At 32.2% G+C, this 144,179-nt stretch overlaps 1 protein-coding gene across 2 annotated transcripts; it reads right to left on the reverse strand.

Moving 5' to 3' along the window:
• Positions 1 to 22,329: 22,329 nt before the first annotated feature.
• On the reverse strand, positions 22,330 to 115,322 carry LOC125073955 (irregular chiasm C-roughest protein-like). 2 transcript variants are annotated; one of them, XM_047685080.1, is made up of 22 exons: positions 115,080 to 115,322; positions 67,270 to 67,584; positions 61,416 to 61,566; positions 59,915 to 59,995; positions 49,893 to 50,044; positions 47,892 to 47,983; positions 47,509 to 47,617; positions 36,890 to 36,965; positions 35,744 to 35,826; positions 35,402 to 35,504; positions 34,857 to 34,990; positions 33,286 to 33,409; positions 30,888 to 31,033; positions 30,560 to 30,713; positions 28,378 to 28,616; positions 27,606 to 27,776; positions 26,918 to 27,033; positions 26,417 to 26,562; positions 25,704 to 25,877; positions 25,279 to 25,385; positions 23,611 to 23,710; positions 22,330 to 22,538 (listed from the first exon to the last, which is right to left on the reverse strand). In XM_047685080.1, exons 2-22 carry the CDS (start codon positions 67,426 to 67,428, stop codon positions 22,501 to 22,503), a joined length of 2,655 nt encoding a protein of 884 aa, XP_047541036.1. In that variant the 5' UTR covers positions 67,429 to 67,584; positions 115,080 to 115,322; the 3' UTR covers positions 22,330 to 22,500. The 2 variants fall into 2 exon arrangements, with proteins under 2 accessions (XP_047541036.1, XP_047541037.1); XM_047685081.1 differs by lacking the exon at positions 25,279 to 25,385.
• Between the last annotated feature and the right edge of the window lie 28,857 nt (positions 115,323 to 144,179).

The raw sequence follows: 144,179 nt of genomic DNA on the forward strand, positions 1-144,179 counted from the left end.
AATAAGATCGTTCTTAAAAATATTCACCGTATCGAAAATGATATATTTATCCTTTCTAGACCTTTCTCAGATAACTGTAGAGGAACAATTTCTATCCTTCGAAAGTCGTATGGTTTCATCCATAACTGTATTGAATACAAATCTCCAAATAAAACCGTACAAATACCTTCGATAACCACAGTTCGTCTGACTGAAACCAAACTAAAATGTTCTTAGAACTCAGGACTGTCTATTGCATCCCTTTACAGATTAATTCAAGAACAAGAAATGTTATATCAAGGAACGAACGCTCAATACCCCACTTAATATAATACTTGAAATTTAACAGTGTTGATTTTACAAGTGCAGGCGTATCAATCGGCGTCACAATCGTACAGAAAGTAATTAAGTGTATTGAAAGCTTCATGTTGATCAAACAGTTAATGATTTAATATAGATATGCATCAATAAAATATATTACACACACACAAGGAAGTGAGATATTTACACACTCACAAGGCGCGAGAAGGGATTTCTTCATAGCGGGTACGATACGCATTATGCAGATTTTTATCCAACATGTTATGTTGTTCTAGGGAAACTTCTATCATCTTTAAAATAGAACACTTTTTTATATATAATAGATAGGGGAGGGGGGGTATTGATTAAAGTTACATAACATTCCTTAAACATTCACATAAACATAAACATACCTCACGTAACAGCACTACGCCACCAGCCTTGGGGGCTTAGATGTTATATCTCTTGTGACTAGTTATACTGGCTCACTCATGCTTCGAACCAGAACACAAAAATGCTGGGTATTGGTGCTTGACGGTAGAATATCTGATGAGTGGGTGGTACCTATCCAGGCAGGCTTGCACACTTTGTGTGCCTTATAAAAATAATTAAACATATGATGTTCATATGATGCTCGCCTGGGTGGGAGGTTTAAGATGGAGTATTTCTCGAATACACAAACTAACAACCAAAAAGGACATAAAGGAACTAAATCTTACAGCTAACACGTTGACACGAATTTTGGCTCGGTATTAACTTAAATATTAACACTTTTGGTTAAGAAATTGGCTCAATTTTACTTAAACTAACAAACTAAAAACTTGGGGACTTGCTCTTTGTTTATTTTAAATGAGTAGCGCTTGCGACTTCTTGAATACTTATCAGGCTTATATAATTTTTAGAGCGATAGCGTATTAATACCATATATTGGCTGAGGGGCCAAAATCTATGTAAGTAGATTACATTCGGCGGAAGCAGAAAAAGCATGTGTTAGAAATTCTATCATATTATGTATGTGTTTAGGTACCAACCCCTAGCGAAAAAATCTAGCAGAATAACGGTGAAAAATTTTCTCCATAAATGAAGAAACTTTAGCGGAGATGTTCATATACATGTTATTAAACTGGGTGATACTTTTAGAATTTCATTACTCTAAGGCTTTGAGGCATTTATCTCCACTATAAATACCTCCACCTCGGATTTAAACGTATTTCCGTCAATCTCAAACGATTGTTCAAGGGTACAGCCTGAAAAAACGGGCTAGTCCCGCTACGAAAACTTTTTTTTATCTGTTTTACGAAAGCATTTTAAAATCGATATCAAAATATACTTCATTTAAGCAGGCCTTTACAATCACTTTTGAATCGTTCGGAATGTAGATTTTACCGAGGAGAACAGACAAGAAACTCAATAGCTACTCTTATTTAACATTTAAAATAAAAGTATTATAAATAAATTACTTAATATATCAATATATATTATTCAAATATTTATTCAGTAAAAAGATAATTTCATAAAAGATATTTATCATTTAAACGTATGTGTTTCTCGTTTTCTTGATCAAAGAATAGTCTGGCATGAATAGTCTTGAGAGTTCTATCGATGATAACTAACTAAGAAATATTAAAATACATCAAAAACAAAATCCATTAGAAACTAGCTTTAAAAATATAAGACTTGGAGTTTAAAAATTCAACATTTATCAATTTTACCATTACATCGCTGTGTAAGATCATTACGCTACCTTTTGTCCATTGTACGAAGCTTGTATTCCTACCTCCAAACGAAAACAGACCGAGGCCCAGTTCCGACAAATAAATAAACGTAGAAATATCGTCTATTATTGTTTCAGAGTCATATTAACACATCAAAGACTTGTAAGTATCACGCGAAATATATGAACTCGTTTAGTGGTCTTTTGTGAGGAGTATGTGTGAGCAGTAAATTATTTCTACTCTTTCGAATACTTTAATCATTTGGTCACATTGTTTATTTTGTTTTGTTATTTTTTGAAAATGTTTTTCTTTTTATTTATAATAACAAATTAACGCTTGTAACGTCAATATTCTAAATTTAAACCGGGTGAAACTGCTTTTTATATATCAAAACATTGTCCAAAACGATCTGCATCTTTTGGTATAAGTTTTGCGTATATATGTTTAGTACTTTTTGAGTTACCAATAATAATAAAACGTTTTATATTTTTTTAGAATATATATTTTTTATTATAGTAGCGGTATAATATTCAAATTTAATATTCAAGGTTCAAGGATTCAAGGTACGTTCATTGATCATCTAATTACCGTGAATGTCACGTGTTGATATAATTACTTATCGTTAAATAAAATATTATATATCTACTGTTTCTTTTTGATTCATTTTTATCATGGTAAATTAGATTATTTTAATGAATACTGGAAAACATCCTTAAAAGAGATGGCTTAGTGGTGTCTGCCAGCTCTAGCTTGTAGAGCGACTTCAAGTCCAGACTAGCACCGCTGACTTTTCAACGGAATAATGTTATTTCTCACTGTTCTTGTGGATATTAGGCTGTTTTATAGATGCTTTCTATTAACGCCGTGCACGATAAGAATAATTACTAATAGTTCACACGAATTTCAACTTAAATTCAATCTTCTGTTAATACCATTTCATAGAGTCGTTACAAACATTATTCTTTGTTTTTTTGTTTGTCATGAATTCATATCTTAACTGCTTAACTGATTGTCGAGAAATTTTTCAGCGGCAAATGAAAATAAGGTTAAAGGACAAAAGGTTTTTAATTTTTTTTTCCACTTGTCTAAATTCCTCAAATTAACCCACCCCCCCACACAAGGTCAACAATATATAAATAAATAAATGACTATCCAAACTGGCATGTTTAAATTTTCATAAAAATACAATAAAAAAATAAACATAAATTAATCACTTGAAAACCAGAGGTACTCGAAAAAAACCAGCGATCCATGTTTTTTATTACGGCTGGAATAAATAAAAGTTTAAGTTGGGGAAGTTTGTATTCCAATTAGACGTTAAGATGTTGGCAAACTTGCATCTTTGGGTCGAGTCGTTTAAAAGTGTCACCCTTGAAGCCCACACATGTAGACCGAATAACGAGCCAAGTTGAAGTGCTTTACTTGGGATCACTCAGCTATGGTTCCCCTTACATAATATTTCAGTATTGCCAGATTATTATTATTATTTTTTTTCAAATTTATACTAAATCAAAGGCACGTACAACACGTCAGTGGAGATTTGTTAATATAAAAATAATTTAAAAAAATCTACATTTTTTGAGACAAAATTTTATCTAATGTCAGCAAAACTCGAATATGAGATAATAATTGGTCCACTCGTCCTGTTTAAATAAATCGTACATAAAATACAGTAAAGATCATAATATAAAAGTATAAATAAAAATCGTTTACTAGCAAGGCAGATATTAGGACTTTGAATGGATTAATTTGGTTCCTAAAATCTTTGAATTGGGTCAGACTGCAGCATCGACCAACGACAAAATTAGTATTGAGTTATAAATAACTAGAATTAGATTTTCTTTCATTAAAGTTTAGTTAAAGCGAGTTTTTTGGGATTCGGTCTAACAGTAATTAAATCTTTATGTTTTTAAATTATTAATAATAATAATTAAGTTAGATAGAGATAATACAAATTGTTATATGATAAATTTAAGACTAGTTTATTCCTTAATGATATTGTAAGGCCACCTGATGTTTGATGGTCACCACAAACATTGGCAACGTAAGAAATTTTATATTTACATCGCCAACGCGTCACCTTTGGGAATGGCGCACTAACCCTTCAAACCGGAGCACATTAGCATTAGCATTAGCAACCCGTAAATGTTCCACTGCTGGGATAAAGGCCTCCTCTCCCTTTGAGGAGAAGGTTTGGAGCATATTCCACCACGCTGCTCCAATGCGAGTTGGCGGAATACACATGTGGCAGAATTTCGTTGAAATTAGACACATGCAGGTTTCCTCACGATGTTTTCCTTCACCGCCGAGCACGAGATGAATTATAAACACAAATTAAGCACATGAAAATTCAGTGGTGCCTGCCTGGGTTTGAACCCGAAATCATCGGTTAAGATGCACGCGTTCTAACCTTTTTCTAACTTTTTAGCAGAAGAATATGTGATGAGAAGGTAATGATCAGCCAGACAAATACATTTAAGAACTCATCACGTGACTCCATGATTCTACTTTAAGACATTTTCATTTGAATCACAATTGGCAGTTAGATGAAGACGTCAATTTTAAATGCTCTACATTAAGCAATTAAAGGTGCCAAAATTTATATTGATGGAAGTGTAATGGAAACGGCTAAGTCCGCGATATCAAAGTATTTTGGCACTCGATTTAGATCTTAAATATTTCGTTCATTTCTGAAGGTCGACCAATAAAAGGTGGAAAATTGAATTTACGTTCCGTTACGTCGAGGCAAATTCGCTTTTATCCATTTGCATAATAAAGTAGGCGTTGCGTTGATTGTAGGGACGCGTTTATACTGATGACGAAATCCGAGTGCTGCGGAAAATCGTTCGAAAAGTTTCGGATTCGAAGAGAAACTCTTTGGACGCAATGACAGTAACATTTCAAGGTCGAATTTTAGTACAATGTTTTTGAATTACTGTATTTTACAAACAGCGCTTCTGTTCTAAAATTGTTCTAGCTTTTTATTTTTATCGTTGTTAAAAGTCTTCGCGCTCATAATGAGTTTATTCCATTGTTCTCCTGCTAGATTTTCAGGTTGGTGAAGTAAGATGAAGCAGAGTTTATTCGACACGTGCAGGTTTCCTCACGAGATTTTCCTTAACCAAGCACGATACCCTTAATAATATTAGAAATGAGAAGGTGGGAATATTTGTTACGCTTTCCCTTCCCCTCCACTAATCCTATCGTAATGAAATTTTGCATATACGTTATCAGGGGTAAAGAAAACCTTACAAACGACTCCAAACCCCTTAACACGCGCAAAAATGCTTATGCTGCCCGGATTTGTTTATGTAAACGTAAAAAATGTATGTAAGGGCTTATTATTAACTTATTCAATGTGAACACATCTTTACGTTACGCAGATAATACGGTTGACTTATTACTTACAGAAAAAGAGAATGATGGTTTATATTAGCTAGAAACATCTCTTACAGACGAAAAAAATACAAGATTTTCGTACAGACTATCTATGAAGTTATACAAATATTTGTATTGCGAAAAGTTACTCTATGGTATAAAATATAAATGATAGATTTTTTTTTCTTTTATTGTTGTTTAATTTATTAAATACTATAATAATTAAAAAATAGTAAGTGCTGATTTTGTGAATGTGTGAGTTTTGGTTGTGAGTGCACGTGTGTGTGTCCTGGAGCGTTTGCGCTAATGACGCTTATTTTTATATAGATTATATATATATCGTAAATTTTCTTGATTAATAAATTATTGCATCCATGCGAAGCTGAGATAAGTCGCTAGTCTGTAATAAACCTGAGAGTGCGTATTCAAATCTGGGCAATCTCTTGTATATAGTAAATTTGTGTTTATATTTATTGAGGGCAGGCAAAGATTGTGAGAAAAACTGCATGTTAAAAATCTGTTAAGCATGTACCAACCAATTGTCCTTGAGTTTGTGGTGGAATAATTATTAAAACTTCTCTAACAGGACTATAGTCAACAATGGGACCTTTACGAACTGTTCCATTATAAAGCGTTTTAACATCCGTAAATAAAACTTTCATAATACACACGAGTATCAAAGTGTGTTAGACACACTAACCATTAACATAAAGAGTGGAGTGAAATCAAATATTTTCTTTGACAAGACAAACGTAAAGTTACCAAAGGTCTTTTAGCGTAAAGAAATTCTGATTTCCAAGTCAGTTGGCTTTTACTTAGCGAAATCGTGTGGAGATTGTGGATGGCTCGAGTTTTATTTGAATATGTTTTGTATTTTGAGAATGTAATGTTACGTTTCAAGAACCTTTTACGTTTTATTATCTTATACTCAAATCGCAAATTTGCTTTTAAAATAAAATATATGATTTTCAACAATTCCATTTTTAAATAACACCTTAAGATAAAATTTATACACTTTTGTGACCGAACTCGAGCTAATTTTAATCAGTTTTTGAACTAAAAAAGAAATCTTTTCGCGACTCGACTCGTTCGAAATTCAAAAAAGAACGCCGCAATTAGAATTTCGAATTCGGTTCGAGTCAGTCGTCACCAAGCTGTGCTACGGTTAGCACGTTTTAATGAAGTGCATTTAGCAGATGGCATCCCGGAAACGTAACGAATTTAAAATACTTTGCCCCTTCTTCATTAAGAGTTTTTGTCTCCTGAGTTTTATTCAGACTTTTTGGCTTATCTTGCAGATAAAGACGTTCTATTATCCTTTCACCTTTTATTATATCGGCGCCGTTCGTCATACTGTTAATTAGGGGGTCTTGTTCGAATCAGTCAATGCGGATCTTTTCTTTGATGAAAACATTTCTGTCTCTTTCATTGGCTGTACGTTAGAGTGAGATGGCGAAGTCTTATTAAAACCTATCATTGGAAATGATGAGAGCAACTTTGGCGGTTCTGTTTTCGGTTGAGAAGTTGATGGAAAGTTCGAGAGCATTTCAGAAAAAATGTTTTATAGCATCGTGCTTATAATGAACGTATTGAAAATAGCTTTTGTTTTTATTATTGTAAAAAAAAAAATATACAAAATTGCAACAAAACATTCTACAACTAAACAAGGCTGATGTTTAAGCTGATTTCGAACAAAAGATCCCATTGAACTGTTTCCTATTCAACTTCAGATAATATCAATAAAAACGAAACTCGTAAAATTTAAATAGACTTCTAAAAGGCATTCACTTTGATATTCAGCATTAAAAATAATGGAAATAATAATAAATTAATTTATTACTAAACATATTTGTCTGATGCCAAGATGACCCAGTGGTTATAACGCGTGCTTCTTAACTGATGATTGTGGGTTCAAACCCAGGCACAACTGAATTTTCATGTGCTTAATTTGTGTTTATTATTCTTTCCATGCTCGGCACTGGAAGAGGACATCGTGAGGAAATCTGCATGTATCTAATTCCAATGAAATTCTGCCACATGTGTATCCACCAACCCGCATTGGAGCTAAATCGGAGAGGAGACCTTAGCCCAACAGTGGGAGGATTACGAGTGTTACTGTATAACATTTTTATACTGCACTTGGTTTCATTATTATTAAATATAAGCTTATGATAGTATCGTGAAACCTGTTACGCATCAACAGTTTATTAAATGAGAGTAGGTGGTACCTTCCCAGAGAGGCGAGTACGAGGTCTACCACCAATTATCTATCAGATCTTCAAAGTGCGAAGTATGTGTACTGTACAAAGTTCTTTCAAGAGAATTTGAGTTAGATGCGAATTTGCATATTTCGAACCATTATTTTCTCTACTGGTTAATTCGCTTATTTCATAAATTCATAATAGATGGCACTGCAATGATATTAATCAAGCTATCATTAGCAATTATTTTTATTAGATAAGACAAATGTTGAAGTTGTACATTTGAGAAGAAGAAAGGTGTAAGTTGAAGTACGAGTGTTTAATTTTGAACCTTAATTGCATATGTAACAAAGTGTGATATATATCGAACATTTACTCTTATTAAAAAAAAAAAACAATTTTATTCAGTTTTATCAAATAACAATTAATAGTTACCAAATAAAAAATGACAATAATCGTTACAAGTCACAATATTTTGTAAGCAGTTTTCGATTTTATTATTTAGGATAAATTATGCTTTTCACTTGCTGAATAATTTAAATTATTAAAATATTTTGTCGACGCTTGTACTCTGTACGACACTTCGAAGATTATAATATACAAAAAATCACTTGATAAACAGAGGAGGAAAGAGTACAGAAATGTTTTGTCTTTGCCTTTATATATATATTGGTAACTAGCTGCTCATCCTAACTTCATACCTACCGGGTCGAATCCAAAGTACATAGCCAAGATAATACATAAATTTGAAGCGTCAATAGTAGCAATAGATTACACCGATATAAAAAGTGCTAGGTTCGATCCCGACTTGACTAATTGGGCTATTATCGTCTTCTTAGCACAATCTTTAGGCTTGATTTATTGGAGGGGTAAAAATAATATATGCTATTAGCGTTATATATTTCATAAATAAAGAGAACAAAGTGCATAATATCAAAGAATGAAAATAAGCATATTTCACAATTCTTACCATCAAGGGTGCCGCGAAAATATTACAATAAGGAAAAAAAAAGAATCATCAGGCATACGGAATTGAGTTTTTGTCTTTATCAGCAAAAAAGTTTCACAGAACATTCGCCTTTAAACCCTAATAAACTAAGTCCTCATTCCTCTACTTGTAATTGTTGGACGAATTGTGTAATTTGGTGCTTCGTATGTCGGCTTCGTGTAAACTTCTTTTTATGTTCAAACGCGGCTCTCGTAAAGATAGTACGTGAGACTTTTGACAACATATCTTTAGGTATTTCTTTGGGGCAAATGAAATGTTAAACATCTGTGGGTTATTCCGACTTAAGAAGATAGCCTTATTCTTCGAGTTTGAATATGGAAGTATTATCATTAGCAGTTTATTTGTTTCAAGATTTATTCATGAAATACAATCTTTTTAAGATTGATTGCAACTAGTGGTCGTTCAGTGTTCGAAAATCGACTTTCGGTGATCATTATCTCTACGTGGTATTAAAAAAAGTCGCTTACCGCCGTCAGTACGCTTAGATCTTTTAAGCTACGCAACGGATTTTAATACGGTTTTCATCAATAGAGTGATTCATAAGGAAGGTTTGCATGTGTAATACATGCTTGTCGGAAAAATAAACAATCATTTTTCATTTTATGTTTGTTGTTCAATATAATGTATATAGAGCCTTATTGAACCCGTGTGAAGCCGGAACGGGAAGGTGATAATAATATGAGAAACAGATTATTCTTTTTTTCATATTTTGAACATTTTTGTATTTCATTCTGAGTCGAGATGGCCCAGTGGCTAGAACGCGTGCATCTTAACCGATGATTTCGGGTTCAAACCCAGGCAAGCACCACTGAATTTTCATGTGCTTAATTTGTGTTTATAACTCATCTCGTGCTCAGCGGTGAAGGAAAACATCGTGAGGAAACCTGCATGTGTCTAATTTCAACGAAATTCTGCCACATGTGTATTCCACCAACCCGCATTGGAGCAGCGTGGTGGAATATGCTCCAAACCTTCTCCTCAAGGGAGAGGAGGCCTTTAGCCCAGCAGTGGAAAATTTACAGGCTGCTAATGCTAATCCTAATGTATTTCATTCTTAATTCTAACGTTTATTTTATTGACTTTAAGTAACAAAATAAAAAATCGTTTGACAAACAAAGGTACATGTATAGGGGGTTAATTATAATAATATAACTGCTATGACACCTTCTCAATTCTATTCTGATACAATTCAACGGAACCGGAACTTGATCTTCGTGTTAGAAGAATAGGAAAACAGTTGATGATAAAATTTCGATTCGATTGCGATAAAGTAAAAAACGTTTATTAGAATTGACAGCTTGTATAGTTTTGTATAGGTATTTTTATATATTATTATTGCTAATACTATAATTTTCCTACAAATATTCCTAATGATTATTAATAATAGAATGATATAATATAATATAAAATAAGCTTCTTTGTTGAATTTTTATTTGCATGTATTTCAAGGTCAAATTTAGGTGCAACGTGCGATTGTAAGTTTCATGACAAATATTGGGTATAATTCTGTCACTTGTACTTGAGACTGTGCCTTAATATAAAAATTATATTGTTTTTCGTAGTTTTTTTTATAATGACAATTAAAATTTACAAATAGTTGAATATTATGACTGGATGAAAAATATTTGTCACATTAAATTAACGCTAACCGCTGGTCACTTTTCAATTCAGACCAATTCTGAATACAAACGATATAGTAAGACTTCAGACAAGACAGACAATTAGGTTTCAATTAAAGATAAATATATAATAACTTCTTGTAATTATATTCTGGGGTAATTTTAAAACAAGAATACATTGAAAGTTCAAGGTCACGGTAACGTCAGTTCAAGGTCACGTTAACGGTCACGTAAGTAGGGTTAGTAAGTAAATTGACGTTTGACAGGACTATATTTATTAATTTGGGTAAATTTAATCATATTTAAATACATTACATTACATACTGTTGAGATTAATTAAATACTGTGATGCTCAGTTTTGACACACGCGCTTCAAGGTTCAAGATTCACGAGTTGAAGTTGAACCACTTTGCTACGGTTCTTACATAACTACTTAATAATTTCTGCAATTGTAATTTGAATACAAACTACAACGGCATTGTTTATAGATTATTAACAATACCCCTAATCATTTAAGGAAATACCAATATTCCTATTTACCCCTCCTTTTAAACTTATCACGTGTGTTAGGAGTGGGGATGAAAATAGCCCAAGGGGTTGGGATCGATCCTGCGACTTTTTATATCGCAAGGCGGCCCGTAAGCCATTGCGCTAATGTCAGATTAATAATATTAAAATAAAAATGCTCTGAATGTCTGTTTGTTAAATCAGGATTAAATCTATTCAGTATTAAAAAAATTAAATAAAATTGACGACCTCCGTGGTCGAGTATTGTGTACTCCGGTTTTCATGGGTACTCTACTCTGAGATCCCGGGCTCGATTCTCGGCCGAGTCGACGTAGAAAAAGTTCATTAGTTTTCTATGTTGTCTTGGGTCTGGGTGTATGTATACTTCTGATTTTCCATAACACAAGTGCTTTAGCTACTTACATTGGGATCAGAGTAATGTATATGATGTTGTCCAAGATTTAGTTATTCAAAATATGTTTATAATTATATAAAGGTACCTACGGATATAAATATTGAGATATATTGTAAACAAATTTTTGAAACGAGACGCGAATTTGAATGCGTTGTGGCGCTTTTGAAAATTCTTATGTAGAACATGATAATTATTGAAAATATTTACAATACAATAAAAAAATATTAGTACCATGCAGTTTGCTGTCACGACAGTCAAGCCGGTCAAACCCAAATGGGTGGCGATAAATACTTCACATCAACAAATATGACGGACGCAATTGCCAAGAACAGCTGGTTTTTTATATATTCTAGTCATTATATCGTATATAACATATACAAGCAAACAGGTTAGTGAATATATCGAATTATGTTCAAAGTTCCAATGTAGATTCAAACTTGAAGAATCGAGAACAATTAAAAACTCAAACAAATTACTCTCTACCGACAATTGTACAAGACATCCCTCTGAGCTCCTTTCGCCAGTTCTTCTCAGGTCCGAGGTGTTAAATTCCGAACCGGTGGTAGATTTTTGACTATCCATAAGCAAGTGTAAACACTTCTATATTGAATAAAAATTTTTGACTTTGGCTTTGGCTTTGAGGCATTGGAAAATATATAAATTTCATATATACGACATTAGTCCAACGTTACCTTAAAACCCAGCTTAAACTAACCCCCTATTTATATGCGTTCGTTAAGTCTCTCTCGTTTTCCGTATATCGAACGCGAAGTGTTTATTGTAACGTACATAAAATATTTATTCTTTTTTCCGCATTACGAGTTCAAATTTATTTATTGTATTTTTTGTATATATATATTTTTTAAAACGATCTATTTCTTGTTATAGTTACATTCATATAAATAATTTTACTTTAATGCATGCCTGTGTTTATGTATAAGATTAAAAAATGTTAATTTGGAGTGACAACTGGAATTGTGCATGTTGAGTTAGCCTATAATTGTGATGTATAGTATCAGCAAACGCAACAATTTAAAAAAAAAATGTCATCTTTTTTAAGATAGTTATATATTAATATTATACATTGTGTTGGCTTCCTATTTAATAAATAATAAATAAATAAATATAAATATATGCTTTCACAAATATTCCCCGAAAATTATTTGAGATCCGCAAATCCTTTAAGCAAATTATTGTCGATTCGTTTTAGATATGCCAGTATTTTCCAGAAACACTCGCTTTAACCGTTTTATTTCAACATTACTAAACATAGAAAAAATATGCACGCCAGTTGTATGACGATGTTCTAACGTATTCTAACACCATGAAAACGCCGCTAACCCAAGACAAGCCGGGATCCAGGCTATAATGGCTTCTGTGCTTTTTATTACGCTGGTTCACTCACCGTTCGAACCGGAACAAAGAAGTACTGAATTTTGATTTGGTGGTACCCAAGCGTTCTTCCGTAAACCCCACCAGTCGTCTTGACCATAGAATCGCAGAAAATAGTATTATTTAAGTGTTACGATATTGTATAAAATTATGATTTTATATTTCAAAGTATTCGCCATTTCTCTAGAAATAAAACTGAGAACACCGGAGATCAAATGGCTTTAACGAAATAATAATTTTCATTTTACTTGACATCGAAACGCTCCGAAGAAACCTATAAAATTTTCAGCTATAATATTACCTTAAGTTAAGATTTCTAATGCTTCGTTCAATTCATATTAATAATATCACTACCTTTATTAAATCCTTTCAAACAACTGTAACTTATTAAAATTTACCTTACCTGAAAAATATTATTTTCATGTTTTTGATGATAATTAAATATTAATTATCACGCCACGCTATGTGCCTAGCCGAGCCAAGTCAAGCCAAAGAGATTCCACGACACTTAGTGATGGAACTGTCCATTTGTTTGGTGGTAGGGCTATGTTCAAGGCCGTCTGGGTAGGTACCACCCACTCTTCAGTTTGTGTTCCGGTTACAACATCTTAGTTGGTGGCGCAAGTGGTCCATTTTCTCATCCGCCAACCTATATCATAAGCGTGAACCATTAGTGACGTCACATCCGACTATCAAGTGACAGGAATTGAATACCCGAACCATTATTTTTGGAATGTCATTTATTTGTTAATGCAATAGAGACTGTTGCCCATGGCAACCGGAATATCGTGTAAAAAAAGGTGTGTCGTGATAACAACAAGTCGGAAATATAGAAGAATTTGTAAAAATATAAAATATGAATAACAAATATATAAAACGTACTATTTGTGATTTTACTCGTTTCATAATTATCACTGTGTATCAAAAAATAATGTAGGTTTTCTTGCTTTTATCATTTTTGAATGGACGGTAGAGTTATCCAAGCCCATCTAGGTAGACCCCATCATCAAATATTCTAGCGCCAATCACAATTAATCACTTCGTACTGTTGTTTTCTAGATTGAAGAATGAGAATTGTCTACGAGACGATATTAGAAAGCGTTTTGAGAGTTTCGAAGTCGCATATTTGTCATATTGGAACGATTTTAACGGTTAACTGTCAAGTCATTGAATTTTATGGATTAATTTCGAAATATCTCGATTTTGTGAATTTTGCGGATACATTTTGTCGACTAAAAATCATTATTTTTTAACCAGCTATTATTTTGGATAGTTATCGATCAGGTGTATCGTAGACCTGCACGAAATTATTAATATGGAGATACGTATCAGTGAATGTTACGAAGTCTGTTTTTTTTCGTATTTAGTGTAATATATGGATATTGTTAATGTAACTTTTTAAATAAATAAGTAAATCCCGAAGAGCCGAGATGGAACAGTGGTTAGAACGCGTGCATCTTAACCGATGATTTCGGGTTTAAACCCAGGCAAGCACCACTGAATTTTCATGTGCTTAATTTGTGTTTATAATTCATCTCGTGCTCGGCGGTGAAGGAAAACTTCATGAGGAAACTTGCATGTGTCTAATTTCAACGAAATTCTATCACATGTGTATTCTACCCCGCATTGGAGCAGCGTGCTGGAATATGCTCCAAAAAGCTTCTCCTCAAAAGGAGAGGAGGCAGTGGGAACTTTACAGGCTGTTAATGAAATGTAATGTAAGTAAATACGTGACGCAAAAGCGGTTTCTCGTCTAATGTTGCACGCGCTTTATTTTATCTTATATATTAATAGCGTAAGATTATATAAAGATAGGTGCACATAAAAAAACGGTTATAGTCTCACTTTGAAGAGCCGTTGATGTGAAGAAAAATAAAGAGGATTCTTGGTTGCAATTTATTAAATTGTCTGATTTAACAAAGAATTAATTTTAGATAGCGGATAAAAAGTTACTGAGTAGAGAGCGGCGCTATGACTGTATATAAAAAGAAAAAAAAAAAAAAACAAATGAAAACGTGCGAACAGACGTCTTCAGTACAGCGACATTATATCAAAACAAAACCAGTCATAGGTTTGGAAATTTGTAAAATTCTGTTGAATAAACGCAAAGTTCCGCGTGCGACCGACTAGTTTTTGTTCAAGTCCCACTGTGTTTCGCAAACGACACTAAGATGTAATCCGGGATAAGCGAAGTATATGTGAGCGGCTCATTACATTCAATGCTTTTAAGCTCCCACGCATAACGCTGTCCCCCAAACACGTGACGAGGTCACCGTGTCGAACCATGGCGTCCATAGTAATTATTTAGAAATCAAAAGTTTACTCACTGTTCACCGCCTGTGAATTATAAACACAAATTAAGCGGATGAAAATTGGGCGGTGGATGAACGTTCTTCAAATAAAAATATTTATTATTTAGGTCATACTCTAAATGCGAAATTAACTCTATTTGACTCTCTTTCAAGTTATTACGAACAAACCAGTGAACCGAAATTGATAAAATTTGTTAAGAAGCAAGCTTGAACCCAAAGGAAAGACAGGCTTTTTATACCAAATACTAAAACGCAAGCGAAGCCGAGTGCGACGTAGTTTCAAATAAAATATAACCTCAGTATTATTATGTAAACAGTGAAAATGTTATAATTTTTTTTTTTTACCAGCAGAAGAGCTACTTCTTAGGAATGAGGTATCTATTTCCAAATTTATTGTAGATTTATGAAAATTAGTAATTATATGTAATGTATCAATGATATTTTATATAAAAAAAAAATTTAACTTTTTTACTTGGTGGTTGGGCTTTGTGCAAGCCCGTCTGGGTAGGTACCACCCACTCATCAGATATTCTACCGCCAAGCAGCAGTACTCATTATTGTTGTGTTCCGGCTTAAAAGGTGAGTGAGCCAGTGTAACTACAGGCACAAGGGACGTAACATCTTAGTTTCCAAGATTGGTGGCATTGGTGATGTAAGGAATTGTTAATATTTCTTTCAACGCCATTGTCTACGGGCGATGGTGACCACTTAACATCAGGTGCCCATTTGCTCGTCCGTCTACCAATATCATAAAAAAAGCTTTGTCTTTGACTGAACCAATTTTTTTTTTTATTTTTTCCTCACTACAAGCTCATTTTGTAATGAGTATTATAATTAATAAATTATTATAATGTAATACACAATATACTATCATAAAGCAAAGGCAGACGACCGCTTCGAAATCGTATTTAATGAACAAAAGCGAATATAAATCGGAGTGCATTTTTTTAATTCGTCAATAATAATTAATGATTAAGGTGACAGGCTTTTTTGATGAAATAATAAAAAAGACGAGTCGTTTCGCACTACCGGAAATTAATATTCGTTTTTGACTTTGTATTCGCTTTTATTGCTTCACTTTAATATTCTAAATGCTCCACTTGTGTTTAAAAAAATAATCTAATCTCTCTAGTTCAGGATATTGTAATATTTTGTATTGTTATTAAACATAGTTCAATTGAAATGAACTATAAAGATACTATTATTTATTTCAAACATTTTTTTCTTTCGACTCGCATATAAAGAACTAGACCCATTTATAAAAAACACGGATAGCCATTTGAACGAACCGCCTAAAAAAGCTTAGGTCGAAAATCAACAGAGCGTCGAAAATGTTAACGGGACCCTCGAAAATTCCTCAAAGCCCCCAAAAAGCCACGGCCCGTATAAATTCATGTCGCGAGGTAATCTACGTCGCAACAAAGGTAGAACAATCTCCTCGGCCCTAACATTATGCAAAACTCTGGGTATAGCATAGGAAGCACTATCAAAGGCTTTCACGAACAATAGCCTTCGAAAAATCCAAATACTGACTAAATAGCACAATTTCGAAATGTTAATTCGTAATTTGTAACTACGGTTACGTTTTTCGTTTTATTTTACAGTATTTAATTATTGTGTTCAATTAGAAACCAATAAATCGTTAAATAAAACCTTTTTATTTTTAACATTATTACTGGACATTATTTTTCTTTTTACGTGAACTTTATTAAATATTCTTAATCTGAAATTTAGCTTTAGTTTTGTTTTTAACTGAATTTTTCAATTTTGTAATTAAGTTTAGTTAAGTTTTAAAGTCCACTTAAAAACCATTATTTTTTTATGAGAATCACCGAGTTTAACGCATAATGAAAACACACAAAACACAAAAAACGCTTAAATTTTAACTTCTTCGATAAATTTTAATAATTTAAAAATTATAAAAGGATTAGTTCTGGACTTTAAAATTATTTTAAGCAAATAATTTATTTGTTTTTAATTTATTATCTTTTAATATTGTTTTCTATGTTGAGAACTTTCTATCCACGAGTGGCAACCTATTAGCAAAATATTAGATAAATAGCTTATACTAGTCTGTCTCTCAATTTTTCATTCCTATAGAACCGATAAAGATACCTCTCTTAAAAATTCGAAAAATGCCTGTAACAATGGCCGATGTCAAAACAAAGAAATATAAAATACAAACCCAAGTTCAAAGATTAGTGCAACCGTCAGTGCGCGAGTTTGACTTGCAATTAGCTGGAATTCTTTTTTTACTATTCTTTAAATGAGATTAATTAAAGAATTACATAATATAATAACAATGTTTTGTCTAAGCATGTCTATATACAAACTCTAATTAATTAATCTGGTCAAAATAGAAATGCACTCATGGATATTTTCCCAAAAAGCTGAAGATTTAAACATAACAAACTAAAATGATCGTTCGGGATACCGTTACAGTTAAACAGTGAATAGTCCCCATCGATTACATTTTATGTAAGGAGTTTTTAATGAAATCAGCAATAATTTTTCCCCTTGAGTTGTATATTGTGTATCTCAATGACATGCACACGTTTAGGTAGAATAGTTGATACATTTTTTTAACGTGCGTTCCCCATTGAGTCTAATTATTTCTCTGTTTCTATTTCGTTGATTTGTCATTCGAAAGAAGAAGACTCATAGCTAAACTAGTCACCCCTTAATCAACACATTTTAAGAGTAACGCTGAATATATTTAGAATGAACTTTAGCATTTTACTTTTTTACAAAGTCGGGTTACATGGATTGAAAAGGAATAGAAGCGTTTCCGTTCAAATGAAACGACAAAGGTTTTTTTTCCCGTACCGTTTGTGTTGAAATCCTTATAGCAGAATAACATAAAGAAAAACTTATACGAAGTTGCATACAGTTTTCCATTATTGTAAGAATGAAATCAGCTTATTGTAAAATTGTACAAATCGGATTGGAAAATCCTATTCAATGTAAGTGGACTGTTTTCTGAAATGAAAATAGGTTCTGTTGAAAGCTCTAAAGGCACTGATTCACTGTAAATAGCCTGTTTTCGATAAAATTTCATAGTTATCGTTGAAAAGTATCTGTGATTTTTGTTAGTATCGTGCTTTTGTAGCCATATCGTTAACGTTAAACTGTGTTTTTTTTGTTTTTTTTTTTAATTTTCAAAATATAATTTATGAAAATATCTTTATCGATTCCAACTGTCAGGGAACATTATACTGCCTAAGTGTGTTCAGAAAATCAATTCAGTGTCCATCAGAAGAGATACGTTTTCATGTGCTCAGTTACGTTTACAAGACCGAAACTGATTTAAATCTTATGGTTGTTTTTTCAGAAATAATTATCAAAACTATTGGTACTATCTGACAATATATTATAACACATATATTAAAATAGAGTATGCATTGGTCGCAACCTTTTATATACGATTTTAGTCTTACCAGTAAACATGCAAAATCCTCATAGCTAACTCCTTTTTACCCTCCAAATATTATATCATAATATTATTTACAACAAGCAAGAAAAATGGATAGAAAAATGCGTAACGATTATATTCTGAAGCAAACATCAATACATTAAAAGCAAGTTAATCAAACAAACATAATAGAAAATGTGTATAGAGACGAACTACACGCTCTATTATAAATTCCAATAAAACTAGAACTAGGTTGGTATGAACAAATCGTTGATATAAGCCAGAAACATCCAATATTTGAAGCGGATCGTGTTTTCATTTGTACCGTACATATTTGAAAGAAGAAAAGAAACTTTTTTATTGTCACACACACTAACCAAAAAATATAGTAGACCGTCGCGGGACACCCGGCAGATGTGATACGTTCAAGTTAATATATGAATTTATAGCTAGTAAAAAATAGTTCGCAGCTTATAAAGGAAGCCACGAAGCGTGTATATGCGGACATATGAGGCAAACCGGCCGATTTAACTGCCACGGCGCGTCAATAGATGTTTCATATTAATCATGACAATTTAAAAACTAACTATGGCGTTTCCCCGTCACACACAACGTTGCTAGTGCCTTGTAATAACAGGCTTATCTATCAAACTGGCAATACAAGATATTGATGGTTGGTGGTAGAATAAAAGACGAGTTACTATCTCCAACCCAGCGGATACACACGTAGCTCTACCACTGAAGCACCTTCTTTTAAGTAATATTTATAGTTAATTTAATTCAAGTTAAGAAAAATAAAACAAAAAATACATAGGCCAAAGTTTCGTTTTATTTAGAAAAGTAATTTGTACAATTTAACTAACATACATTGTTTTTCTTTCATTTATAACACTCTTTTTCTCTTCTCTATCTACTATCTCACTCCACAAAAAACCATAACCCTAAAAACTAAAATAGGTCTCAAATTGAAAGCTTTACAGTATATTTTATACTATACTTCTTAAAGATTCATTATACAGCTGAATATTTACAAACGTAATCACACACTTTAATCTATGTATCACAGAAAAAATAATTATACATCGCATAAAAATGTCAATTATAGTATTTGTATAATGTTATGTTAAATTATACAAATAAACGAAACGTTAACATGCACATTATATTATATACACATTGTAAATAGCTCTAATTGACATCTTTATACATTATAGAACTAGATTAGTGTTTATTTATACACCAATTATAGAAAACATTTCATTACTATAGAATTTAGTGTAGTTTACATACGTGTAGGATGTTTTAAAAGTAATATGCCTGTTTTTAGTAAGAACTAAGTATGCTATACACACTAACATTTTAACATTTTCTAATAAAGTTAATAGCAGTGTATAAGCCAATTCATCTATTTACAAATATCTTAGCTATAGAAAAACTCAATTTTGTGATTTCTAAAATTTATGAATAATTGACGAATATTTTTTTTTTATATCTGTAATGTCTGATATTCTGTATAATTGCACTATTATATAATTATTTATACGAGATTAAAAATAAAATTTATTGATATTAAAATAGATAATGATTAAATGGACAATTAATCACTACATTATATAATAATAATAAGATATAAGAAATCACAAAATTATCGAGTTTTATATAATAGATAGAGACGGATGAGGTGATTATAAGCATTACTTCACAAATGCATATAAAATGTTTTAATGTCTAAATACTTCTAGGCCATTTCAAAATTGAATTCGTTTCTTTTGTTACTTTAATAACAAAGAATGATAAGAAAGACACGATAACAGTAGTCAACATCTTAGAAAGGTAAGTTTTATACATTTATATAATATAGTTTATACAGTGCACAATGTTTTATACATATAATAAAATTGTATAAATATGAAAATTTTGCAAGTTTTATGTGCAGAATAAATAAAAAACAATAATATTTTAAAAACATGTTTAGTTTATCATCGTTTTTTGTGACTATTTTGTTCTATGATATTGGTATTATTTTTGGTATCATCATGAATGTTTAATAGCCAAACTACTCGTAATTGACTCAAATTATACAGATTTGAGGTTATGTATAATAAATATTTTATAGGATGTATAACATAACATAAATTTACAGAGACAAAAAAACGATAATTCTTTATTACACTCGTGTATATACAGTGTGTAAAATCGTAAAAACTTTAATCGATTTAATAATTTTAAACATACATGCAATAAGTAGAAAAGTTGTGTATGTCTATGGAAAAGATAGCTGTTTATCCATACGTACATTTTTTTTAATATAATTGTTTCATGACATACATTGCAATGTCTGCCTTTCTCCAATTCCAACACAGATTAAATATATTGAATGATAATAGTTTACATCGCGAAGAAAATAAGTACATATTATACTTTATTTTGTGAATTATATAACTTTTTTAAACATGCTTCGTTTTTCGATACATTGCATAAAAATAAAAAAATATTAAAAAAAAAATAACAATTTCATTAAGTTTTTTTATAGAACAGTATAATTAAAATTCGAACAAAATACGAACTCATTAATGTATGTTATGTTTGTAAGTCTAATCAGTCTTAGATCGAAATTTTAAAGAAAATAATATTTTATCTATAGAATAATCATTGAGCATCCGTGACGAGTTATGGTATTATAATTTTTCTAATTAAATTAATAGATGAATAATTATTTTTGACTAATTTCAAAATAAAATGGAAGAACAAAACGTTGTAATAATAATAATATATTGAATAATAATTAATACAAAAAAATAAAGGTATTCATACATTTCTAAAATTTATGTTATATATTCATGATATTTATGTGTTGTGTTACTAGTTTTACTTCCCATGACCTTGCCGTCAATTTTCATGTTACAGTTACGCCTAAGTTGTGCACGTTACTCCAATTTGTCGATGTACATGATTATCGTAGTCGTGTGAACGCGATCGTTATTGACGGCACGTGAAGCACACTAACACACGCACGTAACTTCACTTTGCAATCAAATACGAGTCCAGTTTCTTATATAGCTCACATGACACGTCACGTACGTGCGTAACGTAGTCGTGCAAACACGTGCGTTGGTAAAAGTTTTTCTGGGACTAGTAACACATATTTAATGTATTTTTACCCCCCAAATTTTAACAGTAATTTAAAATATTGATATGTAAGGTAATGGCACAAATTATTAATTGGAATTAAAGCTTTTTCTATGATTTATTTAATTAACTACAAATATTTAAACTAATATATGATCAGGGAATGAAAATATATAAATATTTATTTCCGAAACGAATTCTGTCACTGTCACGTGTTTTCGTTTTGTAATTAGCGAGAAAAGGACAAATGATCTCATAGTTTTATTATGCGTTTGATTTCATTATGTAAATAAAAACGTTTATTAATGTCATTATAAATGAATTATACACTTTAATACCGGAAGAGATTAATCGTTTTTAATGTAAAAAAAAAATAATGATATATAGCACGTAAAATAATAATTACAATTTTAATATTTCTTCGTTTACATTTAAGTTAGAAAGAATCAAGGACAATATATTAGAAGGTATATTTTAAGATAACGATGAAACGACGTTAATTTGAAGTTAATGATAAGGAGCTCATGGCCGATGTCAAATGTACTCACCCCCTCAAGTGAGATTTAAGATAAAATATTGTCTAGCTTAAATAGTTTTTACACATAGCAAAGACCAGTCTCAATGGGATGATTGGAAATTGACATTAATTTACATGATAATAGATTTAATTGTTAGTTAAAACAATGAAATCGATATTATAATATTTTCAATTATTTTCAAATTATGAACTATTAAAAGCAAAATACCTTCTCAATTTTATAAACGCAGGCCTATTTAAAATATAATTTATGATAAATTTAGACAACAATTAATAAAAAACTATAAGTAAACAAAAATAAAAAATAAAAAAAACATTTAAAAATAAATTCTAAATATACATAATTTTATCCAAAATGAACACTAATATAGGTACCTTAAACAAAGTACGAAAATGACATACAATTTTATTAATATCCAAAAAGGTAATTAAATTTAAGTATAAGTCCATACTTAACAGTTTGTGACGTATAAAAGTTCACATTTAAAAAGACGATACACTCCTATTTTGAAAAACACTTTATTTCACTAAACCGTAACACTATCGATTCTGATTAATGTTTAATCAACACTATTATATAAGTTTTAGGAACGTTTATACGTGAGTCGCTAATGGTTGTTGATGTCCGTTACCTGAAAAAAATAAAGGTGTTTAACAAAATATTCCATATCTCTATAATTATATATATTTGTGGCACTGGTTGGTGGACGAGCATATGGGCCACATGATGGTTAGTAGTCACCACCGCCCACAGACAAAGGCGCTGTAAGAAATATTAACCATTCCTTACATCGCCTATGCGCTACCCACCTTGGGAACTAAGATGTTGTGTCCCTTGTGCCTGTAGTTACACTGGCTCACTCACCCTTCTTACCGGAACACAATAATACATAGTACTGCTATTTGGCACTAGAATATTCAAAGAGTGGGTGGTACCTACCCAGGGGAGCTTGCACAAAGCTCTACCACAATGTAAGTGTAACACAATTATGTATGACGATGTCCTCCTGATTGATTTTCGTCACGGCGGCTATCCTCAATATAAAATACTCACCTACGCAAGAGATGATATGTTCTGTACGCAAACCCAGGTACACTCACTATTACATCACTCTCTTAAGCCTTCTGCAATTTAGCAAGACTGGAGAGAGTTCAGGTGGTTCTAGCTTAACACTGCGAGCCACGAGTGTTAATACTTCTCCTCAACTTAGGGCTACTACAGATAATTTCTAAACAGAAAAACCGAAGAACTTTCTATTGACCCAATCTGGGGTTTGAACCCAGGTCTTCGAGGTCTGCGGGCCCTATGACGTAACCACTACTATAATAAAACCATAGCAAGTAGTTCTGTTTATGAAACAATTGCTTAAAACTGCCTGTCGAAGAGGGCGTGCTTAACAATACACAAAGTTTTTAACTACATAATTGTAAATAATAGTAGTAATAATATAATAGTGTTTTGTTCAACTTTCATTTCATATATCACTATATATATATATGTATGTGTTAAGCTAAATGCTGGTACAATTATGTCAAAAATAACAATTAAAAATCAGGTCAACTGATAATCGTATAAATTCAACGTTTTGGCTTTAAAACTGATATTTAAGCAGTTCATTCCAATTATAACTGGTTTTAACCAGAAAAACTAGTTTACACTAGATCCAAATATAGTCTGTTTTATTATAAATATCTCAAATTTACCTTTCTTAGTAACGGTTGCGTTACTTAAGGATCGATTCGTTGGAGCGAGTATGTAGTGCGAACTCGGCGACTGAGGAGTGGCAGACGAGGTCACTCCGACCTAACAAATACACAACATAATATATACAGTCTATAAACACTAGAACAGCTTATTTCAATTGTATGTATTGAACGAAGATGGTTCGACGTAATATTATTTTTTATACATTTCATTTGCAAATTTAATATGTAGGCGTACTAGCAACTGAGCCATCTGATGATAAATTCTAGTCATAGCCCATAATATTGGTACCGTAAGAAATATTAATCACTTCTTACATCGCCAATGCACTTCCAACTTTGGGAACTAAGAAGTGGTATTCCTTGGGCCTGTAGTTACACTGGCTCAATAACCCTTCAAATCGGAACACAACAATACCCAGTAGTGAAGATACATGATACACGAAGCTTGCATAAAAGACATGAAATGTCCCTGGGCAAAGGCTTCTTCTTGCCTCAAGGAGAAGGTTTGGTATAATCCGATAACATAATACTCAAATAGACTTGTAAAAGTTTTTTTACGATGTTTTCCTTCGACGCCAGATAACGAGGTGAATTTTAAGCGCATGTGACGATACGTAATGTTAGTTGAATTTTTTGTTTGAATTTGCTTAATATCTGCGTATTCTAACGATTGTGTTATATGTACTAAGCTATATTGAAAATAAAGAAGAATATTTTTTATAGCGGCCAAATTTTATTTATTATTTATATAATTTATTTTAATAATTTATTTAGTAATTCATTTATATTTTTTGTATTGCGGATTTTATGTAACATTACAAATGTGGTATTAATATGAAACTAAAGATCTCCCGCGTTTCTAATTTCGAAATCTATAGCGAGTTTTGTTTTGATTTAATTTCACTGTAAAAGCTGCAAGTTACTCATCTAGATTTGGTGCCAAAATGATGAAACCTTATTAAAATGAAATCTTTAGTATCAAATAGAATACATCAGCTCAGCTAGAATTTGAGTTTGTCGATAATAATTTAGTTTACGTTTTTAATTTTTTTTTCTTATACAACCATAGTACTGCTCTGTAACGGGCAAGCAACTTTTATTCGCTCTTTAAAATTAATTCTTTGTTAAATCGTAACAATTTAGCTTAAATTGCAATCAAGATACCTCTTTAATTTTCTGCACATGTTTGGCTGGTGCTCTTCAAAACGAATCATAACCGTTTAATTTATACTTGAACTTGTGTGGTTATTTAGATACCTTAAAATGACGCTACTCAGTTCAATACTAATCAAGTAACCAACGTTTATTATGGAAATAAAAAAAGTGCTGTTCTATTGGCTGAAATTTGTATCATTTCCGTGTTAAATGTATCCAATTAGTCCAGAGCACATGTAACATCAGAGACATGGAAGATTCGACGATTAAGAGATTACCATAGGCTTTGAACTAATCAGTCAGCCCGATGTCATACATGAACTAATCTAGCTCCATGTAATCTGTCTTAGGCATCACACGACCAAATTTTGACGTACATAACATTTTGTAGAAGACAATTTACAAAATTTAAATATGGAAGTGCATCATGATGTGTCAGGGAGTGGAATCTAGAGTATTTACACGATGGTATATAATTGCGTATATTGTAGCGATGGTTACATAACTTACCGGAGGCTGTGCACTATCTGTAGACAGAGTAGAATTAGTAATAGGACTTGTGGCACATTGAGGTGATGCAAGACTGGTTGGCGATGTTATTGAATGTGATGACGTACCTAGCAGGAAAAATATAAATTTAACGAACACTAGTCAAAATAATATTCATGCCTAATAATATTATTCGATAACAGTGCAATGTAAACACAAAAGGGGGTTAGTTATTGATAAACGAGCAAATTTAATTAAAGAAAAGAAATCTTATAAACATTCAACAAATTTATTTACAAATGCAGATTGCTTTTATCTTACAATTGCTTTTATAATAAGGGTTATCTTTGGAGCAATAATGAAAGGATATCAAGGGTTAGAATAATAATCAAAATTGAAACATGCTTGTCTATTCGAAAAGATTAAATTAATTATCAATTAAATACCTGATGGTATAATAACAGAACTTCTAACAGACGAATAAGGCGGTGGCGCTGGAGTTGATGCTGGTTTTGCTGTGTGTACAGTACTTAGACCAGTTCGTAAGTGTGGATTGCCGTATGTTGCTGCATATCTCACATCCACACCTTGAATAATACCACCGTTTGGAACACGAGCACCTATGGCGAGGCAAATATTTTTAAATTGAACAATGAATCCAAACTTAACTGAAATTGCTTAGTAAACTCAAAAGTCAAAAAGGTACACATATATATATGCAGATTTCAGGCTATTTGTATATACTTCCCATATTGAAAAAAAAAAAATCAAAATATTATAACTTAGAAAAAGGTAAAAATATAGTCTAGACAAAGATGTAATTTGCGTTATTATGTTTATACTAATATTATAAATGCGAAAATAAATCTGTCTGTATATCTGTTGCTCTTTCACAGCCAAGCTATTGAACTGAATTTGATGAAATTTGATATGAAAGAAGTTTGAACTCCAAAGGAGGACATAGGCTATTTCTATGTCCAACAACGAATAAAACACGAGCGAAGCCACCGGTGACAACTAGTTTTAAAATAGATGTCTAAATAATGAAAAAAAATCTCAATTTTTATGCACAATAGCAATAAAGATCATTGTAAACGAACAAAGACCGAAAGATTGTGATAAGAGGGTAGAAATAAATTTGTCCACAAAAGGTTCTAACCTTCATTCGGTAAATTATTCAAAGCGCCACTGCTATCCTGTCGTTTCGTAGCACGCTGCAAAGAATTGCTTTGGGAGCCATTACTTGCGTTGTATTGTACTGAGGAAGGCGTATCCACGCTTCTGGGCAGACTGCCATTTATAGACCTATGGGAGGGAAATTACGTTAAATTTTACAACCATAATTATTTTGCTGAAACATTGTGCGCTTGATAGATATTTCATTTGTAACCGTTCTTATACCGCTTCAAAAGAAACGAGAAAATTGTGTATCAAAAAGTAACTTATAAACAAAAAAATTGAATTCACGTCAATAATGAAATTTCATTTTTTTTCCAAATATTCTTAATCTTAATTTTTTTTAAGCCATAATTAAATAAATATATTATGAATCTGTTACTTCATGACTGCTGGCGTAAGTAAAAATGACTCGCTACAATTGACTTTCAGTAATACAAAATATCTAATAAACTTTTTAAATTATATATTCAATTATAAATACCTGTTAGGTGTAAGTTTTTCACTTCCCAATGTCGGCGACTGTACTCTCAGTGATCCTGGAGTGTAATCGTGGCCGTAGTGGACGTACGTTTGATATCCATTGCCAAATCCATTCACCTAGACCAGTTAAATATGCTAATTTAATATTAAAATTCAAATGCTGAAGAATAATGACCGAATACGAAGAAAGTTAAATAATCAAAATCAATATTCTTTATTACTAGTTCAATGGTGTGATTTTTTTATATAAAATCTATTCTTATATTTAAAATGCAAACACAAATATATCCGTCTGTTAATTATATGACGAATGAGCAACTGAACTGATTGTAATAATTAAAATTGACAGTGATGTAGCCTGGGATCTGGATAAGGAAATAGGCATACAAATTGACAGCATCGAACAGCGTATGTGATATTTCCAAAATAGACCATAAATGTGATTGAAAATTGGCTTTAAAAGTACGGTACTATAGTTAAGGTATATTTAATCCAATACAATTATATACAGCATCAGTAGCAGACCAATATCAAATTACTGTTTACCGATCAATAATCTTTTATCCTGATAATCTCAAGTATTATAAATTAAGATGACGATATAGCTATAAAATGAATACTAATAATCTTTAATGCCGTTATAAATCATAAAAATGTAAGTTTGAAAATAAATCCTATGATTAAAATACCTTATAGCAGTCCGAATAGGCGGGATCCGTGTAATCATTACTGTATCTATATGGTTGATATGTGTTGGTTTGATTTATAGAAGACAGCGGTACTGTGCCGGCTAAAGGAATACCGCTCCCTAATTTAGCGTTCGAACATAATGTGCTATCTGATCCAGTATTAGAATAATCCTGTAAAAGAAACCGTTTATTGATACGATGACAAAACATTTAGAACTAGAAATGATTTAAAGAGAACTTCTTTTTATTTAAATTTAAAAATAGGCTATTACGTTATTAACAAATCAGATCAAATTATGTATGTACTAGTATAAATATTTTTGTGTAAAATTTTGCTGACTTTTCAGCCTTCTTTGTTGAATTTTGTCAAAATTCAAAAACAGTTTACAAGTAAATCAAAAATTCGAAATCAATATTAGTAACATCTTCAGAAATATTTACATTCTCTTAGAAAAAAATGTTTTATCACATTGCCATTACAATTTTAGAAGATATCTACAAAATCTTAGATAGGAATTATGACGCTATATAAAATTAATTTGTACCTATTTGTTAATTGCGTGTTTATGTTAAATATACATAATTGACCAACACTAATGCTAATTTATAAGCGTTTATATTAAAACATCGAGAATTTTTTCGCATGTCTGTCATAATTGTTTTTTTACGAATGCTTTACGAAACAATATTCTCAGTGACATCGTAACGTAACATTTATGGCTATTTCATCTGAAACTTTATCTTCGAATGCTTTAATAAAATCAGTACTTACAATTTCAGAAGTGCCATTCGCTTGTCTCAATTCAAGTTTTAGATCGCTTATGTTTGAATTTCTATCGTTTTCTTTGAAAAGTTCTTCAGCTGTAACCGTTACATCTGGCTTCTCTGTTACTTGGACTTGCTTATTTTTTCTCTGTTTTCTTTGACATAGAATCACCAACATTATAACAACAGCCACCATTATCGTTCCCGATGTCACCCCGAATAGAATCACCAGTAATGGGAAACTTTCTAAAAATAAAATTAATTTGAACTTAATGAATCATATGGGCTCGTAATAAATAGTCCTTCCATAGATAATATCATATTACACATATAAACCAAATATTCATAGTGAGAAGGAGATATAAGATGCTATATCTCTCATGCCTGGAATTAAACTAGCTAATTTAAAATTAAACTGGACCTCACATACAAGTACGCATTAATGTTTGGCCGAGAGAAAATAAAAGAGAGTAATGAAGACGGTGAGATAGAGAAAAACCGCTAACGCTTGTTTATATAATTATAAACCTTATATTATTACATCAAATGTATAGCTCTTCGTTTAAACTATGTTCCTATTCATAGATATAACACCGCAATTTAAAAGGAAATATCGCTATATTTTTTAAAATATCACCAAACAAGGGATGTTTTTACCGAAAAAACGTTAACCTAAAATATTTTCAAAGCTGATAGTGACAGATGGCATCTTTTATGTGTCGGGCGTAAAGTTAAAACGACGATACATTTACGATAATGTGTGGTCGTTGGACCCGTAATGGAGCTTCGTCAATGTCTACAGAATTATATTGATGCCCTTTCATGCTTTCGAACTATTATCGAAGATGAATTCAGTTTTTATGACTACCTACGCTCGTTTGAAGAGTTGAATTTGTGTTTTGAGAGAAAGAATATTATATATTTCACAAAATAAATGACTTCGACAAGTATAATAAGTCGTCTATTTAGAATAGTCGCTAAATCCCTTTTAGAAATCATAGAATGGAAGATTTTTAACTTGGCGTTATAAAAGTTATACAATGGAAAAATAAGACGATGTCTCGGGTTTCCCCGAGGGTAATACACAGACGTGGCATGAAGTTTAGATTTTAAAACTGAAATACGTTCTGATTTCAAACATTCAACTTAAATCTTTGCGGCCGGATTGAAAAAGTTCCGCTCAAAGAAAAATGTATCGTACATTTTGAGTTAAATAATGTTTTAAATTTAAATAAGATACGAATATATGTTATTATGTAACTTCTTTCATCTCAAATATTTTAGCGATATTATTACGTAACACAAATTCGTCACATGATGGATGCATACATCTTAAGAATTTATTGTGTTCCATCAATATTCCAATAAGTTAATGACTGAAAAAATATGATTTTCAAGTTCATCGATCAACTTTATTAACTATAAGAAAATTTGATTAACAGAAAAAATTGCTAGCGGATTAGTGTCCTACCCTTAATACTAACGTAGTTATACCTCACTCTAGTAAAATGATTGATTGTTATTGCAGAATGTAATTGACATTTGACAACTATGACAGGTGACGTCGGGAGGCAGTGAATTTCAATTTGCCACAAACATAGAGAATGGATTGAATAATTCTGAACTAGCTGTGAAGTGAACATATAAAAGTGTGACAGAGACAAAGCAATCGTTAGGTCCATCGTTGTCTCTTTCAAGAGTCCTGATTGGTTCACGTAACAGGTTTCTGTGTCGAAACACTGCATCTTTGTCATTATCAATATTTGTCATGCATTGACGGAGACAAGCACTGGCCGTGTAGCCACTTTGTCTCTTTCTAGAGACTGGTCAATTTTCGAGACTTGCTCAGTCCATCGTGTCTAGGCAATTAGCTGAATATATATATATGAAAAATTGCAAATAATAAATACAGTAAAGAATTATATTATTCTGTTATATTAACATTTAGGTTAGTATTAAACATTACATTAAAAACTTAAATAAAGTTAAATACTCTTTATTAATTAAAATTATTGCATTACAGTTAATTCAATACTGTAACATGACTATTCAAAGTGTCCTTTTGATTTGAATAAAAAGCATGATTATGAGATAATTCGAAGCTGTTGTATTTTTAACAACATAATTATCGGAGCAAATTTTGACGAGACATAACTTTAAAATGTAAGCGATAGAATTCCCATACTCACTGTTGGACTTCAATACAATTTCGATAGTATCACTTCCGTAGTCATTGGACACATTGCATTTGTAAACTCCGAAGTGTTTGGTTTGGCTCTCACGGATGGTTAGTGTGGAATTAACGATCCCGCCCGACTGTAAGTCCTCCAGGAAGGCGTAGTCCTGATTCAAATAGAATATGTTTGTAGACATTTTGATAATATCGAATTTTATTAACAACATCTGTTCAATAATTATGATAACCAGATATGACAAAAAAAAACCATTGAACATATTTTTGTTTGTATGAGATGATTTAGATTTATTGTAATGTATTTAAGTCGTTTCATCGCTTACTTGGTCATGTATAGTATCGATTTCCTTTCCTTCGAAAGTCCAGACTATGTTGTCTATTCTCGGAACAGCAAAAGCAGCACATTCGATATTAACAGTATCACCTTGTGATCCGAATTGTGTGTGATTTGAAATTATTTTCGGAGGACCTAAAACAATAAGCTTATATATCACAGTATCTTTAAGTTTTTACTTTTTTTCGGCCATAAGCTTAAAATCATCAAGCAATATTAAAATATATTGAATTATATGTAATTAAATAAATAAATATGTAAGTTCCGAATGATTACGTAAAAATTTAATATTTCCAAAAATATGCTGGGAAATATTTAATTTGTTACAAACATGAGCGTATAATAATTTCATCTTCATTTACAATCATATTAACGTATAATTTAATTACGAATATCGACTACCGAAACTTAATGAATAAAATCATCGTTACGATCATACGAAAACCTTAATTTCTTTCGAATTTAAATATTTCGAAGTTTGAATAATAAATCAGTTCGAACATCAAGTTTAGTAACATTGAGTTACACTTTGTATCGCTTTGATTAGCTTACTTTAATTTTAATTTGTTATTGATTGTGAGATGGTGTTTGGAGTAATTTTAAGCAGTTTATATTTCATTTTGTTTATTAAAAACAGTAATAAAATTGAAGAGATAGTGGAATGTTGATAGATTGATTGGATGTTAAAGAGGAAATAATTTAAGAAACAATAGAAAATATAAATCTTATCTTAGAATTAATTTATTTCCTTCACATATAATTTATCTAGAATCTTCACAATTTCGAGGGTTCAACTAAAATGTATAAATGTTTTGGGGGCGATTTGGACTGTCGCAATAATAAAAGATTCTAATTAGGTTTGCCTTAAAGGACGTTATTTTTGGAAACAATATCAAAATCTCATACAATTTGTGCTTCGGATTTGATTTGTTTTTTTTTATTAATATCTGTATAGTATTTTCACGATAACTTTTGTGAAGATATATTAAGAACATATGTGTGAAATGGCAATCCGATACAATTGGACAGTGTTTAGATGTAGAACCTGCGTTACGAATACGGACTCAAGGCTCAGGCAAGTAAACACTACCAATTTTCAAACTTGAGGTTATTGCGGAAAATTACTCCACAGAAAACCAATAAAATAATAGTCATGACCTTAGTCTTTTGAGCCCAGGAAGGTAAAAGTAAATTGAATCAATCAACAAGCTGATTTAAAACTTGACTTCTTTTTTGAATCAGAAGTATCGTTCGATCGATAACTTTATCTAAACAATTTCCTGGAATTGCTTAGGGTCTATTTATGACCGTAATCCAAACCAATGTAGTTACTAGTTTTTACACATAGCTATTACCATCATTCGCTTATTATAAATTCCCTATTTATAGTTAACGTTTAATCTCCGGTGATTATGTTAAAAGCCTTATAGATGAATTATTTGAAGGATTGAGATCTCGACCATAATTAGAGTAAAAAATAACCGACTTCCATTTATGTTTAAGCAAGATCTGATCTCAGATCTTGAGATACTAGATTCAAACCCTGTTTAATTTTTTTGATTTGGAATGCAAGGTTTCAAAAAATATTGGGCTGAATTATTTTGGGATCATGTCAAATTTGCCACCTCATTCAATTTTGAGAGAGAAGGAATAGAGAGGGCACCTGTGCTTGCACTCACAGTTAACCATCATAATAATTATGTCCTACGCAGTTGATTTGTCGCTCTTGAGTATTGCCACCGTTTCCGATATCGATCAAAAGGACATAAGAGTTAAACTTTAATAAATCATAGTTTTGTTCAGAAAGAAGGTGACATTTTATGCGTTACAATATTATTTTTAAAACTAAACAGTAATCGTAAAGAAATTATGACAAATTATAAAGGCATAACTTGTGTTAAAAAACAATTAAATATCGTAGTACCGTGAATTGCTATTACAATGTCGTAATACTTAGAAAATTATGAAGTAATTCGAGTATATTAAAACAATTGTAGATTTCTCAGTAATGAATAATATATTCTGAAGTTTATTAAAAAATAAGTCAAGGTTGGCGTTTCTGTTATTTTTTTATAAAAGAAAACGTATCAAATACCCCGCGTATTTTCAAGGAAATGCTTTGTTAAGGTGAAATGTTTAATTAATGACCAATTTCGTCCTAGATTCCATTTCTTTTCACTCTAGTGATGTATTTGCTTAGAAATCAACCCATTAATTTGACCAAAGAGTTCCTTTTGAGCTACATTCAAACAGAATTCTAAACTATTCTCTAATGACGTCAATATGATTATAATTTGAAAATGGAACTCTGCTAGATTCTCATTTATTTTTTGACATAATGAATATTGCACTGCAAATAGTTTGTATATCATTTAACTGTAGCTTACCTTTGATAAAGATTGATGCTTCATCCTCGATATCTGGATAACCATCAACGCTTGCTTTGCAAGAATAGCGTCCGACGGTATGAGTGTCTACGGTGAGTGTCAGATTCGCCGTTTTACCAACACGCTAGAACAATTAGTTAATTTAGAAGTATGTTTGGTTACAACTGATATTTTATTAGATTTATTGATGGACAAATAACTCTGTGTTATTACAAATACAACGTTCTACGTTAGGGTTTAGTTACCAGCTAATTGGCACGAATATGCAAATTTTTTTGAGATATCGTCTGCTATTTATTAAACAGAAGCGACCAGATATCACTTATTAAAAGGAAAAAGTTTTGTAGGTAAAATATGAATGGATTGTTACAGAAATTTGTATACCTTGGGAAGCTTGAATAGACTACCGGTATATGGGTCGTCTTGCGACGTCAAAGTAGGTCCAATTCTGAGACCCTTAGACAAGGTAATTGCATAGTTGGAAGGAAAATAGTAGTGTTAGTCAAGCTATGGAAGACATTGTTACGTAGTGTCTCACACACATCAAAATTCAAAATAAAATATTGTATGTGAAATGGGTAATTTCTTTACCATATAATTATGAAAAAAAATCTTTTTTTTTTTTTGGCAAAGGATAAAAAGTGGTAACAGCCTGTAAATGTTGGGCTAAAGCTTCCTCTCCGTTTGAGGTGAATGCTTGGAGCATATTCCAGCACGCTGTTTTAATGCGGATCGGTGGATACACTTGGGGCAGAACTTCATTGAAATAAGATACATGAAGTTTCCTCACGATGTTATCCTTCACCACCGAGCACGAGACGAATTATAAACGCAAATTAAGCACATGAAAATTCAGTGGTGCTTGCCTGATGTGAGGTCTAAGTGGTGAGGGCTGTATGTTCTTTTATCTTTACTTTTTTCAAATGAAATTGAACGATCACCAATTTTAATTATCAATTTATTTGTAACATATTTCAGTGAAAAATACGCCTTTTTTTCAAGCGTGTATTTTATTTCACATTACTTATAGTAGTGACCGATTAAGCAAAATAAACAAGGTAATATTGTCGAAAAAAAAATCTACTTTTAATACGGTTCAAAATGGGTATGGCGTGGCTGAAAATCTTGATAAAACAAAAACTAGAATATTAGTGATCACGTACATAGAAGTGACTCATGTTTTGTTTTAGGCACCCTGTCATTAACGATATTTAGTTTCAAATTATGGTAAGGATGATTCAGTTTAGGCTTTTAAAGAAACAAATAATTGAAAAAAACAGAACACGAAAACCTGTCTCTTCCGTTACAACCTATTATTTAGCTATTTTATTATTATTAAATATTTCATTTTTTCTGTTAATTGTCGAAAGAATCTTAATGAGTTTAATATTCGTAACGTGATTTTGAAGCATCCATTTCAATAATTATTGGATAAGTATTCTTCAAAATTTTTATAACATTAATCGTGAAAAACGTTCACGGAAACCGGAACTTTTATTATAAGTATAATTAACTGCAACTGGATTATGGCTTCCTTAGTGATACATGATTACATTATATCATAGACTTACAATATTAGTATCTTCCTCATAATGAAGCCAGACGATTTCTGGAGCGGGATACCCATCAACATCACAGCTTAACGTGACTGATTTACCAATTTCTGCTTCAACGTCTTTTGGACGATTGCGAAATGACGGTGGATCTATGAAATTATAAATATTATAAAATAACGAAGTATCGAATGCACTAATTTAAAGAGAACGTAGATTTTAAGATTTTGAACAGACATCTCTAAAAATTTGATCAGCTAAAGTAGAATCAAAGTAAACGTTTGACGGTAATGAAAAACGTCTTGAAGAAACCTGACAAAATTTTAAATCTCTGTTTGATTAGATTATTATAGCTTTATAGACATTTTTCTCTATTACCACTTTTGTCAACAGTTTTTACTGGTTTGAATGTTGAGTGACCCAGTGTAGTTACGAATACTTGGAAGATAACATTTAAGTAAATTCTTGCAATGTCAACGTATTAAAGGCAACAAGATTTTTTTAATTGCCGTTTGATATAGGATACGCCTTTGTTGTAATTATGCTTTACGAATTACACTTACAAGTAACATGAAGGATACCGCTATCTTCATTTTTTCCAACCTCATTGGAAACCATGCATTTCAAAACAGCTCCGTTGTGTGCTCTTGTTACATTTTTAATTATCTATAAAAGTTTATATCATTAATAAAAATAACAAATTGTAACATCCCATTATTTCATACTCTACTATGATTTTTGCACTGATTTGAGTTTGAAACCATTAACCTTCTTTTGAAAGACATGTAAGGCAAAATAATCTCACCAATATATTATACCAACGATTTGTCAAAACTTTAATACAACTATATGATAATAGAAATTCATATACGAACACAAAGAAGAATTATAGTCATAAAATTTACCAGTTCAGAAGTGTTTCCAACAACTAAATCGTTCAGAAACCATCTGTAGGTGAGGTTATTTGGATTCCCTTCTGCGACACAATCTGTAAAATTAACATAGTTATCTTCATACACAGGAATATCACAATTATAGCATAAACCAATAAGGTCTAATAATGTGTAGCTCTGTTTAATAATTGTTCAATCATATTTGTTTTCTAATTGAAATCAAATTCTGAAACAATGGAATTCCTTATTTCATTGAAGTCATCTGCTCTCACTATTACCATAAATACAATTCCTTATGCAAGGATAGAACACAATTATTACGCAGATTGTATTGAAATAGCTGGGTCAAATTTATAAGGTTCGAAATTAGTTTTGGGGGCACATTGCCTTCTTGACCTTTTGCTCTCTGACCGACTGTATACAATAACTAACCCACGCCGTTATTATTCGGTAAGAACACGTAGATCTATCGTCCTAAACCACGTGGTGTAATCAATGTATCAAAGGAGTACAAATATCAGCAGATCATCCTCCTGCCCTTATCCCAGTGTTACTTGGGGTCGAAGCAGCATGTCCTCTTCTTCCATACTTCTCTGTCGGACGTCATCTCACAAGTAACATTCTTTTTAACCATATCGTCTTTCACACAAACATCAGCAGCATTAGCATTAGCAGCCCGTAAATGTCCCACTGCTGGGATAAAGGCCTCCTCTCCCTTTGAGGAGAAGGTTTGGAGCATATTCCACCACGCTGCTCCATTGCGGGTTGGCGGAATACACATGTGGCAGAATTTCGTTGAAATTAGACACATGCAGGTTTCCTCACGATGTTTTCCTTCACCGCCGAGCACGAGATGAATTATAAACACAAATTAAGCACATGAAATTTCAGTGGTGCCTGCCTGGGCTTGAACCCGAAATCATCGGTTAAGATGCACGCGTTCTAGCCACTGGGCCATCTCGGCTCCCAACATCAGCAGAGTAAATATAAATTTCATATGTCATTAAGTACGTTTTTGGACAAACACTTGCATCATAACTCGAGATTAACTGTTAGTGACGAAAATATTGGAGCAGGACAGAAAATTATTTGCCTTAAATTTAAATCTTAGAAGTTTTTTTAGAAAATTGTTCAAACATATAAATTAAATAAACTTACTTATCACTGCGTCTTTCCCTTCAAGGACACGTTTCCCATTATTTATATGAATCTTCACCCTAGGTGGATATTTTACCTGTGAACAAAGTAAATTATTTAAATACTTATCATGTTATGATATCCATAAAAATATGACAATAAACCTAAGATCTTTTATAACATTTTCTTTTTTTTTAGCTGTTTAATTTAATTTAATTTGGGTTTTTATGGCATTTGTTGGCAGACGAGCATATGGGCCACCTGATGGTAAGTGATCACCATCACCCATCGACAAAGGCGCTTTAAGAAGTATTAAGCATTCCTTACATATAAGATGTTATGTCCCTTGTGCCTGTGATTACACTGTCTCACTGACCCTTCTAGCCGGAACACTACAATACAGGTTAGGTACTGTTATTTGGCGGTCGAATATCTGATAAGGGGGTACCTACCCAAGCGGCACAAAGCCCTACCACCAAGTAAATTTATCAGTATTATTAGTTTTAGGTACTCATTTTTATTGTTTTATCTCATATTATTTGTATTCATCACATAGTTTTATTATATATTAGATAAATTAACACTTTGCCTCTTTAATATAATTTATATTTGGACTAAGTTTAATTTAGTAATTCCTTTCAAGTTCGTTAGTGAAGGGTGACGTCGTGACCGACTACTGACATGTGTATCCACCAGTCTCTATAAGAGCAACTTTGTGGATTAAGCTCCTCTATATTCTCCTCAAGACCAGTCTTTTTAGCAGAGATACATTTATGATCTACTACTTTTCTTTTGAAATGGAAAACACTAACGATTTCTTTGAGTAAATAAAACGTGAATTACAACCATTAACATAAGTTAAAAAAAATTGGACCAAATGAATACAAAGCGCTTCATTTTAGACTAAAGTCTGAATAGCGCTTACAAAGATGGCGCTTTAAATCACTTTATCCGATACCGTAAAAAAAAAAACGTTAGTATGGCAGAGATATTTATCGCCAGTTTAAGCTGAAAAACGAAATATCAACTTCAATAGATTAGTCTGCATTGCCAGCTATTAAAAATACTATCCAAGATATATTATTCGGACAGTTTATAGCTTGCCTCTGTTCGCATTTAATTTATAGCAATTTTTTTTTTTCATTTCTTTTTTTTTTTTGCTTCGTACGTAATGAATTTTGTTTATTGTGAAACCGTAGTAGTATTTTTTTTTGAACATCGAATGAATTTTTAGGCAGCGAAAAAAGTTATGTGAATATTTTAGGGAAATGGAACTTTCGAAATGGCGAGGATTGATAGTTTGTCTGTTTTATCCTACAATAAACTAATTGACGTTTATGCTTTTGAATGTGGAATGGATACAATTAAATGCACTCGTTTCAGCGTGAAAATTCCAATTAAACGTTTTTATAGCGTAATTTTTAAAGTGTATTTTTAGGCTCGCTTCACTTTTGTGTAAAAACAAAATTAAGACATGAGTAAATTCAATAAAAAACGCAATGAAAAGTCAAATTATAAATAAACCCCTAATATAGAAATACGACAATAAATAAGGTAGTAAAATTTGCTGAAAATTTGTCATCATATTTATTTTAATATTAAGGTGTACGTGCGATAGTTTGAACGAATTTCTTACCAAAAATATTCACATTGATGGTCCGAATGACCATACATTTTTGTATGATTAAAATTGGTTTTTAGTTTTGGAGTCCAATAGATCTAAATATTATAACAGTAAATACCAACTATTTTAAGTATTTATTTCTTATTTTTCCGTATTAAAACGAACACATGTTATGCGTCACCATTACCAACAGAAATTTGGGAATCAGTGGCTAAAAGTCGCGTCATCTATTGAATATAAGATGTTATCTCCTTTGAGTCTGTAGTTACACTGGCTCACTCATCCTTCAAACCGGAACACAACATTACTAAGTTTTGCTATTTGACGGCCCCTAATACCCTACCTAAAACCCCCTACCACCAAGTAACTAAGAATTTAATTTAAATTATTACTTTTCCTACTTTTAACACCAAGCCAGCTATAAACTATTCACCTTCAAAATATACTAACCCTGTTATAATATAGTCCCGTACATAAATCATTAACACCTCATTTACTTTTACATTAAATTCAATTTAAACATCGATACCGAGAAAATTACCGGCTATTATAAAAAAAGGTACTGACTATACCTAAAGTCATCATATCACAGGCGTATCACCGACATCTAACCATAAAATGTAATTGGGTAACCCATAAAAGGGGTTCTTATTTTACGGCCAACGAAAACATGATAAACAACCGGGCCTTTTCTCTAAAACAACTTTGATGTTATGGAATAGATGGTACACTTCAAAGTGTACTATTATATATTTACCATAATATTGTAAGGGTGTTAGTTTTGTATGGATTTGTTCAAGAAGTACGAGTGGTTTGGCCGAAAACCGTAACTATTCAGCCATGGGTCGAAGCGCCGAATTATCGGATGGATATTTGGTGAAAGATATGTGAATCGACGATCGTTTATGAAGAACATAATATATTTTTTGAACATTTTGTATTCAAATAAATTATATAAATATTGAAATTCATAATTCAGAAATGGGCGAAACTATTCTTGCACGCTATGTCGTATCAATGGGGTAACTATTATAAAACAATGCTTAAGTTTCTGTTAACACTATTTTTCACTGTAACACCTTGTCTAAATCCTTCCACTGGAGAGTTGAGGGTTGGTTCGTGTTTTGCCCAGAGGATCGGAATTGCGATTCAACGGGGAAATGCTGCTAGCATTCTTGCCACCATTCAACGCGGTCAAGATTTAGACAGTAAATTAGTTCTTATGTACCTAAATATATTATAGTTTCTGTTTCTTGTTTTGTTTGTTGTTTGTGTTTGTATGTTTAATCATGATCGAGTTATCATACTGAGTTTGATATTAAAATTGACATTACATATGTCGATAGTGTGGAATAGGTATAAGTATTTGTTTTTATAATATTTATAAAATTATTTAATTTACGTGGAAGCGATTCTCACCCATTTAGTTATAAAAATTACTAATACAATAGAATAACTCATACTCATCCGTATAATTATAAAATGCATTATTCTTGAAATTACAAGCAATGTATATCTTTATTTACAGATTTTTCTACATATATCATTAAACACTAACGATTTTAATTGATTGTAAAGTAATAAAACCAATCTAATTTGAACTATAGTAGCCTTCAATGACCACGGGCCTTAAATTCTGCCTACATAGATAAATTAAGTAAAATAAAAAAATATATACGCTTGCGTCTCGGGACGACCGACAGGAGTGATAAATTGTACGAAATACTGCTAGCGGTTGGGATAGAGTGGGAGAGGAGTAGCCAGCCTACCGCTGACGTATGCGTAAGAGAAAAGAAAGACAGACTGGCGCCGTAACGCGTTACGTAACGAAGCGGTTTACCCTCCTATATGAAGTTATCACTTCAAAATAGATCTTCCGTGGAATAACTATATGTATCACTAATTTTACATTTGTACGCTATTTAAGCTCAGTATGCAAAGGAAATACTGAGCAACGGCATGTGCAGGTTTCCTCACGATGTAGACTGGACCCTGATGGAAGCGGCATTTTTATCACTAAGTGGTACGACTTTTTGCACGGCGGTAGCTTCACCTAATATAGTTTGTTAAATGACGATTCAAAAGTTCTTGTAAAAGCTAACTTAAATAAAGTATATTTTGATTTTGCAAATGTAGCTGGGTTGGTACCACCAGCTCATTATATATTCTACCGCCAAACTAGTTATTGTTGGATTCCAGTTTGAAGGGTGAGTAAAAATATACATAAGGGACATAATATCTTGGCTCCCAAGGTTGGCATTGGCGATATGAGTGATACCGAATATTTCTTATAGAGCCATTGTCTTGTCCAACATAATGCAGCCAAATATTTTCCCAACGTCAAAACACCTAAATAAAAGTTTATTGTCAACATTATAAAGTATTAAAACGTCGTCCGGAGGATGTTAATTCGTGACCGGTTACGGTTATATCTTTCAAACGACTATGAAGGACAATATTTTTTTATACTTGGTACACACATCGATCGTAAAATATTTCATTTTTATGAAGTTCGGTACTTATGTATATGTTTTAGTCATTCAAATAGCAACTCTATTAAAAGAGCATAAGGCATAAAAATGGTACTCAAATTATACGACAAAGTAATAAAAACAATATTAACCACACAATAGTATTTTTACGTTTTGTAGATTATACGAACACTTTTAATATAGTTCCAACAATATTTACTAAGAATAATACATTTATAAAATTATTACTAAGTGTAATATTCACCACCAACCCGCATTGGGGGAGCGTGGTGGAATATGCTCCATACCTTCTCCTCAAAGGGAGAGGAGGCCTTAGCACAGCAGTGGGAAATTTACAGGCTGATGTATGTAATGTAATGTAATATTCATAGACCAGGTACAAATTAATAAAAAGCATTGACAAAAAAAAGAGCCTATCTCATTGAGGAGAAACCTTACTCAATGAGGAGGCGTTAGTCCAGCAGTGTATACTTGCAGGCTTGACCAGGCGTAATCTTTACGTGCCTTCTGACACATAACTTTCATGCTAGCTTACTGATTCTAGGCATATCCTTTATACCAGCTTTTTTAATATACATATAATACTTTTTGTGTGACCTTTAGAAATTTAAAATTAAACTATTATGTACGGAATAAAAAATATAAACGTACATTTGTAAGGAAAATTCCAAGTTGAGCTTAAGAAATTTAAATGTTGTGTAACAACCCCTTCTGTCAACTGACCTTTCAACCTAATTACCCCATTTCGCTGAGACTACCTGGAATAGAGCTGCCGTGGCATATTATTTGATATATTTTTCTATAAATTAAGTTGAACAAGATATATCCATCTGTATTTAATGACTACGCCTTCACTTAGAAAAACAGTAACTTAACTAAACCGCACTAGATTTATATTTAATATAATTCAAAATTGTGATTCGAATGTAATACATTTTTTTTTTATAATTATAGAGAAAATATTTGTTTGTCTGTAATCAATAAACTGTGAAACGAAGGAACTGATTTTAATAATTCTTTCATAATTTTATTCCGTACTAGCTGTGCCCGCGACTTCGTGCGCGTTGTTTGAATTTAATTTATTTGGATATTGTAGCGTATTTTATTTTTATTCTATATATAATTTTAAAATAAAAGTAGCCTAAGTTACTACTTATTACATCCGCTATCTACCAGTGAAAATCCCGTCGAAATCGGTTCAGCCGTTCCAGAGATTAACCGGAACAAACAGACAATCAGACAGACAAAATTGTAAAAAATGTTATTTTGGTATATGTACCGTGTATTAGTAAAAATGGGTTATTTTAATATTACATACAGACACTCCAATTTTATTATATGTCTAGATAAACGAAGGCTATATTCCAGTCATAATAAGACACTTATATTAATGATTATTAACTGAATCACGCAAGCGAAGCAACGAGTGTCTCTAGGAAAATTTAAATCAACATCATGTTATTAGTTTTATTAATAATAGTATTATTATAAACGTGTGTAGATGCATCTGCTACCAGTAAGCATATATACCTTTGCCTTTTTGTTAAAATATTTAAAAAAAAAAGTTTTAAAATCATGATATTAATTGGACAACGAAAAACGATGACTTATGCTATACTGTATAATAACAAAGTAACTGTCATCTTGTAAAATATAAATTAATTACTAAGGAACTATTTGATAATACAAATATTTTTAATTCGATCGTATTACTATTATGATATAAAACAACACTAACGTATTCCCGTGTCGACACGTCATCGGAAAAATTATTAATTGAAACTAAAAGTTGAACTTGAATTTATTTTTTATCGAGTTGTTGACGACTTGAACGACCATTTAACCATATGAATTGTTTTTTTTTAAATCATATTGATATGAATTTTAATAAAATTGAAATTAAAATTGAATTTTTTTTATTTATAAATGCACATATTTATAATTGAATAATTATAAATAAAACAATTTTATTAACATCTTTTAAACCAAAATTCACCTAATCACATTAGATATTTGGTCGATAACCGGATGCGGAAAAACCACATTATTCCATAATTTGAACATAAAATATATTCTCAATGAATCAATAATACAACAGCTTTATTGTATTATATTATAAATGCTCACTAATGTAATGTTGTAAGCGACATACATACATACATGTCGTAACGTACAAGTAGCCTGTAAATTTCCCACTGCTGGGCTAAGGCCTCCTCTCCCTTTGAAAAGAAGGTTTTTGGAGCATATTCCTCCAGGCTGCTCCAATTCGGGTTGGTGGAATACACATGTGGCAGAATTTCGTTGAAATTAGACACATGCAGGTTTCCTCACGATGTTTTCCTTCACCGCCGAGCACGAGACGAATTATAAACACAAATTAAGCACATGAAAATTCAGATGCACGCTTTCTATCCACTGGGCCATCTCGGCTCTTTTAATTAAGCGACATACGTTGATACACTATTTTGATGCGCGTATCCTTTAAATGACATAACTTTTACAGTCAATATTGCTTGTAATTTTAGGTCATCAGATGTTCTTTTGCAGTGAATTTCGCTTTTCTGCATTTAATCTTTACTACACCCACAAACACAGATTTCGCCCTATCGATCTGTCCCTATATAAATAAGCCATCCGAGTTCAACTTTCCCATTCGTAACTATATAAATAATGTAGGAACAGTCTCACCCTTTTTGTATACAAACGGAATACCTAAATTCCCTACACATTCAACAAAAAGGCTTCGGAAAGAAAAATACGAGCGAGGAATACGTAAGAAGGAACAAAACAATACATTATGTTAGCACGTGTGTTCACATCAAGCCAATTAGTGCAATACTAGAATACCTACCTTTATTAAATATGTACATATATTTTTTTTATACGTATATTTACTAAAGATCTCAAATGTTGAAAAAAAAGAGTAATTACCAAGTTTCTTGTCGTTTTTTCTCGGTAGAATTAACATTCCGAACCGTTTTGCTTGTAAAGGCTTTGTAGAGCACCAACAGGCTACGATCACAAAATATATACACATATCTATCTGAGAATTACCTTACAATATCAACTAACAATAATATAAGTACTTGTCTGAAAACACAAGACTCAGTTTCGCTTTATTATAAAATAAAAAATAAAAACAAAAAACTGATAAAATTCATTCGAGAACATTCCACGGCAATTGACTGTCCCAAGGATAGTTTCAACATGATCAACCGCAGAACCAAGTCACAAATACTTGTCGAAGCGTTTTCGAGTATTGACAATAATTGTGCAGACTCACAATCAATACATGCCCTTGCCAAGTGAAATGTAAAATGGTACAATTTGCAGTCACACAATTCACTAACGATGTCACAAGGCCGCGCTCGTAACGTGACAGTAATGAGGTAGGTAAGGATTTGGTACAGTGCGAGCGATCGATACCTCTGACTCAGCATTTTCACCTTTATCCATCATATCTAAAAAGGTTTTTTTGTTTATTTAAAGCATGTGTAAGAACCGATTCAGATGATGATGGGTAGAACACCCATCCACTATTTAATTTCATCACGAAGAAAAATGTGCACGTATCACAGTCACATCCACATTGGAACAGCGTGCTGGCAATCATCATATAGATTCCTCAGATGAATGAATTATAGTTAGAGATTCTTTTAAAGATGAAGATAAAGAAATATGGCATATCATAGGCATTGAAGGTGTAAACATACGTTGATATTTCTTCCATTGTCTATTGGTTAACCGCTTTGTTCGTCAGAATTCCAAGAATTAGATCGTTTTTATAATTTTCAGAAAAGTTGGAATTTCAAGGATTACGAAGATTTGATAAAAACCAAATGTTAATTTATAAAAAAGTAAATTCATGCCATAAGTACACGTTGATTTGTGATATAAATATAATCTGAGATTTACCTAATCTAATTAAAAAAAAAAAACATTCTAGAAACTTCTGTACTTTTTCGTTATATAGGAACTGGGCACTATAAGCCATTGAATAGCAACCACCGCTCAAAAAAGTGCACAAGAACTAAATGAGTTACACTGATAACCTGAAAATAACTGTAGAGAATCACTGGATCCAAATAGCTTAGGACCAAGTGAAGTGGCGCCAATTAGGGGAGACCAATATCCAGTTGTGGACTTTAAGCTGATGCAAAACGTTATTTGTTTTAATGCGAGACCAGTATTATTCAAACACGAAGTCATAATGATTTTAATAAATAATGCTATTATATAAATGAAACAATGTACAATAATAATAATTTCCTATTACTCGCTTTATATGGAAATAAATCCTAATTTTAAATTCCGTCCGCAGGAACATCCAATTCCATAATAATGCCAGTGCAAAATATGCAGTACAACGCCGTAAACATCGATTTTTATACTCATCTCTTTCTATTCGCGCTTTTCTATCATACACAGAGCATAAACGTCAGAAATGGCAAATGAATTTATAACACAATGAAATTCATCTGATAATAAATTTGTCTTTTTTCTTGCCTTGTTTTCATACGAAAACTTTGTTTTTTTTTTATTTTTATTAGTTGACATAATGATTTTGATTATTAAGCATTGATATTCTGTTAAAAAACAACTTCCATCTTACTCGTGATCTAAAGTAATGTTAAAGTATAACTTGAGGCGATACTATTTTGATGCGTACAAGTAAAGAGTAACTGTATGTTAATGTCCAACTGGACCCTCTCTCCCTTATGAGGGAGGGTCTGCCAAGCTGAATACAATGGTAGATAAGTAGATTCTTATCTACCACCTGTAGGTTTTTTCCTTTAGCGCAGAGCACGAGATAAAATAAAAACAAATTAAGCACACGAATTCAGTGGTGCTTGCCCGAGACGAGTGGGTCATCACAGAATTTGATAAGTATATATAATATAGTACATTGAATTCAATAATTATTGTAGTTCAACATCTATATCGATATCGATCCAATATCTGAGATTCAATGATATGACTTGGTGGTGAGTTTGAAATTCTTTCCTTACAGAACTCCACTGATTTTACGCAACGGAGTCATTTGAAGGTAAAAACTATTTTTGTATAATCATCACTCGTTTGCTCTAATCAAAATGATTTGGGTGTCGGAGCCGTTTTTTTTTTTTGAATGCTTCGTCTTTTTCTTAGAATATCCACGCCTCTATTTGTTGTAACTTAAGAGTGTAAATAAATACTATTAAGACTGATATAATTATACTGATCAACTTTCGTTTCTGTTAAATGAAAATAATATACGAATTTGAAATATGACTAAAAGTACCTACAGTTTAGGTTATATTGTTTCTAGCTTTAATACTTTGTGTGGCATTTCTAATAAATCCTGTCTTCTGGTTTCATGTAGATTATGATAGCTGGAAAATATATGAAATATCGTATCTCAAATCAGATGTGATGTGTTTTAATTACTTGATTTGTTCTGCTTCGATTAATTCGCTAATACGAATGAATATATTTTACAAAGTTGATAAAGGACTGTGTATGTACTCATAACAGGAAGTATATTAATCATCAATGTCAGGGGATTACCTGCACTTGCAAACTTAATCGTGTTATGATTGATTTATTTTAGAAACCTATAAAAAGTCATACTTTACAAAAAATCTTAAAAGAAAAGAGCTTATCATGAAACTCCTTTTATTAAAACGATAGAGATTGCAAGTTACTGTCTTCTATCAAATATCCAGCAAAATATAATATGCCCAAGATATTTTAATATTAATTTCAACAAAGAAATTATTTGTAAGCCAAATAAATTGAAGCGCATTTTGGACATGGCAATAATAAAATAATTACGGAATTCTTTAAAGATTAGACAAACCGTCTAACTTTTAATTGGACGTCGATAATAAACAAAGCCGACGCGATTGTTTCAAATGATTTACGAGAAAACATTTAAATGGTACAAATTGACTAATTCAAATGTTTTAAAAGTAAATTATCTTTTGCAAATCTGTAATAAAATGACGTTAGACCTAACTTTGAAATATTGGTACCTTCAAAAATATTATTATTTAATAGGTTAGATCCAAATCATCGATATATTCGTGTTATGTTTGTACAGTTACGTATATGGGTGCAGCTTTACGTGCGAACCAGTCTATTTTGGCACCACCCATTCATCAATTACTCTATCAACAAACGTCAATATTTTATGTTTTGTTTCTATGTTTAACGAAATATGATAGAGGGGATGTCCCTGTGAATAAGACACGTGAATTTAAACCGAAACATTAGTTGAAAGACGAAAGAGATCTGTTTATATTTCAAGTTCTAAAATGTTTCTAATTCATATCGGATTCAGTGAAGGAAAACTTTGTAAGGCTATCCCTTTGACTTCGAATTAACTTTCAACAGTTAAGTTTCCTATTATAATAACAGTGTATCTATAGACGTAAACGACATAACATTTTAGTTCCCAAGGTTGGTAGTGCCTTGGCGTAATACAGGTTGGTTAATATTTCTTGCAGCGCCTAAAGGCAGTGGTGTAATAAAGAATATCTTACCTCAATTCTTATACTCGCAGCTCGGTAGGCTCTATCAGCTGTGTTTTGAGCTTGGCATGTAAACGTCTGGTTGTTATGTTCGTGTTTTGGAGGCAATCTTATCACTGACCTGATAACAAATGACATCAACATTAATTTATAATATTTAAAGAAACATTTATATCAATTTGATTTTATGAATCTTGAAATATATTAGTTATATAATTTCTATATTAAAGTGTACAAATAATTTTGTAAAAATGATAGTATGTTTGCGTATAAAGCCAAATTTACATTAAAGAAGAACCGATTCACGAGATAAACATGAGCTCGAAGCACCAAAGATTGATACATAAGATTCTTTGATATTTATAGGTTGCTATGTTGACGCTTAAATTACCCACCTCGCTGTAAATCTCTGGCCATCACTCATAGGCTCCACGGTATACGTCACACCCTGCGTCAAAACCCCAGCGTTGCTGTCCACCCACGTGATCTAAAATTGAACAAAATTAATGATACTATCTAAAGTTTACCTAAAATGATATCAAATGTAAGTTTACCCAATATCAATATAATTTAAGTCCATGAAATAATTGGGTCGTTATATTATTTTGCAGTGTTTTGCAAAAGCATGTTCGTATCATGGTTGAAATTAATATATTACGTTTGTTTCTATTTTGTATTCAAATCACACTTAATCTCGTTTATGGCGACCATACAAAACAAATTCGGTTAACAAACAGGAAAAGATACTGTTTTCCCTTCGTCATTTATGTATAAATTGTTTGTTTCCGTTTTATATTCTTCAATGATGTACTTTTGTATGTATAACAATTTTATACGAAAACTTAATGCTTGGAAATGTGTTCGATATAATATTCTTGTTTTAAAAGGGGTAAAGTTGACCATGACCTACTCAGCTATTGTTCGAGCTTTACGCTTATTTTGAAGGCAATAGAATACTTCTATTTATGTTTTTAAATTTGCTAATAATCTTCAAAAATAAAATAATATTACACACACTAAGACATAAATATTACTTTGATTGTTTAAACATATCGTGTTCCCTTACAAGTAAGAGAAATTAAATTTTAAAACTATATTAGGATCAGCTTTTAGATCAGACCCTAAATAAATATTATTTCATAGTACGCAAAATATAAATTAAATTACCAAAGAAATTGTTACAAATTATTTACATATCTTGATGAAGACGAACAAAGAACAATTAAAATGAATATGACACCTATTCGAGTTTATTCCAACGTTAAAATGTTCACATGGCACGAATCTTTTATTAAACAAGCGAATAAAATAATGACAGCCACAACCACTGGACTGTTTGCATGCTGTAAATATTTCAAGCTCTAAAAGGTTATTCTCGCTGGAATACTCCTGTTTCGTCGCGACATCATATTCAATTTAACTCCTAATTGTATCCTGTCCCGCGGGCTAAATATCTATTCACTAAATTTAAATGGATTAAATGTTTCGTTGAACTTATTACTTTTACAAACAAAATAACATCATTTCAAATCAACATCAGTTTTTATAATTCGTTACGTCAATTGAGAAAATTTCGCTGAGACGGCACAATTTAGACTTTATATGTTGTATATGTGTAGTCTGCAAGTTATATTTTGATAAAATTATTAAAGTTAAAGATAATTTTGAATACGATGGAATTAAAAGACCTAATAATGATGAAGTAAAAAAGATAAAACAAATTAAAAATCTAAGAGTTGAAACAAAAATTGTAGCAATTAATAAATTTGAAGCAAAGTTAGAAAAGGGTAAAAGTTCAGCCATTTGTATTTAAAGTCTCGTTAATTTAAGCAACAAAAATGTTTGCGAGTCATTTACTCGACGAGACTAAAAATTTAGCTGACATTAATTAGTTGTAAACATACGCCTTTGAAATAAATATTTTTCCAAGCGATATTTAAAAACCTATTACGAAAATACTTTCTGATTATTTTAATAGAATGTAAATCTTGTTAATTATATTGTATTTTAGGTAATAATAAAATATTCATATTTTAGTTGCAAATAGAGACTAAAACAGTTATTATTTTCGACTGCGAGTTTTAAAGTACAGAACGTCCAATACAGCCTGATTAAATAATAAAAGAACCAGCACACGTTTTCACGTTTTGCAAATTAATTTAGTTCTTTGTTTATATGTAAATTATATAACTTATGCAAAATTAATATCTTTACATTCATGTTTAAATTTAGAACTTATAACCTTTCGTGTTATTTCTTTAATAACTGCAACAAACACACACCAAACTATACCTTATCATTTGAAATTGAGTATAAATTATTATTATTTAGCTTATCGTGATAGTAATAAAGATCAATTTGCTATGATAAAATTTTAGTTGTTGACAATTACTCACCTCAGCGGGCGGTTTCCCTCCAACAGATTCGCATTCCAAATAGATCATTCGGTCCACTGTCAGAGAGAACACTTTCCCTTGTAAAATTTTTGGTGGTTCAGGCGGCACAAGTACAGTCAGACGGGCGTAGCGTGACCTAATAGCAGGTTCACCTGTACAGGGGTTTTAATATATTTCAGTGAGTATACGCTTGGTATATAGTCGTTGAGAATTGATACATTCTAGTTTAGTTTTTGAACGTGTTGTTTTTAGCACTTTGCGTACGGAAATAGTTTTTTGCGCACGAATGTATTTTTGCAATATAAATAAAAATTTACTTTAAAAATGATTTTTTTTATTTACATGGATGGAAAATTTTGAATTCCAATATTTTTATGCAATATGTTTCATCAATATTATATGAGGCTTTTTTTGGTTCGATAATGTTTGAAAAATACGGTCAAAAAATGATTATTTTAGAACATGTTATAAAAACTATTCTAATTCAAAACATCTCTTGTAAACATATTTTTAAAAGATTGGCAAACACTCAATTCGTAAATGTTTGGTTTGCAAATAATAACCAGAGTGCTGTTTTATTAAAAAGTAATTCTAACCTAAACAATAAATATATAATCAATTATATTTTGTAAAAGGGAAAATCGTCTGATCTGGTATATCAAGTTAATAAATTAAAGTATCATTAGTTAGGATATCGATGGATATAATTCCAAAAACTTCATCACCAAATGAAAACACACACATTATTAAAATCAGTAATAATAACTGACTATTAGCAACTAAAAGAATATAGTTTAAACCAAGAAGGAATTCAGTAGTCTAAAAGTACATAGTCTAATTTTTATACTCTTGCTTTAAGGAATTTTTGATCAAATGACTCAAAATGGTGCAGATGCCGAGGTTCTAGGTTCAATCACCGGGTCGGGCCAATGAAGAGTTATTGGAATTTTTCTATCACGAGACTCTCAGTGGAAATATAAGCATTCCTTACAACGTCAATCATCAATCATATCCTTGGGAACTAAAATGTTATGTCCCTAATGTCTGCCGTTACACTGGCTGATTCACTTCTCAAATCGGAACACAAATTGATATGTATTGCTGACCTCCCCAGACGTGCTCGCGAAAAGCCCTAACACCTATCACAATGACTGAATAAGGATCGCCCTTGTGTAATTTTTCGACTTTTCGTTGAGTTGGAATTTTTGTACTTTAACAAATTTTTTTGTACAGTAAAACTACAAAACTATGAATTTGTTAATACGAATTAAAAATAAAATGGAACATAGTTATGAAGTTATACAGCACACGTAAGAAAAGTTATGAGTTCAAAATGCGAAAATATTTTAGTTGGACGTTAAAAATTCTCACTTAGTTTATTATTACACTACCTTACTCGCCGTACTAAAATATTTTTCAAGCCCTAATGCCGGCTTTGCTTAAACACTTAGGCTAAAAATATTCAACTCTTAAAATAACTAGTACCTTTTGCAGTTGTAGAGTTTGAGGTGGAGTATAAAATGTTTATAAGTTTAATGTGGGTCCAGTAGTGAGATCGTGTAATTATTTTTTACTTGTACCAATTTATCTGACCTTAGTTTTGGTTTAAAGCTAAGGTTTGGTTGGCAATATTTATATTTTATTTTAAACAGCTAGGCAGGCTGCTAAAAGGGTCACCGAGAGAAAGTGCTCACCACCGCCTACATACATTGACACTGTAAGAGATATACATCCCTTTCCAATGCACCACCAACCTCGACTAAACTCAGATGCTACATCTCATTTGCCTCTAATTCTCCGGTCCACCCTTCAAATTAGAACAAAACAAAAGGTAATACCCAGGCTGGCACAAAGCTTTACAACCAAGTTAACTGTCATCAGTAATTAATAGCTATAAAATGTCATGATAATCCAAAAACTGTCACCAACTTCAGCCATGTAACAACATATTCGTGACCCTAATTCATGTATAAATAGGAAATTACAAAAGAACCTCAGAATCTCGGTGAACATAAAGAAACCCTGATATAGCAAAGAAAGGAATATCAGAAATAATTTAACTTAATATTCAAGAAAAGGAAAACAAATGTGTAGCATTTAGAAAATCTGTATTTTAAGAGTTCAACACTCTCATATAATACGAAAGTTTTGTCATTCGGAAAGTTTCATCACGTCTGTAATGTGAAACCAAGCGAAGGTAACGCGCAGCTAACTTCTGAAACAAGTGCTGTGCTTGTGAGATATCAAGTTCAGGGATTAGTGGGGCGACAAAGACGGAGAAGTCTTTAATATGACGAATTTCAAAACAATTGTAAATTGTGTTTATTGCAAAAAACGACGACGACATCATATAGACTGTACGTTTGCTTGACGTCAAAACTAACAATGAAATAAAAATGAAAGAACTTTGGTGTTATCATACGCAAATTAGTTACACAAGAACACCTTCTTTCACAATAAATTACAAAAGACAAAGATTAATTCTTCACTTACAAATATTTATACATATACGTTTTCCAGTAAATAGTTAACTAATACACAAGCAAAGATACTTATTCATACTCATTATTTCATGTTATTAAGTATTGTTTATTAAATAGCGACGATGACTAACCACTACTTGTTTGTAGGGTTTTGTGCAATCCCAACTTGGTAGATAAAACCCAATATTAATTATATTTTTTCCCATAGTAGAAACCTTGCGAATGGTACCCGAGCGGGGCAGAGTGGGGGGCCCGGGTTATGTGAGATTCCTTTCACTAAAACCACTGCGATGACCGTCCTCGGCACGGATCAGAGAAGCTGCGGGTGATCATTTATTCCAACCATGACTTAGTATTGTCATATTCCGGTTGAAGGATGAGCGAGTCAGTTTAGCTATTAGACTCAAGGGACATAACATATTAGTTCCCATGGTTTGTGGCTCATTTATGAAATGATTAATATTCCTTACAGAGACAATGTTTATGGATGGTGGTGACCCATTTGGTTAGTCGCCGGTAGTCTTCTTGTAGTTTCCAAAAAACTCGCCCATAAAAACACACATAGGAAAGTATTCAGTTGTATAAGAAGTGATTATAAATATGACGACAAACTAATTCCACGAACGAAACTTTGTAATAATATTAAAAAGTTTTTACCGCAAATTTTCACTAAATACTGCAAAATGTATACCCACTCGCGTGTAAGGTGAAAAGACAATACAATCCGAGTTCTCTCCAGATAGTTTTCTATAGAGAAAACTTTGTTACCAACTAAGTTCCAAAGTTAAATAGTGCAAAGTTGTACAATTTAGCCGCAAGCCAGTTGTTCATTGTGCTTGATAAAAAAACATTGCTCCGTTTTCATTATTTTTATGTAAATCTTTATAGTCCATTTATCTCGAAGTCGTCCTGCGAAACTTGATCCTCGTCACTGACACTTCATTCTAGAGTTTGGTCAATTGTTTAAAATGTTTGTATTTAATCAAGAGTAACATTATCTGATTTACCTTAAGAATTGGTGAGTTTACTTTGACAAGTACTTAAAGCAACAGGTTTTTTAGTACTAGCTATTTGCCTCAAAAGGCCACCGGTAGAATAAGAATCTTCTAGCAATGACACGTACAGATTCCATTTAACAACTGAGCTCATTTGTGAAATGTTGATACGTTATTTTAATGTACGTATCCTTTAAAAACAATAATGGTTACTGATATTGTCGCATATTACTGAAATTTCACATCGCGTTATGTATCAGCAAATACAGGACATTTTATTTCTTCACTCTCTTTGTCTGATAGGTTAACCCGACAAGAGGATAAAGGACAAAAAAAAATTTGAAAATAGAGAACATTAACTTTTTTTTGAGCCAACATCTATAAACACCAGAATCTCATGTTCTATAACCTTATAAGCTAGCTGATATACTATAGACCATTATCTTTTAGTTTGAACTTTGCCTCTGCAAAAATGGCTAATAAGCTATAGTCAGAAAAACAGAGAATATTTATGAAACTTTATTATAAAATGCAAAAGTTAGAAATAAATATCAATTATTAGTTATCATTTAAAGAAGATATTATGAAAAAAATAGTATTTTTCAATTTCAAACTGAAGTCGAGTCAGACTGTTTGAAAACTTACGAAGCTTATGTCAAGGAAGTTTCCAATTAACTCCTAAGTCGGTTAGGCTGAAGTCCTGTCATTAAGTTCTGATTGAGTTTTGATACCAGTTGAATTTTCTGGATTATATTGAACTAGAACTAACTCCTTGTGGGAACTCATATGATAAAACTTTATTCATTTCGACAGGATGGTAAATTGATCCGTTTATTGGACTTAAGATTCTTTTAAAATTATTAGATTTAAAGCTACTTGTGACCTTTTATTATTTACTTAAAATATTCTTCGAAGATAAATTATTAGTCTATCATGTCTCTGGAGTTAAGTCAACGTTTACATACGGTGAGCCAAGACTTCTTCTCTCTTTGAGGATAAGATCTGGAGCATAAAATTCCACAACGCTTCTCAAATGCTTTTGGGTAAACATGAGGCGGACTTTCATCCGAAATGCTTAGGTTTTCTCACAATGCTTTCCTTGACCGCAGAACACGATGACATAAACATAAATATTCAAACATGCTATAAAAATAAAATAAACGTTAATATTCAGTTTAATCTTTAAAAGTAGATACGAACAATAATTAAGAGATTTCAAAGTTTCTCACGACAAACATAAAATGTTAATATTACATTACAAGTTACAACACACTACCGGATGATCGTAAAATTTTACTTGCACCCGCGCAGGCCTTTTCGATACTATACACTCACCGGATTAAAGTTTTTCTTTTTTTTATATGTATTTGTGTTATCTTGTGAAGCGCCCTTTAATGTAAGGCAATGTTTTGACGAAGCATTGTACAAACAATTTCGGTACCACGCTCAGCAATGCATAGGAAATTGAGAATATATTTGAGAGTCACTAAACAATTTGAAGTGTGTTTTTAGTTCTTGTAAAATGTAAGAAAAGATTTATATTTTTGGATATTTTTACAATTCCAGAATAGTTTCTGACATTATTGACGAGACTATAAAATAACGACCATACGTAGAGAGCGCACTTTCTATAAAATAACTAAATCAGGAATTTTCTTATTAAAAAGCGCTCCATTACTTGAATCGGGATCAAATTTAATTAATACCTCAAAGGAAATAAGAGCAGCGATTACTTAAATGCAGAATTTAACTTAAATCTTCAAACAAAAGGCGAAGGGCCCATGAGAGGCACTTGGAGATAAGAATGTACCAACAGAATTTATCAAAAGTCTTACAAAAGCTTATGTAAATTAATTTATAAACCTGTCTGAATAGAGCCACTTGATGCTAAATGAATCGAGACCCCAACAGTTAAGAGAAAGGCTTATTATGAATTCACATAATTGTCACAATATAAATCCCAAACACAATACATATGGCTTTATACAAAATCTTGGAGCTCGTTGTTCAAATTTATGGTAATTATGAGATGTTGGCAGTCGAGATTAGCTAATATTTCATTTTTTTTTTGACAATATTCGAAATTTAAAAATGACACATGCCATTTTTTTTTTCATTTGAATAAATGTGGAGAACAATGTTAGGTTACTTCTGTTTACGTTGTTCCAGTTCTAGTTAGTTGATACACTTGGTTTCAGAGCTTTGTGTAAGTCTGTTCACAATGGCTTGCAGGGACTGAATGGAAGGTGGCAGAGACTCATCAGATACATTTACCGCCAAACAGCAATTAGTATTATTGTGTTCCGGTTTGAAGGGTGAGCGAACCAGTATCTACTATCAAGGGTCATAACATCTTAGCTTCCAAATTTAGAAGCACTTTGGCGATATTAGGAATGTTTAATATTTCTTACAGTGCTAAATAATATGGGAGGTACTTACCACTTATACTATAAAAAATATACTTGTTATATGCAGGTCCATGAGACCGTCAAGCACAAGACGAAATTATTTATTTAAATTAAAAACATAAAACCACCGTAGTACTTGACCGGGTTACACCCAACGATTTTCATTGAACATCCACCCGGCAATCTTGACTCTAGAACTGTTTACTATAATTTAACAACATTGTTTATAAATAGCAAAAATACTATTTTAGAATAAGGCAAATAAGACTTAGTTTTTTGTAAGATTTGAAGAATATAGTAAAGGAGAATTATTTTGTTTTATCTTAGAAGCAGGTGGTTTGTTGTATGACCTGGTGATGAATCAAATAAATTTGAATTAAATCAGAATCAAAATACCCTTTATTCCAGTGAGCTCATCATGAGTCATGAGATGTTATACTGTTAAATTAAATGTAAAGCTAACGCTGGTTCGGAAAGTAGATCCGGCAATAAATTTACTAGTTATTATAAAAATGTATTTAATATCTACGTGTTTTATCAAAAATCAATATTGACTTCATATATAATAGCGTGCCAATTATTAATAACAATAAATTAATAACGAATAAAGACTTAATCCAAATGGAAAATACATTATGTTTAATTATATTTTAAGCTAAATAATACAATGAAATTAATTGAACTACGAATAATATTTGAAAATTGTTCTGTTTCGTAAATACGACGAAAATCAAAATCCTTTGAAATTAATTTTATAAATGATTGATAAATTATTTGGTTATTATTAGTCTCATTTATTATTAAAGATTAAATGTATACAACAAATTAATTAAATATCACAAACATTACTTTGATATCGATTAATGAGGCTCGGTTCGGTTCAGGCATTTAATGGTGAAATAAATATACTCACGACTCCCGAAATCATTACGCTCCGTTTTTGGGTAGTCGTGTAAGAATTAAGCAGACGACGTTTACGTACAAGTCTATTCCAACCACAAGCGAACCAAAAAGCTAATTAAACAACATTTGACAATGAATTGTCGTGATATAATTGGTCTTTTGGTTGGTTGATGAATTTTGGAAAACATTGTGTTTCCTGGAACTTTGGAAGTAAATATAAAGTTGATCTAAATTGTTAATTGCCATATTGTTGTATTATAAATAGTGATATATTAATGAAGAACTATTAACAGTGCACAATATAGCCGAGCTATAAGTACATTACACTAGCAGCCTGTAAATTTTCTACTACTGGGCCTCCTCTCCCATTGAGGAGAAGGTATGGAACATATTCCACCACGCTGCTCCAATGCGGGTTGGTGGATTACACGTGTGGCAGAATTTCGTTTTCAGAAGTTAGACATATGCAGGTTTCCTCACGATGGTTTCCTTCACCGTCGAGCTCGAGATGAATTATAAACACAAATTAAGCACATGAAATTCAGTGGTGCCTGCCTGGATTCGAACCCGAAATCATCGCATAAGTAAACCGGATGAAATAATCCTTCCTCGATTGGAATAGTCCAAAGATAAATACACTCACATGGATAGACTACCCAACACATACATAAGGCATTCAATCAGATTACTGATTGTATGTCTTGTATATTATTGAATATTAATTCATCAATACATATACATACATAAAAGTGCATGGATATCAAGAATGCAGACAAACAGAAAACCCAATACAATATCCATTAAAATAATATAAACCTCTTTAAATGAATTACAAAATTTATTTTACGAATAAATAAAATTACCGTCCAATATATAATACTGAAGGGTCGTTCGTTAATAACGAGTTTCTATCGTGAGATACGCAAAGAAACAAGGCGAGATTTTCAATTTATTAAAAATAAACACAATTTCTCGATACTGGGCGAAAAAGGAAAACAATAGTTGCTTTTGTAGAGAAGATATTGAATACGGTACAATTTAAAAGAGTTCGTTATTTTATTAAACAATAGAAATAAAAGTTAAGTATAAGATTTCTCATCGTGTCTGTCTGAACTCAAAAAATACCGAATGGAAATGATTTTCAATAATGGATTGATCCAGGAGGAAGGTTTAGCTGTATGATATATAAATAATTAAGGCTTGGTGTAAATTGTCGGTAATGTGACCATGATTTTTGGAAAAGTCAGAAATTTGCTGACTGGATTTTTTATTGGCGCGCCGCGTGATCGAATCGATGTAAAAGTTTTATGTAGACCTCATACGAAATTGGGACTAGTAGCTTGTCTATACTAATATTCCAGACACGAAAGTGACTTCTGTCTGTCTGTTTGATACTCTTTCATGGTTAAACCACTGAATCGAATTTGATGAAATTTGATATGAAGCAAGCTTGAACCCCACAAGGGATATTAGGAAAAACAACTGACGAATAAGCCCTAAAATGCCACCGTATCCGCAGGCGACAACTAGTTGCATATAAAAATAGATATTTGAGCAGTTACACCGTACAGACTATGTTGAAATGAGATAAAAAAATAGGATTTATTCAAACTGTATAATTCAATAGTAATAAGCGGATTTGAAAAGTATATAAGTGCCAATATTTATTTTTACGGTATTTATTTTATCGTCTGTTTATATCATTTTATGTCAAATATATAAATTAAGATTTATTTTATTTCCATTGTTTAACATTTTGTGGATGTGGACAAAAACTCATTTGAATTTAATTAATTGAATAATACGATACAGGGTGTGTGATGCAAAGCAACAATTTAGTTTGAAGAAGAAAAGACTGGTTTTAACACGTATTTATATAGAGTGTGTCAAAAAGATTAAGTTGGTGTTATGATAAGATTAATGTTGGTTGATGACGGTCTACTCCTAACCGATTTTAGCAACAATGGTTTTTCTCGAACGAGACTAACCCTCCGCAAATTATAATGTGACAAATTTGTGAGCAAACACAAGTACACTGTCTATTTATTTAGTCTTATAATTCAATGCCTTCTCTCTCTTTTGAGGAGAAAGTCAGTTGTTGGAGAAATTAGACACATGAATTATGGGTGGGTTTGAACCTGGGTTTGAACCCGCAATCATCGGTTAAGATGTACGCATTCTAACCATTGAGCCATTAGATAACTCGACTAATAAGCGAGCGTTCACAATCTTCTCTCAGAAGAAAATCTGTAGTAACCATTAATTCTGTTTATTTGAATACCCAAAAGATACCCAAGTCAGAATATTTTGTTTTGTGTAAATTCGTTGGTGTTATAACTTTGTGCAAGCTTATCTGAATAGGTACCACCCACACAGATCTTCACCCAAGTACCAATACATAGTATTATAGTGTTCATAATATCAGAACTCCCAATGTCTATAGGTGGTGGTGTTAACTTAACGTAAGGTGGAACATAGGTTCTACCTGATACGCCTAGGCTCATTACCTAAATTACACATTTAAAAAAAAATACAGATTATTTCGTATTAAAGAAAAAAATATCAAGCGTTTATTTTATGTAATTACAAGGGACACGATATTTTCACCATTCAAATTACTATGAAATTGTCATAATATATTCAACCTTGATAATAAATAGTTTACCACGAAGCTCTTGTGACTTGGAGCGAAAATTGTTAGTTATTTTTTTCCACAGCTACCAATAACTTTAACAAGGGATTGTTTGAACAAGTCCGTATACTAATAATTATTGTGTTACTTCTCAAATTACATCTTGTATCGTGAGACTGTTTTGAAAATGTATTTATGTAATTTCGACGTTGGAATCATTTCGTAGAAATCGACGTTTCGCTCGTAAGACGTCATGAGAAACGGTAATGATCGTTTATTTTATTTGGATCATAGCAATCATTTCCACTTATCATCCAACTATACTTATAAATATATGTGTGTTAAGGTCATAAAGTGATTTACGGCTTTTAGAACGCGATCCCAGATAACATACAATGTTCATATTCATATTAAAAATGAATGTTTGATATATGTTTGTGTTTTAAACTAATGACTTTTTAGATTTAGGAGATAGTTGATGAGCACTCTTTGGAAAAGAAAATGTGGCCTCAAGAATTATCAACATATTAAAATTTTTTGCCAAGCCGTTTTAGTCTTTAACAGTAATGTTATTAATGACATTTTTACTTAACAATCTTACCTCTTAAGCCCGAACTGACTTGGCACTGATATTTCGCATCATCTTCTAAAGTAACATCTCTGATGTCCAGCGAATAATCACCTGTAAAGATATTTAATTAAAATATTATATTTTCGAAAGTTATTATTAATACTTAAACCACATAAAGTTTTATTATTAATAAAACAAGTTTATCGATATCATATTTAACTTTTCAATCTGTAGCATTACTACACAAAAAAATCGATTGATTATTAGTTCAGGTTTCCTCACCAACATTGTGTGTGTCTGATTTTTTAATTGTTATTATATATTACGAGTGAATTATACAGATTAGCTATTACGGCTTTGAAAAAAAGCCTTCATAGACAGCCAAATGACAGCTTAGTAATTAAAAATACTAAGAACCTCGCTGATTCCAGTATCATATCAAATGCGTATGACGATTGAATCAATAAATATATAATATATGTTTTACAATACAACGCCATGTCAGTAAAGCTAATTTAAACTCCTCAAGGGGATACCAGGCCCAAGTCCCGCAGTGGAACGATGACAAATTAATCACTCTAATTGTGCTTCTGTCAATTGCTTTTTTTTTACAATTAACATATTCTAATCTGCTAACCGTAGCTACTTTGATAATGATATATATTAAAACCTTCTTTGAAACTTTGTTAAAAGTTAAGTAGATTTCAATTAGGCATTACAAAAATACATACATATAAATATATATACAACCTATGTCACATTACACAGGCTTTGTTAAGATCGCTGATTTCGTAATAACATGCTTTCCGTGAGGCATATTTAAGTTAAGATAAATCCTTTGGAATTTGTGTGTCTTATCTTCACCAAGGAGAAAACTAAGCTCGGTTTTGATATTAACATGAAACGTATTCACAGTTAACATCTTAAATACAAGAATTCATGAAGTGAAATAAGCTTTGGTGACTCCTCTAGCATACATATGACCTTTTCAACATTCTAAAATATTACTAGCTTTATATAAATTCATAAACATAACACACATATGATATACATATACACAACCAATGACTTTTGTCAAACATAAACAAACGACTGTAGCAACGTTATTGAATTTATTTTATACTGAACAATTATCTTTATAAACACACACAAAAACAAAACTGGACTTGTTAAGAAGAATGATTTTCATTTACACATACATAATATTGATAACTTAAATAAGTATAGAAAAATCAAAATTAAAAGTAGCAGTAGTCCTAATAATAACCCGTGAAATGTCTGGTGGAAATAGTGCTAGCAGCATTTTCGCTTGGGTTCGATTGCTTGTGCTATTTCAGGAGATCTTTGTAACTGAGGTACTACGGTACTTTAATTCAATACTAAAATATTATCAGTAGTTTGCAAACGAAACGAAATGATATTATGTTTTCGATTTTCTTTTACGAATTTCTTAGTCTCCTTTCTGATAAAAAAATGTCTATATTTAAAGACGTTTCTTATAAAGAGTATTTACTAATTAAAAACAACATACCCTCTTCATCACTGCCGATCATCTTATACCGGTCGTAGCCGCTTAGTTCTCTATGCAGCCCAAGACCGAAATCGTCTTTCGTCCACTGTAATTGACCTGCCTTATTTTCCACTCTACACGGTAATGTCACTCTTGATCCCACTACTGCAGTCTGTGAAAAAAGATAGGCTATTTTAATTTTAAACGATAAATCGTTTTTATAACAATAAATAAAAAAACGTTTTATTATATAGATTGGCGGACGCGCAATTGGACCACCTAAAAGTAAGTGGTGACCACCGCTGATATTGTCGCTGTAAGAAATATTAACCAATGATTTCGTCGCCAATGTGCCATGAACCATGAGAACTAATATGTTATGTCTTCCGCCAAAAACAACACCAAGTATAGCTGTTAGCGGAAGAATATTTGATGAGTAGAGGTATCTACACTGACTGGCCTGGACAAAGCCCTAATACCAAGTCAAGCATTGAACCACACGTATAGTAAAAATCAATTAACGATCGGAAATATTCAAATTTAGGGCAGAGCTTCTCCTTTTGTGGAGTGGGCTTGGAGTGTATTCAACGTAGCTATTTCAGTAGGCCTTAGTGGATATATGTAGTTATTTATACAAAATTAAATCAAAGTCAAAACTATCTGAAATAAATACTTCACAGCGAAGTAACATCCAACGAGAATTTTTAATTGTTCATGAACTTTGATCTTTAAATAAAAGCCTGGAGGCGGTTGATATTTTTATAGCTCGATATAAAATTACAGATAATTAAATAGATACGGATCAACGAGAACATTATAATGAACATATTCTAGAACTTTTTATGGACACCGGATTTGAACAGGATCCTGAGATCTACACGGCGCGTCATACCCTAATGGAGTATGCCACATGGCCCCAGAGGCATTCCCTGGTGTCACCAGTCAGCAGAGATCTCTCACTGTCGAACGTGATTACCGTCATGCTCGGCAGCAAGATATACTGGATGAAGATGAGACCATCTTTGACAGTGTCATAACGCAAAGGAGGCTACGGAACTGGAGCGCGAGAAGTGGGTCTCCAATAATCCGCTACATGGAAGATGAACAACGCTGTAAACGTCGCTGAGAGTAGGGGGCAGGTTATCTGTACCCCGGGAACCCCTGTAGCCTGAAGGCCCACAATAGTGGGCCAACGGTCGGATCTTCACGCTGTGCGTAAGCGATCCCGTGATCCCCCGTCTGACATACAACTTCTTGTGAGGAAACAAGTAAGAGCGTTTTGCCAGCGAGAAAAAAGACCCCGAGGTTTGTCTTGAAATAAACCAGTCGATAGACCACCGAGACAGTTTTTTTTAAATATAGAAATTCCAAGCCACAATTTATATAGATATATACGATAAAGAGCTCGTAGATCTACTTGAACAAAACTATATAAAAATATATATCACTGGATGAAACTCTATCACATCGGTATACACACTTAACATAAATTAATAACTGTGTTATCTTAAAACCATCTCGACCAAGAAAAATTAGCTGCTCAATTCACATCCGGGCGTGTTATCTGAACGAGTTATCTAAAGAAATCATACTTTAACTATAACTTTTAATTAATGTAACGCTTTGACATTTTCATATTACTGACGACGTATCTATTTTGGAAATCAGATGACAACATATGTTGGTACATTGATTTTGAGACAGGATCACTTATCGTAACAATTGTTTTGTTCAGGATACTTTCGTCTATTTTTCTAGGTGTCGCTTGACGCTGTGATTTAAAATACCAAAAAAATATTTTATTATTATATTGTTTTTCAATATTAAATAATGTTAATATACTTCATAATACACCACATACATAATACACATATAACTTAAACTACAAAAAAAAAGAAAAAAAAAATAGTACATATATGTACAATCCAATCTGAGAGATTTTGAAAAAAATGATATGGCTGATAGTGCTCAACTTACATACAAATATTTGCACACTAATACTTAATACATACATATATATTTACTTATATATTGTTGATATAAAATAGGAATATTAAATTCAAGCTCGTCACGGTAATAGTCTGAAACTAAAGATGGCGAAACTGCGAAGCCGTCACATTATATATATTAAAACCTTCTCCGAAACGCTGTTGTGTCACCTATACATAAGTTTATTGTTTTTTTCATATAAACAGAACAAAAAATAAGGTCTTTTGATTAATTAGTATAGATAAAATAGTCGGAAATGTTTTATTGTTGAAATATTTATCTGGCAACACTGTTAAAAATAAGAATTCTTGGAATCATTTCACTTCAATTCTGTGAAACATCGAAGTTGATATAATCATCGTGAATAATGTTATACTTCCAATATTTTGAAAGAATATATAATTAAGGAAAACCGATAAATAAATTTTAAAAGAGATAGACTTTCAGAATTAAATAAATATATTCTCATTATTGTGAAAATGTAATAAAATAGTATATGCGCCATTCGCTCACAAGGGAGTTGACGGCAGAGGAGGTACGACGGTATACGACAGCGTCACGCCATAAGGCAGAACGGCATACAAGCTGGTCTATCCCATAATGAGCAACAATTATTATGTCTCACATCAAACAAAATTTTAATAACTATGATTTTAAGACAGCTAAAAAAAATTCCAAAGAAAAATTAAGAAATCATTCATCATCATCATTTCAGCCGGAGGACGTCCACTGCTAAACAAAGATCTCCCCCAAAAATCTCCACAACGGCCGGTCTTGCACTACTCGCATCCAGTAACTTGCCAAACGTTGATTTTAAAACTCTATTCTTTATTAAAATAATTAAAAACCTTCATAATAGCTTCATATTCATTCGCTGGCGCTAGTAACATGAACTACGAGCATAAAAGTTATAAGTAACGCGTGTGAAGTTCGTTCTGACAAGAGAAGTTGCCAACGTAACTGCCTTAATGGGCGTAAGTTGAAATGTTAAGAAATACACTGTACTAGTATGAAAATTTATGTCGTGTCGAACGTGTTTAGTATACACGCGTAATCCTAATAAATGTTTACGAGTGAAGTGTGAGAATATCACATAGATATCACTCTTGGAATTTGTGTTTTCACCTAAAACGCGAGCAAAACCGTGGAATCGGTGATATTTTCGACATTTGTCTCGTATTCCATATTTTCTTATTGACCTTTCAGCGTCACCGGTTGAGTAGGTGAGTACTAAGATTCAGCCGAGAAAAGGGAAGTACTGTGATCAGTGAGGCAAAAGTAAGTTTGTACCCTGTGAGAAAGTGCGCTCAGGAAGCTGTTGGAATAGTTTACGATATTTGTAACATGAAAAACTGTTTGCTTAATGTTGTATAGATTAAACAATTTACGTCGACTTTCATTGCGTCTTACTGGGGTTGAAGACTTGATACATACAGACCCGTCTTAATCGCGGGTCAGCAGTCAGGAAAAAATCCGCGCATTGGGGTCACTTCGCTAATAAAGGTCAAGTCTTGGACCATTGGTGAAACATCCCATACGGTATTTTAATAAATTTTTGGGGGAGTGAGGTAAGATCTTCAGAACACTGCTTGCCAGATATTTGTTGTCCTTAAGACCGAGCTGTGTATAAGGGACTTCAATGGTCCTTTTCAATATTCGGTTCTCGTAATCTCAATGGTTTACCATTGCAGAGAATTTTGTAAGTAAATATAATAAATAAATAATAAATATTGGACAACATCACATACATTGCTCTGATCCCTATGTAAATGGCTAAAGCACTTGTGTTATGGAAAATCAGAAGTAACGACGGTACCACAACACCCAGACCCAAGACAACATAGAAAACTAATAAACTTTTTCTACATCGACTCGGCCGGAAATGGAACCCGGCACCTCGGAGTGGCGTACCCATGAAAACCGGTGTACACAGTACTTGACCACGAAGGTTGTTCTGTAGTCTTTTTTAAAAAAAAGTAAAGTAAAGAATGTATTATGTTTTTTTGAATAGTTTGTTGTAACTTCACATATTTTTACGTATATGTAAAATCTTAAACTAAAGTAACTGAAAAAAGTACTAAGCCAATATACTTCGCATTTATACTAGGAGTTGCATCGCGTTCCGAGAAGGTTTTAATGTATAATATTATACGTAGCTGCGCTTCACAATTTCTCTCGCTTTAAACGTAGACTATTGACGTGACGAGCGTGTATTTTATGTTCTTGTGTATAAAAGAGGTTATATAGGTTGTCTGGAAGAGATCGCTGCTTTAGAAATAGGGTTGCCTGTTGCACTCAACGCATCTTTCATTTTATTAATTGGAGTTCAATAAAGTATTCATTGACAATTTTCATTTTAAAGTGCTATTAGAGAAAGAGCTATCTATCCCTGTCTTTCATATATTTTGCAATTTTCCTCATATTTCTACAAAGCCAGATAATAGATTGGTGTTTTTCTTTCTGGCCCGATACAAATATTTACCCGTGGATGTTTTTTTTTGTCGACCCTTGGTTTGAGTATCTAGGGGTTTAGGAAATTCGGATAGAGATGTATAATTGGACTACCCTTTTTTCGTCTTGGGATGATAAATATTTGTACATCAACCGTTTTTTTTTATACTATTGGTAAATTGAATTAAGAACATTTTCTTTTTAGAATCGTATGTGACATTCTATATTTGAAACTAAATATTAAGTATAATTTAAATAAGAATTGTATAAAGAATTATTCTAGACCTCTTAAATGTTTGATTTGATTATTAAGAAATATGAAACAAATGTTGTAGATCGTATTACGATGATTTACATACGTTATTATAAAATTGGAGATGAGTACTATATTACCCTATTCCATTTTCAAACCTTATACCTATCTCACTATTGGTGAATAATGTCAGATTTTTTATGTAAGCTACCTGTACGTAACATTAAGAAATCATGATATACGAGATATTTTCTAAGAGAGCAACGTTTGATTATTCAAAATAAGGCTCCGTCTAACACCAATAGTATTTTTTTTTTTGTGTACGGACACTAAAATTAATCTTAATGATGACTCGATCTCGACATTGTCACTTGTGCCAATTGGTAATTATACTGGGTGATTCAACCTTCAAACCGGAACACAACAATATAACAGGTTACCTAGTGTTTAAAACACGTACATAAAGCTAAGGACGTGTATATATATGTATCTCGTGCTCAGTAAAACAAAACATTATAAAAAGCCTGCACGAGGTTTCGTATTAAATTCTGTCAAATGTGTATCAACCAAACTGCATCGGAGTAGCGTGGTGTAATTAGCTCTAAGGCCTTTTAAGAGCCTTTTTGCCTCTAAGAGTAGGGTTTTGCCGAGAAGAAATCTTAAATCTAAACTAGAATAAATATCTTGATTACATAACTACTACCAACTCTATTAACTCTATATTACTTCAGTTAATCCGTTGTTGTTTGAATTTAAGTTATTTGGATATTGTAGCGTGATTTTATTTTTATTCTATATATAATTCTAAAATAAAAGTAGCTTAAGTTACTCCTTATTACATCCGCTCTGCCAGTGAAAGTCCCGTCGAAATCGGTTGAGCCGTTCCAGAGGTTTGCCGGAACAAACAGACAGACAAAAATCTAAAAATGTTATTTTGGTATATCTAGCGTGTATACATACATATGCATTTAGTAAAAATGGGTTATTTTAAGATTACAAACAGACACTCCAATTTTATTATATGGCCTAACTTGCCTAATTAGCCTAACCTTCTCCTCAAGGGGTCGCGTTAGCCCAGAATTGAGACATTTACAGACAACTTTTAGAGTATTTATTATCTATAAAAATAACTTATAATGAATATTGAGCTAAGCCGTTTATTATATATATTTAGTCACTCACCTGATCCTGAGGTTCCATCGCAAACTTCTGCTCAACATAACCATCACACACACAAACACATGTTAGCAACACAAGCACACACCCACAAGTCCGTAGCAACAGGAACAAAGGTTGCACACATCTACTGGTTAAACGTAATCTACTTTTGTAGTTTACCATTTTTGTGTATTATTAGTTGAACATAGGGATATCCGGAGAATATTTTTACATTTTGAAAGGAAGTACGACTTCCCCTATGTGATGAGAGATCGTAAGTTATTTATATGACCACGTTTAAGCGCCATGTCTATTTCCGTTATTTACCCCTCGGGTGATCTGAAACAAGACAAAAATAATTTTAGTATATATCCTTAAAATAGATCGTTTGATCTTTTTTTTTTTGTATATTCGAAGTTTAATGTTATTTTACTTAATGGTAGGGCTTTGTGCTGTTGGTACCACATACTTATCACTTATTCGACCACCCAACAGAACTAATTAGTACTGTTGTATTTCTTTGAAGGATGACTGAGCCAATGAAAATGCTATATTAGTCGTACTGGATCTTTACATCTAAGGGGTGATTATTTCTTACAGCGCCCACATTTTTGAGCAGTGGTGACCACTTAGCGTCACATTTGTCAACCTTTCAGATATTTAAATAAAAAAATATAAAATATTTTGCGAAAAACTAAAACCCAAATTGCCGAATATCTGATGAGTCCTACCCAGACTATCATTAAACACTTACGAACGAAAGGATTTTTCCTAAATTATTTAAAATATAATTTTCATAGATCACCGCACATACAAATAATTAAAAAAAAGGAATTATGTACAAAAACCTCGTAAGTTACATGTGTAAAGGACTACTTGTGTTTGGCGGCCCCGCTATTCCGACTTTAAAAAAAATATACGTACAATCTATTCTAAGTTTTTCAAACAATAGAAATGTATTATACCAAACCTAAGAGTATATATGTCTGTGTATGTTATATATGTTATGTTATGTTATGTTATGTTATGTTATGTTATGTTATGTTATGTTATGTTATGTTATGTTATGTTATGTTATGTTATGTTATGTTATGTTATGTTATGTTATGTTATGTTATGTTATGTTATGTTATGTTATGTTATGTTATGTTATGTTATGTTATGTTATGTTATGTTATGTTATGTTATGTTATGTTATGTTATGTTATGTTATGTTATGTTATGTTATGTTATGTTATGTTATGTTATGTTATGTTATGTTATGTTATGTTATGTTATGTTATGTTATGTTATGTTATGTTATGTTATGTTATGTTATGTTATGTTATGTTATGTTATGTTATGTTATGTTATATGTTAGTGCGTGAGTTAAGAAACCCGTCGATGTAAAAAGTCGCCGAATCGATCCTCATTCCTTGGGCTATTGTCGTCCCCATTCCTAACACAAGTGATAATCTTAAAAGGAGGGGAAAGTAGGAATATTAGGAATTCCTTAATTGATTTGGGCCATTGCTACCATAATTAAAAAAAAAAATTGTAATCTGTATATATTTTTTATATAAAAATTTATAAACGTTGTTATCTTCTATAAATCCGATTCGTCTAAGTCAACACGCCCGTGGAACTCTATTAGCCTCCCTAGATTCATTTGCAATCTCTAAATCAAGAATTTCTGAGATAGTTCTCGAGTTATTCTCGCTAGAAAATGTAAAGAGAATACCGTACTGCAATCCGTCCCGCCTGCCACTAGAAGGATTGCTATATAAAAATATAATATTACTTTTTAAGACGTAAAATGACAGTTTAAAAAAAAATAAAAAACTTGTTATAAATAAAGGTTTCCTGTTTGAGTTTTATATATTTATTATATTACAATTATATTTTAGATAAAATGTGGAAAACAAACTTGATATTTTGTCATTACTTTACCAGATATTAGTTATAACGTAGCGGTCGGAAAAGCGTAGCTAGCCTGTCTGCCGGTAACAGCCGGTCCTTCCCGATAGAATCAGCATTAACGACGAATATTTCTCACAAGAACTTACTTGAATAATGTATACTTTAATTATGATTGACGTGTGAACAAAAAATCATTTTGTTCTGTTATGTTATAATTTTTATTTTTAATTTCTGAATTGATTTTAGAATTTTAAAAATTTCACTTCAACCTTTAAGTTATTTAAAGTGATGTGCTTAATTAAGTTACGAACGATGGAGCTCACGTGGTCAAAACTTCTCATTTCATTAAACAAACTTTTGCAGTGCTTGCCACGTATATCAACGGTCGAAAATTCCGCATTTAATCGCCCAACGTAATGGAATACAATCTTAAGATGTCGAGTTAATCAAATAAATAAGTTGTGCAAAACTTAGCGGGGGCTCGAATAATTTCAAAGTTTACTGTATTGCTTGTCTTTTTAAGTTTTCCGATTGTTTGCCCGAGACGCCCCTGGTGGGTTCGAAATGTGTACAGTTTTACGATATTTTAAGCGGAACTCATTTGAATACGGATGGAATTTAAACTTCGGTCAATTTATCTTCTATCCATCCATTTAAATATATGGTGGCTCAGGTATCATCGCTAAGCCGTAACTATAGCTTGGTAAACTGATGTTTGGAGCGCGTATTTAATTTATGAAACTGTTTTATAAATTTTTACCAAGTGGCTCACATAGTAGATCTTGATACTTTTTGATATGAAAGGATAAATTTAACAACGGTTCGGCATACTAAATATATCATATGATCTGCCGAGAAAAATCGACAGCTCGTTAAAGCTTCAGACCTAACAATATATATTTAATAGTTATAAGTTGTAGACTTCTCTAACCAAGCGTCAAGCTTGTTTCACGTGAAATTTCATCAAATTCGGTTCAGTACTTTAACCGTGAAAGAGTAGCAGATAGACTGAGAGACAGAGTCACATCTATTATGTTAGTATAGATTATTATTGATCTCTATAAATTAAAATCAACCTTCAATCCAAGATTAACAAAGGAATCGGGGTAGTGCAAATGATATATATGCACCTAAAATTAAAAACTTTCGAAAATGTCTAAAACACTTTCGAACTTATTTAAAATTTTGAATTACAAAAAATGATATTCCAAACTTTTGTTACAGAAGAGACGTGTTACACGCAGACGGCGCGGCGCTGGTTGCACAATCTCTTAGAATTTTTTATAAGAAAGTCAACACTGGACTTCGATCTTGGTGATCGCACGTGAAATAATTTAATTGATTCGTATTGACGTTTGCATCCGGTAATTATGATAAAATTAAATTCAATGTCTCATGTTAACACGATTCGTTTTGTATATTCGTAGATAACGTTCTTTATCGTAAAGTATTTGTACCTCCCAAAATGGTAGTTTGATATTTCAATGATTTTGAAGTCTAGCTCACTTATTCTTCAAAACGAAACATGACAGAACTAAGTATAGGCATTCTGCGGTGGAATATTTGAGGAGTGGGTGGCATCTACCTGGACAGGTTCGCACAAAGCACTATCACCCACTATGAATCCAAGTGATATTTACAAAAAAAAAAAAAATCAGATCAGCTCTTAAAAATTCCACCGTCGGGTAAAGGAGTCACCCTCTGAGGATAATATTTGGAGTTTATTCTTCCTATTATTTATAATTATTGAATTCACCCGGAAAATACTCAACGATGACTTTGTTGTCAAAATATATTCATAGTGATACTGCTGGGATGAAAATAATTTCGTCACTGCAGTCGCACCACGTGTTTAACTTGAAGATTTATCTTATGCTCACTCATCGATTTTCGACTCGTCTATATTTATTACTGGTTTCCCGCCCCGGCTTCACACGGGTACAATAACGATCTATATATATTTACATCTTTTAGATTGAAGAACAATCATAATAAGTCTTTTTTTTTCTACTATAATAATTATGAAGCACTCTGTTTATTGATGCAAACAGCATTAACATTTGTTGTAAAGTTTAAAAGATCTGAGCGTAAAGACGGCTGGAAGCGACTGTGTGGCTTTGATTTGTTAAGATTTGATAAGCGCGACCGACTTTAATTAAAACTAAATGGTAGATTTGAATACTAATTATAATTGAATGGTCTCCATTATTTGCTTTTGTAATTTTCATAAGAAATCTCAGACAGACATATCAATTTTGTATAGGTTATATAAAAATAATGCCAGGTTTTGTGAACGATCGGCGAAGTTGTCGTATTGTACAGTAATGTTGACATTTGCGTAAACATTTCCCAAAAACTAACATAGTCATATAAGGTGATAATTGCCTATAAAGAAATATAAAAGGCAACGCATGTTATTTAATTAACAGTAAATTTTTTTTTTGTTAAATTATAAATTTAAATGTAAAATTCAAGAAATTATTCGTATTGCTCACGTATGTAGACTTCTACTTAGATGCGTTCCAATAAAAAACGTTTCGTAAGTGACGTAAAACCATACAGGAACTACTTTAACTGGTTCTATAAAACGTTTAGGGTTCAGCAGTAGATTTATACGTACAATCGGATCATATATAAAAATTGAAACATTTAATTAAAAAATAATGAGATATAAATGCAAATAGGTAATTAAAAATAAATAATTACAAAAGATTTAAGATGCTAAACAAACATCTACACTTTTGTATGTGATAAATATTTTTGTTCCAGTTTAAAATTCTCGCGGAAGTGTTTAAGAGTACCTCGTTTACATACTTATGGTACTCATTATGGTACAGCCTGATTGGACAGCTTATTAAGTATACAAGTTTAATGTATACTGAGCCCAAAAAACAGACACATGGTGGTTTTCGAGAGACTGGTTACGGTACTTAATAGTTACTCCACGGGGTCTACGGCTGTCAGTAATACACGCATAGTTGTTTAACATTCGATGAAATGATATAATATTAGTTGTCCGCGTTTCACCTTTCGCTCGCGTTTTAGGGGTTGATCGTTATGTGATAGGTATAAAATGGGGGTTCAAGCTTGATTTCATCAAATTTGGTTCAGTGGCTTGGCCGTGCAGACAGATTTACAATTTCATTTAGAATATTAGCATAGATTATGTAGCTGAGGATATTACTTGTCACTCGCGGCTTTTCTTGTATTTGTGAGGGGATCAGATGTTAGGTTGGTACATACATTGGTAAAGAAGGCATATTATTCGATACAAGATATTGATGATAAAAAAGCGTGGAGTTAATGCTTGTTGACTTTCAGGCAGGAGACATAACATACACATATAATTGTATTTAACTAACATGACTGTATTTTTAGATATTGAAAAAGAGTAACTACTGATTTTCTTGCCGGTTCTTCTCGGTAGAATCTACATTCCGAACCGGCTGTAGCTTTACTTTAAATGACGATTCAAAAGTGCTTGTTAAAGCCTACTTGAATAAAGTATATTTTGATTTGATTTGGATTAGGTTAGTTTCAAGGGGGTACATTCCTAAAGGTTTTTTCAGCACGAAAAACAAAGTTAGTATACGTTTTAAGCATCAGAATAAGACGTGTAAATCTGATATGACTGTAAGTAGTATTTATGTAGTCTGTAGTAAGTAGTAGTAAGTAAGTAGCATTGCTGTCTTCCAGATTATGCTAGTAAAAATAAACCATAAATCTAAACTATAATATGTCCGACGTAGCCTTTGATCGTGGCCGCCACGGTCTAAATTAGCAAGGAGAAGATCGTCAATTGATATGTTTATTACACATATATTTTTTATACGAAATTATAAATTAATTCTAAGCATATTGCCTAATGATAATATTTTTAATATAAAAACACATCGAAATATAAATTGGCCACATGACCATGGAAACCCAATCAAATTCGTACCATCATTAAAAAAAAAAACTGAGCTCGTTATTCAGATTAACGAGGATAAGTCGTGTCCTATCAATTTGTTTTAGGGATCCGTATCAATGTGTTAAAACCTTTGAATATGTTGATACAGTTGAGATATATTTAAAAAAATATATTAATTATGATACAAACTGAACTCAAGCCGACTCTCAGTTTTAAATTAATGCAACCGACATTAAACTGTATGTACGTATATATAATTTTACGTGTTTTTAATAACAAATGTGGGAAATATAAAAGTACTAGTTGTTGCCCGTGGCTTTGGTCACATTTTAGGGGTTGGTTGGCATATGTAGGTAGGCAAAAAGTAACCTATTTCCTTCCTTGGAGTTCAGGTTTGCTTCATACCAAATTTCGTCAAATAAGGTTAATTGGTTTGGCAGTGAAAGAGCGACAGAAAGACAGACAAAGTTACTTTCACATTTATGATATTAAGATAGATTAGTTCCAAAGTTGACAATGGACATGAGTTTGTAATTAACAGACATAACAAGTAAATGACAATTAAAAATTCTTATTTAAGTTATTAAACGCTTTTTCAATATAAACATTCAATTAACCGTAAAATTATGATTTTCGCCACGTAAAGCCAACGGTGTTATGATTCATTTTATCCAATATTCACCGCAATGATTAAAGGTTTGACATTGCACTTTAATTATGTCCTGACAAAATGATTGACGAAGTCATTCGTTCAACATCAACGCGTAGTAATTGGTAACCAACGTTGGTCCAGCAATTACTTTGCCAATGTCCTGTCAACTAACAGACCAATGTTCTTTGCTCCTATAGTTTCATACCCGTCATTTTAAAGACAGCAATTTGGTAATACAAAAGCCGGTAAATTCATTCAAAGATCAACCCACGGGTGTATAATTTTGATAAAATTAAATTTATAGCTGATACACTACGGAACCTTATACGTCGAAACCACTCACAACACTTTAAACAGACTAATTATTTCTATATCATTGATCTAAGTGTTTTATCATTTTTATTGATGTATATTTGAATGTTATATCTAATTATGTACGTGATCTAATTCTACGAATATTTACTAATTAGTGTAATAAAATCTTTTAATGATTAAGGTTTATGGAAATTTATTGAGATCTAAGATGCCGAAATCGTAAAAAAAAAATTACATAAAAGCTCCTTGCAGAAAAAACTCATTTTTCTGAATTCCAATTTCAAATATGCTTAATTAACTAGCTGCTCCCGATATTGTACGGGTGAAATGAGAATATTATTTATTTTTGTTAATAAAGCATGCTCTTGGCTCGATCCCTGAATCTAAAATATTCAGGAACCCAGTCAAATACACACAAAAAAATCATCATAACCGATCCAGCTTTTTAGGAGGAATTCAGTGACATACACACGTACAGAATACTAAAAAAGAAAGGAAATAATGAAATATTACGCTTACCCAGTTTGATCCGGTAACAGTATTGAAAAAAATCATAAAAACTTCTAACCCTGCCCGAGCACGTGTCGAAAACAACACTCTAATATCGCAGCGTGGTCTTTCCGACCGAACCCTGGCACGCGACTGAGTGAACGCTGCATTTTAGTCTATTGTGGGTATTTTTAACCCACCCCTTGTAAACTGTCTGAGTCAGAACGATGGTACATCCGACGCTTAATGGCGTGGCTATTTTTAATTTTCGTCGCTTATGTACCTAAATTTAGAAATGGATAATTGTTTTCGAAGAATATTCCTTTTTGGAATTAACTTTTATTTTAATTTATATACTTGGCTAATTGATTGTGGGTATAATTGAAAATCTTAAGTAGCAATTATTGTATAACTAAAACATTTAGATATCTGTGTTTGTGTGTGTGTGTCAAAACACACCCCACCTAAACAAACGTAATGTCAATATGACATCGAAATCAAAATATACTTCACCTAAATGTCCTTTTATATGCACTCCCTCACTTAACAGGATTATATCAAAGACAAAGCAATTAGTGATTTAAAAAGTAGATTCTTTCAAGAAGAAACAAGAACAAGGCTAGGTACTGAGTAGTTACTTTACCTTATATCTAGTATTATCTGCTCTTTATCATTAACTATGATTCACTTTACACATATCTAACATTTTTATAATAATATAATATAACATTTTTAATTCTTAAAATTGTCAACATCTTAGTTTAACGGAAACCATAGTAAGATATATATATATAAATCTCTACTAACAAAGATACGTTAGTTGAGTATTTCCGTAATTAAGATTCCAACATGCATAGTATCGTTACAATTTCCTTCATTTGAAACAGCGGTAGTTTTTGATCTAACACGTTTTTCGAACTAAAAAGGCTCTAAAACCTGATCTTATCTCTCAAAAAGACATTAGCGTCTTTAAAACATGTTGAATGCACTGTTTCCGGTCAGCCAATGGGACGTCAGTATTTAAATATAGAACAGCAGCCATATTGGAAGCTGATGAAATTTAGTGCGTCTCACAGTTAAGAGTTAAATTTTGTATTGATTATTTTTTTTTAATTTCAAATTTCGAATTATGAACGAATTATTTTTATGACGTTTTTGTCAAAGGGTTATCGAGTTTTTCATCTTTTAGGAATCTACGGTCTTAGTTTAAAATGCTCCAGCTGTATCCATTGGACCATATCGGCTGTATAATACATCGATCCGTACTTTACTTTACTTTTTATTGTCATCCATAGAGCGTGACTTGACATTTTGACTTTTTTATCTAACCCTAAAATGCTGGGTACAATTGACCGTAATATAATTAAATATTTATCCAAATGGTTGATCCCTTATCCCAATAAGTAAGACAAACGGTTGGACGGGATACGAATACGTTTATTATTGACTCCGGTTTGGGTAGACCTAATATTTGGCTAATTAATGAAATATACGCAGAACGAGAAAGGAAATTTCTGTTAATGATTTTCTATTTAAATATACCGTCGATGGATATCTGTATTTGTATCAAAAGTGAAAATTGAACGCATTGTTCAAAGTAATAAAATAATAATATCAGACAGGTTTCCTAACGATATTTTCCTACGCCAAGATACGAATAATAAACATAAATAAGCTAACGACAACTCCGTGGTGTTTGATTGGATTTGAACTCAAATTCTTTCAGATTCACGTATTTCAGCCAATGGGAGGTTAGAAGTCCATTTATTGTTTAATATTATATACCATAAAACTTAACAGACACGTCATGAGCGGAAAACAACTGTACAGGCGATCTTTAAGCTCATTTATATAAAACAGGTTTTTTTACATTACATTAGCAGCCTGTAAATTTCTCACTGCTGGGCTAAGGCCTCCTCTCCCTTTGAGGAGAAAGTTTGGAGCATATTCCACCACGCTGCTCCAATGAGGGTTGGTGGAATACACATGTGGCAGAATTTCGTTGAAATTACACACATGCAGGTTTCCTCATCCGATGTTTTTCATTCACCACCGAGCGCGAGATGAATTATAAACACAAATTAAGAAATGAAATGAAAATTCAGTGGCCTGCCTGGGTTTGAACCCGAAGTCATTGGTTAAGATGCACGTGTTCTAGAGTGTAATACTACAAAAGAACTAACGCAAACGAACTCACTTTATTTTCTTGATGTGCGTGACCGCTACGCTTGACTATCGCGAAGCGTTATACTACTTTCCTAGTGTGCTTGTTTTTAGAGGCTAACTGTTGGCCACTATTGTTTTCGAAGAGTTCTTAGCTTTGACAGTCTATCTATACATAAATAATAATAAAAATCAGGTGTGTTAAAATTTTTTTGTAGTTTTAGATCATTTTGTCGACCTCGTTGTCTAGTAGATATCCGTTTAGAGATCTCCTGGATATTTTCGAGACGTCCTATATTCAAAACTCAGGTATGAATATAATTAGGTATTTCTACCAAAAAATTCTCAGTAGAAATTTACAGTTTGACTGATTTCTTTCAGGCCGTATCGAATGTGTCGTCTCCTTGTAATTCTGAGGGTGAGGGTATCAATTGCAATTGTATTTTCACACATACTTGTGAGTTTTAATATCAAAATGGTCAACATGATAATTTCTCCAAGCAAAAAGTTACATTAACACCGTAGACAATTCGTAATTTAAATATTGATAATTGTTTGAAATAAGCCGCAGCATTGCTACGAGTATTAAGAACTGGTTTGGTATCTCAATCGTGAAATGTCATAAATCAAATGACAGTGATACGCAATTTTGAAACGTGTATCCTATAAATAGTATAATTATAGTCAATGTCGCATATTACTTTTTAACATTCCGCGGTCGTATTCTGCGGTGAGTTGTGTATTTTTTTAAAACAAAAAAGCCGTTAGATAAATTCGACGTGATACACATTTTATATATTTGACGTCACGGTATTTATATGTTATGTACCTTCATGTCTTGGATACAGAAGAAGTGGCTATAAGATAAAAGATAAGATACAAGTGTTGTACTAGAATTTAACTACATTGGAATGGAGTTGTCATCAGATTGTGTTAATGGGTATTAACAAGCTACCTATTAATTAGCCGACAAGCCATTACGTCACTATACCGATCTTCGGGTAATAATTGGAGCCGAGATATCCCAGTGGTTGGAAGAGAATCTTAAATTATGATTTCAGGTTCAAATTCATGTGTTCAAGTTATTTTTCATAACACATATCATGGTGGCACATTTACTTGATAGTAGGGCTTTCTGCAAACCCGTCTGAGTAGGTACCACTCACTCATCAGATATTCTACCACCAAACAGCAGTACTCACTATTGTTGTGTTCCGGTTTGAAGGGTGAGTGAGCCAGTGTAACTAAAGGCACAAGGTACGTAACATTTTAGTTCCCAAAGTTCGTGGCGCATTGGTGATGTAAGGAATGGTTAATTTCTCTTACAACGCCATTGTCTATGGGCGATTGTAACCACTTACCATCAGGTGGTCCATTTGCTCGTCCGTCTACCGATATAATAATAATAAAAATACTCGGTGGTATAAATCTTGTGATGGTGGTGAAACCTGTATTTGTGGGATGAAAATCTGCCGCAGGTGTATCTATCAAGTGACATTTTAGCAGCGTGGTGAATGTCCCCTAGATTGACATGAAATTACTTTATCATGAATCTACAGTATTATAAGTTTTATTGACATTATTAGGTAGTATAATTTTTACTTGAATTTAGGGCTTTGTGCAAGTTAATAATGTGACTACAGTTACAAAGGACATAATATCTTAAGTTCTAAAGGTTGGCAGCACATTGGCCATATAAAGAAGGGTTAATATTTCTTACAGCGCTAATGCCTATTGATAATGGTGACCACACACATCAGATGGCATAAATAAATATATTAAATAAAAAAAAGCTGTGAAAACAAAATATTCTTAAATATATTCTTATTATCTAAGTATCTTGTTTTTTTTTCAAAAATTGAATTTTTAATCATATACGTATAGCTAAGAAGAACCTCTCGTCTCAAAGGCGAAGGCCTCCTCCAGAGTTCTCCATTGGTCTCTTTCGCAAGCTTTATTCATCCAGTTGTGTCAAGCCACTTTCACTAAGTTATCAGCCCACCGAGCCACTGGGCTTCCTCTTTTTCTCATATCTTCAGATGGCATACTGTTTATCTATTGAAAGTAAAACGAAACTACTATTCATGATGATAACAAACTTAACATACCTTTTGACTCTTTGACCGTCAAACATAAATATTATTTCGGAATTTTTACGAGAAAACCATATTTTTTCAGTGTATACACGGTTTGTTTGTTGTTTTTTTTTTCTCAATCTTTGTGTTGTTTGATCAAAGGTTGGGCCAATGTTTTCATAAAATGTTTGTTACTTTGATTATATTATTTATAGTTTCCTCTAATATTATAAATTTAAACGTAGAATTATTTCTTATTGTCTGTATTATCCATTGCATCACCAGATTTGGTAAATAAGAATGTATGTTTCTTTGGCTTAAGGCTTTAGATACTAAGTAGTGCTGTTTAGCAGTTGATTAAGTGATGAGTGGGTGGTGTACCTACCCAAACAAGTTGTACGAAGCCTTACCACCAAATCATATATATAAGTTGTTGGATATTATTTCGAAAACATATCTGGTTGAAAAACAACAGCCTGTAGCGTTTCATTCGCAAAAGTGTATACAAAGCTTTAATTATACAACGTCGTGATCGCGCAGGTAGGCCGTCGATGTATCCAAGCCCTAAAATTAATGTACTTAGCGGAAACGTACCGAATTTATTGTTTCACCCCCAAGTTAGAGCAAATTATGGCCGTCAAACACGAACCTTTGAAGGCATAATATTTCTTTTATAAAACACTTTTATCAACATTTTAAAACAATTACTTTATAAAACGTATGAATTGTAGCGGAATTTCCTCGTTTAATTATAATTATAATATTCTAAGCAGAATGGATATTTACCTTTGTTCTAAAGCAGAATAAAAAAAAAAAAAACGCTACGTCAGTTTCATAAACTTATTATAGTCCTTAATCCCAAAAGAATAACATTGTAAGTGACAATTATAAAAAATATGAAATCATATGAATTTATCAAATTTTTCGTATTGAATAGTAGGTACCTTATAGGTACTTTTAAATTAATTTGATTATAATATATCAATGTGTATATAATGTTTTAGTTTGTTCAAATTCAATATAATCTATCAAATGTATAATATTCTCAAAGATACAACTCTGATATCTTATTGCGTCTAGTCGGGTCCAGTTCATTTTTGGTCAAGAGAATTTGAATTGCGATTCGACGGAGAAATACAAGAATTCTTGTCACCATTCCACGCGATCGTATTTGAACAGAATACAGATGTTATTTTTAACCGACTTTAAAATGGAGGAGGTTCTCAATTACTCTGTATATAATTTCAGGTTAGTTTCAAAATGCTTCCATCTTTTCTTTAGTAATAAAAAATTGTTAAGATTTTAAAAAAATATGTAAACGTGCATTCGTGTAAATGCTTTGTACAAGCCCGTCTGAATAGGTACTACCCACTCATCTAATATTCTACCGCCAAAAAGCAAAACTTAGTATTGTTGTGTATGTGTTGTGTAGTGTGTAGTAAAAAAATAATCCGTGTATACTTAGTTACGTCCTTCAAACTAAACATCTCTTTTGGTAATAAACCATTGTTCTAATCAGACGCAAAACTACAAACGAGTCGGAAAATGAATTCCCGAGAAAGTTTAGCAAGAAACACAGTATTCTTCCATCTTATTAGTCAGAACAAAAAATTGCGGAATTACATCAAAGTACAATTTGTAAAGAATCTAAAATACTCGGACGGTGGAATAAAAAAAAATAGTAAAGTCAGCGTCGAATCGACAGGTTGTCGGTTGCGGTGTACGTGTCTCGGGTGCTTTTTTTATTCCTTTTTTCCCTTCGTCATTCTGGGAACGGATGCACTGACGGTTACGCTTTGACAGTTCGTATTTACAATACATAATATACCTAGATTGAAATTATTGTATCTGAGATGCTTAATGTAAGTATTCGAAATTTATTTTATTTAGATATCTGTGTAATAAATTCTTTATTTGATCGATACGTCATTAGTATTTCCAAACAGGTATAGAATAGTTATTATTCTGTTTTATCATTGGGTGAAATTTGGCCACATGTGTGACCAACCCTTATTGGGGTAATATGGTATAAGCTCCAAGCCTTCTACGTCCTCAAAACCAAATAGGCCTCAGCCCATCAATGGAAAACCTGGCGTATTAAATTCCAATAAACAATATATAAAATTTGAGTGCCCAGAGGGCCAGTGGTTTGAACATGTGCATCTTAACTGATGATTGGTTCAGGCCCAAGCAAACATTACTGTACTTCCACGTGCTTAATTTGACTTCCACGTGAAAATGTCGTGAGTAAACCTGTATGCATCGAATTTAATATTTAATATATTATTATTATTATTTTTATTATTATTATTATTTTGTTACCTAAAAAATATCAATGGAACTCCTAGACCTCTATTAATATATTCCTATTCATAAGCAGCTGAGAATATTTGTGAAATTTTAATCACGACTTTATATTTAAATACACAATATTGGAAAAAAAGGTAGGTGCCGTGGAACACGCGGTCGGAATGAAGTTGCTTACATTATATATTATGTATTAAAAGACAGATTAAATAAAATAAGCTGACACCGTTTGAGAAAAATCTAATGAAAATAACAAAATTGTTAACAAGAAATATTTTTAAATAATATTATGTAAAATCGCATATATTAGAAAGAGTCAGAAAACAAAGAAAGAGAAGGAAAGATTTCTGATAAGAAAACAAGCAAACATTATACCTAACATGAAGATGGAACGTAACATCTTAGTTCCCAAGCTTGGTGGCGCATTGGAGATGTGAGGAATATTTAATAATTCATACAACGCCATTGGCTATAGGCAGTGGTGACCACTTACCATCAAGTGGACCATTTGCTAGTCCACAAACCAATATCATAAAAAATACCTGCTGTATATACAATTCCAGTATAATAGAAACTGATCTTCCGAAATTCCTGACATTCTTCACCTATAAAATTGTTATTTGATGAAATTATGTTGTATCCAACCTAACCATCTTTTCAGCGCCGTATTGTTTTACTAATAAGATTTAGAAAGGATAATTAATTTATTTAGATTTATTCGCTTCGACCGTTTGCGTATCCCATCGGTAAAAGTGATTGTAATCGTGAAGAGTAAATTTGATTATGAAGGGTTTATCGATCGTTTTGACGTAGACACGTTTTGATTAAAGTTCATTTTCATTGGTATGGTTGACAAAACAAATATTAAATATGTTTAAATAAAACTATTTTATCGATACTATGTACGGAAACGAATACAATTTACATCAAATTATATTTTCGCCAGCGTCAGAAGCTTGTGAAAAATTGCAGCTTTATCGTATAGTATTAAATTTGACCTAGATACTCAAAGTTCTTAAATAGGAAGAAAGACTGGCAAATAAGCAATATGCCTACATTAGCAATGTAATAAATAAATAAGTAAATATTGGACAACATACATACATTACTCTGATCCCAATGTAAGTAGCTAAAGCACTTGCGTTATGGAAAATCAGAAGTAACGACGATACCACAAACGCCCAGACCCAAGAAAACATAGAAAACTAATGAACTTTTTCTACATCGACTCGGCCGGGAATCGAACCCGGGACCTCGGAGTGGCGTACCAATGAAAACCGGTGTACACACTACTCGACCACGGAGGTCAATGTAAGAAATATTAACCTTTTATCACTCGCCAATGAGCTACTAACCTTGGAAACTAAGATGTTGTACCCCTTGTGACTGTGGTGTCGTTGGACTCACTAATCCTCCAAATGCTGTTTGAAGTAAGAATTAACTTACTTTAAATAAACGATTATGAGCTCGTAAAAATATAGCTTACTAATGGATTTAAAGTATGCATCTAAAATTCATCTCGTTTAAAGTCACTTTCTACAGTTTATGTGTTTTTATGTAATAAATTTTAATGAAAACTTAATAAATTTTTCATTAAGCCATTTGTACGAGTTTCGTAAGTCTATATCATCGTTAATTGTACCAAAGATGACAAAACTTGCGAACAGACATATAAGTAATTTTACGGCTTCCGTGAGTTTGATTCGTGTGTTTACTTGGTGGTAGGGCTTTGTGCCGTTTGGGTAGGTACCACCCACTCATCAGATATTCTACCGCCAAACAACAAGTTTCGGTATTAATGTGTTCCGGTTTGAAGGGTGAGTGAGCCAGTGTAACTACAGGCACAATCTTAGTTCCCAAGGTTGGTGGCGCATTGGTGATGTAAGGAATGGTTAATATTTCTAACAGCGCCAATGTCTATGGGCGTTGGTGACCACTTAACATTAGGTAGCCTGTATGCTCGTCCGCCAACCAATACCATAAGAAAAAAGTTCATTGTGAACCGACATCATATACCGATACTATGAACTGACGTCCTGTCTAAAAGTATGAAAGTCTTTATTCAATCGAGCGTGAAATGACATAACTATTCTTACGGTTGCATTGTTGCTGGTTTGTATATAGATACGATTCTATTAGCAACAATAAGCTCTGTTTACTCTACTGTGACGCAAACAAGATAAATAATGCTTTGGTTTATTGTACATATGTGTGTTACCATATTGAAACAAATAGCAAATATTTATGACAAATTTATTGATAGATTTTCATAGGCAAGTTGTCATTATTGCAATTTATAAATGAACTAGCTACCCAACGCTGGTACATTAAAAATATACTTTAGTTTCTGGCTAGGATAGTTGAAATTCTCGGATTTTCTCTTCTGTAATATGCATTTGTTATACATATAAACCTTCCTTTTGAATCACTCTGATTTTAGATAAATACCGCATTAGAAACCGGTTGATCTTAAATGGTCTAAGCGAACAGACGGAGGGAAGCGACTTTGTTTTATACTATGTAGAAATATTAATTAATATTTTAAATACGAGTAACATTAGATCAGACATAAAAAAAAAGATGAGACTTTAGTCCAGCAGCGAGAAATTTTTAGGCTTCTACATTTTTATAAAAAACAGAAAATTTTAATCGTAAGTAAGTATTTAATAAAATCTTAATCAATTATATTCATAAATATAATTTTATATACAATTAACAGTTACTTGCTTGTGGCATCAATAAATATAATCAAGTATATTAATTGGTGCCGCTTCTATGATGTTATTAGATCTATGCACATATTAACGATAAACTATCACCTACAAACACATGTCAATTCGATTGATATGTTTTGATATCGTGCTGTGGACCACCGTTTCAATCAATATGCTAATACAGACACAACTAATACAAACAAGAGCGTTACGTAACAAACGGCTCAATTACACACATACATTGTTTACGTACGCACACATGGATGGGTAAAATATACAACGGTCTTTGTGTGTACGGAGCGCAATGGACAGTTCAGTTACAAGCGTTCTAGCTTGTTAATATAAAATTTATTTTCGATTTAAAGTATGGCATATGTAGGTCCTTGAATCGAAAAAGTCGGGCCGATTGTATTGGGATTCTGATAACAAATAGTCATTAAATCGTATGTGCTAATAATTCCACGGCCTAACTCATGGCCTTTATAATAAGACAGAGGAATATCAAGCTTGGATGCCAGTGGTAGTGGTAATACTAAAACAGCTAAGTTTGAGTCGAACTCTCATACGAGGGGTTCCGTGCCATTATCTATAAAACCTTGAATATTTATTTTATTCTATTATTTAGAAAATTTCAAATCATATTAAACAGGTTCATGAGATACAGCTGATGATAGACTGATGATAGACTGAGGAGACTGACGGGCGGACAGCGGATTCTTAGTAATACCCTTTAACCCTTTAAGTGCGGAACCCTAATAGGCGGATAGTAAATTTGTATTAATCAAAAGTAGTTTATTTTTACAGGGTTCAACTTGCGTTATTTTTTAATTTAGAAGATTATATGCCTTGAAGATCTAATTACTCCCTCGCATTTTTATAATAATATACAGAACTTCCGAGTTTACGATTAGAATCTTACAATTAACCGGTATTTTAAAACTAGTTTTCAATAGCAATGGCGCCAGACTAGTGATGTGGCTACGCGATTTCCTTTCACGCTGTGAGAAAGAATTTTTTCTATTGATTTATTTTTTTTTCTCTTTCAACCGATTCTTAATTTAAATTGCAAATATCGAATTTGGATATTTTAATATGGTTTGTTTTTATTATAATGTGTTGCTTTAGATGCCATAAATTATAGAACATTTTTTATAAAATATCTATAATATTTGTACACAAATAGTGGTGGAAGCATTCAGGAAGGTACTTACCCCAGAGGGAACAGGGCCATGTAGGATTCCTACCAAATCCGATGGTCGTCTTCGGAATGGATAGGAGAGACTATGGGATCGTGTTGATATTGTATATAATGTATAGTCTTCCGTGCTGTGCTCCACTCAACAGTATCTAACAACTCTTGCTGCTGAACATGGCGTTATACGTTCGATAGTAAGATGTCTCTGCCGACAATTTCTGCCAACGAATGTTTGAAGATTGTACCCAACCAAAACCGCAAAGATCCAGACACGGAACACGAAGCGAGTTTTTTAATAGAATAGTTTTACGATGGCGAAAAAGACTCGAATCTAGTAAATGATAAATTGAGAAAAGATGACCATTTCGTAACGTGACCTTGAAAACGAGACATTTCTTTTATTCAGGAGCTAATTAACCTCATTTCCATTAAGAAGTTTTTTCAAAGAGAAAATAACTGTAATTTCTGCGATTCACAAAGGCGTTCTGACCTTATTCTATTATAAATATTTATTTGTCAACTTGGAAAGACGAAAATACAGACGAATACAAACCAGTGTAAATATTTCGTTGGAACTTATAATGTCTTTTTGTATTATTAATGTGCCTATATATCTTTTTTTTATTCCTCGGTAGTGTTGAGGTTAGGTTATAATGTCGTAGACCTCGAAGTTCTAGGTTCTAACGCCGAGTTGGGGCATTTAATTTCTATGGAAAAATTAGCAGCAGCTTCTAAATGAAATTGTAATTGACGCTCTAGTGACTCGAAAAGCACGTTAAGCCGTTGGTCCTGCGCTTAAACTCATCGGATTATGTGAGCGAGAGAAATGCGAGTGCACCTGCGCTTGCGCACATACTTGTGCGCAATATGTCCTGCATAATTGGCAAGTCTCTCTTGAGATTACCAGCCGAGGCGGAAATCGTCAAGATGACATCACATCTTATTGTATCCTGGTGTGAAGGGTACCTGAGACAGTGTGACAATGGTTCATTGGCGATGTAATGAATAGTAAATAATTTTCACAGTACCAATATCCATGGAAGACTGACCACATAGAATCAGATAGCGTATTTTACCGTCCGCATACTTATTTTATATAAAGAAAATACATGTTACGTAATTATTAAGTATCAAGATTGAAGCTGATTTATATATAAGCATCAGCTATATGTACTCGTATGTATTTACGTATATATGTATAAGAAATCTCATTATGTTGGCGTTTTATTTATAATACGACGGTTTTGTAAATGTAGGCGTTCCACAGGTTTTCCATCAAGATGCAATTCTCTTGAGATCTGTGTCTATTAACTTGATGCGTGAAAGAGACAAAGATACATAATTTATATGCTGTCTCAGTTAGTCACATGAAAGTATGTTTACAATAAATGTTTTTGCTGAGAGGGAAATGAAATATAAATATGTTGACAGTTCTTAAGATATAAAAGTGTATTATATATAAGATCTATTTACATTTACAAATAAATATATTCTGTACGAATTATAGCAAAAATTTATCGTTTTCAAGAAAGTTATTTTTACGAAAATTTTCATTCAGACCCCAACGCCAACTTTTTCTAGAAATTCTTTGGTGGGTTAGTATCACGTTTTCATAGTTCTTGAGGCTCTAAATGCTAATAGCATTACTGGAAACGGCTCTTTTATGCTCAGCCAAAAACCATTATATATAAACAACCACGATATATAAACAAATTATTATAAGCACGATTTAAGTAATCATATTATTTAAGGTAACCTCATTACAGTAAATATATATTCTCTTCCGACGGTTAATAGTATTTTGAAAATTAGAGACCATTGTAATATGTTAAATCACATATAAATTACTTAACGAACTAAATTAATCACAAACCACCGTAATGACAAGGCGTTACATAAATGGAACGATTAAGACGATTATATACGGTATGTATATCTATATGTATATATATACTAATGCAATACTTTTGAAGAGCTTATTTGTTTGAACGTGATGATCTCTGGAACTACCAGTCGAATTTGAAAAAATAAGCATCAGATTGTGTTTTTATTGATAAATGGATCTTAATGGTAACTATCCACCGCCCTAGAAATATAGACTGTAAGAAAGATTACCATTCCTTACACCACAATACGCCATCAAACTTAGAAACAAAGATGTTCCTGTGGTTAACCTGGCTTTATTATCTTTGAACTTGATGATGGAATAAGTGATAAAGTCTACCTCTACTACCTAGATAAGCTGGCACAAAGCCCTAATACTAGGTAAATACGCGGCAAATATAAAACCTCTTTTTTAAAATTGTTTTCAATTCACAGTCCACGTGAATGAAGCGAGAAAGGCAGTTCATTTAAAATAAATAAAAAGAATGATATACCTCCATATCCGTCTCCAATAAGCTTTACTTCACTTTATAAGTGTATAATATGTATAATTCTATACAATCTGGTTGGATAACTTCCCGACAAGTCAAAGCCGGTTGTGTGTCCGTTACACCTGTCGTGCCGCTATTTTTGTTTTCCGATAAGACCGTCAGCATAAAAAGTTCTTTATGTAAAATAAAATTGAATAACATGGTACATTTGTTAAAATTTCACAGTGAATGATTTTTTTTTCTGGCGTGTAACTTAAGTATTCTCTTATAAATAATTTGTCTGTTTTACAAAATGATAATATGATGTACGAAATAGCACAACAATATTATATATTTATGTATATTTGTTTTAGATTTACAATGGTTCTAATAACGAACCGCACCTGGACTAACAATTATCTCTACGACCTTTTTGAAATAGGAAACCATACTAGGTCTCCATGTACAATATCATATTATAAAACATAATTTAAAATAAAAACTGAAAATATGTTTTCTTCTGACGCTACCTTTCTTTTAGTATTGATTCTTTTGTTTTAGCCACGCTTGTGTACTGATTGCTACACGGACTATTATCTCGTTATAGAAATAAATTGTTTGAATAACGTTTGAAAACAAAAAAATATAAGCATAAAAAAAGTCTTGCGGAGTTTTTATTTCAAATATCGAATGTTTTTATCAAACAGACAACTATAAGATAGCTGCTATACTCGTTTATTTATTTTTTACGTTGCATTATTAACGTAAGACAGATCAATAAACATACCAACTGTTTCTGAACGTAAAAATTTACATATTGTTGTAATACAGGCATAAAGGACAAAACATCTCATCTCCCAAGGTCGAGAGCGTATCGGCGATGTAGGGGATGGGTACATTTTTACGGCACCATTTTTATGACCAGTGATGAACATCTGTAATGGCTCAGTGCTTAGAACACCTAAATCTTAACCGAAGATTGTGGATTCAAAATTTGTACATCCCTTGCTTAGCGACGAAGTAAAACATCGTGATGAAACCTGTATGTGTTGAATGAAAATCTGCCACATCTGTCAATAATATATTTATTTTTAATTTTATATAGCTATAAGCTACTTTTTAAATATTAGCTCAGCAGCTTAACATATAAAGGCAATTAGGTCAAATCTTCTGTTAATAAAATAAAAAACAAAAAAAATAATTCAATCACACACCTAATCACATCCGAATAAACAGTAATATTTGTCATGATTTAAATTCTTAGTCACAAGCACCAAGGAGCAATAAAATCAACATAAAACGAAATATAAAGTAAAGACAATCAAGGAAACCACCGGTCAATGACCTAAGGCTCTATTCTAAAACATTCCGTTTTAAAGGATGCGTGGTATTTACTATTTAATGGTCACGGACACATCTTTATAAGTATGTATCCGTTTATATCCTACAGTGTACACAGATCAAGAAACTCGCTAGAAACGATATTTTAAAACTTATTTATTTACAATGAAAATGTATAGATCGAATTTCAAAATAGTTACTGCACAAATCATTAAATCAATTGGAAAGAAGAAGAAGCAATACTAGTGGAATTTCCCATTTAATCGCAATACTGATTACATAATGAACATTTTAATTCAAATATGTACTAATGTGAAGCCAAAATTTCGCAGTAGTTAGAACAGGTACCCATGCATGTACCAAAAAAATTTTAAGTGCTTAATTAATATTTATAATTCATCTTGTGCTCGATGGCAAAGGAAAAGATGGTAAGGAAACCTATATTTGTCTAATTTCAATGAAATTCTACAACACGTGTATCTTCTAATCCTTATTGGAACAGCGTGAAATAAGATAATAACCTCCTCAAAGGGAGAGGCTTTAGCCACGTGGAACATTGAAAGTCTGTTACTGTAATAATGCAGCTATAACTAAACTCGACTTTGGTATTTTCTATTTTTCTCAACGGAGACCAAGGAAATTCAAAACACCTATTGTAATGATTACAGATTAATTCAATTCAGGATTCGAACCCGTCACCAAAGAAACATTACGTGTTATGTTTTTAATTTATTAATTATTGACAAAAGAGTAACTACTGAGTTTATCACCAGTTCTGTTCGATATAATCTACTTCTATTTCTAACTCATGGTAGTTTTTTTATTTTGACTAATAATTTATATATTATTTATAATATATGATCCTTCTATGTTCTATGACCAAACGAGAAATCTATTTGATTGGCTCATACATCTAGCAAGAAACCCGATTACACATATCAATGATATCTTGCTAAGCTGGTTTATTTGTAAGACCTACTGGAGCGGATATATTATGTTCAAACATCTAAGAAAGAGTTTCCTCATAAAGCATAACCTATTTGTTAACCGTTATGGCGTTTGAAATATCATTTTACAGAATTTAATGTTCATGAATCGTTGATTTCAACCAATTATTTTCGGTTCAGCCCCGAGTTTTCATGTACTTAATATGTGCTTAATATTCGTTACGGATTCAGTGGTGATGGAAAACATAGTCAAGATGTATAAGAAACAATAATACCGCGTAAGTACGCACTAAGAGGATATTTAGAAGCTGCTCAAAGACTTAACTTTTCCGTCATAAACTCTACCATAATTCCAAAAGCAGACAAAATTGGTAAAGTGATATCGGACAATAATAATTTATAAAATACATTAGTCAAAACTTAAACAAATATCTTCAAGGAATACAACTGGAACACATAACTCAAAACTGTGGAAATATATAAAATAATACCAGAAGACTTAACAATCTATATCAAACAAAATGTTACGGGTCTAGAGTCCGATTACAATTTGTAGTCATCAGTGATCTTCTTCTTGGAATAAAACATACAAACAAATAAAAAAAAACGGAAATCAAAAAAATAATAGATAAACCAAAGGCTAACGCTGGGTAACGCGTTTGCGGACATTTGATTATTTAAAGGAAAAAAAAGGGTCACCACTACCCATTGACATTAACGCTGTAAGAAATGTTAGCCATAATTTACATCACCAATGCGTCATCAACCTTGGGAACTAAGATCTTTATCCCTTGTGCCTGTAATTACACTGGCTCACTTATCCTTCGAACCGGAACACAACAATACTGAGTATTGCTGCTTGGCGGTAGAATATATAACAAGTGGGTGGTATCTACACAGATGGGCTTGCATAAAGCCCTACCATCAAGTAAAGTAATTATCCTTTATGACAGCAATATAAGGCATTATTTTTTACTGTTTGTTATTAGAACAGCTGGCGAGAGAGTAAAAATAAGCATTCACGCCATAAACATTACACAATCGTGAATTTCCCGCCATAATTTTCCGTCGAAACATATTTCCGTCGCTAAAGCGGTACACACGCGACACCAAAGACGCATCGTGGCGACATTAACGCGGCACAATTCGTGCGAATTGCACATTAGTGTCATTTGCGCGTTTTAAACTTAATGGAGCTCCGTCTGTCTTATCTAGTTATTTGTTTCGGTTCATGAAGTTGATTGTAGTTGAATTTTATGACCTGAACGCCTAGAAAGTTTTGTTATAGCGAGCCTTGTAAGGAAATTTTAGTACAGTTTTGATAGTTAAGGCTGTACAGTGAATATCGTCGCATGCTTAGCGTTAATCGTTGCTGGTACTAATTATAGTGTTACTGCAGTTTGTAACGAGACGAGTAAATATTTTGTATTTTGTTTGTTTTTGTTGAACTTATTTGTATATAGCTTCGCTCGGTCATTGCCCTTTACGCCATTTGCAATTGCCATTTGCCATTTCCCAACTAATTTTTGCGACGATTGCCTTTTTTAACACAGTGGAACCCTTCAGATAGATACCCGGACCCCTGACCCGGATTCACAATCATAGAGGCTGCGGTATCGTGTTGATATACCGCATTCGCAGCCTCTTCTGTGCCGTGCTCCGCTCATGGCTCGCTCATGTCACGAGACCACCTTCACCCTCTCCTCAGAGGGTGAAGGTGGTCTCGTGGTCTCGCTATAAATCTTTCTACGAGTTTGAAATACAACTCCTAATATAGAATGATAAAAAATAATTTTATAATATTTTATCTAATTTCTGTTATCCTCAAAGGATATCAAGAAAGATATTATGTTTTTATGCTGTAGGTAGGCGGACGGGCAAATAATCCCAATGCTGATGATGGTAAGTGGTCACCACCCATAGATATTGCCACTTTAGGAAATATTAACAATTCTTTACATTTTCAAAGCGCCACCAACACAACACCACATCTTGTGCCTGTAGTTTCACTAGCTCACTCAGCCTTCAAACCGGAAAACAACAATACTGAGTTTTGCTGCTTGGAGGTAGAATATCTGATGAGTGGGTAGTATCCATCCTAGCTAGATATCTATAACACTACTATGCCTTCCTAGAGAAAGTCAGTCATTGAGCTGTGTTATTGCTGTCACCTTAGCGATTTCACCAATACTTTATGCAAATAGATAAAAGCGATTAAAAATAATCTGTCTTTTTTTTAATTATCGTATATTTATATTGACACCAGGTGCACCAATCAGAGCGGATTATACGCTCAGATTTGACAGGTGCCCAATTAATTAACCTAATTTATTTTTCTCATCGCTTAATGATGTAACTGTAAGTTTAATAGTTAAACGAGTTATCACGTTGATTTATTTTAAAAGCAATACGTACTTAACAATTTCATGGTATGCTTGGAACTAAAAAAAACTTTACTTATTTCGTTTCCAAGTCACATCGGGCAAAAAGTCGAAACATCTGGGAAAAGGTGGACTTTGCAAACCTGTTATAGTCCGAGTAAGTACGCAAGTACGCTTCATACAGGTAATAGATAAAGGCATATACGCAATTTTCTTCTAAGAGAATCCCTTCTTTAATACAACAGCATAAAGTTCAATTTTATCTGAACCTGTTTGCGTTCGCGTGGCTGTCTAGCGAATCGCTAAGATGAAAAAGGTCGTAAAATTTTTAATCGACGGAGAATATTCAACCTTAACTTAGTGTATTAAGGTGGTTTATTGATTGTACGTGATTTTGTGTAGTAAATTATGTACTGTTTTGCGACATTTTAACCCATCACTTGTTACCAGTTTTGCTTAGGGTGCGTTAAACTTTACGTGAATGAAAAAACTTGTCTAGTGTATTTTTTTTTATAAAATCTTTATTTGTAATGAAGATGAACTGAATTTAAACTTGGAATAATGAAACAGCATTGCTTTTTGCGTAGCTCTTTATAACTTGGAATATTAGTACAGAACATAAATTTTCATGTATTTAAAACAATTATGCACATATCCACCATATGGTAAGTATTTGCTTTCGTATATAAGCACTTGCTTTATAAGACATATCAACTGCTTCACATTATCACTAATGTCTATCAGAGATATAATATCCAGTTACACTGGTTCACATCACATTTAAAGAATATACAGACTGCTGTATACTCTTTAAATGGGAAGTGAACCAGTACGACCAAATATCAAGATTATATATTGATAAAGTCTTGATATTTGGTGTGGATTGACGTGGATCAAAACCTAATAAGAATACAAGTAAAGTTTGCTGTTATACAAGCCATAAAACAAAATTGTACTAGAAGATAGATGATCGTCAAGGTAGCAGGTATCAAGTGAGTGATTCATTCTAATTCCTGCTGCCTACAAGTCGACGCGTGCAGGCTCGCGATGTCACTTAAATAAAATAATAATAAATATCTTTGAATGCGTTGATAACTTTACATATTATTTAATGCATTGGAAATATACAATATCTCATATCTAATACAAACAAACTCAATTACAGCTTGTGCTAAAATATATTAAGACACGTGCGATAAAAAAAAAAAATCTTTATATATATGAATTGTCAACGTCGCGCGTATGATGTGAATTTTAAATAAAAGAGTAGTTTACGCCACCCTGTACAGCACTCTCCTCAATTGGTTTTTAGCGAATTACATTTTTATATTAAAAGGTATAGGTGGCGTTTTTGCTACATTTTATCTTATCATTGATTTATTATAGAAACTTTCATGTGAATATTAATTATTATCAACTTTAAAGGCCTCGTCGGTCTATTAGCTAATTTATATAACTGTCATGCCTGGGTTCAATATAAAAAAGTTTTTATCATATGGTAGTATTATGTTGTATTATGTTATGTTACATACATATATATATGTTCATTTATGGAATCATTTCATACACTCTAGACTCAATCAACCTTTAATCTGCACAGCGATACGAATTGTTGTTTACATGTAGAGTTACTAATATGTCAACCACATATTAGTAAGCTAGACCAGGACCCAGACGAAGAAAAATTCTAATAGGTTTCTTATTAATTTGATAGTTATAGTTATTTCATTATAAATTATTCACATATATTTTTTTAATGACTCTTCATTTTTTATTAATTCCTTCCGTTTACTTTAAGCTTGCCTGGAAGAGATCGCTGTCTTGGCGATAAGGCTGTTTGTACATCTTCCTTGTCAGTATTTTTTTTTTCTGCAATAAAGAGCTTTTGTAATTTACGTCAACAAATCCTCTAATATCCTAACTCACTTTACAAAGTATCACAGTAACACATCTTGAGAATCAATTGACATATTGTGTCCCCATAAAATAAGACAAAGTTTTACTGGAATCAACTTTATCCTATAGATTATAATGTATCTTCAAATTGGTCTAATTGTTATTTAAAAACAACATATTCAACAAACACATTGATTCTACGAAATTGAAAAAAAAAATACGAAATTTATTTCGGAGATTATATTTAGCACCCTGTATAGCAAAAGCTAACAAATGTACGACATGCATTTTACATTAGCATGGATTTATTACTAGCAATAACTTACACGTTCATTAAATATTTTGCAGTGATGAATTTTATATTTATTTAAGCTAATCAAATATTATATAAAGGCTTACGTTTAGCATCATATTTATAACAACATGCATTTTAAATAAACGTTTTATTATGATCGGTGTTGCCAATGTATGACTTACTTATCTTGGTTGGCTTGATTTATCAATTCAATAGTAATTTATAAATGTATAACAGAATAAAGTAATTAGCTAGAAAGTAGCTAGTTAAGAAATAAATAGGAAAAACTATCACCATCAAAAGTCTTAAGTATTCAGTTGTGCATTTTATATAAGTCATGTCCCTTATATTAGACCAGTTTCTATGCTACCTTAATTTTTAAGTTTATTTTTCAATATATTGAAATGAATTGAATGTATGTTTGACTAGCTGCGGAGTGTGGAATACAGAAGCGAAGTACGATCGCTTAGCTTCCAGTTGACAGTTGTCTGTCTGTCTTCTAACATACTGACAGGAACAAGCTTTCGTCGATTGTCCTTATTATCAAAATAATCTATTAAATGCATAGTTGTTTTGTCTCTTTCAAGATTGCTCAATTTCGGGAGATCAGTATGAATGAGTATTTTGTCAATACGCCTCCAGTCTCGTCAATCTGTCAAGTCTGTCAAATGCATCCGAAGTTTTTATGACTTACATCAGAAAAAAATGACAAAAAACGGAACCAATAAATCTAATCCGTGTTTGATTAAGGCATAAATAAAGGAATTAGTTCTTCAAAACTTTGAAAGAGACTTTTATTTTATGACAAGCTGTTTCACTAAGAATTTTATGACAAGTTTTATATCTATAAATCTAAGATGCCGTTTTTTGATTTAATTCCATGAAGATACGGTATGAGAGGGTACTTTGGAAATTTTTTCAAGGTTTTAACCTTGAAAAAAACTTCATCTTCATATATTAAGCAAAATTTTCATAGCTAACATAACGGTATCTCTGAAAATACCCCATAAATTATCTTAAAAAGTTCATACACTATACACTTATTAACTTAACTTAAACGCTTATACTTAGAACTAGAAAGCAGCAGTTAGTACAAAATATTACCGTTTGCCAGTAAAACATTTGGTAAGTTTTTAGAATACAAACAACCCTGTCATAACTTTTATCAAACATCAACTACAAATTAGGTTCAAAATACGTTCATTTTACTGGAATACCTTCTGTGTAGGGGATAAGTGGATTCTCGCAAAGGACAACATTCCAAGACTACAGAAATGCCGAGAATTGCAGATACGGGTGCATGTTTTTTTATTATATTATTCATTTTTTGTATTGTATTACATTTTTTTTTTCATACTAATGAAATAAAGACCAATCGGCTAACAACCTAAAGAGAAAGAGGTACTGAACAGATTTTCCATACGTGTGTATATAAGAGCCGAGATGGCCCAGTGGTCAGAACGCGTGCATCTTAACCGATGATTTCGGGTTCAAACTCAGGCAGGCACCACTGAATTTTCGTGTGCTTAATTTGTGTTTATAATTCATCTCGTGCTCGGCGGTGAAGGAAAACATCGCGAGGAAACCTGCATGTGTCTAATTTCAACGAAATTCTGCCACATGTGTATTCCGCCAACCCGCATAGGAGCAGCGTGGTGGAATATGCTCCAAACCTTCTCCTCAAAGCGAGAGGAGGCCTTTAGCCCAGCAGTGGGAAAATTTAAAGGCTGCTAATGCTAAAATGCTAATGTGTATATAAAGGTAAATACTCTTTTAAAAGAGCATTAAACTAATACACCAGTGCAAAGTGCATTAAAAACAAAATGCATATTATATAATGTGAATAAAAAAATAATGAAAGTATTAGTAAAGATAAAATTCAATTAATTAATCTGCCAAACGTTATAAAATAAGCCGTTTGTATTTTCATTTCGTGGGCATCACAAAGTCATCCCGCCTTCACGTTAGACTTACACAATAAAAGCTTTAGGTATATGCGCGGGTGCATATGTAGGCATGAGCGAAACTCATGTCACACGGCCTGAATTCCTAATGAAAGCTCAATAGTTAGGGAGTTAAGTCATGTTTATGCTGGGAACGTAAAAATAAAAACGGCATATATCACATGAAGCTTTAGTGCAATTTTTGCATTAATTAAATTTCATACCTATTTATATTTATTAACAACAACTAAATAGTGTCATGCAAATATGTACATGGTCGGTGGAAAGAGGAGATATACTTGAAAACATGATCAATGTTAATTAATCTGATTAAACAAATTTGTAAGTGCTATTGTATCACGACAAAGAGATAATTAGGCGTACAGCTCCTGTTGCGAGGGATCATAACATTAACAGTAAAAACGTAATTGATATATTATACCTATATATATATATATAAAACTACGACAAATAAACATTTGATTCTACCCGAACAAATTACCATAGTGCTTGAGCAGTTGATGACGATGAATGAAACAGTATAGTTAAAAATTCAATCTAATAGAGTAATATCCGGTTAGAAGGACCAATTTTTTTTCTCTTTAATTTATATAAATTAAAGGTTTTAACAATGTAATATACAATGATAATAACTGCACAGTTGGAATAATATTTATAAGATGTATATAAAAGAGATAAAATCCACCATTATATTGTTTGGGTACTCGCAATGAAGAATCTAAGTATAATCGCATTAGATATAAATTAGTTAAATTTTAATATTGTTAGTGTTCCAGCCATATAAAACTTTACTCCGCTTAATAGTAAACATGGGTACATAAAACTTAAATGAAGCGCTCTCGTAAAATTATTATGACATGCCATTTAAGTTTATTACCTAACGTTTTGGTTAAAACGATAAAATTGATTTCTCGCACCGCAAAAACTGTGTCGATCGTAAATTATGTTTTATATGTATGTATGTATATATATATATATACATATATATGAGTTTTTTTCTACGTTGTTATACCAGAATGGGAGGTAAAACCATAACTCTTTTATACTGGCAATAAACGTCGAATTTTCCCTTCAAACTATCTATTGAGATAAAAAAATAAAAATATGTGTACAGTGGTATTTTTTGGGCTCCCCGTAAATATGTGGAGCGGCTACTTTTAAACAAGATTTTTTATCATTCAAGTTAATATGTACAATGATGATATCCTCTTGATCGATTTCGATGCTTGAACACTTTCCGGTTATGATGGCAAATTTTACACGATTGTTATAAGTCCAATAAGGCCAAGGGCCAACAGCTTTTCGTGAATAGGGTAATAATTTATGTTTATGGATTACCCTCTACATTCAGACAAACAAATATAACAATTTTAAAGAAGTAGGTATAGATTCTATTATCAAACAGACTATTTGTCAAACGTACCTAATAATAATATCAACAATAGTATCAACGATAATAAAGTATCAACAATCACATTCAAAGTGAAATTTTACCTGGTTACGAAAGTACCAAAAAAAATTATTGATGTCAACTGTCATAACAAAACAATCGTTATTACGAGTAATTTTTTTAATCAGCTTAATGCTTTGGATTTGAACAATAGTACGAATATAAGTCTACGAGTCGCCATGTGACAATTACTATTTGATTGATCGATAAATTCAGATGTACGACAAGTAATAATCTATACCTACACATTGAAGTAGACTAATAACAAACCACACTTGCAAACGAAAAGCTTAAGACTCAACTGCTATTAATCTGTTCAATCGCAAAGAGTTCGCTCTGAATTGAAGACTATTTGAAGATTGGGTTTGAAATCCGGTTAAAACTAGTTTTATTAGGTAATTATGGTTAATTTGATTTTCCAGACCATTTTCTCTTGAATGAAAGTACTGTGATAAAACTTGAATTACATGTCTCGAAGAAATTCAAAGAAGACTATATCTGCTAATATACAATTATAGTTAAATTATCGTGGCGAATTTAAATAATTAATCAGAGCTTTTTAACCAGTAGCTTTGTAAGATCTTCCTCATTCAGTTATTTAGTTTGAATAAGTTATATTTATGACTGCCTCTTTGCTCTAGTGATTAATTTACAAGACTGTTGATCCCGAGATTCTAGGTTCGTCTCCTATGTTGGGCCAATACAAAACTACTATGTTTTTCTAACGTAAATACATTTAAAATGTGTATACGAGACTCTGAAGGCATCGAGGGCCGTAATTGTTTCCACACCTGAACGCTTTCCATTCGTATCGGTATGCCATCTCATCGGATGAAGCGAGTTCATCTGTTTGTGCACAACTTGTGGACTTTAATAAGTCCTGTGGAGTTGACGAGTCTCTTGAAAATGGCCACCAATTTTTTAAATTTATCAGGAAGACATCATCAAATTTATGTTTTTTCCACAGACTAAACGCTACCGTTTTTATAGGATTTATTATCTAATCGGATCAAACTTGTGCAACTCCATTCTACAGGACATATTATCGAATATGTCCTGTGATTAACCAGTCTCTTGAAAATGGACACTAATCTCTTCTCTGGTCTCTTTAAAATCTAACAGGAAGTCATCACCATATTAATTTTTTCTTCTCTTTCCAGCAATTAAATAGCAAAAAACATGTACATAAATACAATACGTATAGTTGAAAATATATAACAGATTTGTGTTGAAAGCCTCCCGTTTGGCGTCTAGTTCCTGCTCGTAAAAATTTCGTAGGCGTTGAGCCATACAAATAGTTCGGTATACTTTGATTACGTCACACCACTATATAATAAATCACTCGACAATTTGGGTTTTTGGGATAAACAATTATGGTTTAATGGAATACGTCTTAATACTATTTCTATTTAAGTTTTCCTTTATTGCTTTATATTATATTACTAACGGGCTCGGGGGCGTTCACCGTGAAATTAATGAAAATACGGACGTTATCTTAAAAAAAACGATTATAACACACGAACCCTAAAGCTGTAATGGTTCTGTGTGTAAAACACCTGATTTGGAGTTTATATTATACATATAATATATGTTTTATTCAATTTATTTATGAAGCTAAACGATTACGTTGTATAATAATATGAATAAGTCCATCAGTAAAAAATAACGGTTTCGTTTGAGTAAAATATTCCTTCAATCTATGTTTAACGATAACAAAAGAATAATAAATTATTTATTTACGTGAGAAATTACTGGAAGCTTTCACTAAGTTATTGTTACTTTCATTTATTACCTACTTATGACCGAAACTACAATTTCAGAGGCACAATTAAATACCTTTTTAGGAGTTACCACAACAGTGCCGTTTCAATTACTTTTATTGTTGTGGCTTTAACGTTATTGCTTGTTACGAGTACTTAAGTATATTTTTGTTAGGTATTTTCATAACGGGGACTTCGTATAGAGAATACTATTTGTTTTTTTTTTTGTAATATTATGACCTACTGCTGGCAATTGTTTTTTTTTTAAACTGTTTGGAACGTAACGCTGTTCGTCATGTTCGTAGTTTTGAAATACTTGCATAAATAATAGTCTGAATTTGAAATAATTTCGATTACAATTCATGGTGTACGTGAGTACATCCACTGGGCTATCCACGATCGTAATAATTTAGATTGGCGTTTTGGTGTCAGTGTAATAATGTGTCCAATAAAATTCTGCCACATTTGTCCTCCTACCTTGGAGCAGGGGAAAATAAGCTCCAAGAATTTCACCATCAAAGAAAAGGTGTCAGGACCTTAGCCTGGCGTGGGATATTTGGAGACTGTTACTGTCTTTTTTACTTTATGCCAAATGTTAAAGTTAATGTTTAAATGCGCCAGATTATCATCAGTAGTACCTAAATGTTATCCTCTAGCTACCAGAATTATATTCATTGTAACATTTTACATAATTTAATTGAATATTTATGTATGTCAGTGGTTTGATGGGACAAAGGTTTTGCATTTAAAACATCCGGTAACGTACAAATTGCATTCCCATTAAAATTCTCATTTGCAAATCCAGAAATAAAGCTTTTAAACACTAAACGGAATATGTTACAAAATGGTTACGCCTACATACTTCAAAGGTATTCAGATAAGCGTGGGCGAACTAGATGCTTACAAATAAGCTGACCGAGTTTCGGCGTAGAGGTTTTTCTTACAAATCTTCCTAAATATAGCGGTTGTAATAAATGCTTTTTTAAACACAAATCTATTTTCCGTTTTGTTGTTGCATAATATTTGTAAAGAAGAAATCGGTTCTACTGGCATCCGCGGTTTTATTCGTTTATGAGGGAATGGCTGGGGGGGGGGATTGTTTTGTAGGGTGTCCTGTTTTTGTTAATGACAACGTGTATGTCGTTGCATAGTAACGTGCCAACAAACTTATTTTTACATTTTTATAAATGTTAGTTAGGATCTTTTCTGTTGTATCTAGAGCCAAGCTATTATGTGCTGAATGTTTTAAAAAAGTGAACTGATACAACTGAAATCTATTAATGCATGTAATTAAATAGAAATAAATATGAATAAGTTCAGAAGAATAGTTTTGACGGCCGGGTTTGGCCGGGTTTGGCGGGTTTTCAAATAGCCCCACCAAAAAATATAGGCCGAGTTAAAAATTACCTATTATAAATATTTTGAAATATTATTTCTATAATCTTTCGCTGATATCATCACCGAAACATCTACCACAAAGGTAACTAATGATGTTACAGCAGGTACATTAATTAGAAGTCAAATTTGAGTCATTGTGTTATTGACATACTAATCCGTAATCTGTAGGCCAGGCACAATTGAAAGCCAATAAATAATTGAATCGGATTGATCCATATATCATTACTCTATTCTTGCAAACATAATTATCAATTGCTATACAAAGCTTATTGTAAAATATAATAGGAAACTGTTCGGTTTGATTAAAATTAAAAATAATTTTCCGATATTGTTTTCATAAAAATATTTAAGAGTCGAGATGACCCAGTTAAATCGAGTGAATTGTAATATAGATAAAGACTAAGGGTTCAAAGCCAGGCAAGCAAGCCTAAATTTTTATGTGCTCAATAATTCGAATTTACAATTCATCTCTACGCTCAACGATGAAGGAAAACATCGGTAATCTCCATCAGTCGGAGGAAATTTTGCCGTGTGTGTATCCACAGAACATTATTAGAGCAGCACGGTAGAATAAACTCCAAATCTTCTTCACAAAAGGAGGGAAGGTCTTAGCCCAGATGTGGGACATTTGCAGGCTGTTAAAGTCTCTTATGTACTAGCAAAATCAGGCGGATTAACTCATTGTCAAGCTAGCGCCATCTGTCGATTATTACAGCATAGATACATTTTCTACGCACTTATATTTACTACTGCCCTGACGCAGGCATCGACGCAGACGATGTGGAGCAACGATAGGACAACGAAACCACCGGACATGACAACCACCAGACAGGACATACCACTGGGTCCACAGGACCCTGATCCACTGGGTCAGAAACACATGACACGGTAGGTACGCGGTACCGTTGAGCACATGCCCGGGCAAGGCAATGCCTCGAGGCCCGTACCCCACTTTGCCTAGGCCAAGCAGGAAGAACCCCCTTCTTTTCTACGTAAATATACATTTTTGATCGATGAAACAGTAGCCTATTAATTGCAAACGGGTGTAGCAATATGCGTTTTTAGAATGATATTATTCTGGCTTTAAGTTAAACATTTTTGATTTTGCGACTGATTGTCACGGTTAATATATCACGATGACGATAAAACTGGATTCGTCTAAGAGTTTTATAAAAATATGTTTGGTTTATTGATGGGTTCAATTCTTGCCAACATTCAAAGTATTCATTATTAGCGCAGTAAATATTTATAGCATATTGTCGGACGCAAGTATAACAAAACATATGTAAATTGTACATGAAATAGTTCAAACTTATTCCTGAGTAAAAATTTCTATACATCATGTTTTAAGAGCATTGGTAATACTTTAAAACTCCCACGAGAAGTTTATTTTAAAAACCAGCACATGTTTTCATATCAACTAGAAGTTCTTCGAATAAAACTTCCTAACTTGAACTTAAGTTATTACATGCCAAGTTATACTTAACATATGAATACACTATGCTATCTTTTTTTTTCTATATGCTAATTTTATTTAATACTCGCTTTTGAATTTAACAAAAAAGTTATCGTTGTAGCCTAAGTTCATCCTTATTACATCAGCTATCTGCTTTTTTTATGGCATTAGTTGGCGGACGAGCATATGGGCCACCTGATGGTAAGTGGTCACTACCGCCCATAGACAAAGGCGCTGTAAAAATATTAACCATTCCTTCACCTATGCGCCACCAACCTCGGGGACTAAGATGTTATGTCCCTTGTGCCTGTGATTACACTGGCTCACTCACAAACTAGCCAGTTAAACTGTCGTTAAAATCTGTGCAGCTGTTCTAGAGATTAGCCGGAACAAACAGACAGACAGACAAACAGACAAAAATTGTAAAAAATGTTATTTTGGTATATACACCGTGTACACATACAAATGCATTTAGTAAAAAGCGGTTATTTTAATATTACAAAAAGACACTCCAATTTTATTATATGTATAGATAGTTTAGAAGATATAATAAAACTGTTATTATATTTTAAGGACAAAGAATATATGACAATATAAATAATTAGGAATATCAGATTTAGGAAACGAAAGGAAAAATTAAATTGTTTGTTATACAAACAAGAGTAAAGAATTTAACAAAAAAGAGTCAGTTGAAAAATGTTTCAATAACAATTTGCTTCATTAAAGTTACTTTTTCAGTTTTTATTAAATTCTGGTTCCGTTTGAATTACTTCCATTGTGTCATCCGATTTTGTAAAAGTAAAGTAATACCCTGTAATTGTTTCACTACTAGGGGTATTGTCTCTGGTTCTTTAAAGAGAAGCATTGGACATTATACTACCAGGTTATTCCAATGCGGATAGGTGAATACACATGTGGCAGAATTTCGTTGAAATTAGACTTTTTCAGGTTTCTTCACCATGTATTCCTTCACCGCCGAGCACGATATGAATTATAAACACAAATCAAGGACATGGAAATTCAGTAATACTTATCTGGGTTTAAGGGTACAATCATCGGTTAATAATTCTGTCCAAATTCCAAATAAAGTTACGTTCCTATCAAGTTCTTTAAATTATATTCAAATCGACAAATATTAACCAATTAAAAGACTTTAAATTCGTAACGATTTTGAGGCGATTAGGACTTCAAAATATATACCATACAATTGAGAAGGAAACTGTCTGATAAATAATAAAAAAAGTCTCTAATACAATGGCAATATTATACAAGTTCGTAACATAAAATAGCGATTGGATTATTTTATGTACCAAGGGTTAACTCAACATACGCTTGCGATTCTCCGAACAATCTGGAATTTCTTTTACGACGTTGAGAAAAATTAAACCATTGCTCACATCGTCTTGATACTAAAGGGAGTTTTTTTTTAGTGTTATTCCTTCTCTTATTTACATCACTTTTAATGTATTACAGTTATTTAAGCAATGACATCTTAACCATACTTTAGAAGATATTTTTGTACTAAATATCCTAAAATGTTAAGCTTTATGTTGAAACTATTGGTTGAAATGATGTTTTGTTTTAGATGTTTGTCTTAAAAAAGTTCCATAGTTGATTGGGTTATCCTTCTTTTTCTCTACTGACAAAAATATTATTTTAATTTTATTAAAAAGAAATTGGCAGACTTGAAGAAATGTTAATCATCCATAACAACATTTCGAAGGAAAATATTATGTCCATTGAACTTGTAGTTATACTGGCTGAAGGGGGAATGCCCCTTCAAATACAACAATATTAAGTATTGCTATATGTAAACATTATTTTGATATAATGTTAGTTTACCTACTGATTGTGAGTTTTAGTATATAGTAAGATATTGTTTATTCTTTTTAAGAACATGGACAGAATTGTATGTTATGGAAGAGCGGGTCCTTCTGTCACGAGTATTATACTATACTCACTAGAGGGTCCCAACCTTTATTTGCTATGTACAACTTGATAAAGAATAAACTATTTTTCATTTTCATTTCATTTCATGCTGTGTGTGTGAGTGGGTGTGATGGGTAGAGGGTACTTATGCCGACGGGCTTGTGCAAAGTATGTTATTTAAGTACTGTAATTTGACATTGCATTCTTGGATTATTCTTCTATTACCCGAACTAATGTGATAGGTAAGCTTCTCTTTTACATTTTCAGCCAAACTACGTGTTTTCCAAAAGTTGTTCTACATTTAATAGGTTTTTAATTGAAAAGGAGATTTTGTTCTGTGCTGTAATTTTATATGACATTTATGAAATCATCTTTTCTCTGATTAATGTTTGCAACCGATGGACGTCCATTGATCTTATAGGTCACTTTATAGGTATTTCATATTTGACAAAGCTTCTCTAGTCCTTAAACAGTAATAAAGAGATAAATATCTAAACCTTAAAAGCGAATGTGTGAGTCTGCAGAAACAAATGAACATAAAAAAATTTAACCGACTTAATCCTATAATTTATTACTTTCAGCAGTGAATAAGGCTTAAAATCGCATGCTCTTCCAACCTGAGTAATGGCTCTGATAAGTACAGGTTGCATTTAAAGAAGCAATTTATACCGTGATAAGGAATACGCGTTCTGCAAGTTTGCTTCAATGAGAACAATAGTAAATAAGAAAATGTTAACAACATTGATTTATAGTTCCTTATTCGATAATTATTACTTCCGTGTGCTGTATCGATGCATCCATTTTTTGAAATTTTATTTGTTCTCACGTTTTCCATGAATTTTTTCGAATAAAGATGTTCTAAATTTAACATTGAAAATCAATCGATATTTTTATAAATACTTTTTATTTAGATCTTCCCACTGTAAGGAATAGCAATCGTAAGGCATCGCTAATGCATCATCAACCATAGGAACTAATATTTTATTTTTTGTTTGTAGTTACACAGCCAGTATAACTGCAGACAAAAAATAAGATCCAAACTTCTAACCGGAGCACAGAAATACTAAATATAATTGAATTGTTTGGCAGTTAAATATTTGATAAGTAGATTAAACTTACTTAGACAGGCATGTAACGATGTCACTGAAAATAATAATGATAAAACAACTGAAGCTAATTTAACAAATCGAAAATTATTCTTAAAGACTTATCTAAGTTATAAAACAAATATATAACGTAATGTTGTCTTAGATTTTCGCGATTATTACACATTGAAATAAAACTAGTTTTTAACGGATTTAATCGCGTATATTCGCGGACTGACTGAGTCTGCCCGTGACCACGAACACTGCAAAGTGCTCGAAACGTCGGGATGTTAAAATAATTATTATACGCGATTAAATCCGTTAAAAACTAGTTTTATTTCAAATACATAACGTCTTAGTCTTACGCGTAAAACAGTTCCAATAAAGCATTAGAATGAACTCGAAAGGACTACATCGACACCAAACAGGAAGCATTGCAAGATTTATCCAATATCAGAGTTTTATACCATTAATAAATCTAAAGGAACGTATGAGACATTCTAAGCAACTTGCATCTCCAGAGGAAATAGCAATGTCGACGTTCTTATTTGAACTAGTGACGTATAACACCAACGCGGAAGAAAATGTAAAGTTTTATTTTATAAAACTAGATCAGACTGTTAAAATGATATCGATACACTCCGTATCGGAGTGAGACAGTTTTTTCTTTTAGCTCGCTTCATAAATGCCATTATTTCGAAATTAAATCGAATTATTACTAGAATAAGGCCTATATTACTTTGGGATATAGAAGATAAGCTTTTTGGAAAATGTGAATGATTAAATTATTAAAATCAGGTAAGTAGTTTCAATGCGAAAAAAATTCAAAAGTTTTTAGATAAAAAAAAAAAATTAAAAAAACAAAATCTTTCTGAAATAAAGATTCAGAGCTTATTCCACCACTCCTTTTCAACGAACCAATGAACATTGCCAGATTTATATCATTACAGGACAGTCGTGTTCAGTAACGAATACCTACTTAAAATTATAAAACTCGACTAGTTGAAAATAGTGAATGGCGATATCGACACGGAGGACTTTGTTCGTCATCAGTAAAAGAAAAAATGGTAACTGAATTTCTGATTAAAGTCCTGTAATTAGTGAAAGCCTTATTGAATTTTAAAGCTGAATAGAAAGCAGAAGCAAGATAAAGTTCAATCATGATCCTTACCCTTTCTTTGAATCTATCTTCCAGAATATTTGATCCACAATTATATGATTTTCGATGTAACTCACTCATCCATGTTAAGCTGTATTACATAATGAGGAGATATAATTTTTTGTATTATGTTACACTTGGTGGTACGGCTTTGTGCCAGCCCGTCTGGGTAGGTACCACCCACTCATCAACAGTACTCAGTATTGTTGTTTTGCAGTTTGAAAGGTGAGTGAGCCAGTACAGGCTCAAGGGACGTAACATCTTAGTTCCCAAGGTTGGTGGCGCATTGTTGATGTAAGAAATGGTTAATATTTCTTACTTTACACTGTTTATGGGCGGTGGTGACCACTTACCATCAGGTGGCCCATTTGCTCGTCCGCCTACCGATATCATAAAAAAAAATTTTAGTGAAAAACCTACTTAACAAATATCCAAAATATTATGTATCTGAATATGTAACGAGTTTTGGAGAATGTTTTAGTTTATATAATCTAAAGGTTTTGTTTGCAAATAAAGATTTATGAAAAAAAATAGTGCTTACAGTCAAGTTTTTATTTGGTGGTAATTTTTAACAAATCACGATATTTACTTGAGACTTGTTTAAAGTTCTCTTGTATGTCATTTACATGTGTAAATAGGTGTAGTTTAATATTAAAGTAAAAGATTTAAACATATGTCTATTTGTGCCCAATTCTAATTATATGGTTTATCTTATTATTTATTATATAATAGTTTAAGAAATGTATTGTATTTCTTATTTTTAATTATTATGCTTATGTTTAATTCATTTTTTCAATAATTACATTGTGTAATATGATGCATGGTGAGACTACCTGTAAGTAGTAGAAATTTTGCCTTGATAATTTTTAAATGTAATTTTTTATTTTTTATTTTGGATGTGATATTGTATGTACATAACAATATTTTGAAGTAAAATATTTTGTATGAGTCGAGATGGCCCAGTGGTTAGAACGCGTGCATCTTAACCGATGATTTCGGGTTCAAACCCAGGCAGGCACCACTGAAATTTCATGTGCTTAATTTGTGTTTATAATTTATCTCGTGCTCGGCGGTGAAGGAAAACATCGTGAGGAAACCTTCATGTGTCTAATTTCAAACGAAATTCTGCCACATGTGTATTCCGCCAACCCGCATTGGAGCAGCGTGGTGGAATATGCTCCAAACCTTCTCCTCAAAGGAGAGGAGGCCTTTATCCCAGCAGTGGGACATTTACGGGTTGCTAATGCTAATGCTAATGCTTGTATGTACTGTTGGTTGTCCTAATGAAAATAAAAAAAAAGACGCTTTTAAAAATAAATTTTAGACGATACTCATTATGGGTATAAAATTTTTGAGCATTAATAAGAGTTAGAGAGATATATTATTATATTTTATATAGTATATTTGTTTTCATCTTAAAATTAATAGACACGTCTGTTTTGAATGAATGAATTAATTAATTTATAGCCAGTGTCGGGAAGATTGTGATTTAAGTTATAACCTAAATCTATTTAAGCGTTAAAAAGTTTAAGCTACTACTGTAGTATATCTTAAGATATATTAATCAAAGAAAGAATTGTCTATAGTTCATACAGCAGAGTTATTAGCAAATCGCATGATATATACGAATCAAATATTTGGTTATTTTTATCCTTTCTTCAATTAAAATTGGATATAGGTATGTAATTTAATCAGTGGAAAACACCACTGTCTTTCTGAGTATCCTTTCCACCTGAGTCAGTGATTATTCGTAGAATCTACGTTCCAAACCCGTGCACGGTTACACCTAAACAAATCAACAATAGTGCTATTAAATAGTCTACTCTGAATTCAGAATATTTTGATTTTGGCTGTTCACATATATAAAAATTAATACAATAATAAAACAAGATTCTATATTGCATTCTAAGAAATAAAATTCAATATAATCACATCAAATACAGTTCTAATATACACAATATGTAGACAAAACTGTTCCATCATCACGACACTCGACGCCCTGTGAATGAAACCACGATTGTAAGTTGAGAACTTTCCTACAATAAAAATAACGAGCGCACAGTGATCTCAAGTCAAGAAAAAAAGGTTACCTTTGATGTTTAGCTACTAAGCGTTCTCGATTCATTTTCATCTCGAATTTAACTCGTTTTGTATGTATAAGGTGAGCGCTTACTAAGTTGGTTTTAATTTCTATTAATCTTACAGGTCATAATAGCGGATTAAATGAAATCGCAATGCTTATAAAAAAAACATTATGTCTATTTTATAGATTAAATTCTTAATATTCATAATTGTTGTTATAAGTAAAACAAAGCATCCATTGATTTTAAATATAAATATCAAGGAAAAATTGAGTTATTATCTAAATTGTAAAAGAGTCGTATTTTTAAAATAAATTATAATTGACAATTGTTTTATTTATAATAAAATAAATAAGTTGTCAGTTTTATTAATATAGTTCAAAATTATTTATTTTCTTATTCGTTTTATTTGTTAACTATAATACGAATACAGTTAATAAATAAACAGTCTTAACGTTTATTCAAAAATGGAAACAATCAAAATGAGATTTAAAGTGAGAAAAAATCGAGTGCAACCGTTAGTACCGTTGTGTATTAAAAAGTTGGAACGAGTTTAGGGAACCCTGACTGGGTATAATTGACCAACAGGTGTGGTTAGGTTAGCTACCGTTGTTTATTTTGTTCGCCCAAGGGCAGGGATCGGGTTACGTATAAAAAGTTTTGATAAGGCCAGTTTCACATTGACAACTTATTGAGATACATATTTCTTTAACGATTAATTAGTTACATATATCAAATTTGTTATATGCTAGTTTAATAGGCACAAGGGATACACCATCTTAGTTTCCAAGGTTGGTGGTGCATTGACGATTTGATGGATTGTTAATTTTTCTGACAGTGCCAGTTTCTATGGGCATTGGTCACCACTTTCCCTCGGGCACTATTTATCCGCCGACCTATCTATTAAAGGAAAAAATCTTTTTCTGTTATTGTGCACGATATTTGATGTAGTTAGAAGACATAAGAAAAATCCTCAAAGCGTATTAATATGGGAGTTTCTTGCTTTTATCGACGCTTCTTATATTTGACCTTGAAGATTTACGCGGTATAAACGTTGAATTTTAAACGCAAAGCACACCCAAAGTGTAACGTTACAAGCTAATAATATTTTCAATCTGTATATACCGTTTAATGGCTAGTAATTTTAATAAAAATCGACATATTTCTGTTTAAGATACAACATAAAGTATCGATTGTCTGGAAGAGATGGCTAATTAACCATAAGTCCGCCCATTGTACACACATATAATAATTGGTTATATTTTTGTTTGTGGTGTACAATACAGTATATTAACATTAAACATACAGACATATACAACATAAATATAATACTATAAAGTAATATCACGTAGCAATTTAGAGGTCACAATATTTTATTTCAAAGTACTTCTGTACTTGTATAATAATGTTTCGTCTGTGACACGCCTTAATAACCAATAAGGTTTTATAATAAACTTCGATTGTAACCAAAATTAAACATTTTAATAAACATAATGTTTGATCCATATTATTACACTTTAAAATGTAATTTAAATAATCTCTTGTAAACGGTACCGAAAGCGTATAAATTATAGATCTAATAACAGACCAGAAGTGCCTTATTTTGTAAATAATTTGATACCTCACTCAATTAGTTTAGATGAGATTTTCCTTGATGTTATATAGGAACTGATTACGGCCATATTAAGAACAGGCTTTTGTATGTATTTCACAATCAATATACATAAACATACTTTGACAAGTCGTTGAACATTTTAAGAAGAAGTATAATTGTAAGTCAAATTAAATATAGCAGAATTACAAAAGGCCATTAAATATAATTTATCTTGCTAACATATAAAATTCACTATACAAGTTAATTGAGTTGAGTTAATATTTACAATATTTAGGATAATAGTGCTAAATAGTTTTAGTATACAATTTAAAAAAAAAAAACTTACTTTATATACGATATATGCTTTTCGGCGGTAGAATATCTGATGTGTTACCTACCCAGACGGGCTGGCACAAAGCCCCACCACCAAGTATGTTCTTGTTACCAACAAAATTTTATGAAAATAACTACAATCATAAATTAAACTATAACGACCTCCGTGGTCGAGTAGTGTGTACACTTGTCCCGGTTTCGATTCCTGGCCCAGTCGAGCTACTTACATTGTGATCAGAGTAATGTATGTGATTTTGTCCAATATTTATTTAAACTGACACCCAGAAAATGTCGTTTTGAAAAACGTTTTTAGTTTATTGCAACACGCTGCAACAATGCGAGTTAATCGATACACATGAAGCATCTTTTCATTTGACACAACCCTCACGATGTTCACCTTCAGCTTCAAGCACGTGAAGAATTACAAACAAAATTAAATTCATGTAAATTCAATGGCTTCCCGGATTTGAACCACGTACGTCTCTGAATACACAATGAAATCATATTTGATACATCTAACAATGTGTCGGGAGTTAATAACGAGAACAAGGATATGACCCAACCCTTTTTTTATGAAAAATGAGCCAAAATAAAAATCTTCATAGTAATGTAAAAAAATCTGTGGACACGTACACACAATATGTTACGGAAATCGTGTTTTTCGTTCCCAAAAATTATATAATAAAACAATAGCCTAATAATGGCGTCACGTAAGAACTACAGTATATAATTCGGAGCAGTTTTCCCTTTACGTGCAATCTTTTACGCGTATTATTCTTTTATTTTTGACGGGAGTATTTTAGATCATCTCTTTTGATATATAGCAAGAGCAGATACATTTAAATGAGCCACATAGTATTACTTAACTGTATTAAGCATTTCATTCAATCGCCAATTCACTGTAAATGGACATATACATTTTTGTATAATACTATATACAGCCTAGATGGCCCGGTGGTTACAATACGTGCATCCTAACCGATGATTGTTGATAACGGGTTCAAAACCATTACCTTAATTTGCGATCGGCGGTGAAGGAAAGCATTGTGATCTAAAAAAAAGTATTGTGTCTAATTTCAATGAATTAGTGCTATATGTGTATCCCAAACGGCGAGGAGGCCTAGCAGTGAGACATTCACAGGATGTTACATTTTTCTTCAACAAACAATCACATCTATAGTCTATCTGACTAGGTAAGAGCTCTGATCTATTATGAACTACAAAAGTTACTACCAAGTTCTGAAGATATCTTATTTTTAGTTCTCAATTATATCAGGTCAATTCAACGTTGTTTATTCGCCTTTAGTCCTATGATTGGGATAAGCAATAAATCATTAAACATGTTATGATTATATTGGCTCATGTTTTTTTTTTATACCGGATCACATTCCAAGCCAATGCTGTTTGGCAGTTGACTCAACGGCAAGTGGGTGTACCTACACGACTAGTAAGAGATCTGAATCTAATTATATTTTATGAGATTATTACACATAAAATTAGCTCAGGAATGCGGTTTCGATTGCGATGTAACTTGTAAAATATCCTACTTATTGGAAGTAGGATATTACTTTAAGCCGAGATGGCCCAGCACAACAACACGAGATTCTTTACCGAAGGTTGCGGGTTCAAGCCGAGAGAAAAGCACCGCTGATTTATTTTTCTTAAGTTTTGTTTATTAATACTCTAAATCTTACTCTCGAGGGTAATTAGCCCAGCTGTGGGAAATTAACAGGCTATATCTTTCACTTAACATTTAATTACATAAATATTATGTTATTACAAAAGTTCTTCAATAAACAAATTTCTCTTTGACTATATATTTATAATCTGCTAATTAATTATTATAAGAATCGAGATGACCCAGTGGTTAGAACGCATGCGTCTTAACCTATGATTTCGGGTTCAAGCCCAGGCAAGCACCACCGAATTTTCATGTGCTTAATTTGTATTTATTCATCTCGTGCGAGGCGGTGAGAGATAAAAAGCGGGAGTGTCTAATTTTAACCAAATTCTGTTTTAACATGTGTATTCCACTGTGTGCGTGTCGAATATTCTCCAAACCTTCTCCCCGAAGGGAGAGGAGGCCTTAGCCCAGCAGTGGGAAATTTACAGGCTGTTAATGTAAAATATGTTATGTGATTAATAATTCCATTTAGACATGGATATGACGTCTGTTCATTAAATAATATCAACACTAATATTATTGTTTAGTCGAAATTTAAGACGCTTGTTATAAAGCTTTTTCTTTTGTTCAAGACTCACGTAATTACTGACTGACAGGTTTCGCTTCCCTTGTTATATCTATATTTAGTCATCGTAAATAAATTTATAATAAGGATCGTAAGATATATGTATTGATTTCTTATCGCGTCTAATAATACTGAAATACTTCGATATCATAAAACTTCCAACGATAAAGTTCTATGCGCGTCAAGAAAGATCTAAAGATTTCCCGTTTGTAATACAAAAACCTTATAAGATCTGATCAAGTGTTTTTATTTTAGGCCCTAATTCTGAAGACCTTCGTCTTTGTGGTAAAAAAAAAACGGTTCTAAATTATACCGTGGCCGATACGAGCATTATAATTTTCTTTTTTTATGCTTAAATTTTTTTTTAACTGCTACAATTTTAACTTTTCAAATGTGAATGAATACTGGGTCTTATTTCCTATAAGGATAATCTCACTCACTCATGTCGAATGTGGCGGAATTTACTTAAAATATAGTTTTCCTTTTATGTGTAACGCTTATTATTTTTGTATAAATACACGTGTGATATCCATTGCGTAATTTCTGTCCAATAAATTGAGTTTTACTTATAAAATCGTTTATCTTCCCTACCAACGCACAGCCGAAACTATTCAGTATACAAATCTGAAATTAATAACAAAAGTTTTTTTTATAACCTTTTTATTTCAACTTTAATATTAATGGGTAATTTTGTATGAATTTTACCCATGCGATGTCGGGACGAGCAACTAGTGCAATTATATACGAATTTAAGAATATATATATATACGGTATAAGTATACAATCTTAAGTTAGCAACACGGTTATCAAACCATATAACCTTTTAATTTATATTTTTAAGCAGTGATCAGTGATATCAACTGCTACGACATATTTCATGTATTTTGCTTTAATTGCATTTCATTGACACACAATTGAATTTCACATCTAATGGTGTCTGTATTAATTATTTTAACTCTAATAACTAATAATCTGATCTGTATTATTTATTCCGTAAGAAAAAATCTCATAACTCAACGCACAACGCGATCCCCAAATGACAGGCAGAGATATGCGACATTTACTATATCAACCGGTTTTCATCATATCACAAGTGAGACACGAAGTGGTTTTTACAAAACAAAACTGTTAAAATTTGCATTAAATTAGTAGTTTTATTAGTATTAGTTACATTTGACGCGCATAGAACGACGATATTTATACCTCACTTTTTAATTTTACTAAATATATTTTTTTATCACGACCTATCATTGTTTATAAGTATTAGGTACTCATAGTCTTTACTATTATATGTAAATAGTATTAATAGTACTAGTACTAACATATATTTGAGGTTAACTTAAACATTGTTACTTGTATAAGTATTTATCTTGTCAGTTAAAAAAGTATTCACTTATCGACGTTTTATTAATTTATAAATTAAAAAATACTGTATTTATCAGATATATATATCAAGAAAATAAAATTTTCAAATTAATCATTAAGCAATATTATTATAACGCTCCGTGCTTTATCAACACACAACTCTTTAAAATTGTAAATATAATCATGAAATGAATATGCTAAATACTTTAATAAATTAAAGTTGTTGGTCAAATTTGTTATAATTTTAATTAAAATAATTCCTACTAAATCAAATCTTAATAATGTATTTTATTAATAGGCTCAATAAATTAAGATCGAAGTCCATTCCAAATACGAACTTAAAAAAAAGATACAAACTCCAGCCTAATTAACCGTTATCAAAGTATCAGTACTAATAGAATAAGTATTTTCAAGTTTTAATTCAGCCTACTATCAACGACATAATATTGACAGTCACTTGGCAACACATATAAGCTATATACATTATAATCATTATGTAATTATGTATAAAAGTAAGTAAATTAGTTAATTCAGTTTGTTCCCAACCCTACCCTTAGCAACAGATAAAAAAAAGTTAAAACAAAATAAACATTTTTGTTTATAGAAAGGAGGTTTTACGTCAAATATTTTTTATCGACTGCTATTGCCATTTGAAATTTGATATGAAGTAAAATCGTGTGGTCAATTTATTACCTTATAAATATATCTTTTTTTTTTTTCAATGACCATTTCAATTTGGGCCATGATACTTAATTGGCAAACAAGAATTTAATATTGCTAATGAATATTAATCATACTCTTAGCAACGAGTTCTCGTGTTCCGTTAGATTTTGAACTTGTTCAAATGTATTACAAATTAATTTTATAAAACCCGTTTAAATGAGCAATGAGGTTATAACCAACCAATAATTAATAAATTAATTATTAACACGCTTAAATATTTCTTTATTTACATTTCGCGGAATCGTTTTAATGAAACCATTATTTTTCCACAGATAAAAAACAACCTCACAAATGACTAAATTAAAAGTTTAATAACGAAATGAAGGCATTAAAAATTAATGAAATAGCTCACCTCCATCAACACAGCACGTTAAAAAAATCCATAAACAGAACGCACATTCGATTTATACAAAGAACACAATGAACGAAAACAAAAAAAAATCCCAATTTTTTTTTATCACTTTCTATTTAGTCACAAAAAAGTATTTATATTTCACAAACACCAGATTCAAAATTGACAGGACGTTCGTTCGTAATTCAAATTTTAAGATGCCGCGTAATAAATACTGCGTTAAAGTACTAACACACTGATACGGATGGCGCCCGGCCGGTGACTGAGGGTGTATAGTAGGCTCCGCTAGCCCCGGCCAGGCTGAATAGACAAAGACTAAATGAATATAGAACTGCTCCATAAAGCCTACTATGATAATTAATTTTGAAGCGAAATTAAGACATTAACTAACTTGACATAGCTTATTGCGAATATTATAAAAACCAATAAGAAATTATTTTTCGTTTTACAACGATTTTTTTTTGTTTTAATTAAACACGAAGTTACTGTTCGATTTGTGATAGTTTTTTTTTTAGATGCGGGTAAAGAAATTAAATTAATGAATACGATTATGGAATACAGACAAATTTTTAAATAATAATTTATACTCTATTTAATTTCAAACGTACAATACAACCTTTTTAACACCAATACATCGTACTTTAATACAAAATAATACTGAAACTAAGATAATCTATTTTAATTAAAATTATTTTCTCATATATAATTATTAAGACATTATAAAAATTAAAATTACTTAACTGTTTATGTTTCTGCCATTTACACATTTTTAATCTATGACTCGACAACGACCTTAATCTGAAATCCCTTTTCAACTCCTCGGGCCTCTCATTATTGATCTCTTTCACTCCTTACCACCGGTGCAATAATGTTCGCCTCCCTTTTACTCATTTCAAAGCTCACTACGTGCATCTCTTTCGCACTCCACTGCAGAGCATCGAAAACAAGGTAGAGGCGCCCGTACTATCAATGCGAGTGTGTTATTAGAATTTTTTCCTATAAATTAGCCACAGAATAAAAATTGTTTTATTAATTTATTAGCCCTCTGCCGTTTTAGGGTTTGTATTCTTGATTTTTTTTTTGGCTGTGTGTTCATTCGAGCGTTTTCAGCGTACAGTTTTTCAGGTGCGTTTCTGAAGGAATGCGGAATTTATATAGAAAAAGTTTTTTATATTAAACATGGATGGAATTCTTTGGAGATTTTTCGTCAATATACCATATTAATGTGAATTTTTGTAGCGTATTTTGCTTGTATATATTTTTAATCGAAATTTGTTGCGTTAAAGTGAACTAAAAAAGTTATTTTTTAGTTAAGTGATTCAATTTTAATACCACACAGTTACACACACTACGTGACAAGTCACTTCAATTTTGACATATCCATTAATTATGATCATACGCAACTTGTAATCAAACATCGAGCGCTTGAAATTATAATTGTAAAATATTAAAGCAGGCTTTCGTAAGCGCTTCAATGTATAATTCATGTCTATTTATTAGTATACTCGAGATTTTTGGTTACTTGAGTACGTTCTTAAATTAAAGCAATAACATACGTATGTTAATGTTTAATGCGATGTATTTGTTTAAGAGGAATATCTGCGAAAGCTACTATTATGTAGAGTTCTTGAAGCTCTTAATATATTCATTCTGATTGGCACCTTCAAGACTGAACTCGGTTGAACGAAATATTTTACATTAGAAACGCTTATTGAATAGTATGAAATATGAAGTGGGATTTGTATGTGGAAGGGAGTCGCACCTGATCCTATGCCCTCTCCTAAGATTTCCACCCAATGAAGCAAATTGTAATGTTTTGAAAATATGGATTATCGGCATTATTGTTAAAAAAATCAAAGGTCAAAAAACATATAAAAATCCCTTTCGATATATAAGCGTTTATTTAATCCATATATTGAAAGGAAGAAAAAAGCCCAAGTATCTACGGCCATCCCGTATCATGAGATGACCTCTACGGTACTACATAACTGCACTGTTACCAAAGTAACGTTATTATTATATTGCAAACTAGCTGTGCCCGCGACTTCGTGCGCGTCGTTTGAATTTAAGTTATTTAGATATTGTAGCGTGATTTTATTTTTATTCTATATATAATTCTAAAATAAGAGTAGCCTAAGTTACTCATTATTACATCCGCTATCTTTCAGTGAAGTCCCGTCGAAATCGGTTTAGCCGGATTAGCCGGAACAAACAGACAGACAGTCAGACAAAAATTGTAAAAAATGTTATTTTGGTATATGTACCATGTATACATACATATGCATTTATTAAAAAGAGGTTATTTTAATATTACAAACAGACACTCCAATTTTATTATATGTATAGATATAGATATATATAACAGTCGAAATAAAGTTTATTTTTATGTCATTGGTAGGCGAACTGTTAAATGGACTGATGGTGAGTGGTCACCGCTGCTAATAGACATTGTTATAATTCCTCATAACATCAATACCCTACAAACTTTGGGAACTAAGATGATATCTCTGTGCCTGTGGGTACACTCAGTCACCTTTCAAACCGGAATACAACAATACTAAGTATTACTGGTTAGCGTTAGAACATATAATGAGTGGGTGGTACTGTTACCTACACAGAGGAACTTGCAAAACTCTACCACCGAGATATTTTGTTTTTTTTTTTTATTTATGTGTAAAAATATTTTAAGTAGAATTGATTTTATTTCAATATTTTTGTGCATACATCAATTTTATACATTAATATTTGAAAACTGAGATGTCATTCCTATTTTAATCAAGAGGACGAAAGGATCGAGTGAAAATAATTATAGTGTAAAAGTTGACCGTAAAATTAGTTCAGGGTGAATAAATTTTAATAATCGCGAGCAAATATTTTGTTATATTCAAACGCAAGCTTGATAATGCATATAGAACTATGGTAGTATTATGAATCTCAATAATACGATTCATTGCGTGTATATGTAAATTATACCGTTAAGAGAAAAATATTACTAGTAAAATCGTTATATTGTTCTGGAATGTAGATTATATGGTTTGAAACGTATCAACCGTATAGCTACTCGACTTTGCCCAGCTCTACAATTTTAAACCACGAATAATACTAACATAATATATTTCGAAAGATCTTATTAATAGTTATTAGAATTAAAAACGCTACTAGCATTCTTGCCGCCATTCCACGTGATCATGATTTATACAGTTACTATTACTAATTTTTATTTATATACAATTAAGCCCCTAATGTTGATAATTCTTAAATAAACATTGTATTACCAACGTAAGAAATATAATATACTATTAATTTAAAATCTGTGTTTGTAAATAGTTGTGTAGTTAAACGCTCTGATCTCGAGAACTAAGGGTCGATTGACAAATATAATTTTACTTTTTTTATGGCTTAGGTTGGCGGACGTGCATTTGGGCCACCTGATGGTAAATGGTCAAAACAATGGCGCTGTAAGAAATATTAACCATTCCTTACAACGCCAACCAAACTTGGGAACTAAGATGTACACAACAATACTGAGTACTGTTGCTTAGCGGTAAAATATCTGATGAGTGCATGGAACCTACCCAGACAGACTTTACAAAGCCCTACCACCAACTTTGCCTTGTTTTAATAAGCCATTAAATAAATAAAGTATATAGTTTACATAACTCTACGACTAATATTTACGAGTAAATAGAACGTGCGAGATACCAAAGGGTTAAAATAAACTTACATAGAAATAAAATATTACTGATACAATTTTATTTACGTTTTTAATGGTGGGCGTATTACATTCATATATTAAGAAATAATAATACATACAATTATTATTATTTATTTTTGGGCGAGTCTTCGCTATCGTGATACAACCCACACTATCTATTTTATTAATAACAATAATAATTATTCTGAAAGTAACCTTTAAGCTCTGTATCACAGTTTATTTCGGTAAATGTAACCAAATAAAATTAAATATAATTTATACAAGTTGTAACGTATTTAGGTATGCATATATATATATATATAACGACAATTATATTGTCCATGGTATGATTTTGACGTGTGACGTACTTCCCTTCTCGTGTGGGCCGCGGCAACGTGTGTATCGTGAGTGTCGCGTTTAAAAGTTAGCTAGTGTAACGAACTATTATCCTTCTCCTATCTTACAAATGACATCACCTATCATGGCTTGTGTTCTTCAAGTGTGTGAAGACCAAGCGCTTCCAAGAAGAAAGTGTCTTCTAAAGTAAGAGCCCGGATTTTGAGCTAACAACTCCACTTTTTACTCAACTAAATACAGTCCATTCATCTCTCGTGCGTACACAAGTAAATTTAACAATAAAGCCTTTTCAATTCGTCAATGCTTCAACTCTTCCACCGTTTAAAACCTCCAGTGAGAAGAAACGGCAAGAATCTCGCCACAATAATAGTGTAATTAGTAAAATTATTTGTTATAACTCGCTCTGTAATATCATTGAATTACTACCAATGGGTTAATTGTTGTAGTGGCGTCAGAAATGAAATAATTAAAGGTTAGGCGTTGAAATACAGTTAATCACGCCCTTACAACCATAACGTAGCAGGTGGTTCCGTACAACCGTAACCCGAGTACCTCTAAATGAATATTAAAAGCGAAAATATATCTAGCGCTGGCATTAATTATTTTTTTGGAGCGGTTTACATGTTTATGGCCTTATAACTTTGATGTTATGAATACAGAAATATTTCAATTTCCGACCCTTTTATTACTTTTTTTTTTCCTTTTATAGCGTCGTTTTGTTGTTTTTACAGGAATTGTATGGAATTCGAGAGTTTTGTCGATTGATAGACCATTATTTTACGCGGTCTGCATTTTATGATTTCAGGTACTACGACGAAAGCTTAGAGTATTTGACCTTGATATTTTGTTGTTGTTTGTTTAAAGTTTTAATGTAATGTTTTGATCCAAAATGGTTTCATTTTATCACGTATACATATATTGAATGATTATAGTTGTGTCTCTTTCTCTTCATATATAATTTCTTTTCTTTCTCTTTTTCTTGAAATTATCTGAGATATACGTAAGCGTGCGTTCGTATAAATCATATTTTAACAAGAATAATTTTTACTATTTTATGTTTGACCATTAAAGCCAAATTTTTAGCTATTTAGTTAAATACCAATTACTTTTAAATTAACAAGTTTTACGAGTTAAATTATTAATTAGCTAATCGAAATCTATAGTACAGTCAGAAGAATATATTTTTACTACATAATGATACCCAAGGCATAATTTATGTTCTGTTTATTTCAATATTGGAACTGGTAAACTGTTTTAAAAACAATTTTAGTACGTAATAAACAAGACCAATTTGAGTTCAAGGTATTATATTTCATACAGTAAGTCTCTTAAACGTGAGACGTCTTAAACGTTGTTATGTGAAATGTAAGCGGTATTTATCTTCCATTATCACATGTACAGCATAAATTAAACTATTGTGATGAAGCTAGGACATACAAAGCTATTCATGTATTCTGGTATTTAAACGGCGTATCTATAGTAACATAAAACGGACTTAAGCGTACACATACGACGTTTTGAATATTAAAACGACAACTCGTTAATGTCCTGGTTAAAGATCACAAATCAAAGTACAATTATTCTTCAAGTAGGCTTTTGCAAGCACTCTTTAATGGCAATTAAACGTCAAGTTACTGGAATGTACATTCCCACCGAGAACCGACATGAAATTCCTTAGTAAAGGCCTCTAAGCTTGTTAAGAAGTTTACGGAGTTTAACAATGCTTTTATTGATTTGCACATATTTATAGATGTTTTAACATTATGCATCAGTTGAATTGTCGATATAAATACACACATACACATACATATTTATACACACATACATTATATATAATTATTAGCAAAGCAATGAATCACATATTATGATAAAAAATATATCGTATCTTTTATTGTTTTCTTAAATGTAAAGAATTTAGCGACACTAAACTCTGGCCTATCTTCTCTTGAAGAGAAGATTTGCTCTAATACGGGTGGCAATACCCCTTATTAAGGTACAAGTAATATTTATCCTTCCAATTAAACTTTGAGCTTGTGCTAGGAATTGGACAATAGTCCAAGGGGTCAGAATAAAAATGCGACTCATTATATCGCCAGGCGGCTAGTAAACTATTGCGCTATTGACGCTTCGATTAGATCATTCCACAAATACAAGTCTCATTAGGTTTTCTTTGACCATTGGAGCTGAACAAACTACTAATATAAATTATCTAAGGTCCAACCCCTCAAGAGGAAAGGACCTTCACCCGGAAACACATTTACAAGCTCTTACATTAATTTAAGTAAACAAAATCTTATTAATATACATTTGTTCAACCCAGATGTTTAATAAGGTGAATCGAAACCGTACCTATAATTTATATGGAGCTCACCATTGAGAACAAAGTAAAAAAGTCTGTATGTTTTACATAAAATGCCATCAAATAGTTGCAATATAACCACTATTAATTCTTCTGAACGAAGAAACTTCAGACAGCGTTCTGCTAAATTCTCCAAATCTTCTCCCTAAAAGGAGAATAGACATTTGGGTAACTTTTACCAGCTGTAATTCACTTTCTTACTGCTTTGAATAATGTAATTCGAATTTTCACAGTCCATCATTGAATTCTTATGATATATTCCTCGTTAGCTTTGAATTTTTTTACTCATTTCACACTTGAGCATAGCAGTAGTACGAAGACTGCCGACAGAATAACTAATGAGTATCCAAGTAACCAAATTACATTGAACCCTTATACCAATAAAATTAAATGTAGCTTGTCTCGACTGTCATCCATGTTAATATTATAACTACTAAAGTAACGCTTTCTGTAACTACATACACAAGGGACATAATATCTAAGTTCCCAAGGTTGGTGGAGCATTTTTGACGTGAGGTATGATTAATATATATATCTTAGTATCAATGTTGTTCACTTACCACTTGGTGGTCGATTTTTTTCAGACTGCCAAACTATTTCCATTTTTATAAAAAATCTTTCGAATATTACATTTTGAATCTTAAATCTAAGCCGATTTCGATAATGTTCGACTTTGAATTTATTTTCAAAGAAATAGTCCATTAGAGAGTGTTAGATATAAATTAATAATTTGAAACGGAGTCTTGTATCACCTAGGAAATTAGGTATGTGACGTCATTAAAATTTTTAAATGGCGGATGTGCGGTACACCGCTTAAGATAGACCTTCGTTTCTCTTAATCGGGTAAGTAGTTAATTAAATAATTCTTTATCGAACCATTTGTCTTAAGCAAGCCAAGATCTGATAAAAACGCATATTACACATTGCGATCTAAACCTGTCTTTTGAATCTGCAATATTTTTTTTTGCAATCATGCGATATTATCTATCCTTGTTAGACTAAGTGGATGATTGTATTTATATCTCTTTCGCTCGCCACGCTTATACGCCCGTCTCTTCGCGATTTAAAGCCGGTTAGATGCAGTTGCTAGATAAGAATGGAGTTTATTTTAAGCTGTTTATAGACATTTCAACTTCGATGAAAATTATTTGTGATGTTTAATGTGTACATAGTGAGCCATCATGGCCTAGTGGTTACCAAACACAAATCTTAACTAATGTACTGATTTCAAGCCCGGAGCAAGCACTGTGGAATTTATGTGCTTAAATTTGATATAATTTTTTAATTCAATTCGTTCGCTCGGTAGTGATAGAAAACAGCGAAAACTGCTCTTGATGGATGAGAATCTGTCATCATCCAACTCGCATTGGAGCATCGTAGTTGAGTAAGCTCCCAACCCTCTCCCCAAACGGGAGAAGAGATCTTAACCAGCAATGGGACATTATTAAAACCTTGGCCGGGAAAAACCATTGAGCATTTCTGTAGAAAGATTCTCAACAGCAGCCCGGTGACAGAAGTGTCACGCAACACCTCTTAATCGCACGCCCTTAGCAACTATCCCCTCGCCTGTCAAGGTCTTATGCTATTCAAAACCGCTTGTCATTGTACACATTTATTCTAAAACGTTTACTCTAAAACATATCCAAATTTCAACTATATAGGAGAAAGTTTATTTTACCTCATCAACGGTGCTCCTTTCAATTCACCTGCCACATACTTTTGCTCATTGCAGTCGCCTGTCAATTTTTCTTTTCAAGATTTACAATAAATAAACTAGGTTGATGAAGTGCAGGGCAGACGCCTGCCAGGTCTGATCTGCCTGGCTATTGCCCTTAGCATGCTGTAAATCATAAGTGTACAAATTTCTAACCTTACAGGAAGACCGTTACTCGGAGGGTTCACTAGATCTTGGACTATACTCCTAACTAACAGTTAACATTACAGAAACAAATTTTTATAATTTTTTTTTATGAGAGCCAGTGCTTAATTTCGTCACAATATAACGACTGCATTTATGGTTGGCTTCCGACGAGAGAACTCCTTAACGGTTAACAGCACAGATACAAAATTGTAAACGCATACAATTGTGATTTCCCATTATAAGTGTCATCATGACATAGCTGCTGCACTCAAGGCTCCAAATCAACCAATGACCAATGACCGATGATCTCCCCAAGAATGAACAGCACAAAGTAAAGTTTTGTTTTTTGACTAATTAGTGGCCTTAAGGTTAATCATCACATTTCCTCCCAATTCTACACCCACGTATACCTACCAATACGTCATATTAGGTAGGTATGTCCTGTTTTTGTATCCTGACAGCTGAAATTGCGTTTTGTAAATTCAAAATTTCAAAATTACTGAGAATTTAAGAAGTTACAAATAAACTGTCTGTCGTATTTTTTTTTTTTTTAATTCTATAAAAGGGCTTTTTCGCATACGCGAACATGCCGACCTGGTTGAGGATTCATTATAAGGATACAAAATTAATATACATATATTAAACTTAAAACTATCTTAATTAATTACAGGTCTATGATTTAATTTGGACAACATTTTTGCTATATTTGAAATTGGATCTGCCATTGCATTGTCCAACAGACTTTAAATCTAAACTAGTGGCTCCCCCGCGAAACTTCACGTTTATTCAAAAGATCTTTTTTATTGTAAACTGAAAATTACTCATCTACATTTAGCGCCAAAATTTAAATGAAGTTTTTAATGTCAAATAGTAAAATTAGTTCAGTGAGAAATGGAGTTTCGATAACAATTTACTTTAATTTTACTTCCGCTCTCCAAAATTAATTATTTGTTAAATTGTAACAATTTAGTAAATTGCATTCAAGAATCATCTTTATTTTTCCGCAAATCTATGGCTGGAGTTCTTCAAAATGAGACGATAATCGTTTTTTTTTTTATGTACTTAGTAGTACATAAGTACATAAGTCCCACAATCACTGGGACAAAAATCGGCTTACGCTATTAATATATAAGATTAAGTTTAGTTCTAACTGATTCTTTCTAGGCACATTTCGTACATTACAAGCTGTACAGCTCGAGGATGTTGTTCTTTTTATGATGTCGGTAGGCGGACAAGAAAATGGGCCACATGATGGTAAGTGGTCACCACCGCCCATAGACAATGGCGTTGTAAGAAATATTAACCATTCCTTATATCACCAATGCGCCACCAGCCTTGGGAACTACTTACACTGGCTCACTCACCCTTCAAACCGGAACACAACCATACTGAGCACAGCTGTTTGGCGGTAGATTTTCTGATGAGTGAATGGTACCTACCCAGACGGGCTTACACAAAGCCCTACCATCAACACAACGTTGTTCTTCGCATCAGAAATTCTTTCGTATTTATAATATTAGTTTCGATGAGATAGATTAAGTTTAGGATATTATTAAAGTATAAGATCAAAATTGAACCGTAGATTAGGTAACTGCAAGAACACGAAATATATCTCTATGCAAAATCTTTCGGAAAATCTAGTACAGTACAGATATTATCGTCACAGCTGGTATTAAATACAATTCCGATCAGATAAAAGTATAAACCCAAGACTAAATTTTATTTTTATTTCTTATTTTCAAATTTATAATTGATAATTGCACTGGGACAATAATACAAAAGATTATATTAAATACTGTCTGTATATTAGAGGATACTTCTTCTCTTTTGCAGAACTGACTAGTTGGTCTGGTGGCTGATCTGACCGTAGTATCGAGGTCTTAGGTTCAAAGGTCCAGGTCGGTTCGATAAAAAGTTACTCGGAATTATATCGAAAAATTCGAAGTGGCACAGAAAGCCCGTAAAAATATTGGTCCTGCGCCTAAACACTTTCCTGTCTTGGTTCAAATTTGTCAGTTAAAAAATATCAACTTGTGATTAGCGGTTTTGTTCCCGTGATGTTTTTTCCGGCATATACTCATTTTCCGGCTCATAAGCTATATGCAATTCAAATCACATCGACTAGTTGCTTTGTTACTGTGTAAAACAAACAAAGTTCCGCATTTGTAACTTGTATGTATCCTATTTTATTTTATTGACAATAAAGGACAACGTAACATATTTTAAACAAGTCGTCATCGGCGACTTCGACCACGTTTTATTGGTTGATCGCGAAGTGCGACGTATTAAAAAGTAACCGATGATTGAAACTTTATCATAATTGTTTTCATTTAAATTTGTCAAACAAACGAGTACAAATCAAAGGTGTAGCGTGAGAAAAATTACTAAATAATTTTCAAATATGTTTATTTTGATTGTTAAGACATTGACGTGTTGAAAACATTACGATGATGTATGACGTCAGATTAATTTCGTCATCAATCATTGAGACGTTATAATATAAAATACAGTCTTAATTTTCTTTTGTAATTCGCTATTGAGTGAAATTATTATTTTAGTTAACGGTTAAGATGCACGCTTTCTAACCACTGAGCTCGGCTTGGGAGACAATTCCAGGAAACAATACTAGACTAAAAATTCGTCTCACAACAGATATGTTAAGAAAAATAATTTTAAATCTTTCCAAACCAGATCGGTACAGCTTGTTTCTATCTGAATTTAACAAGATAAACTATCATCAAACACTGGGACATTTATCAACAGCTACACACTATATACATTAATCTGTCCTTAAGTGTACGACAACTACACCGGAATGCCTATATAAAAGGCTAGGCGCGGCCTTTAAGATCTTACCCTTCACTTAGAAGGGATTTCAACTTGAGATACATTGTCCCGATGCAAATGAAGCCTGTATTATACAAAAGGGCCAAATAAACGTAAACAAATATACTGTTATCTGTGACTTTTTCTTTTTTATCTTTGACGATATCGAGTTTGATAACTTTGAAGGCGGAATGGGTAACTCATTTACTCAAGTTAACTGTTCCATAGTCTTTTGTATCGAATTTTATTGCCATTATTTAATTTTTAAAAAGAGAACAATTTTGTTTTTTGTTGTTTTGCTTTTTTATGTCGTATGTTTTTTTTTCTGTGGATTTTTGATATTAATATTGTGGATTACGTCACCAACATGGTGGATCAAAGATCTTATGTGGGTTTGGAGCTGCTGTATGCCGGCAGCGCAACTCCGGCCTTGGTTGTCCTAGGAGCTCTTTGTCCAGAGTACGACTTTTGGTTGAAGCGATGAGAAGAAGGATACACTAATATAATCTTAACGTTCCATGAAAAAATAAGTTCAATGACCGATGGATAAACAAAGCTCTTCTATAAAACGAAAATCAAATTCAAGTCATTTTATTAACATATATTAGTTAATTGGTGATGAGTTTTTTTTTTTTCAAAGAATACTAGCAATGCACCATATTAATTAAGGAATTACTAATATTCCTATTTACCCATCCTTTAAGCTTATTACTTGTGTTAGAAGTGGGGACGACAATAGCCCAAGGGGTCAGCATCGATCCTGCGACTGTACATCGCTAAGCGGCCTGTAAGCCTTTGCGCTATTGACGCTTGAGTAACTACTAAATTTCTTACGGGTTATTTTTGCTATAGTCTTGTAACATGACTTTAATATATTTTTATAGCTACTACACTATACTCTGTATTTGATTTTTTTATATCGTGTGTATATTATGACGTACAAACAAGAGGGAGACACTCAAAAAGAGAGAGATGGACAATCTCAAAGTAAAGAATAATATCATCAGAAGAGACACACACAAATGTATTATACATTTTGTAGATTAGAAAAAGAAACTCATACTCTTACTAAGCTTTATGAGCATTTAGATATAAAATATAAAATGTAAAACCAAATCTTGTTTCACTCTGACATGCGACTATCCCCACGTTCCGTCTGCATTAAATTAGTCGACTTTAAGTTAGATTTTTAGGTATTTTCTCGTCGAGGGAATTTTTTTAATCAACGCTTGATAAACATTATGAAAATATACAATTCGAAGTTTTTACGAGTACGCAGTGAAATTTTAACGATCGACGAATTCCCGAGACGATAAATGATGACTACTTTACTTGTTAGGGTTTTGTGCAAGTCCATGTGGATAGATCTCACTTATCACATGTTCTAGCGTCAAACACACAGTAACAGCCTATAAATTTCCCACCGCTGGGCTAAAGCCTCCTCTCCCTTTGAGGAGAAGGTTTGGAGCACAATCCACCACTGCGTGACTGCTCCAATGCGTGTAAGTGGATTCACATTTGGCAAAATTAGACACACGCAGGTTTCCTCGCGATGTTTTCCTTCACCGCCGAGCACGAAAAGAATTATAAACACAAATTAGGCACATGAAAATTCAGTGGTGCTTGCCTGGGTATGAACCCGCAATCATCGGTTAAGATGCACTATACTTAGTATTGTTGTGTTTCGGTTTAAAGGGTGAGAGCGAAAGTGTATCTACAGAAACAAAATATATAACATTTTAGTTGTCAAGGTTGGTGGCGCATTATTGATTTAAGGGGTGGTTAACATATACAGTATACTTCAGACTGAATTATGTGGTGATATGAGGTAGCGGATTTGTCAGTCTGCCAATGTGCAAAACAAAGACAAATTACATTAAAAGGTTGACTATATCTAATGTTATGTAATCAATGTCTTAGAATTCAATACAAACATTCTGTCATCTATTACCAATATTTTGATAGAGCTGTTATAAAAATCACCACATAAACTGCATAGTTACATTTAATTAACACAAATAAAACTATAAGCAAGATACAACGACGGCTCGGACAGACTGATAGACGTCTATGGGGATGCGTCTGAGTTTCTTTCGTCGGTTCTTCTCAGGTCAGGGTGTTTTCTTTTTCCGAACCGGTGGTAGTGTTTAATTTGACCATCAATAAGAAAGTGTAATACTTCTATATTGAATAAAGGAATTTGAGTTTGAGTTTTCAATAGTAACAATAAAAAACGATCCATAGTTGGATTAGTTCGCTTTGGGTTCAACTTATTTCAGTAAAAAAAATGACGAATGCTACCCTAAGGTCATAAACTATTTTTTTAAATTCACCATCTTATGCTAAGTCACCACTGCCCATACATTTGGCGATGTAAGAAATATTAACTATTATTGTATCTCCAATGCGCCACCAACCTACCTACCACTTTACATGGTGGTAGGGCTTTGTGCAAACCCGTCTGAATAGGTACCACCCACTCATCAAATATTCTGCCGCCAAGCAGCAATACCTGGTATTGTGTGTTCCGGTTTGAAGGGTGAGTGAGCCAGTGTAACTACAGGCACAAGGGACATAACATCTTAGTTCCATTGGCGAAGTAAGGGATGGTTAATATTTCTAACAGCGCCTTTTCTAAACCTACCTATTACATAAAAAAATGTTTGGTGATAAAATATCGAACGAGTGAGTGATTACTGGTTACGCTAGTCCAAACCTAAAACAAAAACAAATTGTCAGCTGTAGTCATCATGACAAATATCCATGAGCAAAATTGATAGGTAACCTTCCTACCTAAATACCGTTATCATGTTATACTAGTTATGAAACGGAAACGCCACTGATTTCGTAGTTAATAGCTATCAAGTAACGGACTCTCGTACAATGTAATAGCCCCGTTCATCATAGTATCATTGATACGTTGCACCCACTAAAATGTTAATAATGAGTTTTGTATGTATTTACATTACAATACATTAACAGCCTGTAAATTTTACACTGCTGGGCTAAGGCCTTCCACGCTGCTCCAATGCGGGTTGGTGGAATACATATGTGGCAGAAATTCGTTGAAATTAGACATATGCAGGTTTCCTCACGACGTTTTCATTCACCGCCGAGCACGAGATGAACTATAAGCACAAATTAGGCACATGAAAATTCAGTGGTGCTTGCCTGGGTATGAACCCGCAATCATCGGTTAAGATGCACTATACTTAGTATTGTTGTGTTAAAATTGTTGTGTGTGTAAAAATTCAGCGGTGCTTACTTGGGTTTGAACCCGAAATCATCGGTTAAGATGCACGTGTTCTAACAACTACATTATATTTACTACATTGTAAAATTAGTTGCAAAAGCGAACGTCTGTAGATATAAAACAAAATAAAGTAACCACGCACAAACATACATTTTAAATATATTTCAAATGAATGTGTGCGTGTGTGTATATTATATAAAACTATACTAATATAATAAAGAGGTTAAATTTGTTTGTTTGTAAAGTAATCTGTGGAACTAAAATAATTAAAAAAAACACTGATAGGAAGCTACATTATTCCTGAATGATGCACGGTCTAAATTATATAACCCCCATCCCCCTTCATATATGGCTAGCTGTTCTTTAAGAACGTAGTGGCTGACAGTATAAGGCATACTTACATGTCGCAATAACTTCATACCATTTTGATTATCAACGTATACCGAGAGTGTGTCCTGTACTTTTCTCTTAGAAAGAATGTTCGAGCAAAAAATACATTGTGAGAAAATCATTTAAAAACCCATCAATGTTGTCATTGAGGTGAAGTTATAAAGAAATTGATGTCATAACAAAAATAGGGTTCCGTAACCAACCGACACTGAATTAGGATACATTTTATTATACTACTAATATAAATATAAATATGCCAAAAGGAAAAATATAATTTCAAAGTCAAAGTCAAAGTCAAAAATCTTTATTCAATATAGAAGTGTTTGCACTTGCTTATTGATTGTCAAAAATCTACCACCTTTTTAGTTTTTGTCCTGAAGTAATAGCCTATAAAACTAGTGCTGGGTTATAAATACCTGCAACTTTTATCAGACATAATCTTTACTTTACCAAAGCACATGAAAATACAGTGGTACTTACCTGAGCCTGAACTCGGATTATCGGTTAAGATTCACGTGTTCTATGGGCTATCTCGGATTTTCACAAATCTTTGCCATCGTAATAAAATGACAAATTTCATTACCAAATTAATTATTTTTTTAAACGGAACCATTGATTGTACTAAACATTTAGCTCTTAGTTAATATCTATATTTACTTGCCTTACGGCCTTTCCTCAGATGTGAACGTATAGTTTTCTCGTAATATCCCGACAATCAAGCAAATTTGCAATTGAGCTAATAACAGCTGACAATTTTGTTGCTTAATTATATCTACGTAAAGTGTATACGTTTTCTTTACCATTTACAATGAGATACTATCAAGAAAAGATGAGCCAAGATGACCCAGAGGATGACGTGAACCCTTACTAAAGATAGCGGATTTTAATATGAATAGACACTACTGAGTTTATGTGGAAGAATCTTCCACGTAGTATTTAATTTGTCTTGAATTATATGGAAAATAAAACATTATACTATAATAATTTATTTATTGTGATAAATGGGTTACTTTGTTTCTTTATTTGAAGTTATTATTATTATTTTTATGATATCGGTAGGCGGACGAGCAAATGGGCCACCTGATGGTAAGTGGTCACCTCCGCCTATAGACAATGGCGTTGTAAGAAATATTAACCATTCCTTACATCACCAATGCGCCACCAACCTTGAGAACTAAGATGTTACGTCCCGTGTGCTTGTAGTTACACTGGCTCACTAACCCTTCAAACCGGAACACATACTGAGTACTGCTGTGTGGCGGTAGAATATCTGATGAGTGGGTGGTACCTACCCAGACGAGCTTACACAAAGCCCTACCATCAAATGAATATATTATCTCAACCACGCCAGAACGAGTGAACGAATCTGTATGAAATTTGTCATAGATATTAAAGTAACAACACATGTGTTGCTTTTAGGGATAAACAGTAATCTATGTGCTACCTGCAATTATACCTCCAAACCCTACACGAGATCGACGCCACGGGAGGTAACTAGTCTATTAAATATAATATAACTAGCGACCCGCCCGGCTTCGCAAGGGTGCAATGCTGATACTAAATATACTACAGAGTATCTTTATATACAACGTTCACAGCTTTTTTGTAATTAGAGAATATGTCCCTGCATTTTAAATCTGTCATATCTTCGAAAATATTTATTTAAATTACATGCTGTGAAGGGCCTTATTGATCTATACGAAATGCAAAATGTATTTAAGGTACTTAATTGAATAAGGATTAATGCAGTATTGCTTAAAATCGCTTCGTAAATAAGCCATTATTTATCGTAAAATGTAACGGATAAAAAATTGTTATTATGGGTTAGCCCTCAGAGATAGCATTACCAACGTAAATGCAAAAAAAAAGTATTTATTTATGACATCTTATTAGAAATCTATACTTAAAAATCTTCCTCTTGAATCAATCTATCTATTAAAAAAACCGCATCAAAATCCGTTGCTTAGTTTTAATTATCTAAGCATACACAGGGAATTTTATACTACGTAATGATAACGATGTATTTATGATTGGGAATATGATGTAGTTTAGGGGTTGACTCTAAATAAAACTTCTAACCATAAATTAATTAAAATACCAATTTATGGAAATAGAACTAAATGACAACGGCTAGTCCGGGTAGTACGGGTAGCTGTCGTGACTTTACATGGGCAAAACAACAGGAGAAAATTCCATCATATCGAGGTTATCATTTTTATATATCACCTTAGTAATCAAGTAAATGATTAAGACATAATATGTCGCGATATCCGCCGTCAGTCCAATCGAAAAATAAATAATTTTATTTGTGCTCATTTCTAACTTTATGGTATATTTTATTGATTATTATTTACTATGTAATAATATTCAAATAAATGTATTCTCTGCTGTAATCTTTGATTATGTTAAATTATATTTTTAATAAACATTGTGTAATATGATAGCGCGTGGTGAGACTACCTGTAAGAGAAATATAATTTTGTTTTATGTGGTATTGTATGTACTGTTGGTTGTCCTACTGAAAATAAAATAGAGCAGTCTACATACAATGTTTGTATTTAATGAAAAACATACGCTCTTAATATTTTTTGGGCTAAGTACCTTCATGGTTATACACAGAACAATTTACTAAAGTTTCATCACGATCGGATGAATAGTTTAAGAATGCAAAGAGGACAAACATACAGACACTGATTTTTTTAACAAAAAGTAAAAGATGTATTGAATGCAATTAGGAGCAGAATGGTACTGAGTAAGTTTGTTTGTAAATCATCGATTCTAATAATTATTTTAAGTTGAAGAATTTCTTTACTAAACATCGTTCTCATTGCATGAATGTGTGGCATGTCTGAAACTCATAAACATAGCTTCAATGCTAATTACGTCAAACAATAAGGAAGCGGTTTACGTAACGTAAATTTAATTTAAATTGATATTAAAATGCCATTTATAATTTTATAAAGGATGTTGTGATTGTTGATCCATTGTTTTGGAAAATTTAATTTGATTCAGGCGAATCGAGGTCTGTGCTGACACGAGACTTTTTAAATTATAATTTTGATTAATCGACAAAATTATTTTTTAAAACATTATATTTAACCTTGTACATTAATACAAATGGTGTTATTGACCCCATTTTTTTTCTAGTTGCATTTATATTGGATTAACTATTATTTACGACATATTTTCTGTCGCCTTAATTATTTATTCACCCAACCAAGCATGTTTGTAAGCCGATATTAGTTTTCTTCTAATTTTTATATCGATTTACGATTTTGAAGTGTGTTTAAGGCGAAATACAATCATTATTATACAGTATAATTTTGGTACCATGTCAATTATGATGCAATTGTGTCCTTCAAACTTAGCAATGTCTAAATTTAAGCTACTTACTAATAAATTATACTCAGATATAATATTGAAATTATCTGTGTGTAGCTCGTTTTTACTTCTTTTTACGACGAATAATATTTATTATCAAATAACCATTGACACTTAGACGAAACTTTACAAAACCGATTATTCTAATTTTTTACATTAAATACACCTAAGCCTAGATGCCAAAGTACGTAAGATAATATTATTTCTGTCATTTTAACGAAATAATTGTATTGTCTTGACTGAAGTTTGCACTGCCATTATAAGAGAAACTTTTTATGACTTTGATCCATCTAATTAATAACAAGATTAATGATATTAACGATAGAATTCGATTCATGATTTGAATTTGGAATTGATTCGAAATTTGTATTTAGACACATATTAATTAGTGTTTTTTATAACGATAAATCACACTCTAACAATGGAAATAAAGTGCTTTTCTATACTGCAGGAAGCGAAATAAAACTCTGTTCACGGTAGCTACGTACTATATCTTTGTCAGTGAATACTTGCTTTACAGCTTAAATATTTTTATAGCAGAATAATTGTTTACTGCGTACTATCTACATATCTATATTAATAAATAAGAAGTGAACCCAGCGATTATTAGACGATAATCTTAATTAATGATTCTGAATTCAAACCCAGGAAAGAAAGAATCAATGAAATATCGTAAAGATAAAAATTTGCCACCTGTATTTATTACCCAACTGAATTGGAGCGTGGTGGAGTAAGCTGCAAAACATCTCCTCAAAAGCGTAAGCAATTGCCCAGCAGTGGGACATTAATAGGATTTTACGTTAATAAATGAGGAGTTACATATGTATTAAGCTTAAGTAAAAAAATAATAATAAACCCATATACGTAAAACTTAAACCAGATAATGAAGCACGTTTCGGAGCTATTAGTGTATGTATATATGTATGGTCAAACAGGACAATGTTAGCCGATGGATTTGCTTGTAAAACAAAAGCAATAAAAAAATTATTGTTATAATTAGTCGTACGGATGTGAACCAGGGTCGGTGACTTAATTATATGTATAAATCCATCAACCGGAAGACAGTTTCAGTTGTCTTTCGATTACGTTTGTCTTTTTCCACATGGTCTCTCTGTTTTTCGTAAGCTTCTGGGTGGTATTTAGTTTTGACGAGATTGACTTGTTTTTGCTGTTATCAGTATGAAGCAAACATGTTTATAAATATTTGGAGACAGTGTGATTGTTTTAACAAAACAGATTGTATTGTTGGAAAGAACTCTTTTACGCGTCTTACTGACGATTTGCCTGATGGAAATCGTCATGTAAGGAAACAGCGTTATGTCTCTAGACGACCTTTTCTTCTCATTCTTTTACTTTCTATCTCTTTCTATTAGTAACTTTTTTATGTAATATTATTGTAACTATTATTTTGTTTTTTTTTTTTTAATTCACAAAGATTTTTTAATAACACTGCTATTTCTATCATAAGCAATCAATCAATTAATCAAAATATACTTTATTCAAGAGGGCTTTTACAAGCACTTTTGAAACGTCACTTAACGAACTATTTAAAGCTATCACCGGTTCGGAATATAGATTCTACCGCGAAGAACCGGCAATAAAATCAGGAGTTACTATTTTCCTACATCTAAAAATACAGTCACGTTAGTTAAATACAATTATATATGTATGTTATGTCCTTCCTGGAAGTCAACAAGCATTAACTCCACGCTTTTTTTATTCAGCAATTCAGCTCTCAAACGTTGATAATTTATTTCATTGTCTGTTATTAAATATATAACATAAGCGAAAAGAACTTTGTTCCAACTGGGTGTCTCACGGCACCGCTCTTTTTTATTATATTTACTAGCAGAACCCGCGGCTTTACCCGCGCGAAATTTATTAAGCACAAACTTCCAAGCCCCCTTTTACCCCCCCCCCCCCAGGGAGAGTAGTGGAGTTTCGTAAAATCCGTTCTTAGCGAATGTCTACACCCTAAAAGAACCTACCTGCCAAATTTCAAGCTTATATATAGGTGTTATAGTTTCTAAGATTCCGTGATTGATCAGTGAGTGATATTTACCAACCAGAATCGAGATAATAAACAGCAAGATAACAACTGAGCACAGCGTCACTCAAGTTTTATTGTTGTTCATTCAGATATTCACAAAAAAAAACATGACAAAATAAAACAAAATAACAAAAGAAATACCAAAAGAAAATGACGACTAATAATATAGATTAATCGTTTATAAGATTAAAAATTGAAAAGATTAAAACAGGCATATCAAACTACCCTTTAATCGAAGTCGGATGATTCCCGTATTGTTCCGACTGCAATGCTAGTATTAAAAATTTTATCATATTACGATTTTAAATTACTCGAAAATTAATCGTTGCACTTTTTCATTGAAATTTTAATAATTATATTGTAAGACTCAGCGTGTTTTTAATTAAATTTAAAACGATCTGTTCTGATTTATTGTTCTGGCCTACCAGGACATCTGAATATTACGAGATCATTGTATTATTATATTTCTTACTTAATATTATGATGATTTATGTAAATATATAAGTATATATATATATATGACGGCGCCTGGTGCGCCATCTTGTTTATTTATGCTTGTCGGAATAGTGTCTATGGGATTAGGACAGCGCTTAAGTGAAGCGTCGCGTCGATGGTACCGGGGCGGCCATCTTGGATCGACGGTTACGTTCAAGTTTTCCCGCGCACCACATATACGACGAATCGCTAATTACCCACATTATCTATATTATTTTGTAGACATATTGTGAATTAATTTATCATGAATATTCCTGACATCGGCAATAAAATGTATATATATATGTTTATTTAAGCATGAAAAAGACAGATCGTATGTACGTGTGTTATTTTAAATCTTTTATACTGTTATTATTTTAGCAAAACGTATGTTATTGTACTAAAAATAACTTTTATTTGATCCTTCAAACTGCCTTTATTCTTATAAAAGGTTGTGCTGGCCTCTAAGTAAGAGTAATATATATATACATTTTTTTTTTTTAATATTATTTCAGTAAAAAAGTTTGTATATGTATTTGGTAATACAGTAGTAATAAGTTATTGCATACTGTAATGTGTGTAAGTTTATCTAAATTTAAGATACATATTTCGGATTCGAAACGTACTTTATTCATATACATGTATACATACAAACTTTTTTTATACAGATGTATATGTTACTGTAAAAGCTCGAAATAAGGTAAATCTTAAGATTTTCCAGTAAAACCTAAGATTTACCGACATGAGACGGTATATCTTATATATAAGTATTTATTATAAAGGGACGACTTTTTCGGACTTTTACCATTCCAACCTAACCTAACATGTAAATCCTAAGATTTACCAAGTGAATGATGGTAAAAGTTCGAATACCAAAGTTTTATGGACATTTACCATTCATAATCGCTAAATCTTAGGTTTTACTAGAAAATCTTAAGATTTACATTATTTCGAGCTTTTATAGTAACATATATGATGGTCTTTCATATTATTTCATTTAATTCCATGAATAATATTTGTTTATTTGTCTACTTTAATCATAATTAAACGTTTTGTATTGAAGAACTCTCCAAAAAACAATTATTTCAAATATATTTTTAAGTCGATTATACTCCCACACACCCACAACACACAAACTTACACACACACACAACAATGTAAATTAAAAAAATATATATTTATTTTAAATTTAGAATATTATTTTGATCTTTTGATCTACATTCAAACAGCGATTTTAATTTTTTAAATTCATTTAAGCGCAAAGGTATGAATTTCGAAAAAAAAAAGAAATAAATATAATTGAATAAGGAAACGGCTTCGCAACTTCGTATGGACCCCAAAGTACACACGGGGAACCATAAAAGGAAGAGACCATAAAAACATGCCAGCCGGCCCTGAAATATTGACACAGAGGAAATTCGTTCGTGACACGAGTTATGGCAGATAGATGCACGTACACTCTCCTTTATTAAATCTTGTAGCTGGTATTTTCCTAAGTTTTATTTTCAATTTTCAAATATGGAATTAAATTCAAATATGGAATTTGGGCACGTGTAATGGCTGATGAATGCTGGTTTTATTTCTTCTTTTTTATATTCAATCAATATTTTTTTTTTCTATTTATTGTAAGTCAGGTGGACTAGAGAATATGCACCTGGTGGTAAATGGTCATTACCACTCATAGGTTATGTTAGAACATTGTATGATTGTTTCGGTATTTATTTTGGACAATCTTGGATTCTTTTTTGGGTAAATTTTGCCCATAGTATCCTTCGGAAAATATATACATTAAACGATCTAATTTTAATCTTCTTCTTTTTGAGCATTTAAGTATAAAAAGCCAAATTTCATCAAATGTGGTTCAGTGATTTATCGTAGGATAAATAGACAGATAGACACGAAGAGCTACTTTCGTATTTATAATATTAATATAGATATTTAAATAATGTATCAGCATCTCGAAGGTTTGCCTAATATATTTAATTTCTTAATAACTTTTTCTGTTTTAAAATTCAATAATACTAAATACTAAATTAAACAGCTGTCAATAAAGGCGTGTGAAATGTTTGAAACAACACATTTACAAAATAAATCTATTGGCAACATTATATACAGTCTATAATCTCGTTAAAACAAGAATTTATAGTATGTTAAGGAAAAATATGACGATTTAATCGTCCTCCTCAAAGAAAAGTTCATAAAATATTGCAAAGTTATGGAGAAACTGTTCATCAGAATAGCCGTGTTCACACAACTTGTGCATTCGTATTAAATTCACTTAACCTAAGAACCCAAAGACAAAGTACAGCGGAAAATGTACTTAAAACGGTTCTTCTCACCATAAGTATGTGACAGGAAGTTGATAAAATTTATTATTTTAAGCAAAATATTCTTCTCCAATGAAGCAAATTTCCTACTCTATATATAGGTCAGAAACGACTTATGATATATGCTTAGACGACGAGTTAGCCGACCTGGCCTGAGCTGAGCCGAGATGAAGCCAGTAGTTAAAACGCGTGCATCTTAACTGATGATTACGGGTTGCTTGGGGCAAGTATCCCTCAATTTCATGTGAAGGAAAACTCCGTGAGGAAACCTCCATGTGTCTAATTTCAACGAAATTCTGCCACATGTGAATCCAACAACCCGCGTTGGAGCATCGTGGTGGAATATGCTAACATAACCTTCTCCTGAAAGGGAGAGGAGGCCTTAGCCCAGCAGCGGGAAATTTACAAACTAATACTGAGTTAACCAGTGCCTCTAGAAGCAACAGGAATTTAGAATATTAGCTCCCAATAGGACATAAACAAAATTAAAAGAGTGCCCAAGGCAGAGACAAAGAAATACTCTGTATTACAATATTCTGTATAGCTGTTTGTCTGATTTAGCCGATGTAGTTACAAAAGAGATTGCACCCTAAGTTAATATTTGCCAACACATTGGCATTGTTAGAGGAATGTTAATATTTCCCACGAAGTGCTAAAGTCTATCAAATATTTCATTGATTGATGTAAAATACGTAGATATTTACTTTAATAAGAAGATCATAGTGCATATATCAAGACTTATCGTAATTATCCAAATATTTTGAGAATTTAACCATGAAATTTTAGATATTAATTGAATTGTGTTTTTTTTGACACAATGCATTTTGTCGTTTTTGAAATGATTTAAATTTATTTCGAAATGATTTAAACTATTCTATGACAGCACCCGCCAAACCCCTACAAAAAATAAACATACGGCAAAAGGACAAGGTCTGTGTAGTTCCACGAGCACGTACTACCTTTAGTAAAAGATTTTTCCACCATCTAGGTCCATCCCTTTACAATAGGATCGGTAAGGATTGTTCAATATATGACTTATCATCACATAATTGCAAGCAAAGTGTACGTAAATTTCTTTCACACGAGAGTTATAACGAAACTGAGAAATACCTAACCAAGTATTATTAAAGCAAAAACCCACACAAACACCCACTCACTCAAAGAAGGGCAACGGAACTGCTACTCCTTATTACAGATTATAACCTAACGAGGAGTAAAGTACTACCCAACTATAAAAAATAGTTAAAAGTGTAAATAACTAAGTGTATATAATCGAAATCTGTTGTTAGATTTTTGTGAAATAAAACAAACAAATATATAAATTCCAAAACGAGAAAATCGCGATGACGTCTTAACTATGTCATGAACTTGCCGTGAACTGATTTTATTTTCATTGCACTTTGAAGGTATGGAAAATTTTAACTGAAGACTTGAAATATCTTACATATATTTTAATTCTTAATTTTACATATGTATTTGAAAAAATTCATAGGTTTTTTTTATGTTATATGTAGATGGCAAACGAGCAGGAGGCTCATCTGATGGAAAGTGATTACCACCGCCCATGGACATCTGCAATCGCGAGGTGCTTGGAGGTGCGTTGCCGGCTTTTAAAAGTTTTTCTGCAATTTTTGCACTTCTTGAAGATTCCCAAGTCGTATCGTATGGGAAAGACCGCTGGCGAAAGGTACGCAATTCTTACATCATGACCGAATAAGATAAAAATACTCTTATACTAGGGGATATCCGAACATTTAACTATTTATCACCATATATTTAAATTTTACTTTATAAAGTTAGAGCCGCCATTTTGTTTTTAAAAATCATATTAAAATTCAATTCCAACAAGTTTTCCCTGTATATTCAACGTGACCAATGTATATACGCATTTTTGTTTTTCATGCACGTTGACCCAGTTTTGAACGTTCTTTTTTATTGTGCCATCAATTTATGGAATCGAAAAAAATTGGCTCCGAATGCATCGCACAGTAATGGCTCTTTTGTATAGGAACTTTATCAGAAGTGTATTAATTATATAAATACATCTTTATAATGGCATTTGCATGTTAACACCAGTTTCAGAATTAGCCATGCCTTTATGCCGAATTTTTGACATAAATAGACAAGGAAGTTAGTGATGCTCTGCTGATTTATACGAGCCCCGCACTTCTTTCTATTCTCGAAGAAAGCTACGCTGCTCGTGTATGTACGCAAACCAGCTGCACTTAATAATAGTATAGTACGGCAAGCTGATAAGACTAGAAACAATTCCCAAGTGTAGAATCAACGTATTTATATGCTTATCGAGACATGGGGACTAATTATTGCACTCTTTCAATTTGACGATAACTCTTTATAACACGTGATTTCAAGGAATTATTATTATCCGAGTCCAAGGCTCTATTTAACAAAGAATTCTTAATTATTGTTAAATTAATAAAAAAGAAAACTAATGAGTGATAAGTAAATAGCATAAATACGTGAAATGATAGATTAATAAAATAATAAGATATTTAAACTATTGATTAGTATATAAATAAGGCTTTTTAATTCAAAATCCGTTGCAATTTTTAAACAGTTTATTGAACTGGTAATACATTCAATCGGAAATAGATACGATCCAACAATAATAGCCAGACAGCCTCTCTACATTCCATATAATCTAAATATTTGATTCAAATTTCATATTTAACTGTATTATGCAATAAAGGTCATATTCGTTTGCAGGAATTCCCTTTGTAATTGATGTATTTGAACAAGTGAATCTGTAATAGAATGTCCGTATACGGATTTTGTCGACGGAAATTCGTTGAATGTAATTTCCTATGTTAGTCTGAGTTAACCCGTTACGCCTAAAGCGAGTAATCATTACGTTTAAATAGATTTTTTGTCTCATTATTATTTGAAGACTTTATTAAGCTATATTCTGTATATAATATGTATATCTATAATGTCACACATTGCAATAACTGGTAACGTAAGGGTTGGTTAATTTTTTGTCCAAAAAATTAAAGTGACAAAAAAAAGATTTCTGTACTCTAAAGATGAAATATTTAGAGCTGATATTAAATTTATTCCATTGGTTTCCAAAATTTAAAATCAACACCTTATTTCAATATAGAAACATTACATTTGCTTGTTACCGAATATGGTTCAAGCACTAGACCAACGGTTCTACGCGCTTTGGAAGGCACTGGAGTGTAAACATTGCCAAGTTCCACATTTTGGGCTGGTACTGAAAATGTATTAGCTAAAAACCCAACATGTTATTTATAGCTCAATATGGACCTCAAACCCAGGACCTCAGGGTTCACAGCTTCATAATCTAGCCATTTTTCCAATGAGTCAGTTGATTAGATGACGATACACCTATAGTAGTTATCACTTGACGGTAAGTGGTCACATTGGCGCTGTAAGACCATTGCCAATGGTCTAACTAATCTTGAGTACTGAGACGTTACATTCCTGGAACCTATAGTTACACTGGCTCAAGGTCATCGATCAAATATATTAAGCAAACAAAAAATTTTTATCACATCTAAATTTTAACACGTAATCCTTTCAGATATCTATCTATCTATCAACAAAACTTTCTCGCTTGATATGTCATAAATTAAACATGACGAATCCCAGACGAAGTCACGGTTGAACATAAGTTTAGACCACAGTTCATGTGCATACTAAATCACATACTCAGTATCAATTCAACTACGAATTATACTGGACACGGTTCAATCAAGGCATAATTTCTGGTATATAGCTCCGCATATTGCCTTACTGATTAATTCATTGGCAATCGTCAGAATAGATCTGTTCCAAAATGAAAATGAAAATATAATTTATTAAAGAGTTTTACAAGTAGTTTTGTGTTCTCCAATACAAGATTGCGTAGACGTTGGATACTACACTAGGTAGTAGGTAGTAGGGTTCAGTGGTAGACTGTCCAAGAACTACCACTTGTCATAAATCATACCGCCAAACAGCTATACCTAATATTGTTGTGTTCCAGTTTGAATGGTGATTGAACATTTAAGGCCGGTTTAACTGCAAGCACAAGGGAAATAACATCTTCGATCCCAAGTATGATATATAATATTCTTGGTGTTCGATGGTGCCCAAATAGCATTAAGTGGTCCATATTTCCGTATACTCATTTAAAATAAAACACTTCCGGTCTCGATGTAGATTCTATCGAAGGTAACCGGCAAGAAACTTAGTACTCTTTCCGATAGTTAAATAACGTTACTTAATCCGAGGCTTTTATACGTTAGACATTTAAGTGTAGTTTTTCTGTTAATTCGAAACACTTTCGTTTCCTGAATGGAAACAATTCTATTGTTTTTTAAGGCTCAGACTGTTTGTCTAATGATAAAAATCCTTAATATTTTTTTTATGAGATTAGATTTTTATGTGAGACCAATAAACTAATATAATATTCTTATTATCTTCTTCTTATCTTTATCTTATAGTCAGATTGCATTGCGATTTTAATTATCACGCTTAGGCTTTGACGTACATCTATTCAATATATTGATACGCTTGATGCTCATAACACTTATACGATTCCCTTCAGATATTCAGACACGGGATTTAATATTTAATAGAGGTAGATATGTTATGTGGTACATATTCAGACGGGCTTACACAAAGCCCTACCACCAAAAACGAATATGACATTTTTACTTACAATTAAAACGCGTGTGTTTAGATATAATTTACCATGATGGTACATCTGAATCTAACACCTAGGAGCCTCATGCAGGTCAGGTGGCTCGTTTACATGTCTGCTTTGTTATTTTTAAGTAGAAAATGGGGGAAAAACTAGGTCATGACAATTCTACTAAAATATAGATTCGCTTATACAAACATTCTATGCGAACACGTTGGGCAATATACAAGAAAATCGTCATCATATCAAAGATTCAGTGAAATTAACATGAGTTTTCTAAGGAACTGTTTCGAATCCAGAAGATAGTTTCTGGATCCTTCGAACCAAAAACTGAATAAACTGGACTACGTATTAATCACGGCACATCAGTACAACGAATAAAAATCAAAAAATACTTTATTCAAATAGACTTTTACAAGCACTCTTGAATCGTTATTTTCGTTATAGAAATATTGTATTAAATCCTGTATTGCTATATACTATTGTTAATTTTAAAATTTGGTTAAAATTATGTTCACAGGCAAAGTTATAAATATCTGTGTAATCTTATTACACAAACGAATGTCGTTGCTCCAGGAATTTTGCTCCAAGAAGGATGTATTGAATTTGCTGACTCTAAAACTTGCCGTTATACGTTTATCTCCACTTTTCTCGTGTTGATATCTATACTTCTTGTCTTAAGAACTCACTTCGTAGAAAAAAAATTACATTAATTAAAAAAATACGATACGATACGATTTATATAATGATTCTAAAAGCACCTCATACCTCCAAATCTGTTCAGGCATTTAAAAGCTATGATGGAATAAACCAACTAACATACATACATACATGAACTCTGAGAACATTACAATTCTTTTTGCGTAGTCGTGTAAGAACAATCATGATGTATCTTCTTTACAGGAAATATCTTAAACTATATTTCTTAGCTCCTCAACGTAAATAAAAATAGTGCAGATATTCGATTCGATTTTGATCGTTTAGTCGAGATGAGAGTACGATATTGTTATACGACAATCGTATAACAATATCGTACGTTTATCAAAAGCATTGGTTTCGAGTCTCACTACCCATTATTTAGTAGAGAAGACAATATGTTGCTTTGAATGGTCGATGATATATGATTCGAATCGAGCTTATGATTTACGGGCCCTTTGTTCGATGTTTCTTTGGGGTAAAGGATATTAATATTGAGGTAATTAAAATTTCAAATTTGGAATCACTTTTAAATTGATTGGCGTTAAAAAGAAATCATAATAGTGACGTCATTATATAAGTGATTTGAATTTCGAACATTTTGATTTATAATTCAACTGACGTGGTTTTCGTAACAAGTTCCAAATTATATGTTTGTTCCGCTTGTTGTTGAAACACGTGGATCTTGGAATGTAAGTGTGAAAACACTTCTAACACACTATTAGAACATATTCATATTACCTACTCGGAAGTACAGTTTGAA

Source organism: Vanessa atalanta, chromosome 26, assembly GCF_905147765.1.
Source record: "Vanessa atalanta chromosome 26, ilVanAtal1.2, whole genome shotgun sequence".
Classification (NCBI taxonomy): Eukaryota; Metazoa; Arthropoda; class Insecta; order Lepidoptera; family Nymphalidae; genus Vanessa; species Vanessa atalanta.

Bases quoted from the DNA above. Each gene is read 5' to 3' on its own strand.
- LOC125073955 (XM_047685080.1), bottom strand. From the start codon at position 67,428: ATGGTAAACTACAAAAGTAGATTACGTTTAACCAGTAGATGTGTGCAA. The intron at 61,567-67,269 runs GTGAGTGACTAA...CTTTTTTCACAG, and splicing joins CGATGGAACCTCAGGATCAG to ACTGCAGTAGTGGGATCAAG. The intron at 23,711-25,278 runs GTAAGTTATGTA...TGTATTTGTTAG, and splicing joins CAGATAGTGCACAGCCTCCG to GTCGGAGTGACCTCGTCTGC.